Source organism: Dama dama, chromosome 32 (genome assembly GCF_033118175.1).
Source record: "Dama dama isolate Ldn47 chromosome 32, ASM3311817v1, whole genome shotgun sequence".
Taxonomy (NCBI): Eukaryota; Metazoa; Chordata; class Mammalia; order Artiodactyla; family Cervidae; genus Dama; species Dama dama.
Genome location: NC_083712.1, coordinates 9,035,147 through 9,178,335, shown reverse-complemented (window position 1 = coordinate 9,178,335; position 143,189 = coordinate 9,035,147). Strand labels below are relative to the sequence as shown.

General features: G+C 51.0%; 2 protein-coding genes and 1 pseudogene across 5 annotated transcripts in view; all 3 read right to left on the bottom strand.

Moving 5' to 3' along the window:
* The window catches only part of KBTBD11 (kelch repeat and BTB domain containing 11), a 6,140-nt gene extending 3,607 nt beyond the window's left edge, over positions 1-2,533 (bottom strand). Inside the window, exon 1 of the mRNA XM_061134532.1 lies at positions 1-2,533. This exon is cut by the window's left edge and continues 3,607 nt beyond it. Coding sequence (XP_060990515.1) covers positions 590-2,533 — 1,944 coding nt within the window. The 3' untranslated portion in view covers positions 1-589.
* A 24,061-nt stretch (positions 2,534-26,594) lies between these two features.
* Positions 26,595-87,168, bottom strand: ARHGEF10 (Rho guanine nucleotide exchange factor 10). Of its 4 annotated transcripts, none has more exons than XM_061134492.1 (30): positions 87,080-87,163; positions 85,661-85,773; positions 75,742-75,892; positions 71,807-72,052; positions 70,973-71,239; positions 69,476-69,539; positions 67,931-68,007; positions 65,680-65,736; positions 63,304-63,467; positions 60,967-61,083; positions 58,321-58,435; positions 57,181-57,287; positions 54,721-54,798; positions 54,310-54,489; positions 53,926-54,042; positions 53,013-53,105; positions 52,133-52,303; positions 50,263-50,408; positions 49,852-50,030; positions 45,489-45,604; positions 45,002-45,129; positions 44,744-44,844; positions 44,469-44,590; positions 43,759-43,845; positions 42,904-43,106; positions 42,202-42,359; positions 38,637-38,779; positions 33,111-33,285; positions 29,880-30,002; positions 26,595-27,711 (listed from the first exon to the last, which is right to left on the bottom strand). In XM_061134492.1, exons 3-30 carry the CDS (start codon positions 75,776-75,778, stop codon positions 27,200-27,202), a joined length of 4,083 nt encoding a protein of 1,360 aa, XP_060990475.1. In that variant the 5' UTR covers positions 75,779-75,892; positions 85,661-85,773; positions 87,080-87,163; the 3' UTR covers positions 26,595-27,199. The 4 variants fall into 4 exon arrangements, with proteins under 4 accessions (XP_060990475.1, XP_060990478.1, XP_060990477.1 ...); XM_061134495.1 differs by having other exon boundaries at positions 53,013-53,102; XM_061134494.1 differs by lacking the exon at positions 85,661-85,773 and having other exon boundaries at positions 87,080-87,168.
* A 31,143-nt stretch (positions 87,169-118,311) lies between these two features.
* On the bottom strand, positions 118,312-119,547 carry LOC133050311 (glutamine synthetase-like; annotated as a pseudogene).
* Between the last annotated feature and the right edge of the window lie 23,642 nt (positions 119,548-143,189).

Below are 143,189 nucleotides of genomic sequence, written 5' to 3'. Positions count from 1 at the left end.
TTAAACTAAATTAGAAAAGCTTTAAGAGCTTGATTTATCGGTTATAATTTTAAACTCCAAGCTAAAAATAGTACGACCTTCTTTCAGGTGTTTCCAGGAATATGGTTCACACTGGCCTCATTTAGGACTCCAGTCTGGGAGGCCCTCCGTGTTTCCCAGGGCCTTCTCAGCGGGCAGTAACAAGGGGGCTGGCACCCCGCAGCCCGCAGAACTCAAGCCCACCCACTGCACCCGGAAGCGCAGTCTCTGATTCTGTTTCCTTCTTTCTCAGGTATGTTGTATCTTATTTGCAAAGTTATTTGCTCACATCCTGCATCTTAAGCCATCGACCCCTCTTAAGCAAAGCAAAGCAAAGCAGAAGGAAAGCAGAGTAGAAAGGGGGCCTTGAGGCAGCGTTGGACAAGGTCTCCCAGGCCCTGAAACAAGCACTGCCTCCTAAGTGATCCCCGTGGGCAGCGCCCACCCCCGACCCTCTCCCCTCGCCTCCGCTACCCTTGCGCCCTTCCGGGTTCCCAGTTGGGACCTCGGCCCACGGGGCGTTCCCTGTTTCGGGCCGCGGAGGGACTGCCGAGTGACCACCCGGCCCATCTTACGCGGCGCCCTCCTCCCCTCGGTCCGGCTTCTCCTCCGGCAAGTTGAGCACGAAGGGGAAGAGCAGGCCCCGGGCGTCCGCCGGGGTTTGGAGCGAATGGAGCTCAAAGCTGCCTTCCGGGCCCGTGTCACCCGCGCCGGGCTCGCCCTCGGCGGGCGGCACGAAGCGCCAGGTGCCCGCGCGGCTTACGCAGTAGATGGTGCCCTCCAGCGCGGCGCAGCGGAAGGGCTGCAGGCCCGAGGGCGCGCCCGGGGGCCGCAGGTGCGAAGCGCAGCGGCTCCACTGCTTAGCCAGACAGTGGTAACGGAGCACGCTGACCCCCCCAGCCTGCACGGCCGCCGGCGCGTCGCCGCGGGCCCCACACAGGTCGAAGCGGTAGATGAAGCCGTCCAGGGCCACCATGTCAGCTGAGCGCTCGCGGCTGCTGCTGCACGGGCACTCCTGCCACTCGTCGCGCCGCGGGTCGTACTTGAGCAGGCGGTAGAAAAGGGAGCCCCCGGACACGTAGATCTCGCCGTTGCACGTGGTGGCCTCGTGCGCCACGGCGAAGGCGCCCCGGGGCAGCGGGGCCACGGCAGCCCAGCGGTCGGCGCGCGGGTCGTAGCGCTCCACGCTGAGCAGGCACTCGCCGCCCACGGCGTACAGGTGGCCGTCCAGGGCCAGCAGTTGCAGCTGCGAGCGCGCCTGGCGCAGCGGCCTCACGGTGCTCCAGCGATCAGTGGCCGGGTTGTAGCAGAAGACCCGGTCGGAGGGCCTGGCGCGGCCGTCGGGGCCCGCGGGCCCCACGCCTCCAGCCACGAAGAGGTAGTTGTAGAGCACGCAGAGGCCGCAGCCCCGCGCCGGCGCGCCCTCCGGCAGCCGCGTCAGCTCGCGCCACTCGCCGGCCGCCTCGTGGAAGCAGTAGACGGCGGCCTCGCCGCGGCCCTCCGCGTCCCCCGAGGGGCTCTGCGGCCGGCTGCCCGCGCGCTCCCCGGCCGGCCCGAGGGCGGCGGCCAGCAGGCGGGTGCGGCCGGCGCGCAGGCGGCGGCGCAGCAGCAGGTCGCGCTCGGCTCCCGACAGGCGCCCGAAGACGGCAGGCTCGCGCAGCACCTCCAGGTAATGGTCGCTCATGAAGCGGTAGGCGGCCTCGCGCAGCTCGGCCAGCCGCTGCCGCTTGGCCGCGGTCAGCACCTCGAAGCAGTTGGCCAGGCTCAGCTGCGGCGCCACAGCATCGGTGGCGCGCTGCGCGGCGCAGGGCAGCTGCAGGCGGCGCGCGCCGGCCACCACGTCGGCCACGTTGTCCGGGCGCACGCCCGCCATGCGCCCGCTGTACGCGTAGGCCAGCAGCAGCCGCAGCGCCGCCCAGCCCACGCCCTGCACCCGCAGCACGTCCCGGGACGCGCGCGCGCGGAAGTAGTCGCTGCGCGCCGCCAGCACCGCTTTATGCGCCCGCAGCCGGCGGCCCGAGACCTCGATGAGCAAGTCGGGCTCTCCGTGCTCCGGGCCGACGCCGGGGGGCACGGGCGCGGGGTCCACGGGCTCCTCCGGGGACGCGGGCTCCTTGGCCGGCGGGCGCTCCCCGGGAAACGCGGGCTCCTCGGGGGACGCGGAGTCTTCCGGGGACGCTGGCTCCTCCGGGGACGCGGCGCCCGCGCTGCCGACGCCCCACTGCCTCTCCACCACCCCCCGGCCGCTGCGACACGAGGGCGGCGAGGCCGCTGCGTCCTCCGCCGCGGAGGAGGCGCGAGACTGCGGCGGGGAGTCGTCCCCGGAGCTGAAACACAGGGACGCGCTGAGGCTGCAGGGTGTCTGCGCCGGGGACGCCGCGCCCTCCCCCTCGGCCGCGTCCGGCGGCTGCAGGCTGCCCTCTCCCGGAGCCTCGGGAGCGCCGCCCCGGCCCCCGGCCTGGCCGCACGCTCCGTCGCCCGGGTAGAGGACGCAGGGGACCACCGGGCTCTCCATGCGCGCGCGCTCGGGCGGCTGTCCCCGCTCAGCAGCCCCGCATCACTCCGCCCAGACTCGGGCCGCCCAAGGTCGATGGCTCCTCGGGGCTCCGGGCGTGCGATCAGACCTCACTTGTGTCCACAGCGGGTTTCGCTCTCGCCCCGCTCGGCTCGCGCCCGCCCGCTCTCCCGAGAAAGGGGTGTGTCGGCGGAGCGCGCTCCCGCTCGCGGCTGAACTTGTGACCCCAGCGCGGTCTCCGCGGGCTGGCTGCCGTCTGCCCGGGTCTGTGCGGTCCGGGCTCCGCGCGGCGGACGGGACGCTCTGGGCACGGCTCCCGCTCTGCGGGCCGAGCTGTCGGGTACTAAGCACCGGGCCCGCCCTCTCTCTCCGAGTCACCGTCCATCTGTTCGCATCCCATCGCGTCCGCGCTCGGCGCCGGGCTGCGGCCCACGCTTCCCAACTCTGACTTTCAGTCCTGCTTTACAGGCAGCCGCCCGGGGAGCTTTCTCCTCGTGTGTGACCCCCGTTCGCCATTAGGGCTGAGCGGGGGGCCTGGCTCGGCAGTGTTCACCTGGGGCGGGTGGGGATGCGTAATTCACTCGCCAGGCGGGCGTTAGGGCAAGTCAGTGCACACACTAGACCCGTCTTCCTCACTCATCCACCGGGGACCTTCCTCTTCCTTTGTTGGAATATCAGGTGTTTCCATGTCGTGTCACCAGCTCTTCGTGTTCCTGTTTACGGGGAAAGAGAGGATGTTTGAGTTTGCATTTTCCATAGGCGATTTCGTGTGATACCATCTGTCCCCAGCACCCCCACAGGCTGTAGGCTTCAGATTTGGTGGGAAGGGGATTTTGACTTTTCAGTGCTGGAGAGAGACTTCAGTGAATATTATTTAGGAATTAAAAGACTGTTCCTCCCCTGATTTGTGAGGCCTGTAAAGAAGGACCCGGTTCAGCCAAGGGCCTTAAATATTAATACATTGGATTGAACCACAAAACTGCTGGGTTGGGGATCAGTGACAGTCAATATCAACCATTCCCAAACTCCAAGCTAATGAGATGTTATGTGTGAAATTAAGAACTCTCAGTGAGAAAAGCATGGTTAGCCTATGACATCTCCTCAGTTCTACCCTGGGACAGTTTTCCTGAAACCTGATCCAGTCAGCTATCTCAAATTTGGTCACGACCAGTATTTAAAGAAAGTTGCTGAGCCAGGGCTCTTGTGTGGGCTTGGCCTCCGAGGCTCCAACCTGAAACCAGTTTGATCCGCTCCTTCTCTGCACCGCACCTCTGAAAACCTCCAAGAAAGGGACGCTCCAAAGAGCACACATGCCCCCAAAGAGAAGCCAAGACGAAACGAAACAGAAAACAAAACCCACATAACTCCTTGGAAGGGAGAGGTGAGCGCCTGCAGATGAATCAGAAGAATAAACCATCTTTCCTAAATTGGCCAAATCTTCACTGAGACTCGGCAGCCTGGAGGGGGGCTCTTGGCATAAGGGGTGGGGCAGCTGTGCTCTGGTTTTCCTACAAAGAGGCTGCAGACAAGAGAAACCCGCCAGATGCACGCAGCCAGGCCCGCCGTCTTTCCAGGCTGTGTTCGCCTCTTAGACGAGATACAGTGACATGTAACCACCTACCCTCAGCTGCTTCTGATTCTCTGCTAACCATACTTAATACTGTTACCTGATCCCTATAAATGTGCAGGGTTGAGTGTATGTATATATATAAACACTCATCCTTGCCCGGCTCTTTCCTGCTGCCATGTTAGGAAAAAGGCTTTCCTATATTCTCAGAAATACAAGTGTCTCAGGGTTGGAAATTCTAGATGTTCAGTTCCCTCTCCCTTCCTCTGTCTCTCTTCCCCTCCGTCCCTCTCTATTTCCCAGAAACTGTTAACAGTACCCTGTGGGCATATTCCCACGTGCAGAGCGCTGTCTAGGACGTGTGGAAAGGCAGCGTGGGGACGGTGGGGACAGGCTGAAACTCTGACCACAGGCGTGAGGGTCATGGGGGTGCTGCATGTTTACTCAGCTGTGCCCCAGCCCGCGGAGCCGCTGGGGAGGCGCTGTGTCCACTGAGGTGGAGATGAACTCCGGCCCCTGGTGACCGGAATGTGATGACAGACTGGAAACCAGCACAGATTTTATAAGCAAAGGTTCTGGCTTTTTCCCAAAATGCCAGAGGTGTTTTCTTAGACAGCTGAGTCATTCAGGGAAAGTTAGATAAAAAGTAACACATACTTACATATCTTACCCAAATATATGTGAACACCTCCATGTCTGAAATAAAACCAGAGAACTGGCTCTCTGATTTGCCTCTTTCTTTTCACACTTTCTCTGTATGGTATGGCCAATCTTGGGCCTCAGAAAACTAACTAGTTTTTGGCCAGGAAGAGTTCCAGAACTTCCTAGTTCCCTCTCTGGCCTGATTCTCATCAGAATGTGCACAGGCCCAACCCCTGCAGGTTCTCCTCTTGGAAGTCATCACAGACTCGAAGCCAAGGCAGGGGGCATGGGACTCACTTGAAAAGCCTGAGTTTGGAACTCTCATGTTTTAAAAGCTCTCCAGAATCCATTTAAAGCCTGAAAGAATTGGGCAAAGCAGAAATTTTGTCATAGCTGCACTGAGCAAGAGCTGCGTGATGAAACAGACACAATCTAGGCGGTCAGTGGCCTTAGCAGGCACGGCCGTGCCCACTCCCCATGTGCCGTCCGCTGTCTGAGGGAAGGTGCTGCAGGCTGACAGGTCTGCCTCACCCCCACCCCGACACACGGCGCAGGACAAACGGTCAGCATCCCCAGGAGAGAGCAGGGGACCACTTCCTTTCCCAAATGACGTTCAAGAAACTCAACTTTCAGAGCGAAACCCTCTCCCCCAGAATGACCCGTTACTGTGGTTTGGCCTTAAAATGGATGGGAAGGAATCAGCCCATTTTGTGTATAAGAGTCCTCAGAGGCATTGGCAGGTCTGCCAAGACGCTCAGGTCAGGTTGCTTTGGTTGGAAGTCTGGGATTTCCAAAGGGACTTTTCCCCATGTTGTACTTGGCTCTGGAATCAGAGTCCCCCCCCTCCTCGGAGGCTCTGGGAGGATCCTGAGCCTGGCGCCCGCCCTGACAGCAAAGAAACCACCAGACTCCCCGCTGACTGTGGCTCGGGAAGGGCCTCCCCCGACCACCTTTCTGGGGCTGTTAGATGAACAACCGCCTCTCCGCCTGTCGTTGTGACTGACTGGAGGGATGTGTCAGCAGAGGTGTGGGTGTGCGATAGTAACAGGATCCTTCCTGACTATTGGTGAGAAAATATTTTAATAGGAACATGTCTGCTTTAAATATAACTTAGGTAGCACTTCCCGTGAAGGATATACATCTCTTCTCCACAGTGTAAATACCCAAGCAGAAGTTTTTAGCCTCTTCCTATGAATTTCTTCACTCTCAATATGAATTTTCTTTAAAAAGACTGTGTATGATTTCCAAATGTGGACATTATTTATGCACTTAATGTGGACATCAGATCATTTAAAATTAAGTATGTTTCATTATCATGATATAGGTTGCTAAAGAGAATCTCCCTTTCAAATAAAGTCAATTTTTAAAAAACATTAATGAACAGACTTAGGAAGTTTATCTAAAGACCTGCAGCGCTTGTTGTTGTAGCCAGTTCCTTCTGGGGGTCCTCTGGGTCAGGCCCGCCGTGTGTGTAATCTGAGTGTCTAGCCACCTGCTTTTGACAGCAGGGTCCCAGGACCACTCCATGGCCCTGCCCGCCGCTGATCCACACACACCAGGACGACCCCACCCACACAGTGAGCAGCCAGTGGATCCTGGGATGACGTTAACCTGAGTCTACTCTGCCAGCCTACGGCACTGTAATTTTTAACTTGCTTTTCACGAAGGACATTTCTAAGACTCCGCAGACTGTAAGGCAGCCTCAGCGCAGGAGTGGCCGTGACACAGCGCACGCCTGTCTCGTCTATCCTCCAGGCACTGCTGTCCTATGCTACACACGTGACCCTTGCAGGAACCCTTCTGTGGGGCTGCAGTTTTTAGCCCTGTTTTGCCAGAGGAAATGAGATGTGACGCGGTCTCACCATCTTCATGTGATTAACCAGCCCAGCGCCTGGCAGGTGGCTGAGCCAGATGGGGCCCACGGCCTGGCTCCAGCATTCATGCTGCCCAGCGCCCGCCCGATGCTCCGGGTCCTTCTGTCTGCTACTTCTGTTTTAGTTTTTTTTTTAATTTTATTATGTATTTTGGCTGTGCTGGGTCTGCAGGGTGCCAGCGTTCTCTGGTTGCAGTGCACGGGGGCTGCTCTCTAGCTGTGGCGATGGCCTCTCCTATTGTGGGGCACGAGCCCCAGGGCCTGCCGTCTTCGGTAGCGGTGGTTCCCCGGGCTCTCGAGCACAGGCTCAGCAGTTGTGGCGCACAGTTGCTCCAAGGCATGTGGGATCTTCCTGGACTAGGAATCAAACCTGAGTCTCCTGCGTTGGCGGGCGGATTCTTTACCACTGAGCCGCCAGGGAGGTCCTTCCTGTCTGTTCCAGTTTTGAAGGTGAAGCCCGGGTCTTTGCCGCATCCACGTGCCTGGCTGAGGGACACCTACGAGACGCTGGTGGGCCTGGTCCGCTGCCCAGCGTGTCCAGGGGTCAGCATGCTGACGGCACGGGCTGTCCCAGCCTGGAGAGGGAAGCAGATGGAGATGCAGGCAGGTCTGGCGGGAACGGGCTGCTGGGGCTGTCTGTGTGGGCGTGATTTAGGGGAATAACAGCAGGCTGACTCTCTGGCAGGGATGCACTGGTGGAAGTAAAATTAGAGAATTTCCTGAAGAAAAGCCTTTACGTAATAGCTGTTCACAAAGTCCACACTCCTTAGGCTGGAAAACAAGGCATTGAGCCGTCTGCTCCCAGGTCTGCCCTGAGCTCGGCCCTCATCCTTGGCCAGAAAGGCCTCTCCACCCGCGGATCGAGCACAGAACTGCCGCTGCGCCCTGGTGAGCCCCGTGAGGCTGTGTGTGCGTGCACACCCCACATACATGTGCCTCTGCGTGCAGACCCCACACCCTGATGAACCCCGTGAGGCTGTGTGTGCGTGCACACCCCATGCAAGTGTGCCTGTGTGTGCTGATCCCGCGCCTTGGTGAGCCCTGCGTGGCTGTGTGCACGTGTACACCCCACACAGGTGTACCTGTGTATATAGACCCCACACCCTGATAAGCCCAGTGAGGCTGTATGTGCATGCACACCCCACACAGGTGTGCCTGTGTGTGCTGACCCTGCGCCCTGATGAGCCCGGTGAGGCTGTGTGTGCGTGCACACCCCATGCACGTGTGCCTCTGCCTGCAGACCCCATGCCCTGATGAGCCCCGTGAGGCTGTGTGTGCATGCACACCCCACACAGGTGTGCCTCTGCGTGCAGACCCTGCACCCTGCCCTCCCAGAGCGCCGTCAAGAGCACGGCCTGCCAGTCCTCCTGCTGCAGCCACATTGCCTCAGTTTATGCGGGAGAGAGGCCCCGTGGGTCAGAGAGCCGAAATCAGGGGAGCGTCTCTGTGCCCTTGGCTGTCGCCAGTGACGAGCCATCTGGGTAAGACGATGCCCAGGGTGAAGGGATGAGATGTACATTAATCCAACAGGACAACTAGGTCATGAAGATCTGTAGGAGAGCTTCACCACTCCGCTTCCCTCGTCAGATCATAAGTCTTTGTCTTTATTTGAGAGACACACACGGTGTCAGAGCATCGTGACTCACGAGACAGCCCTTGGTAGGAGATGGACTCTCACTCCTGAATCAGCACACTAGAGTGGGGGGACTCGGGGGCATTGCTGCTGCGGGCTCCGGGGACCCTGTGCCTTCAATCACCACCAAACATGACATCACACAGACAGGACCCGACTTGGTGCCGTTACAACATGGTCCTGTGCTCCACGGAGTCACAGACCCCGAGGAGCTGAAAGGAGAACAGGTGGAGATAAACGTGTGCATTCATCACTTGGAAGACTCCCAAGTTAGATGAGTGCAAACGACACCCTTGGTTTCCAGATGCGCCTTCAGGGAACAAGACCAGAACGCGCTGCAAGAGAAACACGTGCCTCTTGTTTGCAGCTCAGGTTCAGGAGATGTTGGCCTGGGCAGACACGACTGTGAACACTGCAATCCCACACGGGACCACCGGGGCTGGAAAGAGGTGCATGGACCACAGTCCCAGCAGGAAACCTGTAGCCATGAGACCCAGTTCCGAGCAACGGTTGAGTAACCTGAACTCTTCTAAGATAAGGCTGTCTTGTGCATCCTCTGAAATCAGAGGTGAGCTCTCCAGCAGAGATGGGAAGCTGGAGTCAGAAGTGAGAGACTTGCCTGGGCTGAACAAATTCACACTTCCCCCAGTTCTTCAATCTGTTAAAGTCCCATTAGCGGTGATAAATAATTAATAGTATTCTGTCACTTACTTGGTTCACATATTGAGCAGATATAGCTGAACACCCCCAATGTTTCAGGAAGTGCCCTTGGTCCTAGAGGGTAGCAGGAACCAAAAAGACTTGACCTTGGCCCCCGCAGAGCTCCCAGTCTAGGGAGAAAGTAAACCTAAGCCATCATTATACAAATTCTAGTGAATTACAAACCACGGAAACAAGGGTCTGAGAGGCGTGATAGACCTGGTTTCTACTGGCATTGGGGAAGATTCCTGAGAGCAGGAGGGAACCAGACACAGGGCCAGCAGAAGACAGAACAGACTCCTTGGGTTGGAAACAAGCTTGACCAGTTCAGAAACTGGAGAGCCTGGCGCGGCCAGGAGCCCCGGGGTGAGCAGGGCCGGGCCCCACCCCACCCTCGCATCCGAATGACAACAGGCATCCTCTGATGGCTTCAAAGAAGTGAAGGGAGGTGACAAGGCAGCCTGTTTCAGAAAGAATGCTTTGTGTCCTTCTGTACAAAAAGCTTGATTAAACGTCTTTTAGACTGATTTTCCATCACTGCCAAAAGGACCACACACATTAAAATGGATGAACTACATCTACATGTACCGGTGTGAATAGATTCCAAACACATAATTTTGAATTTTGGAAGGTTTGCCATTTGCAGAAAGATGCCATATAATACGATCTTCTGCTCATGCTTGGGCTCAGTCATATCTGACTCTGTGTGAGCCCATGGACTGTACCCCGCCAGGCTCCTCTGTCCCTGGGATTCTCCAGCAAGAATACTGGAGTGGGTTGCCATTTCCTCTCCCAGTGGATCTTCCTGACCCAGGGACTGAACCTGTCTCCTGTGTCTCCTGCACTGGCAGGTGTATTCCTTACCACTGAGCTGCCTGGGAGCACCATAATACTATTTACATACATTTAAACATGAAAAAAAAAACAACTGTGTGTCACTCATGGAAGTGTGAAAGGGACAGGATTGGTGGGGGGTGGGGGAAGTGTTGTCCACCTGCTGGGTTAGCACCTGGTTTCCTAAGGATTTGAAGTGTAAACGGCAAGATAACATGTATTACAGCTCACTGGGATAACATTGATATTTTAATCACATTATTAATGGTGTTTGATTATTTCATAACTTACAACTTAAAAATGTTATCCCATATGTGTAATGAGTATTCATCAATTAAATAATCAATCTGGACTGCGACTGACTCTCATGGAAGCCACACATAATTAAGTCACTCACTAGGTAACAAGACTCCTAAGTTGCCATATTCTTAGTGCTAGAGTATGTGAGTAAAGTCAAGGTCAAACTGAAATGTGGGGAAGTTAAATAAAAACTCACATTTTATAATTTTCAAAGCTCTAAGCTCTTGGTTTTATAGAGAGATTTGTCCAAGATCACACACCCGTTGCTGGCAAGTTAGAACCCAGACCCCTCTCTAATTGCACTTGCTTACTTATAGCTGTTGGCATGAATGGACCACAGCTAGAAAGCCCTGTCTCTGACCTCTGTCCTGCTTTGCTGTGGTTAAGATGTAACAATAGAGCCCCCGCCCCGCCACCGCCCCGCCCGTGTCCTCAGGTATCCTGCCGGTTCCCAGAAGCGATGCTCTTGACCTAGGCCCGCCCCCTCCGGCTCAGCAGGTCCTGGGAAAGGGCCTGAGTCTTGCCTGGAAACCGCAGCGGAGCAGAACCGCCTTCTGTTTGGCTGTCAGGAGACAAGGAACCTGGCGGAGAGCTTACAGGGAGGAATTCATCCAAATTCAACATGTGATCTCTGTCCTCTAAGCAACGAGGGTGGCGGACGGGACGCGGAGGCAGATGAAACGCCAGCTCGTCTCTCACTGTTGACACCTGGCTTCTGAAGCAGAAATCGAGACACGGTCTGCCAGTGGGAGTTCCTCCATGTGAGCATCAGAGACGTCTCTCCCATCAGGACAGTCCTGAGACAGCCAGGAATAAGTGGATGCAAAAATGAAGTATTTAAATGATCTTGAGACTCAATCCAAGGAAACTATTGGGTTGCCCAAAAAATTAGCTAGGGCTTTTGTTACATTATATGGAAAAACCCAAACATTTTGGCCAACCCAATATATTATCAACCTGCTGTCTTTGCAAACTCTTTGAAAGTGAAAGTGTTAGTTGCTCAGTCATGTCCAGCCCTTTCTGACCCCATGGACTGTAGCCCTCCAGGCTCCTCTGTCCATGGGATTCTCCAGGGGGTAGGCTGCCATGTCCTCCTCCAGGGGATCTTCCCAACCCAGGGATCGAACCCGTGTCTCCTGCATCGCAGGCAGATTCTTTACCACTGAGTCACCTGGGAAGCCCAACATCTGCCTAAATAGAGTTTATAGGTGACGGCTGCCAACATACTGGTTTCCACTGCATTTCCCCCAAATGTGGGTGTGGCGTCGGGGCTGCGATGGGGTCAGGGTGAGGGGTCACCTCAGTCTCAGAAAGAGGCTATTTTGGGAAACAGCACTCCCACTCGGGCAGACACCACAGGCGGCCAGGCAGTAGTGACTCTGGGGAGGGTGTGACACCCCCCGCCACACACACACACATCGCCCTTTCCGGCCGTCTTCTGGGGTCTGGAAGTCTACAAGGAGGTGGCCGCACCCCGCTAGTGAAGGAGGCGGCTGTGATGCCCACGGCCCAGCGGGGTGGAGGGCATCTGCAGGTCCGGTCCCAGCACAGCCGACTCCGGGAGCCCCTCACACATCGGGCTCTCCCGGGCAGGGTGGGCTCCACCGCGCCAAGGGCCCAGGCCCCGGCCAAGCACCCCGGGGCGGGGCCCTCTCTCCCAGGCTTTCCGCCTGGGCCGCCGGCCTTTTTCTCCTTGGAGCTCTGCAGGAAAGCCCTGCCCAACACCGCCCGGCCCTCGGAGACCAAAGGGCCAGCGAGGCTGACTTCTCCCCACACGAGGACCCTGTGCTCGGACCTGGACACCCAGCCTCGGCGGGACACGAACCTCAAGGGCTAGGGCACCGGGCCACGGGAGGGCGGGCAGAGGGCCGCACTCAGCACCTCGGGGCGGGCAGCTCAGCCAGGGAGCCCGCAGCCAGTGGAAGGAGCTGGAGGGGGCGCGGCGGGATGGAGCGGGACGTGACTCATGGTCCCCGAGGTCCCTTGGTGCTGCCTTGGCCGCGTGGACAGGATGAGAGAGGAGGGGGCAGTCATCTCCCGGGTGACAGCGGCCCCCACGGGTGTGCTCCGGCCCCCGGATCCTAAACGCTGGTCACTGCGGTGAGGGAGGGTGTGCCGAAAACGGCAATCACGCCGCTTCCACTCTTAGCACCCACACTCAGGGGCCTGGTGCCCACGTGTGAGAAGTCCGGGGCCACCGGGGACCCAGCTAGAGCCCAGAGAGACAGTGCTGCCAGGGGCCCAGCACCGCCGCCCGTGCCCCAGCGCCGCCGCCTGTGCCCCCAGCTGGCAGCGGATGTGGGCGGCCTCGAGGGCATCCATCGAGCTTCCCCGCCAGACTGCCCAGCCTACAAGTCTACAGGGCACGGCAGCCCTGCAGTTCTGAGCCGGCAGGTCTGGAGTGGTCAGTTATGGAGCCGCCTGGACGGGGCTGCCAGCAAGGCGGGAACAGCGCGGTGGCCCCAGCTGGGCAGGCAGTGGGCAACTGCGTCAGAGCTTGAAGGACAGGCGGGCGGGGCTCCTGGACTGGGCGCTGGGCGGCAGGGCTCAGCAGCACCACGGCCCGCGATGCCAGAGACGGAGGGTGCTCGGTGGGCTGGGGATGACGCCAGAGGAGACTTCCAGGGGGCCGGGGTGGAGCTGCTGAGTGCTCTGTGACTTGAGAGAAGAGGGGGAGCTGGAGAAGGAAGGGTTCTGTTTTCAAGTGCAATTTGGAGGAAACATAAAGGAAGCAGGCTCACTGGGTTCACAGATGAAGCTCTTCTTTCCAGCGCCTCCAAGACTGTCAAATTCAGACCCGGCTTCAGAGCCAAGATCAGTCCAGGCAGCACAATCTGATCTCTCCTTAAGACCTCCTGGTATCTGAGGGGCACCAGGCAGAGGCCCTGGAAGGGTCCTGCGGTAAACAACAGGGCTTCTAGGAATTTTAACAATGCTTTTCACAGCAGCCTTGCAGGGAGTCCAACGTGGAGAAAGGACTGAGTGGATTTCTGGATGACACCTTTGTCTAATGGCTTCAATCCCAGCAGATCCATAGAAAGCCCACAATGTTTTTAAGATAATTGCACAGGAAGAGATTCTGCCAGCTTGGAGCCAATGGGACAGATCAGCTCAAAGAAACCAGGAGGCAGGCTGAGAAAATCACTCAGCTGCAAGCACCAGGCACTTTTTATGAAAAAGGGAGGATGACTTGGAGGATCAAGAAGGCAGAGCCAGGAGCATCTGAGAATCACTCCTGGAGCCGGAACGAAGCCCGCTTGTATCCGACGGCCCTGCAGGGCTGCCCACGGAGCGGCCGCTGCGTGTCGCCCTTCCCATCTGGACAGGACAGTGGCGATGCATCAGCCTGGCTGGGCCGCCACACCCAGGTGTTTGCTCAAATGCCAGTCTAGAAGGTATTTCTGTGAAGGTATTTCTAGATGAGATTAATATGCAGACCAGCAGACTTGGAGGAAAGGTCATTACTCTTCACAGTGTCTGAGACCCGTTCCCTGGTTCACAGACGGCGTCTTCTCCTGTGTCCTCAGCTGGAGGAAGGGCTGGGGTCTCCATAGGGTCTCTGTTATCAGGCACTTACCCCATCATAGGGGCTGCACCCTCACGACCTCATCACCTCCCGAAGCCCCCCACCTCCTAACACCATCACCTGGGTGTTGGGCGCAGAATGTGCATTTGGGGAACACACAGATCCTCAGTCTGCAGCAGCCACTAGGTTTGCGGGTTGGTCGTCAGACGACCCCGCCGGCTAGAGCGGGCTTCCTGTTATCTGTGCTGGGCACCGCAGCCCACGGGAAGCTACCGGCCACCCAGTGCCCTAACAAGGCTCGTGCCTGTCAGCGACCATTCTGACAGCTGTCTGAGGAACTGGTCGTGGGGGCCAGGGCAGTGCAGGGGGCCCAGCGGGGTGCCGCAGTGGGAGCGGGAGGCGACCCTGGCTTGGACAGAGGCAGCGGCTCCACGTCTGCACCGTGGCCCCGCGACTAAGGGCTCTCAGGGACAGCGCTGAGGGCACCCCCCTCAGCACAGGGGCCCCTGCTTACACAACGCGCGTCCACGTCCTCCCCCTGGGCAGTCTCGCTCTGTAAGCCATGCGGTCTCAGCTCTTCAAAGTTAATCCACGTCCTACTCCATCTAGGCCTAGTGTGTAAAGCTCCGTCAGTTTACAGAGGAAATGCCACAGTTAATGAGGGATAAACGTGTATTAAGTCACAAATCTGACATGGCCAGGGTGCCCATCGGCCTGCCTTCTTTCTCTGACACGCCAGCGTCTCTGACCACCATCTCTGCGGGGTGGCCCCTGTCCTCCTTTGCTCGGCTTCACCCTTCAGACCCCAAGTCACAACCCCTGCATCAGATGCTTTCATAGGGGTTTGTTCCTTTCCTTCAGAGACACTGCCTGCTTATTACCACACACGAATTAACATCACTTTCACCGTATCAGGACCCAAGCTGCCGCGAGACAGTTTGGGGGAGGCAGAGGCTGTGTCAGCTTTAAATGCCATTATATTCCCAGCACCTAGAACTGCGCCTGACCTGGATGGGGCAGACACTCGATAGATGTTTGTGAAAGGAAGAAATTGGTTTTTAATCCATCGAAGATTGTATAAGACTTGCAACGGTTTCAATTTCCAAAGTGCTGTTTATTTTAATATTCTTTCCAGCAGGAACTGGCTTGCTGGCAAAAGGCAAACTCCTGGAAGTTCTTAGTTTATCCCAAAAGCCAGTGCTCATTGTTAACTATTTAACAAAGAGCTGCGGGTGCCAACACTGTCATTTTAAAGTAATTACAATAATTCCAAGAGAAAAACCGAGTCAAGGCCCCAGTGGAGACACTAATCCCTGAACTCCCCAGAACAGAGCCGCCCAGGGTCAGCAGAGGAGGACACGCTGGAGGACAGGGCGGGTGTCTGGTCTGTGCCCCGACGGCCCTGCGGGCACCTCTGAGGCAGCCCCGCAGCCGTCCTCCTGGGCCACCGCACCTCCAACTAGGGAGGCCAAGGGGCATTACAGCCGCCTAAGTAGTTCCAGATTCACCGCAGAGCTGTGATTACAGACAATTTATGCTGTTGGTATTTAGAAAAAAACTGAAACAGGATCCCAGATGGAGGCCCCACAGCACGGAGGGCCGCCTGGTTTCAGCTCAGGGACGAGAGTGGACTTGGAGCTAAAAGGAGGCCTCCTGCTTCCCCAGTGCCAACGTGGCAGCTTGTATGAGCACATACGGAAACGGAGCGATGGGGCTGCCAGGAAGATGCTCAGGGACGAAGAGACGGCCTCACCATGTTCCCAGACCCTCTGTTCTCCCAGCGCTGGAGCCAGCAGCCGGCACGGTCCCACCCCAGGAACACCCAGACACTGGGACCACAGGGGACTGCACAAAGCCAGGCTGCCCCAGCAGCTCATTCTGATGAACCACGGACACTTCACTGTCTCCTCCCCTCCTCCCATACCCAAGAGGGCCTTATGGCCTGTAAGCAAAATCTCTGAACTCTTTTCATTGCGTTCTAATTATATTATCAGCAGTATCCCCTGCAATTGACATTAAAAGGTGGAAAGACTTTATTTCTTTAAACATTTGCTTTGTTAGTCCCCAAAGGGATAGCTGGAACCTCCTGCTGCAGTGCATTCAGGGGACCTGTCCCTGGGCAAATCTGAGGGATGGAGTGCTCCCTTCTGCATTTCCCGGGTAGGGAGGACTCCTAATAATAGGGCACCATTAGCTCAGCCTAAGAGGCCAGGGGAACACTGGCGGTCCATTAAGGGTCCTAGTTGGAAGCTGAGTACCTGCTGGTTGACGCCAAAAGGAGGGAGGCGGCCTGATCACAGGCTGGGAACAGAGTGAACTCGCACCCCCCCACCCCCACTGAGGGGCTGCACAGGGATTTAAAATCTGCCTGCAAGGCGCCTTCAGTGCTTTGAGCAGAAATAATTATTACATTGATCTGTTCTTTTCCTTGCCCTTAGAATAGATGTGGGGGTGGGTGGAGATAGAGGATGTGGTTTTGTAGGAACCTAAGAAGCGGTGGAATTTTTTTTTTTAACTTACTTAAGGCTACAGGAGCAACCACGCCAGAGTGGCAGACCCTGCCGACCCGCCTGAATGCGGTTGGGGGGCGGGCGGGAGGCTTTCCGCGGAAATGCATTTAACCTCCCCTTCAGACACGTGAGCCGGCCACACGCTGTCTTTATTGAAATACGGCTTCTTCTCGCGCCCGCCCCCGGCCATCGTGATGTCAGGCACGTTCCAACCCAAGCGACAAGCACCACTGGTGGCCCGTCTGGTCGGTCAGTGGGGCAGACTCCGAGAAAAGAAAGCGCTGGGCTACCTTGCCAGCCCAGCAGCCCGCGAGCCCCCAGCAATGCCGGCTGCACCAGGAGGGGCCCCCGGGGGGTCGTGGAGGGCCCCAGAGGGTCCGCAAGGCAGTCAGGGCGGGTGATGGGGGCGAACCGGCGAGGAGCCCCTGCACCCACTCCGGCACTTCCCACCCCTCCGCGGTCCCAGGTCCGGGAGGGCCCTCCCACCCGCTTCCTGTGGCGCCGAGACGGATGCTCGGGAGGCAGCGCGGCCCGGCCATGGCCGCCCGCGAGCCAGGCCCGCGCAGCGCTGAGCACAGGCCCAGGCACTCCTCGGGAGCTGGAAGTGACCGGCCCCGCTGGCCGCAAACGTGGCCACTGGGCCGGGCCGCCTCCCCAAGGAGCGTCCGGCCTGGGGCGCGGGGCGCGGGGCGCGGGCCTGGCTCCTCCCCGCCGGCTCCGGCCGCTCCGCCCCCGAGCTGGCTCCGGCTGGGCTGCGCTCGCCGAAGCGCGATCGGCGGCGGGAACGACGGAGAGACCACGGCTCCCCTGGGGCTGTGTCCTCGGAGGCGGTCGCCGCGGGCACGGCGCAGGGGCTAGTCGCCCCCCGCTTCCGGCAGCAGGGCCCGGGGAATCCCCGCGCCGCCCCCTCCACTAGGCACCCCGGAGCCGGAGCCGGGCGGGACCCCACACCCCCACGGCAAGCAGGGCCACCGGGCGGTCTCCCCGCGCTCCCCACCGCCCCCGCCCGGGCGGCCACCCCTGTCGCGGGCAGTGCCCACTCTCGGACCCCGGGCCCAATTACCCTCCGCCTCCTGGGCCGTATAGCCGCTGCCTGCCCCTGGGGGCCCACCCCTACCTCGCAGGTCCGCGCCGCGCCCTCCACCCGGCGCCCTCCCGCGCCCGGGGTGCGGAGCCCTCGCCGGGGTCCCCGACGCGCGCGCGCCGGCCTCTCCCGCGCACCTGTAAGAACGCCGGGGGCGGGCGGGCTGCCTCCCGCGCACCTGCGCGAGCGCCCGCGGGGGCCCGCGCGTCTTTCCGGGGCCCCGCGACGCCAGTCGGCCCAGCGAGCGCCCCCGGCGCCCCCGGCCCGGGCAGCGCGCGCTCGGCCGCCGCGGCGGTGGGGCCCGGCACTCACCGCGTCCTGGAGGCCGCGCCGGGCGCTGGCGGATCTGAGAAACGCGCCGAGGCGGGGACGCGGGCGGGAGGGCGGCCGCAGCCCGGGGCCGGGAGCGCGTGCTCGGGAGCGCGCCGGCGCGCCCCGGCCCCCGGCCGCCAGCCCAGAGCTCTCGCCGCTCGCTTAACCCTTTCCTGGACAGGGAGGTCCCGCGGCCAGCCGGCTGGACGCGCGGGAGGCGCGGGCTGCAGCCTGGACCCCTCGCACCGCGTACAGACTGAGTTTGAATCCAACAGCTCCGCCACTACCGAGCGAGAAACAGGTTCCCGCTGGCGTGGGCCCCGCCACAAACCAGGCTCTTTTGTGTCCTAGTCCCCCCATCCCCCTCGAAAGAAGAATATACATAAAATAAAATAATGGAATTTAGAGTTTAAGTTTTTGGAAAATTAGGGACGATGCGTTGTTGAAACATTTAGTGGTTAAAAAACTGCCTACATCCGTACAGACTCCGGAGCAAAAACGCAACATTGAGAACACTCAAGTAGAGGAAACGCTGAAACTTGTTCTTGTATCTAGAAACGTGGCCCCCCACCTCCGGGTCCCCGGCAGGACGACGGGGGGCCCTCCGAACCTGGACCGCGAACCTCGGGGAGCAGCAGGGCCAGAGACCTGCCAGCGGACACGAGGTGCGCCCCGCCAAGCCCGCCCCAGCCTCCGCGGCTCTGTTACTGAACTCAGCTCTCCTGCACGGTCAGCTCTAGTTAAGACTGGACCGCTGGGGCTTCCCTGGCGGCTTAATGGTAAAGAATCCGCCTGCCAATGCAGGGAACATGAGTTTGATCCCTGGTCCAGGATGATCCGGCATGCCTCGGAGCGACTAAGCCACCACAGCTCCTGAGTGGGGCTCTGAAGCCTGGGAGCCGCGACTGCTGAGTCCACATGCCCTAGGTCCCGTCCTCCACGAGACAGGCCGCTGCAGTGAGAAGCCCTCGTACCACAACTGGAGGGTATCCCTTACTCTCTGCAACTAGAGAAAAGAAGCTCGCAGCAACGAAGTTCAATCACATCCAATAAATAAATTTTAAAAAAAGACTGGACCCCTGATGGTCAATGTTATTTTTAAAGGTTTTGTGAAAAGTGATGATTAAATTTCCATAGGAACGGAAAGCTTATGTCTTTACTGTTATTTTTAAAAATTTTGCCTTCGTCAGTCTTCACCAGTTAAATGTTAACGTGCTCTTCGGTTTTCAGTACCAGAGTTAGTGCCCTGAGACCATCCTTTAAAAGATCATTTAATTACTAAGTACAATACATCAGGATTGGGGTTAAAGGAGGCAGACATAGAGCAAACTATTGGGAAATAACATCCTTAAATTATCAATTAATTCTAGCGGATGCAGACCTTTGGATGCTAAAATAACTCCTATCCTGCACCATTTTTATTTTACCCAACTGATGTCAGAAGTATTTTAGAATCTTCTGGGATCATTTTAGTGCATCTCTGAAAGGTAAAAACTTTACCTTTTTCAATGGAGATTGCGTGTAACCAGCTTACCCTACACCATGATTTGAAGATATCTGGAGGAGAGTTTAAATGTATCCTCTCCCCGCATCTTCTCAAGAGGAACGCTGGCCTGACCGTAGCCTCACAGCACCATCTGGCTTCCTCGGCCACCTGTCTGCATCAGCCTCCAGGGGCCACCGGGCCTTCCCAGCCACAGGTGCTGTCACCACTGAGGTCCCGGTCTGTCCTCTCCACCACTCTGCCAGCTTCCAGAGATCCACTCGTAAGTCATATTAACTTTTCTCCCCAGCGGATTTACAATACTTGGCATATACTAGGTTCTCAGTAAACATTTACTGAAGGAATGAAAAAATAAATGAATTAACTTGAAACACCCGTGCAATCTCTATACCATCTAGTGGAGAAGCCGGGTGGGGAACCTCATTTATTTTCAGACTTCAGATGTTTTGCTTTATTTTTTACTTTTTGACCACGCCATGCCATATGCCATATGCGGGATCCCAGATCCCCGGCCAGGCATCGAACCTGTGCCCCCTTCAGTGGAAGCTCGGTGTCTTAACCACTGACTCACCAGGGAAGTCCCTAGATGCTTTATTTTTTTTTTTAATGCACGCTGGCCCCAATGTGATCAATGGAAAATGCAGAGAAACATTCAGTTCAGTTCAGTTCAGTCGTGTCTAACTCTTTGTGACCCCATGAACCGCAGCACGCCAGGCCTCCCTATCCATCACCAACTCCTGGAGTCCACCCAAACCCATGTCCATCGAGTCAGGGATGCCATCCAGCCATCTCATCCTCTGTCCTCCTCCTGCCCTCAATCTTTCCCAGCATCAGGGTCTTTTCAAATAAGTCAGCTCTTCGCATCAGGTGGCCAAAGTATTGGAGTTTCAGCTTCAACATCAGTCCTTCCAATGAACACCCATGACTGATCTCCTTTAGGATGGACTGGTTGGATCTCCTTGCAGCCCAAGGGACCCTCAAGAGTCTTCTCCAACACCACAATTCAAAAGCATCAATTCTTCAGTGCTCAGCTTTCTTTATAGTCCAGCTCTCACATCCATACATGACCACTGGAAAAACCATAGCCTTGACTAGACGGATCTTTGTTGGCAAAGTAATGTCTCTGCTTTTTAATATGCTTTCTAGGTTGGTCATAGCTTTCCTTCCAAGGAGTAAGCGTCTTTTAATTTCATTGCTGCAATCACCATCTAAGAAACATTACATATATTTAATTAGGAGTTCATTCAAATTCCAGGGACCTCTAGATTTCCTGAAATTGAACCTGGGGTATAAAAATGTCAAGAAGCACTAGCTATCTTAAATATTTTTTAAAGACATCTATCTCTAGAGTCTTTCAAGAAAACTATTTTGCTATTTAAATTCTCATGGCTCAGAGCCTGCTCTTGATGGTAGACTTCAATTGTGCAAATATATCACTGTGCAAAACTGTGCCCAAAAAATAGAACTAAAGCTCATGGAATCATCCTTGTCACGATGGTTAACAGGCCCCTGAAGGTGACCCAGGTCCCAGGCTGGGGGCAGTGGGGGGAGCTCAAAGCCACATTTGGAAGCTTCCTGGAGCAGGGGGGAGAACGGGACTTTGGAATCTGGCTGGTGGGGTTTCTAACACCAGTTTCACCACTGCAAGTACTGTGAATTTTGGACAAGATCTTTACCGTCTGTGCTCACTGTCCATCTCTGTGAAGTGGGGTGTGACTGTCCTCCCCGGGGAAGAAACCATGATGTGGCTACAGAGCACTCAGCACCGTAGGTCGTAATCTTAGGGGAGCAAGACTCACCCTTGTCACTTCTAATTCTGTCACTGCTGTTCAGGGTGATTTCTAGCAAATACCTTGGCTTCCCCAACTCTGTGCTCCCCCATAGAGTGTGTATCGTGTGTGGAAGAGGGGGTGGCTGGCAGGTCACGGCCACTGGTTCTGAGCCCTGAGTGCTAGCACCAGAGAGCAGAGCATTTTCCCTTGAATAGCCCTGAGCATTTTCCTTTTAACAGCCCCGAGTTCACACGCTCCCCCAGCCTTCCACAAGGGAAAAAAAAGCAATTAAATTCCAGTAGCTGTCAGGAATTGATCCAATCACTACAAAGTACTTTGAGTCTCTTGGCATGAAAAATTAATTAGAATATCTGTGTGTTGGCGTGGAAACCGCATTCCCTGGTTCATTTAAGAGTTCTGTGCACATTGTAGAAAAGGCAAGCCCTGCTCCTGGTTGCCTCCCTGTATTCCCCAAACCCCAGCCTGACTACTCCCTTCAGCTCTGTTGAACTCTGGGTGCATCTCCATCCTTTTGTGAGCTACTCCGTGAACAGTGGGGGCGCCTTTCTTCATGTCTTGAGTGTTTCTCAAGAGCCTTGTGCTCAGAACAAAGGATGCTGCCAAGCTCTCTGGAGCACTGCTGGCTCCTGACTGAACAGGGCGCACACACGGACTGCGCCCTTGTCATGCCAGTGCAGTCATTTCACACCATACACAGTGCCTGGCCCACGCTCATGCCCTCGCTATTCTGACGTCAGTACGACAGCAGAGCCTGTCTCTGTGGCCTCCTGGAACCGTCAGCACTGTGATCCTCAGTCATTGCTGAGTCAATGATCCAGTGACCTCACTGAGGCTGAAGGCCTCTCTCTCATCGCCCTGCACTCTGGTCTGCGCGGACGCCCTGGTCTACGTGGACACCCTGGTCTGCATGGATGCTCTGGTCTCCGTGGACACTCTGGTCTGCGTGGACACCCTGGTCTGCGTGGACCATGTCAGGTATCATCCACACACTTTTCTCAGCAGACTGCAAGCTACAAGGAGGCGATAAATCCTCGTCAAGCAAGTAAATATTACCATCATTAAATGGCCAATACATTTATTAGTATCAATCCTAGCAAATATTCTTTTGGAAAAGAAATAAAAATTTTAGTTACTTTAAACTATTTTCAAGGTATGAATTCATAATGTTTGAGCAAGTTATCTGCAATTAAGTATGACTTCACATAAATCTATGCAGTATGTCTATATGTAAGCACAGGTATAATTCTGCAAAATACTAAGGGTAGAGACACACACACTTGTGTACACACACACATGTGTAGGACCCCAGGAGGTGGGGACTCCTTCCCTTTTACCGCTGAGGAAATTGAACTCTCAGAGGCTTTCATTATCTCTTTCATTCTGTGTGAGGTGGAGCAGGAATTGGAGTCCAGCCCCAAAGCCCTGGTTTATGTTCACAGTGAAACACTGTCCTTCCAAATGATTGAATGAATCCATGCTTCAGAGAGCAAATCAGGAAGGCTTCAGCTCAGGTCAGTTCAGTTGCTCAGTCGTGTACAACTCTCTGCAACCCCATGGACCACAGCACGCCAGGCCTCCCTGTCTATCACCAACTCCCGAAGTCCACCCAAACCTATGTCCATTTAGTTGGTGATGCCATCCAGCCATCCATCCTCTGTCGTCCCCTTCTCCTTCCGCCTTCAATCTTTCCCAGCATCAGGGTCTTTTCCAATGAGTCAGCTCTTCGCATTAGGTGGCCAAAGTATTGGAGTTTCAGCTTCAACATCAATCCTTCCAATGAACACCCAGGACTGATCTTTAGGACAGACTGGTTTGATCTCCTTGCAGTCCAACGGACTCTCAAGAGTCTTCTCCAACACCACAGTTCAAAAGCATCAATTCTTCGGTGCTCAGGTTTCTTTACAGTCCAACTCTCACATCCATACATGACTACTGGGAAAACCATAGCTTTGACTAGATGGACCTTTGTTGGCAAAGTAATGTCTCTGCTTTTTAATATGCTGTCTAGGTTGATCATAACTTTTCTTCCAAGGAGTAAGCATCTTTTAATTTCATGGCTGCAGTCACAATCTGCAGTGATTTTGGAGCCCCAAAAAATAAAGTCAGCCACTGTTTCCATTGTTTCCCCATCTATTTGCCATGAGGTGATGGGACCGGGTGCCATGATCTTAGTTTTCTGAATGTTGAGCTTTAAGCCAATTTTTTCACCCTCCTCTTTCACTTTCATCAAAAGGCTCTTTAGTTCTTCACTTTCTGCCATGAGGGTGGTGTCAGGAAGGCTTACAAGAACAGGAATCGTGTGTGAGAAATGAATTCAGTGCCGCCTCCTTTCACTGCACTGACTCTGTCCACCCCAGAGATGCTTCATGCTGTGAGCAGAGACCAGCTTTGGGGCATACACGCTCTTGGGGAGAGGGGGCTGGTTGTGAGTCTTGAGAGGGATCGTTCCCAAGTTGTCATCCAGCTCATGACTCCTGGTTTATGATGCATGATTCCACACAGGAGTGTCAGGAGGCTTGCCCGTGACTATAGAAGGAGACAGCGCGGGACGAGGATGTTGCGGCCAGAGGGCCAGGCCAGCCCACAAACCCGGTGCTGGTGCCGCGCGGCTGGAGGAACCCAGCGCGTCCTGCCTGCAAAGGGGGTCCCGGGACTGGGAGAAGCCCTGTCGTCCCCGAGGGAGCAGTATGAACAGGGGCTTTGATGACCTGCAGGGTTAAACAAGGCAGAAATCCAAATCTAAAGGTACCCTCTATGTTGCTGGCCTCCCCGCTGGTCATACAGTGACTGCAGAACAGTGCTTAATTTTTCAAGTCATCTCTTCATAGTGAAGGCCTAACGAGTAAACCTCCAGAGCATAAAGTAAATAAGGAGCCTTACCTATTAGACACCAACTCAGTGAAACCCTCCACCCGTTATTCATCTGAATCTCCTCCTGTATACAGACGAGGGAACGGAGGCTCTAGAAGTAATGAGCCCCAGCTGGACGTCTGGTGAGCACGGCAGGTGCTCTCACCCCTGGTTTGTGTTTCTGGAAAACTCACTGCAATGGGATTCAGACGCTGGCACAGACTTCACGTACCAGCAAAGCGGCTTTCCAGAGTTATCTGCCCATGAGTCTGGATGGGGGACGGGGTTTCTCCTGGGGCTAGGGTTGGGAGCAGAGCCCAGGGCAAAGCTGTCAGCCTGATGTCAGCCGTGGACCCTGCGGAGCCACAAAATCTGGATGCAGAGCCCTCGTCTCCCCACAGTCTGTGCCCGAGGAATGCCAGGCTCTGAGCTTATGCGGAAGCCAGAGTCCATGCCTGACGTGCTTGTAAATCTGGATGCGTGTATATCGAACTTGCTTAAAATATGGAACATTAGGGGTCTCCCGCCAGGGCAGGTTCCTCTTTCTCTTGGCTGAGTGTGGATCCCAATTTTCTTTAGGCTATAGATTTATCACTATCGTGCGTCTTACTTAAAGACCAATGTAAGTGAGGCCGTTTGAATGTGGGCCTTTACCTCTGTTCACACCTGCTAGTCTGCATGAGAAGTTCCATTTCAGGACCTACACAAGGTGTTTTATACTCCAGTTGGAAAAGCAGTGCTAAAACCAAACAGACCAGTGAGAAGTTGAGGACATCTGAGAACAGAACAGGAATCCCGTATGTTCGTACCAGAAGACATCACACTGTGCAACATTTGCTGGGGCCACAAGAAAAGGAGGAGGAGCCGCCGAGACTTGCCTCGACTAGGGGGAACTCGGGCGCCCTGTGCCCCGTGGGGTCTGTCAGCATCCCTGCCCCACATGGGGGCGCCCTGTGCCCCGTGGGGTCTGTCAGCATCCCTGCCCACACGGGGGCGCCCTGTGCCCCGCGGGGTCTGTCAGCATCCCTGCCCACACTCGGGATGCCAGCAGCACCCTTGCCCCCGCTGATGGTGAGCAGACTGCCCCCCCTGCCCCCAGGTGGAGGGGGCACTTGCTCCGACTGAGAACCACTGAAGCCAGAACAGGAATCCCGTAGGTTAGCAGCAAGGAAGGAAACCAACAATTATTTTGGATGAGCAGAAGAAATAAGCCCCGTTACGTACCGATGAGAGCATCGCACACTGTCGCCTGCTCACCTGACACCTCACCTGCGGGCACTGGGAAGGAAGCCTTCCTGCCTCTTCTAGGTGGCCGCTGCATCCCCTCCCGGGGTGCCCTGGCTGTGCACACACCACGGTGGGCAGGCCTCTGCTCTGCGCAGCCCCTGCCCTCCCCGCCATGCTCCCACCGGGCTCGGCCGAGCTGTCCGGCAGCAAACACACCCCAGCCGCTCGGGAAGGTCACATCTCAAACAGTAGCCTACACGCTGGGCTGCGCACAGCAGACAAGGTGGTCTGTGTGAGCCTGACGTACCGAGGCCCTCTGGATCCAAGTGGACGCTCTGGGGGACGGAGTTCCCGGCCGGACGGTCAGGCTAACCAGTGCTGTTACTGCCGGCAAGGCCAGCGAACACGGAGGGCAGGGCTCCGGGATTAGCTCCGCGGTCCGTGTCCCGGCCCTGTCCCTGCTCCACACCCTGGCCGGGCTCCAGGCAACCGCTCCCGGCAGAGGCTCCGCAGGCAGTGCTGGCCGAGCCCCAGGCCCAGCAGAGGCCCCAGCCCTCCCCTCGCTCCTCCCGTGAGCCCAGCCCTGTCGTCCCAGACCTGGGGAGCACAGAAAGGCTGGCCCCAGCCTGACTTCCCGCGGTGTTGCCTGCAGCCCCAGGGCGCCCACCCGCCCACCTCCCCTTGCCCTGCGGCCCTGGCCTGACTTCCTGCCGCGCAGGCGCTGGGAGCACGTGTCCACACAACATCACTAAAAATAAAGACTGAGAAGTTCTAGACTGCGTCCCTGGAGTCTCTCAGCAGCGACTGGGGATTGAAAGCATCCTTCCACAGGGACCTTGCACCACCTCTGGAATCGACATGGGGGAGGCCGAGCTGGAAGGGACCAGCGGGCCATCCTGCGAACATAACAGGCACTTCTGTTTTACGGGGGCTTCCCTGGTGACTTAGAGGGTAAAGTGTCCGCCTGCAATGCAGGAGACCCGGGTTCAATCCCTGAGTCAGGAAGATTCCCCTGGAGAAGGAAATGGCAACCCACTCCAGTACTCTTGCCTGGAAAATCCCATGGACAGAGGAGCCTGGGAGGCTGCAGTCCATGGGATTCCAAAGAGTCAGACACGACTGAGCGACTTCACTTTCACTGCATTTTATGGGAACAAAAGGCAACTCACGATGGTGGATGTTGTATTTTTAAATAAAAAGACTTTATTTATGAAATAAGATAGCAGCTAGCAGTTTAAGGAAACATGGGGAGATATCACTTCACATGGGGGCACGTATGCACCTTGGAAAACATTTGGCTAAGTCACAAAATTAGCATTTTTAGTCACCTGTAAAGTGCTGAGACATCTGTCTCGGGTGAATGCCTGCACTGTTTTTAACCATCCAGTGAGTAGAACATCGATGGACAGACACACGTGGAGCACAGTGAACCCAGGTCACTCGTTCATGGTGACTGAGGCAGGCAGCCCATGCGCCCGGGCTGTGCTGACCGAGGGCCACCGCTCCTGTGTCCTGCGTCCACTGCCAGCAAGGCCACCTCCCTGACCAGCACCACACATCCTTCAGGATGCGTTCAAAGCCAGAAAGTGCTCCTGGTCGACAGGTGCAAACACAGCAGGGAAGGATGGACCGAAACGCCGTCTGCCCATCTCCAGTGACACAAAGACACACGCGTCTCTGACGTGGGTATTTTGGTGTTGACACTTGACTCTATTGACAGGAATTGAGCATTTTGGTTCAAAGCAAACATTATTTGTGAAATGTTACACATAATATATTGACTGAAACTTTGTTAATTTTTTTAATAGAAAATTGTGATATAAAAATACTACTTTGTTAAAAATATATAATACATGCATTATAGCACTTTGGAAAACTCAGCTCAACTCAGAAAGCAAATAACACCACCTGAACCGGTATATTTTAGCTAGCTTTCTTCATTGTTACAAAGTCTATTTTGGCGTTAAAGGATATACAACATAAATAAAAGTAGTGAATCTGAACCAAGTAAAATTGCTCTGAGAATGTTAATAAACCCCTCCACTACCACACATGCAGGACTTCCCGTGAGTTCCGAGTCTGCGAGCTCTGCAGGTAATCGGGCAGACGCAGAGCACCCTCCGGGGACTCCCGCTTGCGTGGACACGGCGTCCACACCCCCAGTTCCACAAGCATTCACCACGGGCTCTGCTGCGTGAGGAGCAGCGAGGGGCTGCCTGGAGACGCCCCCAGGACGGTATTGCACATTTCGGCCCCAGAGACAGTCGGGGATCCATCCTCAAGCAGGGTGGCTGTGCGACGGTGCCCCTGGCTCACACGTGCAGCAGGGGGATCTGCCAGACCATGAGGGACGACGCCAGCTCCTCTGGCCGCTGCGGCCTGGCCTTCCTGCTCACGCGCCAGTGGCCCTGGCCCCCACAGGCCACCAGCACGGAGCTGGCCCTGGGTCTCCGGGCCCGCCGGCCTCGGCTTGGGGATGTGCAGGGCAAACGCAGGAGGTCCTGGGCGAGGCTCTCCTCTGGCCGGGGCTCCAGGGAGCCAGAGCCCTGGGACGGGGTCGGCGACCCGGACGAGGAGGAAACGTCGCTGCCCTGGGTGATGGTGCCCGGTGAAGCACCCAGCCAGACGGCGTCGGGGCCGCCCCGGCCCGCGCAGAGCCCTGGCGCCTCGCTGGGGGGCGCGTCCCGCTGCTCGTCATCCTGGGGGTCGGCGCTGGGCGGTGGGCTATCCCTGGGTCTGTCCTTGTTGGCCTTGAAGGCGGCTGCGGCCACGACCAGGAACTTGACAGGCCCGTGGTGCGCGTGGTAGGAGACCAGGCCTCGTCCTGCAGGGGCACAGGTTGAGCTCGGCTCTCCCGGCAGGGCCCCGCGCCCCCCGCCACCCCGGCCACTTGGGACACCCCGCTCGCGACAGCTCAGCAGGAAAACAGCGCCCAGGCCACGATCCCTTGCACTTCCAGTTACTCCGAGAACGCCCTCAAAACCACGGTCTAAAAAAGTACAGCCACGGCCTTCATCAACACTATCTCAGTCTGGCACTTGATTAGAATGGTTAAAGTGATAAAAGAGGTGTTTCACTCTCTGCATCCGAGCCTTCTCACCTGCTCTATGTGCTAAATCAATTCAGTCGTGTCTGAATCTGTGCGACCCCATGAAGCCCACCAGGCTCCTCCGTCCATAGGATTCTCCAGGCAAGAATATTGGAATGGGTTGCCATGCCCTCCTTTAGGGGATCTTCCCAACTCAGAGATTGAAGCTGAGTCTCTTACATCTCCTGCGTTGGCATGTGGGTTCCTTACCACTAGCGCCACCTGGGAAGCCCACTTCTAATATGACTTCCACCTCTTACTTGCAAATTGGCACCTAACATGGTCACTCAGTTCATTTTACTCCATCCTCTCCCACTACCTGTCCACCATCCCGTAGTAGAGAGACATTTCACATAACAAACGGAGAAGGTAAAGTTTCATTTGGGTAAAGCAATAAGGCTGAGTGAAGCACAAGTTGGAATCAAGATTGCCAGGAAAAATATCTATAATCTCAGATATGCAAATGACACCACCCTTAGAGCAGAAAGTGAAGAAGAACTAAAGAACCTCTTAATGAAAGTGAAAGAGGAGAGTGAAAAAGTTGGTTTAAAGCTCAACATTCAGAAAACTAAGATCATGGCACCTTGTCCCATCACTTCATGGCAAATAGATGGGGAAACAATGGAAACAGTGACAGGCTATGTTTTTGGGCTCCAAAATCACTGCAGATGGTGACTGCAGCCATGAAATTAAAAGATGCTTACTCCTTGGAAGAAAAGTTATGTCCAACTTAGACAGCATATTAAAAAGCAGAGACATTACTTTGCCTACAAAGGTCCGTCTGGTCAAAGCTTTGGGTTTTGCAGTGGTCATGTATGGATGTGAGATTGGACTATGAAGAGGCTGAGCGCCAACAAATTGATGCTTTAGAACTGTGGTGTTAGGGAGGAGACTCCTGAGAGTTTTTTGGACTGCAAGGAGATTAAAACAGTAAATCCTAAAGGTGATCAGTCCTGAATGTTCTTTGGAAGGACCGATGCTGAAGCTTAAATTCCAATACTTTGGCCACCTGATGCAAAGAACTGACTCATTTGAAAAGACCCTGATGCTGGGAAAGATTAAGGGCAGGAGGAGAAGGGGACGACAGAGGATGAGATGGTTGGATGGCATCACCGACTCAATGGACATGAGTTTGAGTAAACTCTGGGAGTTGGTCAATTTCATCAAATTGATGGACAGGGAGGCCTGGCGTGCTGCAGTCCATGGGGTCACAAAGAGTCAGATACAAGTGAGCGACTGAATTAAACTGAAAACAATGGGGTGTCCTTCCAATTTCTGTTTAGAAGTGTATTCTCTTCGGAACACTTTTTGTTGTGGCTGTTGCTCCCTTCCATACACGAATGAGGTGAGACAAGTCTCCCTGCCCCTGAGTTTGGACCTGCAGGTTCTTTCCTGCTCTTTCTGCATCAGGCCTTGCTCCTAGATCTGGCTGCTTCCTGAGACAGGCTCCTGAAGGGGAAACCTGACTCCTGACATGCTTTGCAAAAGGCCATGCCCATTGGAGCTCCTCCCGACACTGCACAAAAGCACAACCGAGCCTGCTCAGGTGCTGGGCTCTTCTGCTGCAGAACATACCAGCATCCGTCTTCACTGAGTAAAGGTGTATAGCAAGGCGGAGACTAAGAGGTGGAGAAAGAGGTAACATGAAAATGTTTTGGGGATGAGGGTCTCCCTGGACCACTGATGACAGAAACAGGAAAATAAAAGCATGACCTGATGATTCAAGTTGATAAACACAGTCTTTACAGGAAGAAATGAAGGAAAGAAGGGTGGGAGGAAAAGAGAGAGAGACACCACCTAAAGAATTCACATTAAGCGAAGACACAGCTGGACACAGACGGTGAGCTCAGTGAGCGTCCGGGACAGGAAGAGGCCCCAGAGGCGCAGACGCGCCGTGCACTCACCGGTCACCTTGGGGATTCCCTGCAGGCGCGGGACAGGCAGGGCCACCACGACGCCCAGGCTGGTGCCCACCATCAGCAGGCCGTGGCAGACGAGCAGGCTGGTCACAGACAGCCGCTGGTGCCCTGGACGGAGGGACAGGAGAGCTGGTGCCCGCAGCCCACGCTCCGGGGCAGGGGTCCCGGGAACTGCCCAGAAACACTGCAGACCCCCGAGTGCTCCCCGAGCCACCCCTCCCGGGCGGGCGGGCGGGCATCGCCAGAGCCCTAAGCTCACAGGGTGATGCTGCAGCCAGATGAGGAAGACCCCGAGGGGCGGGCGCGTCCCGGCTGCACTCAGGACCATGCAGCAGTGGCCAAGGGACAATCCGAGCACGATACTCTTGGCACTGCTGGGCCGGCGCTTCCAGAGCCGAGCGCATCCCCCAGAGCCGTCCAGGGAAACCATCCACTTCCAGGCAGAGCCGCACACATGAACACACGCACACGCACACCAGACAGCGGCCTTGTGCGCCAGAGCCCACTGCACAGGTGAGCAGAGACCTCAGTGCGGGACGGGCTCCCAGGGAAGGGACACGACTGAGCGCTGCACGGAGGCCCTGCGGACAGGAGACCCCTGCGGTCTGGGCAGCTCTGGGAAACGCTGAGACGAGACTCAGCAGTCCCAGGGAGGGCCACCCCTCTGCGACCCTGCCCCCTGCAGCAGCGCCTCCAACGGGAGCTCGGCCGGGCGGCCATCTGGCAGCTCCTTTCAGTGCTGAACTCGAGCGCGAGACCAGCCGTCCAGGCTGCTCCCGGGAAGCCAGGTCACTTCAGAACAGCTGGATCCTTCTGTTCCCCAGAAACGAGTCATTTCCAGCTTCTCTGCATTTGACCTGAAGTTTCCCTTAGATAAAGTGTGAAAATGAATGGTCTAAACACAAAAGCCAAAGGCAGGTCAGCACATCTACACAAGTCACTTTTTGATTACTTTTGCAGCAACAACTACCACCAAACGAAAAGAACAGCTACGGAAGCCAAAGATCTGGTTTTACTTCTAAACACAGGCATGTGACTGATAAAAAGCCAGTGTATGAAGTTCCCAGGAATCCTGAACGTGTGCCTGTGGGGGCGGCTGGGGCTTTAGCAGTACCTAGGACCTGCATGTCCGCCTACACCTCAGTCTGTTCCCTAGCTTACAAATAGTCACTCTTGAGTCTGGTTTAAGTTGCTGAATTCCCTTGTGATGTGGTTGATGGTACTTAGAAAAGTTACAGTGACTTTTTGATTAGACAGAAACGTGGCCGTTTCATTTGGTGGTCTCACCCCTGGAAGGCGCTGTGTTCGCTGCTTGGGCAGTTCGAAGGCCGATCTGACGCAAGTTCTCAGCACGCTCCACCTGCATGCCTGCCCTGGAGACAGCAGGAAACAGCTGCATCCTGCTGTCCCTTGTGACCCGGAGGACACACCACCCTCTGACCCTTGGCCAGAACTCCCCACCCACAGAGCAGAGCTGTGAAGACTGACTGGCTACCCTTGTGAACGTGCGTGCTGACCCAAGGTGCCACCATCCACCATCGGCTGAATCCAACGCGTTTTATGGCAAAGACATAGCACTAACGGTGCTCAGAGTGAGCTCCAGAGAGGACAGAAAGAGGCAGCTCAACACGCAGACCCGGCCCACAGGGGAGCTGGCCAAGCCCCCATGAACTAAACAGGTCATCAATGCTGTGACAAAAAAAGGCCTGAGTTAGAGTATATTTTTCTTTCCAACTCTTATTCCTGTGGCCTGGAAAGTCTTCATCTCTAGAACCTACTGGAATTGCACATTCTGAGAGAGAGAGCACGAAAGGACAGTTTACGTGTTACTGCCATTTCTGCATAGAAAGCAAAACCCACTGGGGCGGCCTCAGGAACACAGAATGAGGCTGTAGAATGAGGCTCACTCACGCGTGTCCAGGGTGATGGGAGCCCGGCGACCTGCAATGCCACGGGCCTGCGGGGCGCAGACGCGCTGACTGAAGGTCTGAGTGTCAGGCACTCACTGCGCACCACTGGCCCGAGGGTAAGACGATTCAAGACATGACGCGAGACGGGGGTCCCTGCTCCAGGATCACCGGTGCATCAAGAGCCAGACCCGCGGCAGAGAGCTGTCTGAGCATCCTGGCACCGCCATCGGTGTGGCCGCAGCCTCATGCCAGCACACCCGAGTTCTGCTCTAACTTCCACCTTCCTCACAGCCCACCAGGCCTGGTGGCTCCAAACCCGGGAGTAAAATACGAGATGCAGACAGAGCACGAACCCCTGGGTATCGCCCAGCTTGTGAGGATGTCTCACACAACACGCTGAAACGGAGCCTGCGCCAACCAGAGGCTCCACCTTGATGGGCTGCAGCTCAGGAGGAAAAGACCCAGGCCTGGTGCGGGTGGGGCGGGCGGGGGAGCAGGCACTGGCCTGTGACAGCGGGCAGGGCCTTGTGGGTCCTGAGCCCGACGGCAGGAGTCACGCAGGTGGGCGAGACGCAGGGCATTAGCCAGGGGCCGGGAGGGGGAGAGAGCGAGATAGGGCCCATCCGCAGCCCAGCACACACGGGCCACTCCCCCATGGGGACTGGGGGCTGGGGCCTACACAGATCCATTCACACGGTGCAGGGCGGCCTCTGCTCCGCCAGGAGAGGCGGCCCATGTGGGGAAGTACACGACATGCCCGAAGTGTGAGCGTACTTCCAGAAGGCCCGCAGAGACACACACACGTGCCAGGCAACACACGTACATACTAGCTACATGCATGTACACACTTATACACACGGGCCACATACTGATACATGACAAGCATACGTGTGTAACAGCCACATGCCTACACACACACACACACACACACACACACACACGTGTGTGCGGCCCCCATGCCCCCACTCTGCATGCTGGCTGCTCCAAGCCCTGCTGTGGGAACACCCACCCTCCTGGGGCTGGTGGAGCCCAGGGGGGCCACCCTGTGACCCCCCACACCCTCCAGCCAGTCTCTCCGTCCTCCACTCTTCCACCTCAGGTCCTGCCCCCCACCCCAGGGCCACCCTGTAACCCCCCCAGGTCCCCCACACCCTCCAGCTGGTCTCCCCCTGTCCTCCGCTCTTCCACCATAGGTCCTGCCCCCCACGCTGGGGCCTGCTGACCACGAGGAACAGCCCGTGACCCTCGGCTCTGGCTCTGAGGGCGCCCTGTCGCGCCCGCGCCCCAGCCCTAGGAAAGGCCCCACCTGGCAGCATGTGGTGGACGGGGGTGGCGATGTTGACGTCCTGCAGGTGCTTGAGCGTCTCCGTGTGGAACAGACGGAGTGTGGACCCCGAGGTGAAGGCGACCCAGATGCCCACGCCGGCAATGGCCATGTGCGAGACCACCATGCCCTCCTCCTGGTGGGCCTCCAGCTGGCCCTGGGGAGACGAGGGAACAGACATGGTGGGGCGTCGGGTGCTGTGCTGAGTCTCGGGGGGCCCGTCGTCCCCCCATCCGTGCGTGGTGTCCAGCCGGCGCCCCAGACCTCACCTCCCGTCAACCACCTGCCACGTGGGCACCGTCACCCCAGACCCACGGGCACACGTGTGTGGACCCATCAGCCCCAACCTGAAGGGAGGGAGGGGCCGCGCTGCCCGTGAGGAAACCCCTCTGCATCCTGCCCTCTGGTCCCTGCTCCATCTGACAGGGTCCCCCCAAGCCTCTAGGCTGAGCGTGCCCCCACCTCCATCATGACCGCCCTGCTCTGCAGGGAATCCTGGGGGGACCCCTGCACCCTGTCCCCACGGTGGACGGCTGGGGCTGAGCAGCTGCGATCACTGCCAGGGACTGGGGGGCAGGCGCAGTGAAGCCTGGAGACGCAGGGAGAAGGAACAGCACGCCCAGAGAAGTCCTCTTAGTCCAGAGTGGATCACAATCCCGCCCCACTCCCCGCCCTGCAGAGAAGTCACTGAAGACCCCGTAAGGGTAGACGGCAGGCTCAGACCATCCTGGGGCTGCTCCTCAAGCGCTGAGAGCAGAGAGTGCTCACCACCCGCGACGCGGGCACCGTCCTCGCACACACAGGAAGGGTGTGCTGGCAAACCTTCCCACCGCACCCACACCGCCAGCTGGACTGGAGGCGGACCTGCGAGTGTGCTTTCAGTCGGGTGGGGATTCCGTCCCAAGGCATCACGCCCCGTCTTAAGTGAAGGTGGCCTCGAGCGGCTTGGGGGACTCCGGCACCGCTGAGATCCCAGAGCCAACAGCGCTGGCTGGAGCACGCAGTTCTGTCGCCACCACATGCCAGAGCCACGCGTTCCCTCCGAAGGCAGGCACATGCATGTGCGCCTCCCAGTCTCCCCAGTAATCGCACGTGTAATTTAAATGTGTCAGCGGGCTGGGCCGGCGTCACGGTCAGGAAGGCGCCCCGCCTCCTCAGGGAGAGGCTCTCCTGAGTGCACGCCAGAGCCCCACGGTCCCCTTTCTGGGGAAGGACAGCCTGGGCTCCAGCAGCAGCACGGGGGCTTGGCTTCCCCACACCGTCTGTGGTGCTCATCAGCGCTCCTTTGCTTCCACTGCCGTCTCCGTGGGGGTGATGGTGTCTCGCGGTTGCTTTGGTCTGCATTTCCCTGAGGACTAACGATGTTGTGTGTCCTTCCCTGCGTGGGCGGGCCATTTGGGTATCTTCCCTGTGGAACAGTCCGTGCAGAGCCTCGGTCCACTCCTGGACCGGGCTGTTCCTCCTCCGCCTGTTGAGCTGTCGGTTATGTAAGCCGTTTGCTGTGCGTCCTTGGCAGGTCCGTGACTGGTCTGTCAGTACGTCCTGCCTCCGAGGGTCGGCCTTCCACTCTGTAGGCAGCCTGTGGAGCGGCTGGGCTGCCCCATCCACGGTGTCACGTGACAGACACAGCCTTTCCCTCCTGACAGGCCTCGAGGGGGGCGGTTTCCATCCTCTCTTCTGTGCACCAGCGCAGACCCCTCGGGAAGCCCAGATGGGGCTGGAGGAAGCAGGCGCCCCTGGTCACACCCCACCGCCCCGCGCACTGCCGAGAGGGCGGGCGGCTGGCCCGCGGCCCACGTGCGGCGACTGACCTCCCTTGTCTGGTCACCTCCAAGGGAGACCCCGGGCAGGAGAGCGGGGCCGCCCTGGAGAGGAACAGGGCGCCGCGGGGCCGTCTCCGTGCTCCCGGAGCCTGAAGGAGCTCCGTGCCCGCTGCCCTCTGGTGGCCGATTGTCTCAGTGTCATCGTCATCGCCGAGGCTTCTGCAGGGAGCCCGGAGGCGGGTCTGCGGGGTCCTAGGGCCACAGTCTGCGGTAACGTTCTCAGTGCGTCTCCCGCAACCAACCTCACCCCCCTCCCCTCAACGCCTCTCAGAAAATCCTCTGAGAAGACAGATTTCTTCACATCTGGTCTGTGTTTAAATCCCCGCCCGCCCGCCGCCTCCAGAGCACAGCACAGGGCTCAGGGTCACGCGGCAGCCGGTTCCAGAAACAGAGCCGAGTGCACCGCCTCATGGCCGCGGCCTCCGCCTCACCAGCCCTGCCCAGGCGGGCCGGGGCGGGGGCCATACCCCCCAAGCCCTTGACAGGCCAGAGGCTGACAGCCCACGAACCCCGGTGAGGCCTCCACGCCCCAGCCCAGCCTGTGCCCCTCGCGTCCCCACGCCCGCACTCAGCCCGTTTCTGGGCCAAAAGGGCCCAGAACCGCCTGCTCACGTCCTGACACACGTCAGCCCTGCCCTGGGACGCTGTGCACCCTTCCTTCTGGGGAAGCCCGCCCCCTCCCCCAGACAGGGCCGCTTTGGAGGTCTGTGACCAGCGGGGCCAGGTTCCCGCTCAGAGGACCCCTGCCTCGTGCGATGCCTGACAGCTGGCATCTCGGAGGCAGGACATGGGGTCCAGCAGAGCCACAGCCGTCCTCACCCGGACACGCCCCCAGGGCTGGTGGCCAGCGTCGGCCCGTGAGTTCTCCCCGTGTGCCCACTCTGCATGGCACCTGCATGTGGGGAGCGCAGGACCTTGCTCCGCTGAGGGACGGACGATGCGAGTGAGAGCTTAACTCAGGATGCTTGGCCTGCCTCCCGCTGTCTCAGAGGCTTGGTCTTCTGTTTGAAAACGGGAACTTTGGGCAGCAGGGCACCTGAGTCCCTGTCCACCATGAAATCATGAGGCTCCGGACTCCAAATGCCTCTGGAGGGGCAGCGTCCCGACCCTTACTGGGTGTCTCAGAACCAGCCCACCACGGGCTCAGGCCTGTCCCCAGTGTGCCCTGCATTCCGTCTTTCTACAGAATGACAGGAATTTAACTCGGAAAAGAGGCATCAACTCAGGAAACACTCCGCTAACTTATCCGTTTCGGTCTTCCTATTTTCCTCTTCAACGTCAGGGGTAGAAGGAGAGCTTTTTCTCCTTCCTCTCTGTCTGCAGTCAGGAGCACTGCACAGTGCAGAAAATCAAGAGGAAGGAAGAACAGGCCTTAAGGTAAACAGCTCCAGCAAGAAACTGAGACTGAATTAAACCGTGGCCCCGAGACACAAAGCTACGTGGAAAGCACCCGCAGAGCCCGGAACGTTCCGCCTGCTCCCAAACGGCAGGCTACCTTCCGAGCTGCGGCCGTGTTCCCAAAGTGCGACGTTTTCCTAAAAGGCATGAAATGAGTCCCAGAAAGGAGGCTCTCGTAGTTGGGAAGGAGGAAGAAGCCTGAACCCCAAATCTAGGTGACGCAGCTCCATTTCGCACACTGGGCGTCATGGTTCCCCGTCTGCTCTCCCTGACCCGATGGCGGGCAGGCGGGGATTTCTATTCCCGCGGTGCTGGGCACATGGCCCGCCCAGGGCAGCGCCATGACACTGAGCTGGCCCTGCAGCCCCACCACCCCACCCGGAACCGGCCCAACCACCGCTGAGCAGAGGTCACTGCAAGGACACTCACCTGCCGCGGAACTTCAGACACCCTTTCCTTCCGAATGTATGCCCTACCTCATCATCTGCTTGACCCAACCCAGAAAGAGTGTAGCCTCGTGACCCTCATGGGTCCTACTGCCACGGCACCACTTCCAGCAGCAGCCCTCATCAACCCTACACCATCGCCCCCCACCAAAGAGGGTGGAGACCACCATGATTCAGATCTCTAGAGCTATACCAACAGCCCACTGTGGTCTCCCTGCACGACGGAACCACGGGACAAATTACATATTTTAATAATAGAGTAGACTTTGCTTCTGTCTATATAAATACATCTACTCATCTTGGTACTAAAATTGCACAGAAAGGAGGCTCTTACTTAAATCCAAACATACTGTTTCTGAGTATCCAAGGTTTACAGCATACACACTGTCTGGGATTTGTGGATGGAATATACTCTGATGATTATAAGGTCGTACTGTTGTGTTAGCATGGAATTGCCCTGGTGGCGGCTACAGAAACCATCATTCTGGCTTTGGTATGAACTTATGACAAAACTAATGCACTGGTTTTGGAGAAATGTCCTAAAGCAGCGGTCCCCAGCATTGTTGGCACCGGGAGTGATTTCATGGAAGACAATTTTTCCACGGGTGGAGGGGGGAATAGTTTGGAATGATACACGCGCATTACATTTACTGCGTGCGTTACTCCTATTATCACACCAGCTCCACCTCAGGTCAGCAGGCACTAGACCCTGGAGGCCGGGACCCCTCTTCCAATGAAAAGTTGTTATCTCACTACTCCTTCTGCGTGAAGAGAAAGCGAAATACGACCACCGTGCAGTGTGGGGCTCAGCTGGGATGTGAACTCTGACTCTCACGAGCTCACTGAGGTGATGCTGCTGCGGTGCACAGCAGGGAAACGTGGTTCCAGCAAGCGGTCACCGCGCTCGCTGATGAGTCCCCTGCGCAGGTGTGTGGTCAATGACTTACTTCTTCACGCTCCACTGAGGGTGTCTTACTACCCTGAGGTACGAGAAGAAGGAGCAGATGCGCAGAAGCAGAAACAAGTTACTACACAGACGCTGGGCAAGGACTCCCCTGGAGGTCCAGTGGTTGGGACCCAGCGCCTTCACTGCTGCAGCCCTGGCTTCAATCCCTGGTAGCGGAACCACAATCCTGCAAGCTGTGCGGCACAGCCAAGTAAAAAACAGGAAATACCAGGCAAAGCCAGGTTTGTCTCCTGCCTCTGCTCTTGCCATCAGCCCCGTCCCGTCTCCTGCGGAGCGCTGACCCTTTGCCACTTAAGGAGGCTCTGTCCTGCAGGCCCAGGGGTGGTCACGTCAGAAATACACGGAGGAGCGACTTGTGGTCCAATGGCCAGCACACCCCACTGTCTGCACCTTGTAAGTCTGTGGCTTTGTTTGGGCTCTAACGTCCCTCCGTCCACAATGTCTCCAGGGTAAAGAGTCGAGGTCTGAGACCCAGCTCTGATTTCTCCAACACCTGTCATCTCTACTGAATAAATGCGTTTACCGCATTGACATGAAACACCTCTTCAATCAAGCACTAAGCCTCCATGTGTCCTTGAAGACTTCCCACTATGTTCCTACTGAACACATTTTTTAAAGTAACATTAATACTAATTAGCAGGTACATGATGCATAATTATCCCACGGGTGTGGCTGGAAAAGGGCTGTGGGATCCTTGAGTTAATCCTTCTTCACACGCCAAAGGAGGAAGGCTTTCCCTTTAGCGCAGGGGCCGCAGGCAAGACGCTGCCTGAGCTTTCTGCAGGCGAGGGGTGCTCCTCAGCCACGCCTGGGAAGTCAGTGCACTGGTGCTCAGCGTCTTTCCCACACAGCGTGGCCACTTAAAACGACTCACCTCCACAGCGAGAGTCTCCACACTGACGATGGAGACTTGGCCGCCAGACGCCGCCCACAGCGTGTCTTCCATCAAGAGCAGACTTCGAACTGGGAGGACGCCTAACTTAATCACCGTCTGCGGCTCGGAATTCCAGGCTCCATCTTAGAAGAAAATATTTCTTTCAATTTCAAATTCAGTTTCTCAAACTGACATTTCTTCAAAGACACATAGATGACCAATGGGTACATAAAAAGATGCTCAGCATCACTCATCATCAGGGAAATATAAGCCAAACCCACAGTCACACGGGTCAGAATGGCCATCACCAAAAAGACAAGAAATAACAAGTACTGGTGTGGATGCAGAGAAAAGACAACCCTTGTGCACTGCTGCTGGGACTGTATGCTGGTGCAGCCACGGTGGAGAACGGCATGGAGGTTCCTCAGAAAACTGAAAAGAACTACCATACGCTCCAGCAACGCCACTGCTGGGCATGTATCAGTCCACACAGAACAGAAACACTACTTTGAAATGATACACACCCTTCAACGTTCACTGCAGCATTATTTACAACAGCCAAGACACAGAAGCAACCTAAGTTGCCAATGGATGAACAGATACAGAAAATGTGATATGTATAGGCACAATGGAATATTACTCAGCCACAAGAAAGAATGAAATCTTGCCATTTGTGAGAGCATGGATGGACCAGGAGGACTGGATGCTAAGTGAAATGTGTCAGAGAAAAGGAAACACTGTATGGAAAAGGAAACACATATACAGATTCCACTGTATACGTGGAATCTAAAAAAGCCAAACTCGTAGAAACAGAGAAGAGGGGTGGTTGCCAGGGGCTGGGGGTGGGGGAGACGGGGAGATGATGGCCAAAGGGCACAGGCTTCAGTTATAAGATGGAAAGTTCCGAGGATCTAATGCACAGCATTATGGTTACAGTTAACAACATACTTGAAACTTGCTAAGAGAACCGACCTTAAATGTTCTCAGAACAAAAAAAGCAATTGCTAGTACCTGATGTGACGGTGGTGAGAGCTAGCAGGTGGTGGTGACCACTTTGTAACATGTATGTGTATCAAGTCAAGACACGGTGTACCTCAAACTTACATAATGTTGTATGTTAGTCATATCTCAGTAAACTTTGCGGGGAGGGGGCGGTTTAAATTCACCCAGTAAACAAAAATAAAGCCTGAAAAAATTCATAACACTGGAAGAAACGGACACTGACACCCCAAATCAAGCTAGAAGGCTTGTTAGACCAGACGTATCATAGTCATTTCAAACTTTCAAATAGTCGATAGTTCCCATGAAATTTAAACTCTACTGGAACAGCAGAAAAAAACAACTTGAGTGAGTGATGCTGAACAAAGGTCGCAAAGAAGAGAAGCAGAGAGAATCCCATGATAAACACTCATGTGATTCTAAATAAACGTGTATTTAAACAGGAATCACACTGAGCAGGAGCGAAACGATGGGTCCTCTGCAGTGTGAACCCTCCCCGAGGGGCCCTGGATCCTGCCGCACCCCTCGTTCTCTGCAGGAGTTCAGCGCAAGGCTTAACCGGTCCAGCCCGGGACTGCGGGCTTCTGCTCTGGGACGCAGTGAAGCATGTACAACAGGAGGTGCTGTGGGGGGGGCCTAACCGTAACCCAACAGCTGGCGCTGTGCCGGGCGGCCTAACCCTAACCCTAACCCAAAAGCTGGCGCTGTGCCGGGCGGCCTAACCCTAACCCTAACCCAACAGCTGGCGCTGTGCCGGGCGGCCTAACCCTAACCCTAACCCAACAGCTGGCGCTGTGCCGGGCGGCCTAACCCTAACCCTAACCCAACAGCTGGCGCTGTGCCGGGCGGCCTAACCGTAACCCAACAGCTGGTGCTGTGCCGGGCGGCCTAACCCTAACCCTAACCCAACAGCTGGCGCTGTGCCGGGCGGCCTAACCCTAACCCTAACCCAACAGCTGGCGCTGTGCCGGGCGGCCTAACCCTAACCCTAACCCAACAGCTGGCGCTGTGCCGGGCGGCCTAACCCTAACCCTAACCCAACAGCTGGCGCTGTGCCGGGCAGCCTAACCCTAACCCAACAGCTGGCGCTGTGCCGGGCAGCCTAACCCTAACCCTAACCCAACAGCTGGCGCTGTGCCGGGCGGCCTAACCCTAACCCTAACCCAACAGCTGGCGCTGTGCCGGGCAGCCTAACCCTAACCCTAACCCAACAGCTGGCGCTGTGCCGGGCAGCCTAACCCTAACCCTAACCCAACAGCTGGCACTGTGCCGGGCGGCCTAACCCTAACCCAACAGCTGGCGCTGTGCCGGGCGGCCTAACCGTAACCCAACAGCTGGCGCTGTGCCGGGCGGCCTAACCCTAACCCAACAGCTGGCGCTGTGCCGGGCAGCATAACCCTAACTGTAACCCTAACCCAACAGCTGGCGCTGTGCCGGGCGGCCTAAACCTAACCCTAACCCAACAGCTGGGGCTGTGCCGGGCAGCCTAACCCTAACCCTAACCCAACACTGGCGCTGTGCCGGGCAGCCTAACCCTAACCCTAACCCAACAGCTGGCACTGTGCCAGGCGGCCTAACCCTAACCCAACAGCTGGCGCTGTGCCGGGCGGCCTAACCCTAACCCAACAGCTGGCGCTGTGCCGGGCGGCCTAACCCTAACCCACAGCTGACACTGTGCCAGGCGGCCTAACCCTAACCCTAACCCAACAGCTGGCACTGTGCCGGGCGGCCTAACCCTAACCCAACAGCTGGCGCTGTGCCGGGCAGCCTAACCCTAACCCTAACCCTAACCCAACAGCTGGCGCTGTGCCGGGCGGCCTAACCCTAACCCTAACCCAACAGCTGGCGCTGTGCCGGGCGGCCTAACCCTAACCCTAACCCAACAGCTGGCGCTGTGCCGGACGGCCTAACCCTAACCCTAACCCAACAGCTGGCGCTGTGCCGGGCGGCCTAACCCTAACCCAACAGCTGGTGCTGTGCCGGGCGGCCTAACCCTAACCCAACAGCTGACGCTGTGCCGGGCGGCCTAACCCTAACCCTAACCCAACAGCTGGCGCTGTGCCGGGCGGCCTAACCCTAACCCAACAGCTGACGCTGTGCCGGGCGGCCTAACCCTAACCCTAGCCCAACAGCTGGCTCTGTGCCGGGCGGCCTAACCCTAACCCAACAGCTGACGCTGTGCCGGGCGGCCTAACCCTAACCCTAACCCAACAGCTGACGCTGTGCCGGGCGGCCTAACCCTAACCCTAGCCCAACAGCTGGCGCTGTGCCGGGCGGCCTAACCCTAACCCAACAGCTGACGCTGTGCCGGGCGGCCTAACCCTAACCCTAACCCAACAGCTGGCTCTGTGCCGGGCGGCCTAACCCTCACCCTCACCCTAAGCCAACAGCTGGCGCTGTGCTGGCATCTACCCACATCCTCCCTTCAGGACTGACCGAGTCACAGGAGCCTCAGGATGGAGGGTGGCCGGTACTGATGGGACTGCCGCTCGGCCCAGAGTGAACACCCTCCCCTTGAGATGCAGCAGTGACACCTCCGCTCGCAAGCGCACCACGGGACACTCACCGTCTGCTCTGGCGTAGACGGCCACAGCGCCGTTGACCAGGCCAGCATATAGGCTCTGGGATGTGCAGGCCAGGCTCATGACCGTGGACTTATCCGGGGTGAAGAAGTGCTGTAGCCGCACCTTCTTGCAGCCTTGGCTGCTTTTGTAGATGGAGATGCTGAGAGACACATCACCCGGTGGGTGCGCGCTCACACGGAAGGGCGCTCGGGAAGGGCGCGAGCACCGAGCAGAACCTTGTCCACCCCAGCCCGCCCTTCCCCACCTCCCACTCCTGCAAACACCTGGCTGCACTGAAAAGGCTGCTGACCCTCTGATCTTTTTTCTCTTCTAAAAGAGAAGTTCTGGGTTCTTTTTTAAGCCTAGTTCTTCCTACAGATCTAGGGACTTCACACTAGGAAAGTCAACACAACTTCCTTTTAAACTCTGAATGATGCTCAGTGTGAGGTTAACACAGAGCACATCTCTGTCTCATTCTGAAGTCTAAGAGTGATGTGCACTTAGAAGCATGAATCAGCAGGAAGTGCGTCCGCGGCAAAGGGGAGAAGGAACTAGAACTCTCCCTGTAAGGTGCTGCCGCCCCCTGGGGTTCCCGCATGGGCTCCTTCAGAGTCGACTCCCAGCCTGCTCCACCCCCACCACACAGACCCCAGCAACCTGCCACGGAGGGTCGCGGCAATGCCCAGGGCCAGGGGCACGCTCACCTGCCCTCCTCCGTTCCCAGGCAGACGGCGGGCACGCCCAGCGCCCGGCCCCCGCCCTCAGGCTCGCGGGGCCTGTCCTCGGCAGGCACGTACGCCATGCACAGCACGCGGGACTCCACGTTGAAGCACTCGATGACCTTGGGGCTGGAGTTGTGGAAGGAGACGATGGCAATCTGGCCCATCTGACTGGTACAGCTCCCGATCTAGGGGGCGGTGGGAGAAGTGAGCGGGGGGCTCCCACGTGGCCTGCACAGCTGACCCCCCACGGCTGCAGCAAGACCCGGCTCTGGAGTGGGAACCAGCTCCCAAGAGCGTTGAATGACCTCCCACATATGCTCCCTCTGCGACCCTCTGTGTTCAATCAGGTAGCGTTTTCCTTTACTTAAACAAGGACAGAACAGTTTTGCTCTTGTAAAAGTCACATTTATATCCTTTAAAACCTGAACACCTAGCACCACACGATGGCAGAGGCCCATCGATATGTAATTCAAAGTCTGGAAATACGGACTAGAATCAATCTTAAACCAGGCCTTACCTAAGAAAACAAGGATACAAAAAGAGGAAAAAAAGGGGTGAGAAATGCCCCAGTTGAAAAAAAAAAAACATTTAAATACTTCTATTATTTAAATTAGTTGTCTTTGGATTGAAATTAATCTGCAGAAGTTTTATTTGACAAAGAAAAGAGAGAAAAGCATTTCACTCTAGGACTGTCCTTCTCCCATCTGGGACTTTCCTGTTTATAGCACACTGACGCCTAACAGCAATCTGTGGGACAGCCCTGTCTGTCATTTTCTCATTAACTGTGGATATGGACTCTTCACGGACCTGCATTAAAGACAAACAAAGGCATCTTACCCACAGGAAACCATGAGCCACGGAAAACGCGTCTGACTGATTCTCATTATTCAGGTATGGCTCAGGATTATAAACAGCACATTCAATCTAAAGGGGAATAAAATCAAAGACCCAAATTTAAAATGGGACTCAGAGGAGGCTGGAAGGCAAGTCTTTTAACAGATAACAGTGTCTGACGGAAGCCACGGAAATGACAAAGACTAAGAGAGGAAAAGATGGATGGAGTTGCAGAAATTTGGTTTTTAGATGCAAACACCTGTGTGCCCGGGGGCTGCATCCCCACGGGGGAGGCCACATCAACAGGCCCTTGCCTCTCCTAGGGAGCGGGTTCTGCCACTGGAGGGGTCCCCGTAAACCGAGGGAGCTCCAGGTCTGAGTGTCGGCCAGAGACCACATGGGAAACAGTAACATGTCTCTTAAAGAGAGATACACCACATGTCTCAGTGGTCACAGCAGTCACTGGTCACAGTGCCTGAGTGCACAGCACAGGCACGCGAGTGTGAGGCCACCTGGAGACGGGGTGGGCCCACTCCCCAGGCCGGCAGAGGGCCCCCAGCTACAACCCACAAGGGAGCCCAGCCGCCGGCGACGGGCCTGTGAGGAGGGCGGGGCAGTGGCCGAGACCAGCAGGACCTGGCCTGAAGCACCCCAGTCCTGCAGGATCGCTATGCGCGCCAGCCCGGAGGCCACGCCTAGGCTGCCTGGCCCACCTTGAACTCCTGCTGCTTGGCCACTGTCACGGGCATGTGTCCCAGGAGCAGCGGGTGTCTCTCCTTCCTGATCTGGTTCCCGTCGTCCTCCACGCAAAACCAGCCCAGGTGGTTCTCCTCCTCTGCAGCCGCCGGGGAAAGCCAAAAGAGGTGAGGACGAACCCCTCCTCAAGCTTCCTTCCCAGCCGCAGTCTGACCCCCCGGGGCGTGCACCCATCCCAGCAGAGGAACATGTGCCGCCCCTGCTTTCATCAGCTGACCTCAACCCGGCTTACCCAGGGCGAGCTTGGCCATCTGCAGGCTGTTGATCCAGGACTCCTTGATGGCGGGAGTAAAGGTGTTGAACACAGCGGTGAAGAAAGTCGGCCGGCCGGACCTGCAGGGAGAAGGGAAGGCCGTTCACTCCACAGGTGGGCTCCAACACGTGAAATCCAGTCCCGGGGCCTGCCTGTAGGATTCGGTCCCCGAACCGCGAAGGCGGGCAGGTTGGGACAGAGGACCGAGCTCGCTGCCCCCCGCTGAGGCCCACTGACTTGTCCTGCTTCCCCGGGAGCTGCAACTGCACCCGGCAGCAGTCAGCAGCCCGGATCTCTTCTTCCTTCTTCAGAATCAGCCTCTGCAAGCCGGACATCCAGTCCTGGGCCACCGACGGGTTCAGGTTCTAGGAGACACACAAGCACACGGAGAGGTGTGAGTGGGCCAGCACCGGACCGAGGAAGAGGAAGAGAGCGATGCCGTGACATCAAAGATCCAGGGACACCAGAGACACTGATCACGCCAGGAAAAAGGCTCCTGCGGGTGGAGGGCCACACGGTGCCAGGACGTTTCTAAGGGAGCTGAGGCTCGAGTCAGCCTCAAGGCGAAGACAGTGACACTGGAAGGCTTCAGCTTCTCGGAAATAGGAGACACAGTCAGATCAAGGCTTGAAGAAACTCCAGTCCTCCCTTCCGGGTGGTGGGAGACATACTGACGGTGGTTTAAGAAACTAAAAGAGATTTAAACCCAAGATTCGGCTGTCACCTGATAGTTTCCTTTGAGGTTTCCAACCAGCTGAGTGATATGACCGATGACGCTGAGGTCATGCAGCAAGTTTTGCAGGTCTTGATACAGCTGCCCTGGCCCCATGTAGCCTCGGTCTGCAAGACAGGTGACAAAAGGTGCACGCTGAGGACTGTCCTGGTGCTCCAGTGGCTCTGAAGGCAGGGGGCCCTGGTTCCATGCCTGGTCAGGGAGCTAGATCCCACATGCTGCAATGGAAGATCCCAAGTGTGACAGCTAAGACTCGGTGCAGCCAAAGAATACTAAAAAATTAAAGCACACAAATCTCAGTGTGCTCCCGCCAGGGCTTGAGGAAGGAGACTCGAGAACGGAGTCTAGCTCACCCAGAATTTTGTAAATTCTGCGACAGACTTGAAATCTCAGGGTTGGAAAGCCAAGTGGCCAAGGACCCAGTGACTGTGTCCAGAGACCCCCAGGGGTGCGGACCGGGGCCCGGCGGACGTGGCCGGCAGCAGCTCTGTGCCTGAGGGCCCCGCATCACCCCAGGCACCCACCACGTAGCGGGTGCTGGGGGCATCCAGGACCAGGGATCTCCAGGCGGGGGGAACCGGGCAAAAAGGAGGCCGCAGACAGACACCAGCAGGGACAGCGTCCCCGGCTCCTGACGGGCACGTCACCCCGATCCACCACAGGTCTCCCTGGTCTGTGCCTACTCCCGGACAGGGAGGCGCTGCAAGTGGCTGCCGGTGCTGCCACACAGCCCCTCTGCCCAGAGCCGCGGCCGCGCCCAGCCCCGAGCATGCATCTCCCCTTGGAACAGAGGCCCAGCCATGCCTGTGAGCTGCCAATCGTGAGCATTAAGTAACTACGTAGAAATCAGTGGGAGTGATTTTCCCACAATGACATGCATCAGAATTTGCACATGACTGCTCCCGCCTGCTGAAAGGTTTCAGGAACCTGTCCTTGGGACAGGCCGGCTGCCTGGTGGCGATGCCTTCCCCATCTTGTGTACACGTCTCTGAGGGTCTGACAGCTCACCCCCTGCCCCAAAGGCCCCCCAAGCATCCGCGCTGTGGACACAGCCCCTCAACACCTACCATGGTGCCCACCTGGCACAAATTCTTGCAAACTGAGGGTGGTCTAGGGGCCACTTGTGGAAGCTGAACTGAGATTATGAGAATCCTAAATGAAGAATCCAGTGTCACCTTATTTTTGCCATAAGGGAAATTTATTTCCTCATAAACCCGCCTCCTGAGATAGCATGGAGCAGAGTTAAACTAAGATGCAGTGGGCACAGAATTTTGCAAAATAAGTTCCTGAACTTAAACTAACCGAGGGCCTCCAGCTTGCAAGGCTCCACACCTGGTGGAAAGCTCAAGTCCTCACGTGGCACCCCCCAAGGACAGGGAGGGCGTGGGGCGGAGGCACCGCCCAGCCCGGCCCTGCAGGGCCCTCCGCCCACAGCTGTGGTTGCCGGGCAGGGAGGCCCACGCTGTCCCCATCACTCAACCGCAGCACAGCCTGGAGTGCTGAACTTCAGAAGAGTCATTCAAACAGCAAAACAGTCACGTGAACATCAGGGAGCAGGGTTTCTAACTCAGCTTCTCAAAATAACTTGGGATGAGAAGCGTGGGAGCATCAGGAGAGACAGCGGCGAGGGCGCTGCAGCTGTTCTGTGAAAACTCCGGCACGACCGAGGCAGCCAGCCAGCGAGCGGCTCACGGACGGGAGGCTCCCAGCTGCCCAGACCCACCGGAGGAACCCCAGCGCTCAGCCTGGTGCTGGGGTCAAAGGGCAGAACCTGTGCATGTGGGCAGCTCACCGTCCGTCCCACAGGACTGGCCCTCTCTTCAGGGTGAACCTGGATGAACCCCTCATCACTGCTGCCGTGGTAAGAACACCTGGACCATTTTCAGCATCTCTGTAAGCGCTGGACAGCATCATGCTCTGTCCCGGAGCTGGGAAAAGTCCCAGAGGGCCCTGACCTGAGCTCTGTCTGCCCACACTTACAGAATTAGCAGACTTTAGTTCTAACCGAGAAGGCCTTTTAAAGACCATTTACTCCCCCACTCACCTTTCACAGCTCAGAGCTAAAAATTAGACCCACTCCACAGTTGGGGAAACCACAGAGGTTCCCACACTAAACCAGGTGAATATCCAGGCCCACAGTGCTGACCGCATCTGTGTGCAGAGGACCCCAGGTCAGCACAGCCCCCGACTCCAGTCTCAGCACCCGGCACACCCTGGCCCCCCACCATCTGTTCACCATGCACTTAAAATGGGTGAACTGTGCTGTGTGAGAGTACCATAATTTTAAAAATTAATAAACGCTTAAAAAAGTAGCACATCTGACACAGAACCAAGACTATTAAATGGGAGGCAGCTCTGCAAAGCGCCTGTCCCTGGGACACCTGGGCAGAGACCATGCCCGCCCCCCAAACTGGAGTCTCCCCGCCTGGAAACCTGCAGTCAGAGGCCCGCCATCACCACCATGCATGACACGGACCCGCTGAGGACACACAGGTTATTAACTCTTTCTCCCTGAGAGGCCAGCATTCCCTCAGCATCAACAGTCAGGGTCACTCTGCTCTCCTCTGTCCCAAGAGGAGATATTTTACTACCTTATCAGCAATGATCGTGTTTTCCTTCTCTGACCTTAGGCTTTCTTCTCCAGCGTGCGACTGTGTGTGTAATTGAAACCGATAGAGAAAGAGGCCCATTGGATAGGGATGGGTCAAGGGGCCCATCTCCACGGCAACTTCTCCGGTTCTGGGGTCTTTCTGGGGGCCACTCAGTGGTCTTGGTCCTATTTAAAGACTTGGCAGTACTGCCGGTTGTAAGGCCAGAGCTGAGCAGCTAGACAACCCTAAATTCAGAATGAAAGAAAAGGTGTTCTCTGCAAAGTGACACACCGTCTTCTGACGGACAGTGAGGACTGTGTGCCCAACTTGCAGGGGCAGGTGGGAAGTTCCTGGGATCACTGAGGGCTCAAGTGCAGCAGTGAACTTAGTCTGGGTTTTTTCTTGCGTGTAATACTTTAAAAATCAAGTCATCCTGCGTTTTGTTTTTTAACCCTGCTGACTTGACTCCTATTCTAAGCTGGCTCAACATGAACCATAAACTAGAAGATGAACAAGAGAACGCAGTGTTCCCATGAAAATAGCATCTATTTCATGGATCGAAGGCATCCCTGGAGATCTGAACACAATGAGGTGATCGTGATCACAAACACATCTTGGGCTTGCTTCCATGGTAATAGGCACAGAAACATCATTTTTATTCACAAAACCAAAACATAATAGGATCTGTTATCCTTCCAAGACATTTAACTAAATTTTTAAGAACGTTCAGATCTTCATGTTGCTCTTATTAAGTAAAAACATTAGTAATCGAGTCAATTTGGAGACTATTTCTCCCTCCCCCTACTCCTCAGCTGGTCCCTCCTTAGGAAAACTTGTGATAAAGTCTGGTATTTTGGTTATTACTTGAGATGGTACGCACACTGTTTAAACAGCAGCATTAGTTTTCATCAGCAATTCAGGAGTCTAAGAGCACATGCTCACGGAGCTGGCTCCTCAAGGAGGTCACCAGATGCATGACTGTTAGCATCAGGCCAAGAAGAAGAGCAAACAGTGAACAGACCCCACGTCAGCGGGGACCCAGCAGTCACTGTTTCCTATCCCCCTAGACCCAAGTGAATGTGCGTGCTCACTCGGAAAAGCTACACCTTTCAAATGCTGCCTCCTTCTGAACATGTCAGAAGCAAAATAATCTAAAAGCTTACCAAATACACTTATATATAACATTATAACATTAAATATAAGGCTCATTTTATATCTAAAACAATTTATGGGAAGTTCCCCTTCACTGTACTTTAAGTACTCCGCAATTCAGGGGCTGAGGCCAATGAGTGAGTACAATTTAGCCAGGTTTTAACTTGGACTAAAAAAAAAAAAACAAGATGAAAGTAGTCACTACGCCTGTGACATCAAGTTCAAATCCTAGGGTCTGCAGTCCCTTTCCTAGCAGTCTCCGTGTGCAGGACTGCTGAGCGCCGCCCACTGCCAGGCCCTTCCCCAAGTCCTCTGTGAGGGGCACAGGCAGGCGTGCCCCCACGGAGACGGAAAGACTCGGCAGAGAGCCTAGCCGACAGCCCAGCCCACGCCCGCTGGGGCTCTCTCTGCAGCCACACCACAGGCCTTCTGCAGTTCAGGGTGGGGATCAGAAAGACTGATGGCATCCCAAGGGCAGACCCCCTCCCGACCCCGACAGAGGACCGCTCAGAGATGATCCGCCTGCTGGCGTGTGTCCACGCTCCCCGTGTGTCCCCTGTAAGGACCGTGCCACCCACATCTCCCGCCTCAGCCCCGGAAGCGTCACTCACGGGGCTTGGCACCGGCCACCGCCAGCAGGCTCTCGGGTGCAGGGCCCGCGGGACAGCGGCCGCCCTCCACCGCGCCCTCGCCGCCGCCGTACTCGACCACCTCCGCCTGCCCGAGCGGGACGCTCCACTTCAGCAGGTACCTCTGGCCGGACATCACCGCGCCGCCGTCGTGGGAGGCGCTGCGAGAGGTGGGAGCCCTGGTTTCAGCAACCACGGGGACCTGTCTCCGGGCTTCTCTTCCCAGGAGATGCTGCCCTGGGAAGAGAAGACGCTGTCCCCCCCACCCTGCCCGCCCCTCGACGTGTTCACCAGCTGAGCTCTGTACACAGTGTCCGCAGGAAGGGGACACGCCACCACCCGCTCCACCCGCGACCAGAGAGCTCCTGTGGGCCGACACCAGCGCCCACTCACCGGGCGCTGACCGTGGCGCACATGAGCACATCGTTGAGCATGAAGAGCCGGCGCTCCTTGGTTTTCATGATCTCACCCCGGTCATTGTAGACAGTCTCTATCACGTCGTCAGAGCGGATGAGGTAGCGATTGCCGCTGCTTAGAAGCTAGGTGTTCAAAGTCCATCAAGGAAAAGAAAAAAGATGAGAAAGAAGCCTCATGAGAGACACGAGCAGATAGCGTCCAAGTTTTATAGATTCTCTTTTCTTTACAGAGAAACCCTGTGTTCCCAACCACACTTCGTGCATGTACAGCAGAGAGCTCAGAAAGTGGCTTTTTTAAAAAACATTTTTGTTTTGCCTTAAAACCATGCTATTCTCTTTTTTATTTTAACTTATTTAATGTTTGGCTGCACCCTGCAGCATGTGGGATTTTCTCTCCCTGACCAGGGATTGAACCCACACCACCCACATTGGAAGGCGGAATCTCAACCACTGGACCACCAGAGAAGTCTTGCGTTTTTTTTTAATGAGTCTAAACAATGGCAGGAACCTAACTTCCTTCCTGGAGCACAGTCTCTCCAGCTAAGATATGCTGACTCAGCCACGGAGGGCCCAGCTGTTTTCCCGTGTCACTCAGTGCAACCCTTCTCTCTCAATGACTCCTCAGAATTCACACTCCAGTCTTCAGGGACGGTCATCCCCACCTTTCCTTTACTCAGGACACCGTCTTGACCTGGAAAGTCTGTGGGAGTCTTTATTCTGTGCTTTTGCTTCTCCCGAAGGATATCGTAGTGACCTAACACCCCTACTGCTCGTGGCTGGCCATGTTTTACTTGTCTGAGCCAAGCAAGACACTTTTGGTTTCCAAAGGAAAGGTGCTTCATATTCATTGGTAAAATGACTTAACTCATGCAGGAGGCAGACTTATTTTAGCGGTTCAGCCTGGTAGGAAACCAGACACCCACCCCGGCTGGCCGACTTCCCCGGGACGAGGCTGAATGTCACTGACTCGCCCGTCAGTGATACGGCCCTCAGAGCACGCCGGCTGCCCTGGGTCCCCACACGTGCGGGTACCATGGGGAAGCAGGACTTTAAACAACACAAGCCCTGCTGAGCACATCTGTGAACACTACTTTCTGCTTATAAAAATTCCTATACAAACCCTTTGGAGAGTCAGGGAAAATCTGAGCCTAAAATGTGTGACCATGAAGTGCTTGCAGTTAAATTATTAGGTGTCAGTATCCGGTAGGAAAGGACCCCTGCTGACAGAAACAAATGTGACTTTAGGAACAGAGACTATTATACATAATTCTTCAACATGTCTCGTACCCAGTAACTGCTTCCTGTGAACGAGAGCTTCAAATAAAAATGGCTCAGCCTACGTGAAACTGGATTATCATGGCAGGAACACAGCTTTGTAAACCTGAAGCTGAGACACCGCTCTGCAGAGGAGCCACCTTTACACTGTGTTCTGCATCCCTTCTTCATGACATATGTAGCTTGGTCCCACACGGACGGGGGCAGGTAAGACCGCGTGTGACTGCCTATGCTTCTGTGAACATCCATGCTTCCAGCAAGACTAAGAGGGAAGGCCGCATTTTGAAAGTAAAATTCAACTAGAAGAGTGACTCTTAACCCTCCCGGGGCCCTGGGTCCATCTGAGGACCTGGTCAGCCTAGGAGCCGCTTTCCAGGAAAAGTGCTCAACCAGGCGGGCTTTGTGTGCACTTTCCAGGATCTGTGACCCTGAGGCTCTCCATGGACCTTGGTCAGCAGCTCTGGGCCCAGGGACTCACCACCAAGGTCCCGGGGGATTAATAATAAGTGGCTCAAAGAGCAACAGCTCGTTAGCACAAGCAGAAACAGCCTACAGAGCGGCAAAGCGTCCACCTTGTTCAGGTACCGCTCGTTGATGGCTTTTGCTATCTGTTTGATTTCACAGCGCTGATCAGCGTCTCTCTTCCTCTCGTTCAGCTTCTCCGCTAGCGTCTCGAGCTCCGTCAGCGCCATCTGGAGGGGGAGACGGTCGGGGTGTCCCCGGGGTGTGTTCTTCAGCATGTCCTTCAGGAGACACAAGGCAGGGGGAGGCAGACACGTGAGGCCTGGTGGGGGGCAGACGGTCACCAGGCACACCGGCCCCCCCATCACGTGGTTCCAGCATGGGCGGGGGCGGGGGTGGTGGGGAGGAGGGGAGGAGGGTTCTGGCATCGCATCGCTGCTTCTGGGGAATAAAATAAGCCCTGGGAAAGGACAACCAACTCAGTGAATCATGCTTTGGCTGAACATTCGAAGCTCCTTTTGCAAACACAAAACTGACTTATTAAACGGGGGTGGGAAGGAAAACAAGATTGAGTTTCCAGGGAAGGACCCCGTGGCTGGCTCGCCGGGACCTCAGAAACTTCTGCTCTGGTAATGGTCAGGCTGCGAGAGCGTGGAGAGGGGACCCACAGATGCTCAGGATCTCCTTCCCAGTTGTGTGTCCTAGTGCTGGGCTTTGAGTGCTGTCCGCCTGGGGGGTGCAGGGAAAGCCCCGCAGGGGCACAGCGTGGTCACCTCCTGCACCCAGGCGCCCAACTCCAGACTCTGAGTCAGGTTCCGAGAGGGCCATCTACGAGCCAGGCGCTGTCACCTTGGTGACCTCACAGTCTGCCCTCCCTCCCCCATCCCGCCACCGCCAGGCCCATCCTGATGTAAGTGACCAGGGAGGGTGGGAGCAAGGCTGAAAGCCTGCCATCCACATGAGGACCGGGAGGCGCGGTGGGAGCCTCACCTGGAGCAGCAGGATGAACTGCGGGAACCTCTGGATGGGCTTCGTCATCAGGCTGTGCAGTGTGACGCGGTCAGGGCTGGACTCCTGACACTGCTGTGGGGACAAGGCCCGTCACCCCGGCTCAGATCACGCTGCCCACCTGCCAACTCGCCCGCCTGGACGCAGCCCTGGCAGGAGCGCACACCACCCGCAGCACCCATCAGGGACCTCCACGGCTTCCGGCAGCCACTCCTGGTAGGGTGGGGTACACCCCGGGGTCAGAGGAGGGGCAGACCCCAGAGGCCCCCCAGCACCATGGGGCTCATCCTCCAAGGGTCTGCTCCCTACCCGCCCTGGAGGCCAAGGAGCCCTCCGACCAGACCCCAGAGCCTGACCCTGAGCTGACCAGCAGCAGGCAGCCGGCCCCGGGTCTGGGGTCTGGTCTCCACTTTCTGCCTTGACCCATCTGGCTACATCCTTCTAAGGATGTGCAAACAAAGGTGGTTTTCAAGAAGCTATTTTACCACGAAAAATTCATCTTTATTTCTGGTACTGATCCAATACTGAGGGTCCCATTGGTGCTAAAATCATTACAATAAATATACACTTAGAAAATTTGGTAAAATTTCACTACAAAGTACTTGGCATCGAACCTGTTATCTGTTCAGTTCAGTTCAGTTCAGTCATGTCCGACTCTTTGCGACCCCATGAACCGCAGCACGCCAGGCCTCCCTATCCATCACCAACTCCTGGAATCCACCCAAACCCATGTCCATTGAGTCAGTGATGCCATCCAACCATCTCATCCTCTGTCGTCCCCTTCTCCTCCTGCCCTCAATCTTTCCCAGCATCAGGGTCTTTTCAAATGAGTCAGCTCTTTGCATCAGGTGGCCAAAAGGATGTTAAAAAAACACCAAAAAATTTTAGTGTTTACCTTTAAAAATTCAAGGAAAGCAGGTTTTGTAGCACACGTTTTCTTAAGGATTGCCACAGCTGTGCTGAAATTATTCACATATTCACTATAAGCATCCAGCACCATGGATTTAGAAAACTGTAATACAAGAGAAAATCGAGAAATGAAAATAATGTAGGGTTCACTGCCTCTTTGCCAAGCTTAGGATGAAAGACGCACGGTGCACAGAGCCTCCTGACCACAGACCGGCCTCCATGGGAGGTCTGCAGTGTCCGTCCAGGGTCAGCCAGGGTCAGCTGGGCTTGGGCCAACAAGAGACCCACCCTGAGGCATCCAAAAAGAAGGGAGGGGGCCCTGGAGCCCAAGGGAACCCTGCAGATCCTCCTCAAGCACCAGCCCCATTACCGAGGCCACGAAGACGTCTCCGATCATCTCCACCGAGTCCCACTCAGCCACGCGGCCGGCCAGCGCGATCTGGAGCAGGCAGTGGCACTGCAGCACCTCCTTGACCCGGAAGAAGACTGTCCTCAGCTTCCTCTCGCTCAGCACCTTGGGCTCCATCTCCCACAGGGGCTTCTCATATTGCTGAGGCAGAGACCAACAAGCACGGCCCAGGCTTTTCTCAGGTTCAACGAGGAACACAGAGAAGCTCACCCTTATAATTACATGTGTGTCCAAATAAACCGCATGACTCTTGATGTCAATGTATAGACACAATTCTCAATCTTTTAAGAACTTTGCAAATTTGAGTATTTCATAATTTCAAAACCTATTTCATAGGTTCCTAAAAGACAAAACAGCTTGATATTTGAGTACCTCCAATATCCTCTTAAGAGCATCCACGTAGTTCTTCTCGCTGTCAACAATTGAGCCCAGAATGTACCTTCTTACGACCTGTTGGGATTTTGAAAACACAACAGTTAAAAATTTCCTCAGAAAACACAGCAAATAGATTTCACTTCTGTTGAGGCTTATCGATAAAGTTTCTCCGTGTTCAAAACAGTACATAGTGAAATCTCCCAAGGCCTTAAGATATGTTAATGATCTACCATGATGGGCATAAAACATACTTCTCCATCACTACAATTCTGTTGTTTTTTTAAAAACAACAAATTATAAACCACAACTCGAACAACACAGCAAAATTACGGCATTAATAACAACTTCGTTCACTCATACAAGAATGATCTGTGTTCTGCATGCCCAGCATGGAGCTACATGGGGTTAATGTATACTTTGTGTACATATTAAGTTCAGAAAAAAATAAACTTTCCCATCTTCCCCCCAAAAATGGTATTAGCAACACTTATCTAAAATCATTATTCCAAAGTTTTGTTTAAAGCCCTTGGAACGTGGAGGTATAGTTCTGTTTTGTTCTCAGGCCATTCAAAGCCTCCAAAGCTAGAAGCACAGCGAGTGAATCACCAAGGTCGTTTCAGGAGCAACCCCCACCCCCTCAGATCTGAGACGCCTGCACGTGAAGTAGTGACATCACTTTGGGGTTTGTTCCCACGACCCGAGGGCACGCAAGCATAAGCTTCGGGCCCCAAGGTGCCTGCTGGAGACCAGGGACGACACCTGGCACTTCTGTCCAGCTGACACACAGTTTGGAAAGTTGGTTTTGCCAGTAAATGGGAAGTAGAGCCTAAGAAGCACAGCCAAGGTTGCTCCTCCCCGCCCCCAGCTGCAGGGGGAGGCTGGTCCCAGGAACTGCGGCGCCACCTGGTGGCAGGAGCCGCCCCTGGCTGCGTCAGCACCACTCCTCTCCTCACAAGAGGGGCTGCTCCTTCAGAGATGGCGGCAAAAATCCACCTGAGGGACATCTGAGGAACAAAGTGACGTGTTTAAAGGGTGGATGCTTCAAAGCACATACAGATGTGTCTATGAGCCCACAGACCCCTCTCTCTGGACCCCTCCCAAACTATAGAGGGTCAGATTCAGAGTCCCAGACACTGTCTCAAGTCTGGAGCCAGAATATCTGGGAATTTGGGGGGAATCTAACTCAGGTATGGACTTCCCTGGTGGCTCAGACGGTAAAGTGTCTGCCTACAATGCGGGAGACCCGGGTTCGATCCCTGGGTGGGGAAGATTCTCTGGCGAAGGAAATGGCAACCCACTCCAGTACTCTTGCCTGGAAAATCCCATGGGAGAAGCCTGGTAGGCTACAGTCCATGGGGTCGCAAAGAGTCGGACACGACTGAGCGACTTTACTTACTTACTTAACTCAGGTATTAAATATTCCGCTTAAGTCCTGAGAAGACTCTGGTGTATCAGGTCAAAGGGCCTGGAATTGGTATCAAAACAACTGGAAAATAAAGATAAAACCCCAAATCTGCCCCGATCGCAGGGCCCCCGCAGGTTAGGACACCCCTCAGTCAACCCTGGCATATGGACAGCACGCCCAGGGGCGGTCCCCAGACTTCAGGCTTCCCAAGATCCATGCACGGCTGGGGCAAGGGGTGTCCCGGGCCGGCGCTTACACCTGCCTCACGCAGGGCCTCCTCACGCACGCCCTCCTCACGCACGCACGCACGCACGCCCTCCCCGCTCTGCACACGCCCTCCTCAGCACAAGCCCGCTCGCCTCGGCCCCAGCCCCACTCTGATGGGTCGTTGACGTCTCCTCGGAGCAGCTAGCCATCTTTCCTGTCGGACTCAGAACGGACACGGAGGGTCTTCATGGTCTGCACGCCACAGGCGTGCGTGCGTGTCATGTGTACGACGCGTGCATCTATACTGACCATCACCTACCTGCCCACCTACGTCTGTCCAGCTTTGTCATCTACCTATGTCGTCGGTCGTCGCTCTCAGCGTCCATGAACTGCATCATGCTGCCCACGTGGGAAGGCTCAAATCACATCCCCGCAGGACCAGCAGCCCTTCCCCCGAAGGCCTCCCACTCTGGGGTATGCCTTGGCCCCTCATGCCCTCCTCTCCTTTCACCCAAACATAGTCAAATGGAAACCACTGAATTTTTTCCCCTCTGCTACCTATGTTCAGAAATTAAGAAATTTGTTTACATTTGGCTGACTTCATGAGTTACTGGAAATCTGTATTCTAACCTCACCATTGCACAGACGCTTCACACACTCTTATCTGGTCTCTTGGCCATCAGTGTGAACGAGCATAAGTGACTCACAAAGAAGCAGATCTTCCATGCGTGCTCGCAATCACACCGAGGGGGACACCTAACATGTTTAAGGACAGCGAGGCCCAAGGCCAGGCGGACAGAAAGGTCAGCATAGCCCTGCCGTGCCAGCCCCACCCCACGCCCTACCTGCTGCTGAGACAAGCCTTCCGGCATGGGGGTGAGGATGGCTTCGGGGTGCTTGCAGTCCACGTCGATGAACACGTTCTGCTCCTCTTCAAGACAGGATCTGTGGTCTTAAAGGAAGACAGGGTGTGCTAGTCTGACGTTGAAATGGGGCGCTCATAACACTGCAGGGCAGTAAAGCTGCCGTCAGAGCGGCGCCCTGGGCAGACACCTCAGCCCCAGGCTTCTTTCTCACCCAAAGATGAGTCAAGTGAAGCTTTAATAAACCCAGAAAATAGCCCCTCCCACAAGGGGAGCAGGGTTTGTCAATATTTGCAGTTTTTGATACTTGAAATCTAACTTCAAAAGGCAGAGGTGTCCTTTGAATGTCTAGATGGCAGCGTAGAAACACATATTTCAGTTTCTGAATCTATAACATACCAAAATCAGAAGCAAATAAAGGCAGTTCTGAGTCACTCAGAACCAACACTCCACAGTCAGATAAAAACGAAGGGAGACTCAGTAACCTCCTTTCTGCCTTTCTCATTAGAACTCTGAAAAAGCACAACTCCCCCCAGATCCAAAGTTTTAGACCAGGATACCCTTTCTGCCCCCTTCTGATGTCTATGTCAGAAGCTTTCTCTATCTCCTTTATACTTTAATAAAATTTCATAAAAAAAAATTTTTTTAGACCAAAACTAAATTCATTTCTAAGAACTTAGATGCAGCTAAGTAATCTAAAGAATCCACAGAACGGCTAGAAACCATAAAGGCACAGGAATTTTTAGGTAATATTGAGATTATCTAATTCAAAGGTACATAAGCCCAGTTGCACAGAAAACTGTCAGAGGAGCTTTAAAAAGCCAGCACACAGGATCCTGATCCTCTCTGCTCCACCACAATCCAGAAGGGGCAGGAAACACGCCCAGGGGCCCCAGCACAGTGAACGCATCTCTGCGATCATGTTCTATGATGTACGACCATGCTGAGAACCCAGGGGCTCCGGGAGCGACAGCGAAGGACCCCCATCACCCAACTGCTGGGAGGAGCTGGTTGGGGGTGGTGGCAAAATCTACCACCTAGGAGAGTGCCCCCACTTCCTGCCGTGGGGAGAGAGTCCCCCACCCCGCGCCCGCCTGGAGGGGACCCGGCGAGGAAACGCACCGGCAGAGACGAAGGATTTGGTCCTGATGAAGGAGCGGCCCCGCTTCACGGCGGCCTTTGTCTTCTCCAGCCCGTCTTTGGTGCCCTCTCTCGCGGCCCTCACCAGCTTCTGCATCTGCAGGGAAGGGGGGCCAGGTAAGGGAGGCAGCTCGGTGAAAACTCCTTGCTGCTCTTAATCCATTTTAAAAGAATACTGTCAAGTAGTCTGGTCTTGAAACATCATCTGAAATTGGCTTTTTGATCTGGGAGAGCTGGCTGTTGTGTGTGGAGGATGGGGAGGTGGTTTGGGGCTGTTTTGGTTTCACTGGTTTTAAAAAAAATGAATAAGAGACTTAAAAAAAAGAGCCCTTTCTTAGCATAGTTTTTAAAGTGTGTCCTTCTGTGTTTGAAAGTTGACCTTCGTTTTTCTTGCAAACACTTGCCAAGAGCTCTGGAGAAGCCTGGGTGTGGAGAAACAGAGGGCATGGACGTCAGGGGGTTTGCCTGAGATTAAAGGGCGGCTCGCAGGAGACAGGGGAGCCGCCAGCGGGAGACCCCCCCGCCCAGCCCGGCCGCTCATGCTGGAGGTTGGCCCAGCAGCTCACAGGCTCTTCATACTGACCACTCCCAGGACCCACTGCACCTGCGGGAATACCTGCCAGGATGTGAACAGAGAGACGGCCAGCCTGCAGGAAGGACCGGCAGAGTCACTCCTCTGTGGAGACTGCAGAGTCAGGAAGCCCACCGCCCACCACAGGGGAGCGTGCTCACCCTGGTTCCCGGGGGCAGGTCCTGGCATAGTACTTAGACTCGCCACCAGCCATGTGCCTTGCCTCTTATCCACTTTTCTCGTCCTTTAGAAGCTAACCTTGGCGGTACTGGCCATCCGGCACCAAGTGATTGATCATTTAGAGAAAATCCAGATGGCCTCTCACGACACACACCAACACCCCTTCAGTCCGTCCACGGTGCCTCTACAGTCCTGTGATCCTTCCCCGGCGGGCGGCGGGTGTGCAACACCTGCTGCTCACCCCTGCGGCTGCGGCCGGGGCCTCCCAGCGCCAGGCCTCCAGGGCCACCGCCTGGTTGTGCATTTGTGCAAAGTGCCGCCGGCCGAGGGCCTCTTGGGGGCTGAGGCTCGGCTGACCCAGCATCAGCCCAAGTGTGCATCCCAGAATCAAGAGCCACGCCCCTGCGGGTTACCCACTCGCAGGGCCGCCAGTCTGGTGCCGGACGTGCGTAACTGCAGCCCAAAGTGACCCTGCAATGCCCCTCTGTCCCTGCGCCTCGGATGTGCGCCTGGCCTCTCACCCGACTCGACGGAAACCAAGCCCAGGTCACGCTGTCTGGCCAACCCCACCCCCGTGTCCTGTACCCACCACCACCCACCTTCACCAGGTCAAACACGGCCAAGCCACTTCTGCCTCCGCTCCTGCACCCCTTCAGCCAAACCTGGCCATGTCCAGAGACCACCGTGGACAGCAGCCGGCCACCCCCTTCTCCATGGTGCCCGCATCCTGCCGGTGCACCCGACTGCTCAGCTGCCGGGCGCCTCCCCTTAGCTCCTTCCCCACAGTCTCCCCAGATCCTCCCTCCTTCTGCCAGACACAGCCTGCAGCCCGGCTCCGTCCACACTCCCTCCGAGTGAAGCCACACAGGTGCTGAGGTCCATGGAGAGGGAACGGCTGACTGGGGCCCCACGGCCACCAGCCACACACCGGGCCCCGCTCACCTGCACAGGAGGGGCACGTGGCCGCCCTGGACAACTCGTCCCACTCTGCTGCTCACGGCACTTCCCACCGTCCTTTCCTGAGGGTGTCCATCTCTTTGCTGAGCCAGTTTCCCTCACACACTGCCCTGCGCTTCCCAGAAACCCCCACCGGCCTCCGACTATCCCCGGGGCCTCCACCTGTTTCCTGCCCAGGGACCAGCCTGATGCCCAGCCGAAGGAGATGCTATGATTCCGGGGGCTTCACTCCCGAGTTGGAAATCGTGGAGCACAGCAGTGGCATTTACAGGGATGTTTCTGAATGAACACCTGCCTCGGGCACGTGTCCTTCAACACCTAAACAAATGACAAACATCAGAAGGACAGCAAATCCAGTTGAAGTGAAGTTACTTGACAGTGCTCTTTTAAAAACCATCTCAGACAGCAGACGCCACGACATTCAAGCCAGCAGTTCTCAGCGCTGCGGTCTCAGGAGCCCTTCACGCTCACAAAGTCACCGAGCAGCCCGAGGGCTTCGGCTTACCTGGTGCGTTTGTCTGTATCGTCTAAGGAGTTGAAATTGAGAAAAAATGTTGAATATTTTTAAAATATTTATTTTATAAACAACAAAACTATTTAACTTTACCTTAGCTAGGAACATTTTGTGATAAATTACTATGTTTTCCGAAACAACAGAAAACGTGCACTAGTTTGCACACAGGGGAACCTGCCTCGAGTCTGGCGTGGAGTCAGAGGATCCCGCGTCCCAGCGGGTGTGGGTCACAAGCCAGGAAGGACAGAGGCAAAGGACGTCCCGGAAATGACAGGAGCCGTCCACTGCCTGGGTGGCCCTGAGGTTCCCTGGACCGCACCGTGAGAACCGCCGCAGCTCAGGTCTGAGCTTGCTCACTGAACAACAGTCTGCTTCTGCAGAAGCATTTCCAGCGGGAACCACACACCTTCAGTTCATGTTTGTGCTTTAGCTGCTGAATCTCTACCGCGCCCACCGTGTTTGCCATCAACTCTCTCATCTTTCTCTCATAGTGCTCCTTTAAGCGGGTTAGGTCATGGGAGAGCTACAGCACAAAGAGACACAAGCTTTTCACAACACGCTCTTCCCGCGCTTTCAGGCCATCTTACGTTGAGAGGGCTTCAGCCGCGTCTGGTGGGTGACGTTCACACACCAATGTCCTCCTGCCCCGGGCCCCCCGTCCTAGCCCTCCGGCTCTCGGGAAATAAACACAGGAGTGAGTCAAACATGTCAGCAGAGGGCAGACTCCAGGTGAGCCAGGCTGGAGACTCCTCTGTGCTGAACTAGAGCAAGTAAACGCACAGAAAAATCTGGGCAGCAGCATGCGTTTACATTTAGTGAAATTAAAATGACCCAAAATGTAGAAATACATGTAAAATTATTCCTTTATGTCAGCACCAAAGCAGAAGAAACTTGAGTCCAACACTGACTAAGAGGGCATGGTTTGGAGACAGCCACATAAACGTCTAAGTCTCCACACTGACGTGACTTCCTCTGCGGCCCCCCGGGATGGGGTGAGGTCTCAAAACTGTGCTCACATCATCACAGATGTCTCCAATGTGCAACCCAAGGCCTGCGCCTTAGTGAGCGTGTCCCGTGTTCCCCAGACAAGGGCATCTGGGCAATTTCTGATCCAGTCTAAGACTGGGAGATCAGTCTTCTTTGGCAGTTTTTGAAACATGACTCTTTAAACTAGGGAACTAGGGACTTGTTACAGCGTCACCTCTCCTGTCCCAGGACGCTGCCCGCTGGCCCTTGTGGGGGCTCTGCGCTCGCGGCCGCCCAGCCCCCTCCGGCATGTTACTGTGGTGCATCTGGGAGCACAGGTCCGCCTGGACAGCCAGGAGGGCAGAGTCTCTGCCCAGAAATCGTGCCCACAGCTCACGGGCCATCGATGGACCAAGCCAGTTTGCACTAACCCCCCCGGCCCACTGAAGACGAAATTTAGGAGTGTCTTAACCGCTCTCCAAGGCCCCCACTGGGTATTCCATCCTGCTGAAATCAGGCCCCAGCACCATACTGAAAATCTCCATTTAAATTTGGAATGTTGGGCTCGGCTAGAACAAGCCAAGTGTCACCTTAGTCACCAGATGCGATTAAAACTACAGTTGTAACTTCACTCCCTGGTTAAGTCTCTGCTTTGGTAACTCTGGTGACAGACGAGAGCCAGGTTCCTGGAAAAGCTTGTTAGTAATACTGAGTAGTTGGGGGATGTCCCTGGTCCTCCAGCGGTTAAGACAGCATGCTTCCAATGCAGGGGGCGTGGGCCTGACCCCTGGTCAGGGAACTAAGATCCTACAAGCCATGTGGCCAAAAAATACATACATAAATAAGGACCAGGTAGTTGGGTTGACCAGCAGTCGATAAAGCCTTCTTAAGTTTCAGGATGAGATTACAGAATATGTGAACCCCAAGTGCCCGAAGTGACCTGTAAGCCACACATACATGGAGGCCATGCCGGGAGCCCACCAGCTTGGTCACAGGGGCTCAGGCTGCCGTGACTCATGGTGATTTATCGACTGCGTGATGAGGCACTAGCCACAGCCTCTGATCACGTGTGGCCTCACACAGAACACGGAGCACCCTTGGGCGTGACCGTGGACAGCTGTACAAAGCCCTCTTTCACCAACAGCCCAGACAGCCAATGACACAAGTAGTGGGGGTGGCCAGTCACCACCGGCCACCAGGCCCCTCCATGAGCAGTGCTCCGGTCCCCACCTACACCCACTAGCCCTGGCATCAGCCCGGAATCCACTTCTTCAACGGACCCTGGTCTCAGAACTGTCCCGCCGAGGGAGGAGAGTGCCCAGCGGGGTGGGGCCTTTGTCCTATAACATCCCCTGTAACACCATCTATTTTCACTCCTTCCTGTTTGTGCTCCGAAGGCTGAGGATCACAACATCCCGTAAAGGACAGCGGGCTGCGCTGTGCGCACCAGCCCGGCTCTCCACGCAGCCGGCCGGGCACTGGCAGAGATGGCCAGGGAATGCCTCCTTACTTCCTGAATACTCGGGACAGGGAGCTCGCTCGGGGCCTGTTGAGGGGTTCCGTTTATGTAAATTTCATTTTCCCATCCTGCCAGGACTGTACTGTATGAAGTAAGGGGCCTCTTCTCTTTTGCTAACATCAAGTGCTTTCCTCAAACTGCACATCAACATCTTAAAAAACAATTATGTAAAGACTACGTGAACGAGGCGACCCCGTCCAGCCCCGGCCACACGCGCGTGTGAGCACGCTGTCCCCCGGCACGCAGCGGGACACCTGCCTGCTTCCTGTGGTCGCCGCGCAGGAAGGAGCGGGGGACCCCACTCCTGCTCTCAGAGTCGCTCTGCTCCTCGTAGCTCTCGAACTCGCTGGAGCTCCACCCGTACTCCAGAGAGCTGTGGCCGCCTTCGTCTCCGTTTTCCACGTCGTCATAAATCATTTCATCTGAGTGCAAAAACACCAAATGATGATTTAAAACGCAGAGCTCCTGGCTGCTCTGTGCGTGTCTGCCGTGTGAGAGCATCGCTGAGGGCTGGGGAGCTTGGAGGAGAAGTGCTGGGGCTTCGGGGGGAGACCCCTGGCAGTGATGGGCGGGGGCAACAAAGCTCTGACAAACCCCAGGCCCATCCACATCCAGAGGACCACTGGTCTATGAGAACCCACCACGATTATACCAAATGATTTCTTGCCCACAGAGAACTTTTGATGAAGGAAAAAATTCTTTAGATAGATATATGGAATATAAACAGATTAGACAGATTGACAGTTCACAGATAATCAAATATGAACAAAAGTGAAGCATATTGCAAACAACTGTAAATTCTGCTTTTGTGCTAAAATTAGCCCATAAAACCTACAACCTGTTGCGTGCATGTGTGCTCAGTCACTTCAGTTGTGTCTGACTCTGCAACCCCATGGACTGCAGCCCACCAGGATCCTCTAACCATGGGATCCTCCAGGCAAGAATAATGGAGTTGGTAGCCATGCCCTCCTCCAAGGAATCTTCCTGAACTAGGGATCAAATCTGGGTCTCCTGCTTTGCAGGCAGATTCTTTCCGCTGAACAACTGGGGAAGCCCATAAACTGTTTTTGTATTTAAATGTCTTTATCACATCTGTCATTTCAAAATTAGTGACAAGCACATCTGTTCACACCTCCAGATAGTGACAAAGGCGCTGCCCGCACAGGGGGCACCTGGCCGAACAGAACGGCCGTCACCTCAGCAGGGGCACTGCTGGGCCGCCTGCCACTGGCGTTTGGTTTCTGAGGCCCCAGATCATCTTGTCTGTGCTGGGGGAGGCCTACCAGGGAGGACCAGTTCCCCGAAAATGCATTTCAGACCTGGCTTTACAGAAACCAGCCTTAGTCGCCATGTTGCTTGCAGCAGGTACTTAATAACTGCCCAGGAGCACACTTACTCTAAAGACCCACTGGGTTGTTTATAAAGAGGCTGGAAGGTCTCCCGTCCTGCTGGGTCTCGGGAGGCAGCCTCTGTTAGCTGAGGCTGTAGCAGCTCTGGGGACCTGATCACCTCTAGAGCACTTTGGGGATGAATAAATGAGTCCATGCTTTTAAATAGGAAGTTTGCTGTTGATTTTAAGAATATGTCCTCTATGAGGCTGGGAAGGTTGTCAGGAGTTTTTAATACCAGGCGGCCACTGCACGGCACCAACTGCCTTCTAAGCATATGGTTTCTGTCATTCACGTGGTCCTCCGGGAAATGACACCAAACCAGCCAACACGTGAACTCTGGAGACACACCTCCAGGGCTAGGATGGGCTTTGGCTTACATGCTGGGCGTGAAGGCCTGACCCTTCATCTGGGTCGTTCGGCATCAAGCTTTCCGGGTGCAGGGGCTCCAATTCTGAGCTAACACCCTCCGAGGGTCAGAAGGGGTCCACTAACCCGTCACTGCTCTCTGCTGCCTTCTGTGGGTTCAGCATCCCTTTCCCATGAAATGCAACATGGAATGTTCCTCCAGGCTCTACGGGCGATCAAACTCCCCAGTCTGTGTCTGATGCTGCCTGTGTCTCTCTTAAAGGACAATACTTTGGCCAGATGTGGAAATCTGGGTCAGAACACTGCATTTTCTTTAGCAGTTTGGGACCATTATCTGCCTGTCCGGAAGTATGCTGTTCTTCCTGAACTGCAGCTCCTCCCAGGTAGCAGCGGCTCCTCCCCCACTGCAGTTACGAAGGTCACGGTGGGGCTGTGCAGTGGGGCTGTGCTTGGCCGGCTCAACTGTATGTGCCTCTGCGTGCATTCACACGTGACCCTGCTTTGAATCTGTATTTGCATAATCTGGGAGCTTACGTCTGTAATCCCGGAAAACTCTTAGTAATCCCTCCTTCCATGACCTCCTGTGCGTCACCTGCTACCCCCCGGCCTCCACGCCTTATCTTTCCATTCTATTTTCACATCTTTAACTCCTCCTGCTTCTTTCAGGTAATCCAACCCCCAGGGTTGGGTGTAAACACGCGCAAAGGTGTGCACACACAGCGTTCTACCCCACAGCATCAACAAGACATTGAAACCTTACAAAACACACCACAGACTCGCAGGGGCTGTGTGCCTAGGGGCTCCACCTGCCCACTTCCATCCAGCAGGAAGCCGGTAAGCTACAGCCCATTAAACTCAATTTCAGACAAAACCAAACCTGGCTCAGAGTCTGAATTTTCTCTTGGCACGTCATCGTAAATGGCTTCCTCCGGATCTGGAAGGAAAGGAAAGGAGACTTTAGAACTGACCCAGACGCAGGGAGAGCAGTCTGCACTCACGGGCCCATGGCCTCCGGCGAGGTTTCAGCCAGGAGGGCAACTGGCGGGGCCCCACCAGAGTGCAGGCATTGTTCTTAGGCCGGAACACTTCCTGCTGAGGGAAGACAGCTCTATGGAGGGGCTGTGAAATATCTCCAGGAAGAGGTTTATGGCCTCCAGGCCAATGTATTCTTTTTTGTTTTGTGTTCAATTACACATCTTTATAAACATTTTTAAGTTATTGCAATTAATGTTTTCTGACATGCAAAACACACAAAGATGGTGTGCAGTCTCAGAAACAAAGGGATAGCTTCACTGCTACTCTGAGTAGGAATCAGCCAACAGCGTCATCTCATTTCCCGAGACTGCAGATGAAAGGCAGCCACGTGCACATAAAAAGATGTATAACGTTTAGGACAGGAACCTCTAAAGCTGTACTACATGGAACATTAATATCCTAGGAAATTGTTTAAGGTGTTTTCTTTTTTAAAAAAAATTTGGATCCTCCATGGCTGACGTTCCATGTGCCTGACTCAAGGGTCCCACAGGAGAACAGAGTTTGAAGCTCCTGTGTGTATTTGTGAGTGAAGGAGTCTTTTGGGCCTAGAAAAGAAAACAACAGTCTCAAAGGCCCCTTGCTGAATCATCTAACTTCGGAGAAAACAAAGCATAACTTTAGTTCCATCCTGATGCTCCAGGCCAGTTGCATCTATCTGGGACTTATCACCCCCTGTCCAGAAACCTACCACCCCCTACACCCACCCAGAAGACTTATCACCCCCTGCCCAACTACAAGTGTCATCTCAACAAAAGAATACTCAAAATATCCCACTTGATTGACGTTTCCCTTATCGCTTCCACAAACCTCCCTATAAGTATGAAGCCTCCCTGATCCCTTTCGGCACTCAGCCTGGTCATTAGGCCGACTGTCGCCCCTCCTTGCCTGAATAAAGGTAACCTACTTCTGTTGAGGTCGTCTTTCCTTTTCTGCCTCGCCGGAACTGTACCTTACAGTGAGAGCTCCACGCTCTGCAGGGAGACCAACCAAACTACAGTACGCTCCATCCTGGAACCCATAAAGGTGACGGTTACTAAGCAACGGGAGACAAAACCAGGTAAATACAGCCCCCCCTCTCCTCTGACATGCAGCCACTGTCCCTTCCCACGTTCCCGGGGTGAACGCATGGCCAAGACCTGGCGTATTCTTGTGTTGCTGTCAAACCCCAAGTCAGAGACACTTGCTGTCCCGAAATAAAATGTTTCAACTGTGACCACAGTATTTCCACTCCTATTAGAGCACGTGAGTGGCTGCTGGCGTACAGGCCTCACGTTCGAATAGTTATTCCACTAATGAAAACAACTCATGGGAGAAAAAGTCAGACAGGTTTTACTTTGTAAATAAAGTTGCTTGAGGACAGTGAGATGATAATTTAATCCTGTAATGATCTAGATTTAATAGCCCGCTCACAGAAGCATCTATGTTCGCTGAGCTCTTTGTTTCAACAATATCATAATTAAAACAGAAATGAAACATTCTAGGGGAGAATTTAATAATTAGGAGAATGCTAAGAAGGTTCTACCTTGTGAGTCAATCATATAAGACAATTACACAGAAATTAGTGAGCCAGTGGGCAGTAAAAGGGCTAATTAGAAAAGCAAGATTACTATGAAAAAAAAAACTAAAAGACAAAAAAAAAAAAAAAAAACAACCTAAAAGACAAGCCTAGCTAAAATTAGTTCTGCTTTCTGCACCACACGAGGCATAGAAGGTCTGCCATGTCACGCCATCTGGTCTGTGGGCTGGCTTAACCACCCACCACCCCACTTCAAAATGGTACCATGAGAAAGCATCTCACTGGGGATCACAAGAAAGAATGCCTTGTTAGTGCCACCGTCCCCAAATCTCTGACTGTTATGACAAAAGCCAAGATCAGTACTGGAACAAATCCATCAGCCAGGACGAGGGGATTGCTGAGATGCAGAGAGCAGAGATGATCTGACGGGAGACAAAGCCATGGCTTCGCGGGGCCTGGGGAAGCATCTGCACAGTCAGCGGCGGTCAGTGCTCCAGGAGAATGGACGCAGGACAGGAGGGCAGCAGCAGAGCCTGACGGACACACACCGGCCCCACAGCCCTGGGGCAGTACTCACTCTCCATCCAGGCTGTATTGGCTGGATCCGCGACCCAGCGGGCCAGGGCGCTGTCCTCCTTCTGGTCTGGATCCTCACTTAAAGAACACACACAAGAACATCAGGATGTTAAGAACCCCTCACATGTGTCTGGTGGGATGAGAATGGTGCAGCTGTGGTGGAGAAGTTTGGCTCTTCCTCAGAAAGTTAGACACAGGGCTACCAAGTGGCCCGGCCGCCTCCGGTCCTAGATGTGCAGCCAGAGGACATGCAGCCAGAGGACGTGAGGGCAGGGACCTGGCAGACACCTGTACGCAACGTCCACAGCAGCGTTAGCACGGCAGCCGGGAGGTGGGAGGGACCAGTGTCCGCCAGGAGACGAGGAGATAAACAAAATGTGGTGTGTGCGCACAATGGAACGGTATCGGGCCTTAAACAGGAAGGAAATTCCAACACACACTACAATATGGATCACCCTTGACACATGATGCCAAGCCAATGAGCCAGACACAGGACAAGCGCTGTACGGTTCAGATCACATGAGTACCCAGAACAGGCACGTTCAGAGAGACAGAATGTAGAACAGAGGTCTTGCGGGGAGGGGGCACCGTGGGGTACGGCATGAAGGGCAGGGCTTCTGAGCAGGATGATGAAAATGTTGCAGAGACAGAAAGCGGTGATGGTTGTACGGCTCTGTGAATGAATTTAATGCCACTGGATTTTACACTTTAAAATGGTTAAAAATGGCAAACTTTATGGTATGTATTCTTATTGTACTTTTACAATAAATGATGCAATATACTGAAAACTATAGGATGGTCCACTTTAAATAGGTGAAACGTAGTATGGTATGTGAATTATAACTCAATCGAGTCACTTAAAAGCAAACACACCTACCATGCCCCGAGCACGCTGCCATGCTGGGTGGTAGGTGCTCTAGAACGTGATGAGACCTGGTCTTTGTGTTTGAAGAATTCAGTCTGGTAGCAGAAAGGGACACAGGAGATAACGGTGAGAGCACAAAGCAATCAATCACAATGCAGGTGTGTGCACACAGCTCTGGAAGCACAGAGGAGGACAGTTTCATGAAAGGAGACATTTAAGCTAGGTTTTGGAGGGTGAGTAGGAGTTTGCCTGGAGGCAGGGATTTTCCTGGGAATTTCAAGCAGATGAAGCAGCATTTGTGAAGGCAAGCAGCATGAAAGAAAGGCCCATAATCAAATCAGTTTCGAGGATTTCAGATGAAAGCTGGGTCAGACAAAATTAAAAATCCTTTCTTCCCCTTGGGACTCTCGAGAAACTTAACAAGGTCAAGCACATTGTCCAGCTCTATCTGGTCGTGAACCCAGTTTCTCTTTATCCACAAGTGTAAAATTAACATCTGAAAGAGTCCTGGGGTTCAGGAAGACCTGATCTGGGGGTCCCCGGGAGAGAGGGCAGAGGGCACAGAAGGAAGGGTGGGGAGGGGTCTGGGGAGGGGCCTCGGCAGTGAGCTCAGATTCACAGCGCTCGGCATATCAGGGAAGGTCCAGGACTCAGAACACCTGTGGAACACAAACAAGATACCTGTTTGCTGGATCCTCAGAACTCAAGGAATTCAGCTGGCTGTCTTCTGCCGCTTCCTGTGTCTCTGCCAGGAGAGGAAAGTTCACACTGTTCACACCTTAAAGACACATCTAGGAACTTGTTTTTTACCCTCTAAATGGTTTTGTACTTTCCTTCCTCATCAGTGAGAGGTTTCTCTTATTGTAAAGTTGATCAACTGACAGATTTAAGCTCTTCAGCCTTTAGATAAAAAGTACTCCAAACAGGATGACGATGAAGAGTGACACCCAAAGGCCTCATGAACCAGCCTGAAACAAAGTGGTGCCCAAAAGAATCAAGCCAGAATCGAAAAGTAACACCACGGGAAGCTGCAGTTATGATTTACTTGAAAATGTGTCCACAGGACAAGCTCGAAAGATTCTCAGGGGAGGAATCCCAAAGCTGGCGACATTTGATAACCAAACTGCGTGTTCCCCTCAGCTGTCTTAACTGGGGAGAAAAAACCACTTTCCTCAGGCTTCACACACATCTGTCCTGACGGCACGTCTGAGAAGCCACCATCCCCCGGGGCTGCTCCTGCTGTCAGGACATGCAGCCCGGGGTGGTCCGCACGCGTGTCCTGGCACCGAACAGGGAAACAGACCCGGTGAGAGGGGGACAGCTCAGCAGAGAGGCCGGCACTGGCCCGTCCTGGACAGAACCCGCTGCGCTCCAAGCCGGACGCGTGACTTGGGGGGGCGCCGGGGGAGACGCAGCCGCTGCCCGAGAGCCTCGGCCGGGACAGCGGGGCGCTGCCCCCACAGAACCCCACGGCCTGAGGGCTCACAGACGACAGCCTGAAGCCTGGACGTCCAAGGTCAAGGCACCGGCGTCTGCTCGGGCCCCTTCTGGCTTGCAAACGGTCTTCCCGCCATGCCCTCCCGTGAGGGGAGAGCTGGGGACTCGGCGGGGTGTGTCATCGGGCACTAACCTACGTGCGGGGCTGCACCCTCAGAACTGCGTCACCTCCTGACACCGTCACCTCGGGGGCCAGGTCTCAACATGAGACTCTGGGGGAGACACAGAGTCTCCCTCTAAACCTGAAAACCCAAGCCCTGCACAACCAGCTGAGGCTGAAGCAACACAGCCAAGGGGCGTCTACAGAGATGACAGACACTGGGTTCGGGAGCCCCGTCCTCAAAGCTACCTGCCGGCTCCTTCCCGCTAAGCAGAGGTGCCGCTGTGCCTCGGGACAGCCTCACAGACCTGGGACCCGTGGGGACCCGGGCCCCCGACAGCCCCGTCACAGCTGCAGGCTCAGTCTCCCTGCACCCGCCTGCCGTGCAGCTGCTCCTCAAGGAGCCTCCTGGTTCTCCCGGATGCCAACCTGCACTCCCTGGTTCCATGAACTGGGGCTCCCGCTGGACAGTCTGACAGCAGAGAGCCGGCCGCCCATGAAGGGACGGCACGGGGGCACAGACACACACGACGTGGGCCTCTGAGAGAAGGAGGCGGGGGCGCAGCCTCGGGGCCCCCTACCTGCGGGCTCGGCGGGCGGGGCGGGCAGCACGGGGCTGCTGTAGGCTGGCAGCAGCAGCGGCAGGCTGCAGGGCACGGCATAGCCGCATGGCACCGGCACACAGTACCCGCTGGGCACGTGCGGGCCCCCGCCCTCCCCCTCGGGGTCCGGGTCTGGGGGCGGCGGCTGGTCTTCCTGCAGGGGCGTGATGTCTATGACGGAGTAGGGGTTGACTCTCGACAGGACCCCGGGTTTCGGTGGTTCCGCTCCCGGTCCTTTTTCGCATCCTGAGGATGAAAGGAGACCGTGGTAGACATGCCTGGCCATGCAGGACTTGGCCGACGCGCCCTGCTGGCCCGGGAGGCCCCAGGCCTGGGAGCACCGTGCTTTGGGGCACCCGAGGGGTGAGCGCGACCTTGGGGACCAGGAGCACACAGCCCAGCTGAGCCCAGGGCAGCTCCTCCACTGAGGCGAGTAGCTTAGACGCTGCCAGAAGTGGGGAATCATTAACCACATGGAGAGGTGGTGAAGGTACCAACCAGACCATCGGTCAGTGAATAAAAGTGACCAACTCCACCTCCAAACTTGAAAACACAAATTAAACTTGTATGTTTCATATCAAATAGCATTATTTTGAAATAATACATGTACATAGTGACAAACTATGATGAGGCCATTTTTATTAGGAAAAAAACGTACCTGTTTCCTCCAGAACATAAACAGAAAAGAAGATGGACAAGATTGAAAACCACAGAAAATAGAACAAAGAAGAGAATCTCGGTCATACTTGAATCAAGTAATTTCTGTTCACAGCACATCAGACACATGATAGATTTTGGACTCCTGCACCCTACCTTCCCCCAGACAGTTCAACCCGCAGGTGGGCTGGCTGGTCCCTGGGTGGTGGCTGGAGGATGCACAAGGTCCCCTGGTGGCGGCAGCGGCGGTGTCGCTGGCAGGAGCGTCTGCCCCCGCGTCCCCTGCCTCGGTGGAGCCCGGAGCCTGCCTGTCGGCCTCTGGAGCTTCATCTCCGCTGTCCAGATCGAGCTGCTCCCCCTCCTCCTCCTCGTTGTTATTACTGTCATACTTGACTTCATTCTCTGAAGGTTAAGGTCACGTAAATGACACTATTAGTATTTAACACCAGGAGAACGACGTCCTCTCCCCTGAACACACGGCTGGCAGGCAGCCAGCAGTGGGCACCCAGGTGGGCCCTGGAGGTGTGACAGTGCCCCCCCGCCCCGAGCCCCACCTTTCTACTAGGAAAAGTCGGTGCCATTAGGCTCGGGGCATACATCTAGGTTTCCTCTCGGAAGGACCCTCAACTCACAGGCTGGGAAGAAAAAGCAGGAGAGACACAAAGGAAGAGAAAAGGCCCCTGCTACGTTTTACAGTCTGGTCTTAGAACCGCATGAGTAAAAATCAACTTGGAGTAACACTAAGTAAGCCACCAGGCAAGGAGCAGCCTTCACTTCAGCGGTCCCTATGCGACCAGTGCAACGACTTTGCCTGTTCCGTGCATCTGCCAGTTGTGCACACCATCTCCAGGGTAAAGCTGTGAGTCACCTGTGTCAGCTGGGTTATGCTCTTTTGAAGGGAAAGAGAGGAGATGCAAGGATTTGCTGGTACAAGAGTTTTTACATGACTCTTACAAACAATGAGATCCCTCAAGAAAATAAAAAGTCAGCTGAATCTAAAGGAACAGAACACTGTATCCGCTGTAATCTCAGATCACTAGAAGGTCTTTAAAATTTTTTTAAGGAAAAAAAAAAAGTATATGCTGGAATTAAAATGTGAAATGGCATTAAAATCATCTGTGTCTACCTGAGTTTTCTATACATTAAGTATAAAAATACTAAATAAATTGCACTTCCAAATACTTTGTTCTAAAAAGAAATGAGTGAAGGGGTCATGGGAGACCCTGAGTCTCAGGTCCCATACTTCAGGTTTTATTCTGACCCCCTCCCAGGTTATCTTAGGGCCTAGGTAGTTCAATAAATTGTAAAACTCTTCTCTTTGTAACAGTTTTCATCAATTTGATTTTAGGTGTGCTTGATCTAATTCTCGAAGCCCAGCAGCTGTACGGTGCGATCCCAAACGAGAAGGCAGACGAAATGCCAGCACGTGGTTCTGACTCGCGCTGTCCCGAACCTCCACACTGCCCGGCATGATCCACGGCGTTGCTAAGTCGAACCATCACCTTTGTCAGGGTATTTGACTGGCACAATGTCCCTGTCACAATTATCTGGCAAGTGTGAATTTAAGGAAATGATGACAACTGTACTTGGAAAATGTTCTGGAAAATTTTATTTTTCTGTTGAAGAGATTTCTTGCTCTAAGACGTGTTCACCACTTTATTTCAGTGCATAAACTGAGTACTTAATGATTTAGCAAAAAAAAAAAAAGGCAAGGAGGCAGGCAGGCAGCAGCAGGGAGAAACGGGGAGGAGACATCCATCAGGCCCAGCCCACCCATCCCGGCTGCCTGCAGCTCCTGGCAGGCTCCTGGCAGGCTCCTGGCAGGCGAGGACGGGATGAATGCAGCAGTCAGTCCACACAATGACTGGGAGCCCTGGGAGTCAGGCCCTGCTGGCTGTGGTCCCCACCCCCCGCAGTGCTCCCAGCAGGAGGGTAGGCTGTCCCTCCTCTGAGCAGATGACCCCAGCACTGCTGACCCATTAGTGGTTTTTAAAGGATTGTCACAAATTAACACATTAAGGGAAAAGACTAAAAGAACAATCATTTTTAAAGCCAGAGATCAAAGCTATGTATATTGTTCCTGGATTCTCAGACCTTAGCTGATTAAATCTGCAAGCTTAACCCAACATATGATGTTTCTCCTGTTTCAGATGAAGGTTATTTGTTTTTAACTCTTTTTACTATTATAAAGAAGAAGAGCTTTAAGAAGGACCAAGCTGCAAACAGACCCACCAACAAGGAGCTATTCACAGGGGGTGCCCCGCCGCCTCCAGGCTCTGCGTGTCACAGCTGGGAGCAGGTCCCTGGGGGCAGCAGGGTCCCCAGAACAAAGCCACACACCCCCGAAGGCCAGGCCCCTCCCCTGCTGGACACTGCCCGCTGTCCTTGCCTCTGGGTGAGCTCACTGCACATCATCAGGCAGTGGACGAGGACTGTCCTGAATCAGCATCGATATGGCGACACTGATGACTTCCTTTCCCTGCCAGGACTCTCTTTTTTTTGTTACTAATTACAGAAAGGTTTTAGTTTCTGGTGGCTTATTGTTGTTGTTCAGTCACTCAGTTGAGTCTGACTCTTTGCGACCCCATGGACTGCAGCACGCCAGGCTTCCCTATCCTTCACCATCTCCCAGAGTTTGCTCAAATTCATGTCCCCTGTGTCAGTGATGCCATCCAACCATCTCATCCTCTGTCGGCCCCTTCTTCTGCCTTCTATCTTTCCCAGCATCAGAGTCTTCTTAAGTCAGCTCTTCGCATCGGCTGGCCAGAGTATTGGAGCTTCAGGTTCAGCATCAGTCCTTCCAATGAGTATTCAGGGTTGATTTCCTTTAGGATGGACTGGTTTTATCTTGCTGTCCAAGGGACTCTCAAAGTCTTCTGTAGCACCACAGTTCAAAAGCATTTACAATCAATAAATGTTGAGATCTGCATCCTGAGACACCCTGGACCACCTTGTAATAGTGTTTGCATCTGAGACTTGCATCTTCTAATTTGACTCTCTGAGCGCCTCCAGGGGCCCCACCTCTAAGAGTTTTAGGAATGTTACCTCCTGAGGTCAGGGCTACTCCAGTTCTGTCATCCCAAGGAAGAGGGAAACTGATGCCAGGAGAGACGCACACATGTTCTCAGTCATCAGCTCGCATGTCCTGAGGATGATGTTCAAACTCGAGCAGCTGTTTGGGAAACCCTCAAAACCACACACTTCTCTGCCACACGACTTCCTCCCAAATTCTGCTTCATCCGGGCAATTTGACTTGGCGCCTAGGAAGCTTCTAGAGAAGGCCCAGGCCCCTGATGGCAGGTAATAGCTGGACATGGATAGAGCTTTCCCACCTGAATACGTAATGACACTACATACAGAACGCTATGCCACCACTGGAAATGACAATGGGAGAGCCTTGGACTGACATGGAAAATAACAAAGTCTTAAGCATGACGTAAAAACGTATGGTCAACAGTTTTAACAATGGATATTCAACAGTTTCTATCATATAGAAAAGAAATATGAATGAAAAGACAGAAACCTGATCAAAATACAAGTGTCGTAGTGGTGAGGGAAGCACGACCTCGATGATTTCTAGCTCCCTCTTCACATTCAAGGAAATTTTTAGGAGAACAATGTCACTTACATAATGGGGCAAATCATACCTGAAGTATCACTGAATCATCAAGAAGGGGACTTCCCTGGTGGCCCAGTGGCTCAGACTCCATGCTGCCCATGCAGGAGGTGGAGGTGTGATCCCTGGTCAGGGAACTAGACCCCGCATGCCGCACGGCACAGCCAGTCTGTTAGCCCCATTGCTATCTGTTACAGATGTTAATTACCCAGAAAGTCATGTAAGGATTAGAGTACCATCGTGTTAAGATGTGGCGCCAACATGTTTCAACCCTGGTCTCAACCACGGCGGCCAGCCAGGAAGCAGCCACCAGACCCGGGAGACGGCACGGGTCAGCAGCCTGCACGCCCGGCGTCCTACGTCCGCACCGCCTTCCAGGCTCCCCAGGGAAGCCCCCCAGGTGGACCACGCCTGGAAGAGAGCCCGCACGTGCCCACCCGCCCACCTGCCCCGCCGCCCGCGCGCAGCCTGTTACCTTCCCGGGCGGGAGCCGGCGGGCCCGGCTGATCCATGCTGAGACAGCCGCCGTGCTCTGGGCTTCAGGGCGTGCGGGGCCGCGGGGAGGAGGCTCAGCGGTCAGGGCCGGGGGGCGGTGCTCCTTGTGCCACTGGGTGTCCGCAGACAGCCTGAGGGGAGGAAACGGCGGGAGTTCATTGGCGGCTGCAGTGAGGACCGTAACCTCCCGGGAGTAACACTCAGGGCAAAGCGAGGCGGAGAAGAGACCCGCAGCGTCTTGATGGCACCTGGAACCACACACAGAAGGCACTGGCTGGACCCCTCCCTGCCCGGATGCCAAGTCCCTGCTGAACCTCACACGTGTGCTGAGGGGGGAAATGGACACGAAAGCCCAAGTATTCTTCTTCTTCCTTCAACTAAATCTTTACCAGTTTGGGGTGAAGGGTTAATTTCTGAGGACTGAGGAGGAGGCTAGCTTTGGAGCGAGCGCACCGGTGAGCCCGCGGGCCTGGGCTGGATCCCAGGTCCTGCTTCATCCTCTTTCTATTTCCTGCCTTCCTGTTTCCTCACGAAGGGTCTGAGACGTGAGCCACACCAGGCAGGCATGGGAGGTCTGGTCCCACGCTCCTAAGGAGCATCCTGTGAGCCAAGGACACTGTTTACGGTGTTGACACCCCAGACACCTGCCTGGGCTCCACCAGAACCATTACGGGAAGATAAATTTGACAGACGCACCTTCCTGGTTCTCGAGGTCCCGGACGAGGCCCAGGGAGGGCCCCCACAGGTGCCACACAGAGACACCCTCTGGAAGATGGACCGAGTTCGGTCTCCAAGCCAAGACTCACACGCACAGACCACAGGGGTCAGGGGACTCGAGGCCTGGAGGAGCTGGGACAGTTAGCGGACAACCTGAGCCTTTCACCCTCAACCCACGAGCAGACACTGGCTTCCGACAGTGAATGTAAAACCACTGCTTCCATATAAAGTCAACAAACCCTCAGCCCACACCTGCCACATCCTGGTCTGCATAGTCACAGCAGGGTAGCACACGGGCACAGAGGTGTGTGCGCACATACATACACGTGCTCACACGTGCACAGAGATGTGTGCACATACATATATGTGTGATCGCACACATGTGCAGAGGTGTATTTGCACACATTCACACAGAGGTGTGTGCCCACATACATAGACATGTGCTCACACACGTGCAGAGCTGTGTGCACATACATGTATGTGTGCTCGCACATGTGCGCGGAGGTGTGTGCACACGTTACATACATGTGTGCTGGCACATGTGCAGAGGTGTGCACACATACATATACACGTGCTCACATGCATGCACACAGAGCTGTGTGCACGCATCACATACATGTGTGCTCGCACATGTGCAGAGGTGTGCATGCACATGCATATACACGTGCTCACACATGCACAGCAGTGTGTGAACATACATGTATGTGTGATCACACATATGCCCAAAGAGGTGTGTGTACACATTACATACTCGTGTGCGTGCACACGTGCACACAGAAGTGTGTGCATGCACACACACACATGCACACAGAGGCCCAGGAAGCTGCAAGGAGGGAACAGGAGGAAGGCCAGGAGGACTCGCAGTCAGGAGAACACAGAAGGGGGTGATGTCTGCTGATGTATCATCTCCCAAGAAGAAATTAAAAAATGCCTGGAAGGAATCGAGGAAAGAAGAACCTGATGTTCTCAGGGCTCCCGGGGCGATAGGGGCTGCCGTATCACTTCACACCTTCACCACAGGCTGGGGTCGAGACACTGCCTCACTCTCCCAGTGCAAAGCAGCCGAGTCCAGGGCAGTCTGAGGACCCACCCAGGGCCCTGGGGCTGGCATCAGGGCAGAGCAGCCCCCACACACCCCTCTGTGGGACCCTAGCCCCATCGTCCTTCAAGCAGATGCCACTGGCCCACGGCCAGGCTCACCCAGAGAAGCCAGACGCACAGGCGCACCAGACCTCGGGGTTTTCCAAGTGTTGCAGATTCCTCGGGTTTCTCTATCGCATCACTTACTCATCTTAAACCACACTGTACAAACCTCATTAATGCTATTTGTCCTACTCACAATGCATAAGAGAGAGCCAAAGTTGCTTCTCTTTTTCCATTCCTAACACAGGACAAAACAGAACATGCCAGTATTTCTCTTACTCTGGAGCCTGATCCTACTGAACCAGCACCGCTCACCTGCTGAGCTCCCAGGACGCCGAGATGCACCGCGTAGCCATCCCAGTCTTCCTGCTGCAGACGAGAGGATGCCCGGGGCCCGTCCCCGGGGCAGAGCTGGCACTGGGACCAGCCCCAGTGCCCTGGCCTGTGTGTGTGACGTGTGTGGATTTCACAAGATCATGATACTCAGGGGCTGTTACCTCCAAAACCAGCATCGGCGGGCAAGCACCTTCCTGAGAAGGAGACTGTTCAGGAGACGCCCGCACACAGGGCCTGCTTCTGGGTCTGGGGGCCTGGGTGCCCGTGTTCCCTGCTCCGCTCCATGCAGGCACTGCCCCAGGAAGCTCGCTCCCCGACGCTGGGCGGGCGAGAGCCGGGTCTCCTCCCACCTTCTCTGGCCGCCCCGCCGCCTCTGGTCGGCGCCTACTGCCTCCTGGCTGCCCGCTGGGTTTGTAGACAGTGTTTTCAGGGACAGCGTGGAGCCCGCTTGGCCCACGACCAACCCAGGAATGGAGAAAAAGCCTGACTTTCTCACAAGTCCCCCAAGCCCCGGCAAACAAACGGCAGGAGGTAATGCCGGTCTGGGCTGCCAGGCCCTGGGGATTATCACTGTCCTTCTCCAGTTTGGGGCTGTGGTTTCCAACAAAAGACGGCACGTGCGGCGTAAGTGGCCACCTGGAGAGACGGGCAGGGCATGGGGTGGGCCTGTGATGTGGCCAGGACTCTGCCCCAGAGCCTGGGCAGCTATGGAAGTGCCCTGTCACTAGATTTTTTTCCTCACATTTCATGGAAATAGCCTGAGTCTTTGCTCCAGTGAGGTTTCCAGCAGCTGGGCCGTCTCTGCAGATCTGCAGGGAGAGCACCGTGGATGCCCCGAGGGTCTGGGACCTGCCGCCTCTCCCGCAGGTATTTCCCCCGGGGACTCGGGGTCCAGAGAGTGAGGAAAGGGATGCAGTCTCCACCAAGGTCATCCCTGCAGAGAAACAGCACAAGTACCTGGGGCCAGAGCCAGGACGCGGAAGCCTGTCTGGGGAGACCCTGTTCGGGGCTCCCCTCTGGCCCGGGGCCCCGGCGTCCCCGCTGTGAACCGAGATGAAGGGACGCCCCTGTCAGCGGCCGCGGGGCTGGAGGCAGACGGCACTCACCCCGGGGCATCGGTGCTGCCCAGTCACACGAGGTGGGGCACAGATTATACGCTGAGCCTGTGCCTGACCCACCCAGCTCGTACCCCCAGAGTCCACCCACCGCAGACTGTGCTGCAGACTGTCGGGGGACCCAGGGTCCCTCACAAGCGCTGGACATCAGCCGCGAGTGGGAGCCAATGCACCTGAAGCCCGGGGACAGGGCCTGGGGACGCTGGGACACGGAACCCAGATGGCTCACGGCCGCCGGGCCCTTCTCTATCTAAAACCACAAACTTCCGAGTGAGCTCACGGGAGAAAGGCTCTATCTACCTCCACATGGAGATCCAGGAGGGAAGAGTGAAAAGCTCACATGTCTTGTTGGGAAGGCTCCATGAACTTAACTCTAAGTTAAGTCAAACTCCACAGCAAACCAAACACAAAGCCTTTTCACTGAATGGTTTCATAGATTTTTAAGTAAACGTGATGCTCACAGAAACAAGAATGAAGGAAGGAAGGAGAATGGAGAGAGGAAGGGGAAAGAAGGAAAAGCAGCTCTTCCCATAAGCCAGGCTGGGAATGCAGCTGCCGGGATACATCTACTTGGTGACCATCGAATCTGACCTCGGAGGGCACGGGGTGCCAAGCACCCACAGGGCCCTGTTGCGGTGTGTCCTGGGTCACCTGTTTCTCTGCTCACACCAGACTGAGGCCATCCATGGGGCCTGAGTCCACTCACCCCCCGCCCCCCGCCCAAAAAAGAAAAAAGAGTGAATAGAAGCAATTTATTCCATGCAGCAAAGACTGTTAGACAGCAGCCAATCGGCAAATGTTCAGTCTTTTCCAAAGGGTTCTTCGCCCTGGGGATCAACCCCTGAGAACTTGTGGGAGGGGCCCTCACTGGGAACCGCAGCCCACACCCTGCCGGCCACACCCACGCCTCCTGGCTCTGCTGCCTTGGCCTCAAATCCTTACAAACCAACTTCCTCTGCACACTCCCAGGTCCAAATCCACTCACCCTGCAGACTGAGCTCTGTCCTCCTTCCCTGCTGTGTGTCTCTGTATCTCTCCACGTCTCCCCCTCTCTCTGTCCTTGTATCTCGGTGTCTCTGGCCCTGTCTCTGTGTCTCTGGCCCTGTCTCTGTGTCTCTGGCCCCGTCTCTGTGTCTCTGGCCCTGTCTCTGTGTCTCTGGCCCTGTCTCTGTGTCTCTGTGTCTCTGGCCCCGTCTCTGTGTCTCTGGCCCTGTCTCTGTGTCTCTGTGTCTCTGGCCCCGTCTCTGTGTCTCTGGCCCCGTCTCTGTCTCCCCCTCCCCCTCCCCGCCTGCTCTCTGCTCCACCAGCAGGAAGGGACATACCCCTTCCTTGGGAAGCCCGTCCTGGGCGGGGCTTGTGACAGCCAGGGAACCAGACGGGGAGGCAGGGACAGGAGAGGTGGACACTGCCAGGCTGGGGACACCGCCGAGGAACAGGGGCCAGACAGCAGGGGGGAAGTGGGAGGAACACAAGTTTGGCCGAAAGTCAGGAAATGGAGCCCCGCTGGCCGCCCTGGCCTCCACAGGAGCGCTGACGCCATCCCCATGTCTGCCTGGCCCCTCAGGGCACAGGCTCCAGGACAGAGCTCTGCCAATCCTGTGGACATGGTGGGGTGACAGCTCTACCCCATAGTGTGCTCCTTCCCCGGGGAGTCACCGGAGCCTTCCCAGACACAGTCCCTACAGGCCCCAGGCCGTGACACGCAGGACAACAGGAACCAACCCGTGCGGCTCCGGCTCCACCCAGGCCGGCATCTGCAGGTTTGCAGGCGTGGAAATGCATTGACTATTCAGCAGGGCCTCCAAACGAGGGTCAGAGCCCATAGCCGTAGCTGAGGCGGGACCGCTTTCAGACACACCGAGGGCGGGGCGGCCCTGGGCGATGCTCCCCACCCTTCCTGGTCCGGCTCACCTCCCTTCAAACCCCTAAACCAGCGGCCTGCACGGGACTGGACACGGGGTGCCCCAGACCCAGCGGGCCCTGCCCCACACATAGTCCAGACTTGCAGCCCAAACGTCCCCTCTATGAGCTCCTGAAGCCCACCTGCCTCCAGGCACAAACACAGGTGTCCAAGACCACGCAGTCCAGCCGGAGAGCCTCCTCTCAGAACCATCTAGACACAAGACCCCTTCCTTTCAGAACTCACCAAGGACAAAGTTAATTCTGCCTTTACTTGGACACATCTGGGAGGAGGGGAGCAGGGAGACGGGGAGGAGGCCGGAGACGCACCCTCACCCGCCCCTCCTCTCGGGACCCACACGCCCAGCAATTTCTTGCATAAAGTAAATTCCAGCTCTCAAAAGTCACCCTGACAGACACGGCATCCCGCCTTGGGACGGAAGGAATTTGGGGAAACCCTGGGCTGACACCCAAGCCCCCGCCTTCCTTACATGGGCACCTGCTGCCCACCTGTGGGCCCTGCCTGAGGGGTCACGCTGCAGCATGAGTGCACCCTTATTTATGGGAACTACAAGTAACTCCTCCTGAAGAGCCGGAAGGGTGCTGTGTGCATGTGTGCATACATCAGGCAGATGCGGGCGAAGCCGCTGTCCCCCGAGACTGGAGCCTTTCATCACGTGTCCAGGCAGCGACCCGGCCCGGTGCAGGGAGGCCTGGCCCCACCTGGTCGCTCCCTATGGACGCCCACCCACCTGACACCGACTCGGACCACCCTGCAGACCGCGGGGGTGCCAGGAGAGCACCTTGCTGTGAAGCCCAGGAGGCCCTCAGCCACCTGGCCTCCCCCGGGTCCCCACCCCTGCCCACACACGGGGGAGATGGGCGCCAGGGTCCCCTGCCCTCCTGTCGGCCCAGACGGGATGCAGGGACGCACACCTTGGAAATAATCTCTCCCCCTCAACTACCTGTGATTCACACCCTAAACACTCCTGCCATCTGGCAAACGCTGCATCTTTCATTCCTTCCTATTAAATCACCAGGAGCAGCGTGTGTCTAAATGCTTTTCCAGAACAGAGGCCAGCGGCAGGTCCAGTGGGTTTCCACCAGGCCCCGATCAGTTCTGGACCCGAGGCAGGACTCTATCCTCCGCAGACCCTGGCCTGGGTCTGATTTTAGTTCCAAAAGAAAAGTGACCAAATGAATGCCCCCCGGGACAAGAACTCTGACACAAGGCTTGGCCCTGGCACAGTCTGGGAGAAGGGCCCGCAGGCTGAGTCCCCGGCCACGCAAGCAACATCCAACTCAGCTTCTCTGATGGACAGAACCAGGGCTGCCCACTGGCCACTGCCCAGTCCAGGGCTTGAGAACAAAGTGTGCATTGATGTCTTATCAGTTTCACAGCGAGCAGGCCGCCGGGGCCAGGGGCCAAGGCCACGTCCCCCAGAGGGAGCTGACGGCCGCACCACCCCAAGCTCCAGCCCCACGCTTGGCCTCCCGGCATCTCGGCCAGGCTCAGACCTGCACACACAGGGACTGAAGAGACACGCCGAATTCCTTCCATCAGAGCTCAGCACTCCTCACCCAGAAGCAGACTCTGGCTCCTGAGTTGGGATCACGTCTAACTCTGGAAATCCTCGGCTGTTTCTACAATGGCCCACACAGGCGTCCCATCCCCACCGCTAGGCAAATGCCTGCACTTCCAAGCCCTTGCATGCCACTGCTGAAGCAAGGCAGAGCCGGCCCGAGGGGCAGAGCACCCTCCTGACTCCCTGCGCTGGAGACCCCAACACCCTCCTGGGTCCAAGGCTTCCTGGGCTTCCCCCGTGGCTCAGCGGGTAAAGAACCCGCCTGCAGTGCAGGAGACCCAGGTTCAATCCCTGGGTCAGGAAGATCCCCTGGAGGAGGGAATGGCAACCCACTCCAGTATTCTGGCCTAGAGAATCCCATGGACAGAGGAGTCTGGTGGGCTACAGTCCATGGGGTCGCAAACAGTTGGACACAATCTTGCAACTGAACAACAACACCCACCAAGGACTTCCAGCCCCAGTGGAGACAGACATGGACCTCTGCTCCGACCGTTTCAGCTCAACACTCTCAAGCTCCTCCAAGTCAGTCACCACCAAGACCCCTTCAGAGAAAGAACGTGAATAACAGAATAAAATACTGCGTGTGTGTGTGCACGGCGCACTTCTATTAAAACTCCTCAGCCTGTCCTGTACGGTCAGATCCTGGTCTCCACACAGATGAGAAATGACTCAAGTTCAAAGTTCACATCTGTTTGACTTTGAAGCCTGAAGGTCCACAGTGCTTTCTTTAAAAAAAAAAAAAAAAAAAGATGTCCACTTGTCAGGTACTGGTTCCCCGCAAACTGCCAGTCTCCAACCCAAGAATCAAGAGTGAAGCCTCAGTCCAGGAAGCAAAGCCCCCGCCTCCAGGACCCCGACCTCCTCGTGCGTGGAGAAGGCCTTGGCTTCGCATAGGTACCCGTGTGCAGACTGTTTGGGTACCCTCACTGATTCCTTTTGTTTTCTTCATAAAATGCCCAGTTCAGGAGTCCCAAGTGACTCACCGAGTCAAGGTCTTGGAGCCTCACCTGGGCCACTGGCCAGTGGCCCCCTGGGGAAGGCTGGCTCAGCCGTCCTCCTAGGAGCACTGAGGTCTCCCCTCGCCCCCGCGGGCCTCGTCCCCACTCCTTTTCACAAGGGCACCGGGAGGTTGCAGCAACCTCTGACACCACACTTACTTTAAAAAGCAATTTCTAGTATCAGAGAGTGGCTCCTGGAAGAGAAACACTAAACCTAAAACAAAAACTCCAAAAGATCTTTTAAAAAATCTTTTGAACATTGCATAATGGAACCATAAAACATCAACAACTCACAGAAAGCACTCTCTACTAGCAGGTACACATTACTTTCCCGACATAAAGAAGAACAGGAAATGAAAGAATAACAGCAGGGCCTGTGACTGGTCATTATTATAATCAAAGTTTTGAAAAGGCACACAAAGACACAAAGATGTAAAGAAGCAAAAACCAACTTCAAGGCCTGGCTCTCTAAAGTCTGAGTTGGGAAGGAGCCCCCGTGAGGGATGTGTCCTGGGGGGGAGGTTGGCTGGTGGCGGGTCAGGGGTCCCGTGCCAGCTCTCCTGAGCCTCACTCTCACAGCCATCACGGTTAGAGAAGGGCCCGAGCCCCCACTGCTGGCCCCGCCCCACACCCCCAGATCCGATGCCCCTCTGTACTGCTAAGCCCCACAACTTCCCAAACTACATTTCCAGCAGGCGTAACTGAGGGAGCCGTAGTCCTGCCCCATAAATGTTTAATGCCTGTGATCCCCTCCTGTCTCGTTTCATTCCACTCCCTGTCTACCCGGGCAAACTATGAGTAACGTGTGAAATAAACACCAACATGGCCGGAGTACCTCAAGATCTGGATTTTCATTGCAGCCTTCCTATCACGCTTCGTGCAATAAGAATACTGTACTATCCGATATGGGTCTTTAATTTATAGTGACACAGCCACACTCACGGCATTTTCATTTTGCTCTCATGCAGAACATTCTTGGTTTATAATACATTTCTACAACTTGCCTTCCAGCAATTTCCTAAGTGAGTAAACTGAGGTTCTACGGGGGATGTGACTCTTCCAGGGTCGGGTGAGCAATTCCAGAACTCAGCCCAGGGTCCAAATGCCACCAGAAGACCTCAATCTCCAAGAATCTCCAAAGAGAAGTTTCTAACCTTCTAACCTCACCAGAAAAACATCAGAGACCACGCAGCACGTCAAAATATCAAGAAGACAAATTCAGTAAAACAAAGTCAAGCTTGACTGTAATAGATTAAAAAACAGTTATTTTTAATAACTCTGGATTTTACCTCATCCCTAAATGTCTATAACTGCTTTGATAATACCTGGCCCGAGAGAGAGAGAGGGATACTAATCAATTATTTCAGGAAACCATGGGAGTCTACACCTGACTATGAACAGCCACACAGCCACCTAACTGCAGATGCTGTTGTTGTTTTAACAACAACAACAGTCACTAAGTCATGTCCAACTCTGCAACCCCATGGATTGCAGCACGCCAGGCTTCCCTGTCCTTCACCATCTCCTGGAGTTGGCTCAAATTCAAGTCCATTGAGTTGGTGATGCCATCCAACCATCTCATCCCCTGTCATCCCCTTCTCCTTCTGCCTTCAATCTTTCCCAGCATCAGGTTCTTTTCCAATGAGTCAGTTCTTTGCATCAAGTGGCCAAAGGACTGGACCTTCAGCTTCAGCATTAGTCCTTCCAATGAACCCCCAGGACTGATCTCCTTTAGGATAGACTGGTTGGATCTCCTTGCAGTCCAAGGGACTGTCAAGAGTCTTCTCCAACACCACAGTTCAAAAGCATCAATTCTTTGGTACTCAGCCTTCTTTATGGTCTGACTGTCACATCCATACATGACTACTGGAAAACCACAGCTTTGACTACACAGAGATTTGTCAGCAAAGTAATGTCTCTGCTTTTTAATATGCTGTCTAGGTTGGTCATAGCTTTTTTACCAAGGACTAAGTGTCTTTTAATTTCATGGCTGCAGCTGCCATCTGTAGTGATTTTGGAGCCCCCAAAAATAAAGTCTGTCACTGTTTCCATTGTTTCCCCATCTATTTGCCATGAAGTGATGGGACCAGATGCCATGATCTTACTTTTCTGATTGCTGAGTTTTAAGTCAGCTTTTTCACTCTCTTCTTTCAACTTTCATCAAGACGCTCTTTAGTTCCTCTTGCTTTCTGCCATAAGGGTGGTGCCATCTGCATATCTGAAATTATTGATATTTCAATAACTGAAATATTGGGCTGCAGATGGAGTCACTTAACCAAACCATACCCCAGGGCCAATCAAGTAAACATGGTGAGAGCTTAAAGGATACATTATATCAATATATTAATATTACACAGAGTATATCTCATTTTTCCTTTATTAAAAAGGTTATTTCCTTGAAAACATGTTCAAAATACATATTTTAAGCAACGAACAGTAAAAATGTTATTCCTTGCAATGTTCTACCTGGAACTCTTGTTACTATTAAGTAACTCTTGCATAAGATCCAGGACATTGGCAGCTACTTTATTTTGACTTTGTGGCTCAACCAAAGAAAAGCTAAAAATCCACTGCAGTTTGAGTTCATAAGAATTTTCACCCCCAGTAATTGAAATGTAAATATTACATTGCACCAAGTATGTCTGCTGCTTTCTCAGAATGTTCACATCCTGTTAAAAGCTGAAACATTTACTCAGATTTCTACCTTCAAACTGAGGGTCTTCCAGAGGGGAAGTGTGGTCAGGTAGGGATGAGGAGTCACCTGTCCCGGCTGGCAGCGCACCTGTTTGTCTCCCAGCCATGCGAGACGGGAGGCGGGGTTTCTAAAGTAGCAATTACCTTCACCCTAACGTGGGCCAAGGAGAAGGAAATGGCAACCCACTCCAGTATTCTTGCCTGGAGAATCCCAGGGACTGAGGAGCCTGGTGGGCTGCCGTCTATGGGGTCGCACAGAAACGGACACGACTGAAGCGACTTAGCAGCAGCAGCAAAGTGGGCCAAGGACTTTTGCCTTTATAGGAAAATACAAACGACTGTTCCTGACCTAAACACCCCAACTGGCCACTCCTCAAGGGACTTCACTGGGGCCCGGTTCATCCAGACCCCAGGCCGGGCCCGGGGTGCCTCCCGCATCTCCTGACGGCTGGTGGGTCTCGATCCGTTGCCGTTATCCCGGGACTCGAGATAAGTGGGGCGTTTCCAGGGCCTCAGCTCCGCCACCTGCACTGTCCATGCCCGGGGCGGCGTGCGCCCCGAGCGGCCCTCGCACCGTCCCCCAAAATCTGGGGTGGGCGGGCAGCTCGGACTGCAAGGTGCGCTGGGATCCGCCAGTTCGAGGGAACTGGGCAGAAGGGAAGCTTCCCAAGTTAAAAAGGAAACTCCGAAGCTCCGCGATAGGTGGGCTTGCGGGAGGCGCCCTTCAAGGACCCCCACCCCACCCCCGCCCGCTCTCATCCCGCAGAACCCCAGCCGTCCCCCGCCCGCACTCAAGCCACGGGACCCAGTCCTCCCCGACCCGCACTCACCCTGCAGCCGGGACTGGACCCCAGCCCGCCGTCCCTCCGACGACCCCTCTCCCAGCCCCGAGTCCGCCGCCCCGGGATGCGCCCTGGCCCCGCCCACAGGGAGGTCGGCCCGCCCGAGCGCCGTGATTGGCCTAATTTCGCAGCGCCGGGAGCCCATTGGCTGCTACGCCTGCCCGTTCCTCGGTCTTGCCCCGCCCCCGCGCCCGCGCATTCCTGCGGAGCCACGTGGCCGCGCGCCCCCTCCTTCTGCCCAACGCCCGGCTCGGCTGCGCACGCGTGGTCTCGGGCGCCGGGCGCGCACGTTTCCCGGACCCCCGGACCTTCGGACCCTCGCCTCTCCGCGCAGAGCCCTCGGGCAAGGCACGCGTGGGCAGGGTCCTCTGGCCTATCTCTCCCCCAGGTCCCCCACCCCCTCCCTTTCCCCAGAGCTTCCACCCCTTCCCTTTGCTGGCTGGCCCTGCCTGCAGGGGCGTTCCTGGCTCCTCGGGAGGTCAGCTGCCTCAGACCCGCCAAGTCTTGGAGGTTTGGAAAAGCAAAGACTTCTCACATTTCCGAGGCAGTTTTTAAAGCTTGCCTTTTACTAAAAAGTTCTCATATTCACCTTCACTTTACCAGTGAACATGGGTTAGAATTCACTACCCTGTAAGAGCCAAAAAGTAATAACTTAAGAGGCAGAGGGTAACCCTGCGGTGTCACCCTTTGAATGGACAGTGCTAACCGGGCCTAAGGGAAACTGTGAGCCACTCAGTCGTGTCAAACTCTTTGCGACCCCGTGGGCTGTAGCCCCCAGGCTCCTCTGTCCGTGAGATTTCCCAGGCAAGAATACTGGAGTGGGTAGCCATTCCCTTCTCTAGGGGGATCTTCCCGACCCATGGACCGAACCCCGATCTCTTGCTTTGCAGGCAGAATCTTTAGGGTCTGAGCCTAAAAAGCATCCTACTATGAGCTCATTTGAGGTGAAAATCTGCATATATGCTTGGTTCCTCACAAAAGCGCCTTAAGATGAAAAAGAATTCCCTAATGTGTTGTTGGAATTATTTGCAAGGGGCATTTCTTCGTTTTATAATTTTAAAAAGGAAGCATATTATTGCTGTAATTTCTGCTGTAGGACAAAATGCCAGAGAAGAATACAAACCAAAATGACAGTTATAGAATGTTGCCTGTTACCTGGTCAACACTAAATAGTGAGTCACACCCTGTGTGACTCCTGTCCAAACCTCTCAATCATAGAAGTAATTTAATTCAGAATTTTAGAAATTCCAGGCATCATAAAGATCTAGGGTGCCATCCACTAGATTTGTAGAAGGGAGACAATAATATAATTAAATGTCACAAAGCTAATTTAAACATCAAATGACTCTAAAGCCACCATGCTCTGTAAAAGTTCTTTCCCTGCAAATTGTAGCTCATGTAACTCACAGCTACCATATAAAGATACAATGATTGGGGAGAAATAGTAGTAGGTAAGGTATTATTTTGGGGTCTCCCAGGTGGTGCTAGTGGTAAAGAATCCACCTGCCAAAGCAGGAGATATAAGAGATGTGGTTTCAATCCTTGGGTTTCAAAGATCCCTAGAGGAGGGCATGGCCACCCACTTCAGTAGTCTTGCCTGGAGAAGCCCATGGACAGAGGAGCCTAGTGGGCTTCAGTCCACAGGGTCTCAAAGAGTCGGACTTGACTGAAGCAACTTAGCACACACACACACACGTGCACAAGGTAATATTTTAGCAATCTGTATTATTAGAGATTACTAATTTTATGGGAAAAGATTGAACTGTTTTAGAGCACTCTGGAAAGATACTAGAGCCTGAATCAATTGAAAAAGATACTTCCTTTTTAATGTCTGAGTAATATTCCATGGTGTGTATGTACCATAGCTTCCTTATCCATTCGTCTGCTGATGGGCATCGAGGTTGCTTCCATGTCCTGGCAATTATAAACAGTGCTGCGATGCATGAGACAAGTGCTCAGGGCTGGTGCACTGGGAAGACACAGAGGGATGGGATGGAGAGGGAGGCAGGAGGGGGGATCGGGATGGGGAACACATGCAAATCCATGGCTGATTCATGTCAATGTATGGCAAAAACCACTACAATATTGTAAAGTAATTAGCCTCCAACTAATAAAAATAAATGAAAAAAAAAAGATACTTCCTCTCAGTGACTTTAATGTTATTGGAAAAATTATTTTGGGTCTCTTTTCCTAGGACTCTTTGAATAACTTATTCAAAGATCTCTTACCCAATTTTCCTAGTAACCATGGTGGACAGAGATAGAAAGCCCAAGTGAATTAGCGCTAGTTCACTACCCAACAAGAAGATCCTGATATGTGTTTTCTGATCTAGTGGGGCAGAAATAAGAAAGAAGTTATACTGTGCATGGATGAAACAAAGGATTTGGGGATCCTCTTTTGATCTGTAACACTAGTAAAATCCTGTGTGAATTACACAAGTCTCTGAACTTCCCTCTCATCCTCTAGAAAATGTGATTAATAGTGTCCACATCATAGATAAGAAACTTGAAAGGGAGAACCACACAGAGAACACTGTGATGTCCAGGAAGAGTAGATGCTCACTAGGTCATAATTTTCAGGAGCAAGAAAACATATTGAACCACTGTTTCTAATAGATGGCTCACAAGTTCATTTTCAAAAACTTAAGGAAGTTCAAGAGGCTGCCATTGTCATCATTTTTCACTCAGAAATCATGTTATTTCGGATCAATGGGGACAATACAGTAGCAGCACTGTAACTAGAAGCATGGAATGAAGCGCCCCATCTCCACAACGGCCCTATTAACCCCTAAGCTCAGGGTCACTGGGAAGAGCATGCTGCAGGGGGTGGGGTGGGATGCTGGGGCAGAACGAGCTCTAACTCAGGCCTCCAGTCCTATCTGGGCTAGTGTTCTTCAGATACATCACCGTTTTCTGTAAGCCCTTTTGTGGAAGAGGATGAAAGATGAGAATTTCCATTGCAATTCTGCCTTTGACCAGTGGGCTATTATATGCATATTTGGAGAGAGAAGCCAGGAGAGACTGATTATGAGGAACTGGCTCACACAGGTGTGAAGGCTGAGAAGCACCACGATGCTGCCATCTGACTCCGGAGAGCCAGGGAACTGCGGGAGCCGATGACGTGAATCCCAGTCTGAGGACAGGAGCAGATGATCTGAGATGACCCAGCTCACCAAAGGAGGGGCTGCTCCTTCTTCCATCTTGTTACAGTCAACCCTCAGTTGACTGGACCACCCCCACCCACATGAGTGGGGGCAGTTTATTGAGTCCACCGACTCAAAGGACAATCTCCTCTGGAAGCACCTGGAAGTAATGTTCAATCTGGGTAACCCATGGCTGTCAGTTGCCCCATAAAATGAACTGTCACAACTGCACATTGCTGATGTGAATGTAGAATGGTACAGCCACTCAGAACATTTGTTCTGCAGTTTCTTGTAGGACAGGCTCAGCAACCCTGCTCTTAGATATGTCCTCAAGGAACCTGAAAACCTAAGTCCATAAAAAGACCATTGCACGAGTTTTTGATTCATAACATTTCAAACTGTTCCAAACAGTGCATAGTTCAAAACTGGGAACAATTCAAATTCCATCAAGGGGTGAGTGTATCAACCAAGTGTGGTACACTTGGCCACACAGTAGAACACTGTGTGTAACAAAAAATAACAGTAACAAGAAGGAATAAACTACACTCAGTAGCTGAGATGAACCTCAAAACCATTGCACTGTATGAAAAAAATAAAAATCAAAACAGACCTGGAGCAAACTCTCTGCCCAAAACTGTGTGTCCCTTTCTGCATAAACGACCACCAGAGTGTCTGGGGGTGCACTCCCTCAGCCCAAGCCCCAGGGCCTGGACCAGAGATGCTTTGGTGTTAGGGTCCCAGCACCTGTGCCCAGGGCCTCCTCCCTCACTGAGCCACACTCCCCTCCTGGGCTTGCCTGAAGCGTCTCTGCTTCCCACCCTGCCCCCACCCATATCCCCTGCGATGGCTGGCAGGCCAAGGGGACGTGGAGGGTGGTGGGGTGCGGGGGGGAAGCAAAGCCCAGGAAGCAGAGAGGAGGCAGAAGCACCCAGGGAGATAAGTGAGGCGGGGTCACGCGGCTGCTGTTTCTGGTGGTCACTGGAATCTGGAGGGGGAGAAGGAATCATTGTTCCAGGCAGGAGACAGGACTCTTTTGTTCCCAGAGCGCTTGCAACAAGGACTAAGCTGTTTTCTGGCTTCGCTGTGTCTCCAGCGGGGGAGGTGAAGGGCAGGCTCGGAGCAGGGAAGGCCGGCCCCCCAGCCTTGCAGACTTGGGGTGGTGGACAGGGGCCTCCACCTCAGTGCTTCACGCTCACACGCAGGCTCCTGGGGGCCAGCAGGTGACACCCGAGGTGTGAGGCCCCGGGGGCTGTGCTCTTCCCTCCCTCCCCCCCTCCCCTCCTCTGGCAGAGCAGTTCAAAATTCGGGGAGCTGGGACTGGGAAGGAATGTCAAAGAAGGACAGAGAAAGAGGTTGGGTGTTCTAGAACGTTTCTTCTTGCTCTCAGAGCCCTGGTCCTGCCCAGAACGAGCTCTGATTCTCAGCAGGGTGGGGCGGGGGTGTCATAGGTGCTGAGAAGATACAGTCAGGAAGGTGCCGTGGCTCGAGCAGCCCCGAGACAAGGCCAGCACCCCACTCCTTTTTCTGTCCCCACGGACTGGGTCTCCGTGGGTGAGAAGCAGGGCATCGCAGCCCCCACCCCACCCTGAGAGAGGCCAGCGCCCCTCAGAACTGGGCAGCATCTGCACCTAGTTATCCGGGACCCGCCAGATGAGGTGGGGGACTGGGTCTGGGCCCTGGGAATTCAGAGCCAGGTAGTCTGACAGCCCAGGAAGGAGGGCCTGCAGGGGACAGAGGGGCCCAGACCCCCGCCCTCGCTCCCCACTGCAGCTCCCCGCCTGATCCTGGACCTGCCCCCATGCCCACCATCACCCCCACAATGCTTCCTTTGCTCAAGGGTATTCCCACCCCCTCAGGCAGGTCCCAGCCCTGATGGATCCCCTGGGCTGCCCTCCCCACCTCCCCCTCTCAGCAGGACGCTGACTCCCGCTGCACCGAGAGCCCGGAGGCGGGGTGACCTCCCGGCTCCACTCCCACCCATGCCGGAAGGATGTGAGCACCTCTCTGGGGACCAGGAGTCCCTGCTCCTGATCGAGGCTACCTCAGCTACTTTGCAGGCTATGCTGCCACAGCCTGCCGGCCCCCCTCCCCAACTTCCAAACCCTCTCACGTGCCTGCAGGCCAGTCCCCTCTGCACCTGGGACCCTTCCTGCAAATTCTGCAGAAGCCCAAATTCTGCAGAAGCCCGCTGAGATGCTCCGCTTCCACTTCCCAGCTTCCTGCCCGCCGCCCCCTCCCACCTGGCTGTGGTCACGGAGCTGTGACCCAGGGGACAGAACCCCTCAATCCTGTGGGGTTCCTGGGTCCTGGGAGCGCGTTTGTTCTAATGTGGTGGCTTCAGGACGGGGGCTCCAAAGTCACTGAGCTGAGATTAGAAGCTTGGAACTTCCGGCCCCACCCGCCTCTCCTGGGAGGAGAAAGGCTGGAGACTGAATTCATGATGCATCGTGGCTGTGCCTCTGTGATGAAGCCTCCATCAAAACCCACAAACTACAGGGTTCAGAGAGCTTCCGGGAACGTGGGCACAGCCCCAGCTCCAGGGGCGGAAGCTCCTGTCCCCCAGACACTCCCAGACCTCGCCCTCTGTGCCTCATCATCTGACTGTCCGTATCTTTCAACCTCATCCTTTCCTGTACGTATGTAACACACCGGTAAACATAAGTAGTGTTCCTTGAGTTCCCTGACCAATTACTGAACCCAGGGAAGGGAGCCCAGGTCAGTCAGAAGTGGGCGAGGCCTGGTGTGTGAGCTGGACATCTGTGGGACCCAGCCCTTAGCTGCAGTGTCCCTCTCTTCATCCTGCTTGTAATCCTCCAAAAATGACCCTGGTCTTTATTGAAAAGGAGATGTTTGCTCATGAAAATGATACAGTGGAGAATTCTGACAACACCAAGTGCTATCAAGGCTGGGAAGGGGGTGACTGGAATTCTCGTGTTGATTATGGGGGTGCAGATAGAACATTTTATCAGGAAGACCATCTGCAGTCTCATAAACTAAGCATGTAAGTACCATCTGATCCAGCAATTCCACTAGGTATTTATCCCAGCTACAAAAACCTGCATTGCAAGATTTGTACAAGGAGTGTTCTTGGCAGCTTTATTCAAAACAGTGCCTTTGGAGAGACAACACATCAGTAGGTGATCAGATAAACAAATACTGTTACATCCATGTAATGGAACGCTGAAAGTGAAAGTCGCTCAGTCCTCTCCGACTCTTTGAGACCCCCATAGACTATACAGTCCATGGAATTCTCCAGGCCAGAATACTGGAGTGGGTAGCCTTTCTCTTCTCCAGGGGATCTTCCCAACCTAGGGACCGAACCCAGGTCTCCCACATTGCAAGCGGATTCTTTACCAGCTGAGCCACAAGGGAAACCCAAGAATACTGGAGTGGGTAGCCTATCCCTTCTCCAGCGGGTCTTCCCAACCCAGGAATCAAACTGAGGTCTCTGCATTGCAGGCGGATTCTTTACCAACTGAGCTATCAGGGAAGCCCTCAATTGAATGCTGCTACTGCTGCTGAATGCTACTTGGTATTAAAAAAAAAAAAAAAAAAAAGAACAATGTTGACAAATCTGAAAGAAATGAGACACCTCAACTGTGTATTCGCAAGTATGTGAAGTTCTTCAATAGGCAAAAATAGTATTCAGTGAAGCCTCAGATAAGACCCAGGGTCTGGGAGGAGCCCTGGGGTCATCCAACTGATGGAGATGCGGGCCAGGCTGCTGGTACCACCAGCGTATGTGTTTTTCTAAACTCTCACTGTATGTCTTAAATGGGCCCGTTCATTTGATAGTCCCTCAAGGGAGTTCTTTTTTTTTTTTAAGTAAGTAGGATATCAAGGTCAAGAAGAGGCAGAATTTGAAGTGAATTTTAACATGATCAAGAAACACTGTGAGTGTTCAAGTCCATCATCCCTGCGGGTTCTTTCAGAGTCCCAAGGCTCTCTTTCCATCCTCTATAATTAAACTTACTTTTGGGTGGCAGCAATGTTTAATATAAAATTTAAGTAATTTATGTTCAGTTCTAGCATCTTCAATTATTTTCACTTTGGCTTACTTGTGTGTGTAGAAACAGCATACTTCATATTATAGTTCCAAATGCATGGTATGGTAGCTTTGTTAGGTTTTATGAGCTTGCCTGGGTATAAAGCAACAATAACTGTCACAGATATTTACTTCAACTAAGGCTCAGGATGTAAAGTTCTGTGTCACGAGTTACCTTCAGGTTAGACACTCAGTCCATCAGATCCACCCCCATAAGGTGCCATTCCTACGGCAAGCCCTCAGTACCAACAATTCAGTTTTCCTTGTACATCCAAAATCACATCTTTTAGTTAGCTTTTATCACTTTTTACTTTTTTCACTTAATTGTTCCCAAGTTTAATATGACTGAATTATTCAACAAACAGACAACAAAGAAGCTGTTCTCAAAAATAAAAAGCCCCGCCCGTTCTAGCTCCTGGCCTCTAATGGGTCAGATCCAGCCAAGATTTGAAAGCATCTGTGGAAAAGCTATGACTCAGTGAGTGCTCACTCTATTGTCATTTTCCTGTTTCCTTCCCACATGAAACTTAGACAAGACCACTGTGTTGCAGATGAATAAAATGAACACACTAATTTGAAGGGAGAAACGTTACCATTTTCTTTTTTTTTTTTTCAAAATCAAATGCTTTATTGTTATTGTTGTTCTAATTTCCACTGAACTCAGCCTAACAGCTTTGAGTTTGTGGGATAAAATTAAGCAAGAACACTCTGAGATTGTTTTCTCTTTGCCAGAAATACCTGGTTAGAGGCAGAGGCAAGTTGTCAATGGCACCTCTGAACAGAGGAACCCAATAGTCAGCACCTGGCATTCTTCTTCTCCTCTTGTCCATCCCTCAGAGGTTCCAGGTCCCCCAAACAGGACCTTTAAGGAAAACAAAATCCATTGTTCATCACAAGTAGGTCAAAAGTCTCCTAGACTCCCACTTTATCCACTTTATCAGCACACCACTGGTCTTGTTCACTGAGGGTCATCCTCAACTCAGCATTTTCCAAACTATGAGAATCACATAAGAAGTACATAAAATGGTAGAAGTCAAAGGTCTATTCCAGACTTCGGATGTGAACGAAGCAGAGGTTAAGGTAGGCTCACCCTCCTTGCAGGTGTATAATTTACCATTGACCCTCTGAGTAGATGCAGCTCTCTATTTAGGTGGTTCCTCTGTACCCAAGGTTCAGCATCCACTGCTTCAACCAACCATGGATAGTGTAGCACTGTAGTATCTACAGCTTAATGGTGTAGGCATCAGAAGTGGTTATTGTGATGCTTCCTTCTGGTTTCCTGCCCAGAAACCAAGCGTGGTCTGTGTTTTTGAAGTTTAACTATATTTCTATCAAATTCTCTTTTGGACTTGATGTCCAATTTCATGAAGAAAGCTCTCTCCTTTTAAGTTTCCTTTCATAAATTTTACAGGGACTTCACTGGTGGCTCAAATGGTAAAGAATTCCTTTGCAATGCAGACACCTGGATTTGATCCCTGGGTCAGGAAGATCCCCTGGAGAAGGGAATGACAACCCACTCCAGTATTCTTACCTTCTCCCACAGAGTTCAAAAGTCTGTTCTGTACTTCTGTGTCTCTTTTTCTATTTTGCATATAGGGTTATCATTACCATCTTTCTAAATTCCATATATATGTGTTAGTATGCTATAATGTTCTTTATCTTTCTGGCTTACTTCACTCTGTATAATGGGCTCCAGTTTCATCCATCTCATTAGAACTGATTCAAATGAATTCTTTTTAACGGCTGAGTAATATTCCATGGTGTATATGTACCACAGCTTCCTTATCCATTCATCTGCTGATGGGCATCTAGGTTGCTTCCATGTCCTGGCTATTATAAACAGTGCTGCGATGAACATTGGGGTGCAGGTGTCTCTTTCAGATCTGGTTTCCTCAGTGTGTATGCCCAGAAGTGGTATTGCTGGGTCATATGGCAGTTCTATTTCCAGTTTTTTAAGAAATCTCCACACTGTTTTCCATAGTGGCTGTACTAGTTTGCATTCCCACCAACAGTGTAAGAGGGTTCTCTTTTCTCCACACCCTCTTCAGCATTTATTGCTTGTAGACTTTTGGATAGCAGCCATCCTGACTGGCGTGTAATGGTACCTCAACATTACCATTTTCTAAAGTCTCTGAAGCATTTCTTTCCTTTACTTGTACTACTATTTATTACTTGTATCACTATTTATTGCTTGCAGCACTATTACCCACACCCAGGGGGTGCTAAGGGACTCTGTTTTTCCAGGCACTGCTGCCTATTTCATCTCTACTGAAATTGGCCTCCAGTCCACTTCCCCCATCAGCTATCTTCTCCCTCCATGAAACCTCAGTTTCTAGAACACAATTCAACCCTTCCCCCTAAACCCACACTAATGGAGTCTCTCCTCTATACAAGGTTTATTACTGTCCTTCTCCTTGCAGTCCACAAAGTGGAAGCACAAGGCTTGGCGAGTGGAACTCTTGGATTTTAGCTGCCACAAGTCCCCACAGGCCAGACCTGTGCCCTTGGTGCTCCCATCTAACTCAAGACTTAAGTCTTATCTGCTTTGTAGCCCCTACAACCTGGTGGTTTCTTCTTCCTCTGAACTCCTATGAGTCAGGCTGTTTACTTCTGTGATACTGTAAAACATATTTTAAACTTTGCTTGTATGATTTTTAAGGCCACTTTCGTTCCTGAGATGCTAATCCTTGGAAGTGCTGGCTGTCATTTTAAGATGAGATTAAGTCAAGGTGCTTGCTTTCTTATATCAAGTTATTCAGTACCCCTCAGAGGCGTTGCTCCGGGTTGCCAGCGAGGAAGGCGGGCAGGAGACAGTCTGTTCCCACACAGAGCCTGTTAGTAGTAAGGCCAGGTCTCAACCTCACAATCCAATGTCCCCTGGTGACTCTAGTCCCTTGAGCCATTTCTAACACCTCCTTGTAAGTTAAGGATCACAGCCCTATCACTCATTGGATGCTCGAGCTGAAACCCACTGCACCTGCCCCCACCAATCAAGGCTGTTATAAGACTTCATGTCCTCCATGCGACCTGGAGTCTCAACAACAAGCTGTTTGCCCCAGATTTTCCAGGCACTTGGGGTCTCAGCTGCCTAGCTTGGACGTTGAACCTGGATAGCACCACTGACCCCTCAGCTGGGTCTGCACAAGACTGGAGATCCTGTGATGTTCCGAGGCCTGGAGCCTAGTTGCACGTGCGCACAAGGGCAGCCAGGCACATTTTTACAGTCAGGATTCCGGCCCTCCCCGGCTCTGCGTACGACCCCAGGTTCCCCACGTCCATGCCCTCCACGCCTTGCGTCCCCACGTCCTCGTCCCACACGCCCTGCATCCCCACGTCCATGCCCCCACCCACTGCGTCCCCACGTACACGCCCTCCACGCCCTGCGTCCCCACGTCCACGTCCCCCACGCCCTGCGTCCCCACGTCCACATCCACGTCCCCCACGCCCTGCGTCCCCACGTCCACATCCACGTCCCCCACGCCCTGCGTCCCCACGTCCACGTCCACATCACCCACGCCCAGCGTCCCCACGTCCTCGTCCCCGACGCCTTGCGTCTCCAGGTCAGCCATCCGCCATGTCTCTCTCATGGGCCCTTGGGCTTCACTGAGGCGTTTTGAAACTTTGGCGTTCCGTCTCGTCGTCTCGCTGTGAGTAACCACTCTCCGTGCCTCCCCTCAGTTTGTTTTGTGTCGAAAACCAGCTTGGTGACGAATTTGGTGATGAATTTGCAGGCGGGCCGGGAAGGAGAGGGTACCGAGGACCTCGGCCCGTCGACTTGGCGCCTCACAGGGACCGAGAGGCCCAGCGTGAGCTTCGGGCCCCTCTGCTCCAGGGCTGCCCCTGGTGTCCCCACCAGGCACCCTGACCCCCGGTGCTCGGTTTCATTTTGTGGCAGAAAAGTGGTTTGGGGCTTTGGGTAGGAAGACGTCTGTGCCAGGTCGGTGGCAGGTCCTGACTGGGGCGAGGCTGGAGGGTTTGGAGACAATTAGGCAAAGTCCAGCAGCTGAGGGGCTTCCCTGGTGGCTCAGTGGTAAAGAACCCGTCTGCCAACGCAGGAGAGGCAAGAGACGCAGGTTTGACCCCTGGGTCGGGAAAGTCCCCTGGAGGAGGAAATGGAACCCTCTCCAGTATTCTAGCCTGAGAAATACCATGGACAGAGGAGCCGGGCAGGTACAGTCCATGGGGCCGTAAATAGCCGGCCACAACTGAGCATGCACACGGCAGCAGAGGCGCCGGCGCTTGAGGCCCGGGCGCTGCAGTTCAGTCTGTGTTCACATCTCTCTATGTCTTAACTGTAGAGAATTAGCGGTTCTGTGCAAGAAACAGTTATCCAAAATGGTAATAAACTGAATATACCACTCAACTGTAATTATACAAACTAAGAAAATACACTTTAATCTGCGTGAGGTTGTGTAGAGTACAGAAGTGTGTGGATGAAAGGGCTGATGTGGAGAGCTTTTTTTATTAAGCTTTGTGGATAACTGTTGAAATTGGAAAGTTGAAATAATATAGAGATCCTGTATGCTCATTACCCAATTCCCCTCATAATAACACCCAGAAAAACTGTAGTTAAACATAGCAACTAGCATACTGACCCTGATACAGTCACAAGCTAAGTCACTTCAGTCGTGTCTTGACTCTTTGAGACCCCATGGATTGCAGCCCACCAGGCTCTTCTGTCCATGGGATTCTCCAGGCAAGAGTACTGGAGTGGATTGCCGTGCCCTCCTCCAGGGGATCTTCCTGACACAGGGATCAAACCTGTGTTTCTTATGTGTCCTGTGTTGGCAGGCAGGTTCTTTACTACAGGCGCCACTATCCAGTCCCATACAGAACGTTTAAGTGCCCACAAAGACCTTTTTCCTTGCCTGCCTTTTAACAGTTACACCTGCTTTCCTCCCGTCTTTGCTACCTCATCCATCCTTATCTCCATTTTTGTAATTTCCCCTTTTCACAGATGTTGTTTAAATGCAGTCTTACAGTATGTAACCTTTGGCTTTTTTCACTCAGAGTAATTCTTTGGAGATTCACACAGATTAAGTGCTTCAGTGGTCTTTTCTTTTTCATTGCCAAGTACTGTATCATTGTTTGGCTGAATACAGTTTATTTACCTAATTAATGACATTTGGGTCATTTCCTGTTTTCTATTATAATAAGTAAAGCTTCTGTAAGAAAAACAAGAATTGGCTATTGAGAACTAAGCTTCTTGGTGACCACAGCGAGGACCCTTACATTTCGTTGCTGTGACCCCTGGGAGCAAAGCTGCTTCAGAATGGGAGGTGCTTATCCCAAGATTCCCTCTATGATTCCCTTTAGGCTGTATTCACCAAAGTTGGGTGACCTTGACTTATGAATCCATGGACAAGGAGGAGGTGAAATTTCTTCCTACCTCTTCTCTTCTCCTCTACCTCCCCACGCCCAACCCCGCCCCCCCCCCCCCCCCCCCCCCCCCCGCCAACACACACACTCACACTCACTCTCTCTGTCTGCATGGCCACAGCATCCTTTAGACTCCACAGGAAACAGCCTGGAAATGGATTCTTAAGTTACAATATAACCTTTCAACCAGATTTGTTTTGTAAAGGGGAAGGTGAAATGCTTTTTTATAGTCTTTTATGTTATATCAGAATAAACCTGTGCCAAGAAGGTGTAAAGTCCTGCAAGGATGGAAAGAAACCTGTTTTGCTTGGTCCTAATGAAAAGGTGGACAACTTACTGTCAATCAAACCCACTTGGGTAGCCAATTTGGCTAGAAAGCTACCCAAACTCAGGTGGGGCAACATCTGTTAAAGCAAGTTTCCCTTGGGAGTGTGAATGCGAGGTGGGTGGGATGGATCTGGGTCCACTCTTCTTCTACAACTTTGAACTTACTTGGAAGAACAGTATGCCAACTTACAGAGATGACCCCAAGGGGGGGGTCCAACCTGACTTGGAAAAGTGTTCAAAAGTGTATTAACCACCCTTCTCACTTCAGAAGAACATAGATAGTGCAGGGTAAAGCTCAGAAGGAGGCAGATAGGCTTCATACAGAAACCCTTGGTGACCCACCTCGGGCTGCAGGAAGCATAACTGTGTGAAAAGCAGATCCCAGTTGGGTTGTGAATGCTGGGAAAAGTGTGAAACGTGAACTTTATAGAGATTGCATTCTTGCAGGTGTGTGAAGAGGGGGGCAAAACAAAGAAGCCTTAATGAAGTACAGAAGGTAAAACAGAAACTGAATGAGAAGTCTTCAGAATTTCTAGACAGGGTCTGTAAAGCCTACTGGCAGTACAGATACCGATCATAAGGACCTAGAGAATTTAAAATGGGCCCTATGATTCTCATTCGTCAGAGCGACTGACACACAGAAGCTGCAAGAGATGGGAAGGGCTTTAGAGATGCTGACATCTCAACTTGTTGAAATGGCCTTAAGTTTGTAATTGCAGGGACCAGTTTCAAGAGAAAAGGAAACAATGGAAAACAAAACGGGCCATTGTGCTGGCGGCTGCCTGAACTCAGGGAAGAGTGGACCAAATTGAGGCCCCAATGAGGGAGAAAGGTAGGAGGCCTCAAACCGCCACTTGAATGGGGCACCTGAGAGTGGGACCACACTAATGTGCCTACTGCAGGCAGAGGGGACCCTGGGATAGTGTCCCACGCTTAGACTCTTAAAGAAGCTAGTGAAAGTGAAAGTGGCTCAGTCGTGTCTGACTCTTTGTGACCCCATGGACTATTAGTAGCAAGGAGTGTCAGAGGACCCTAGAGAAAAGCTCTTCTCCAGCAGGGGAAGAGCCCCTGTTGGCTTTCTGTCCCTGCCTGACGGCCTCGCTCCCCCTCTGTGATGAAATTGACTCAACTAAGCGCCAGGTAGCCTCCGCACCTGGACACCGGGTGGATGTTAAACCACCACTAGAGCAGATCTGCGAGTTGTAGGCTCTACCACGGTGGTTCTAGGAGAGAAAGCCCAGAGGGTGGGTCTGGGGTATAGGAAGATGTGGGTCCTGGGAAAAGGGGAGACGGCCACAGCTGTACAGATCAGGCTCTGCACGGGGCGGGCATCCCAGATGTCATGCAGTATCCATGAAGAGGAGGAAGCAAAGCCTGGGGTGGACTCCGAACGACCTTCCTCCAGTATGCTCCTGCTAGTCACTTTGTGATTGGCTGGTCCACATTTGAGTGTTTGTACTTGATTGAAGAGCACTTAATAGGTTGTAGGAATGCCTTGCTTTCCCTTATTCATACTCTGCTCATGACTTTGTTCAGGGTCTCTTGTTGGGTGAACATTTTGGACTTGAAGGAGGCCTTTCCTGCACACCTTTGAGTTTTGAATCCCAAGTCTGCTTTCGAGTGGAAAGATGGAGGTAAAGGAGTTAGACCACAGTACTGCTGGACAGCACTTCTTCAGGTCCTTACGAGTTCTTCACTGGAGTAGTCCTGGCCAGACCTGGGGACCTTGAACCCTTAAACCTGCTCCAGGATGCAGATGATGCCTAGGCACCAGTGAGACAGAGGACATCTGAGACCAGGTATGGGTTTGACTTCAGACTTCTTGGCTGAACAAGGCTGTAAGGTGTCCAGGAAGAAGGCAGATTCTCAGTGCTCTTAAACATTTGAGGTTTTGAACTCAAGAACAGAGAGCTGCCTGCTAATGGGGGCGGGGAAGCTCTAAGCAGGATCTCAGTTGCCACCCGAAGACACTGGGGATCCTGGGAGTGACTGGGCTCTACCACACCTGGACCCCCAACTCTGGACTCACAGCAGAGCCCTCCTGGATATGCCTTTAAAGGAGGAGACGGGACTTCTAGGTTAAAATCTTGAAAGATGAACATCCAGAAGGCTGGCTCCACCTCTGCAGGATGGGCCCTTAGGAGAACTGTGATGGGAAATGGAAACCACGCAGCAGAAGGGTTTGACCAGGGTCATCCAAACCTTGCTGGTTCCAGCCCCAACTCCGACACTGGCTTCTCCCAGAGGCAGGGCAGCCCTGACAGATTTCAGGTTGCTTTTCAGAAGCTGCAAGGAAAAAAAAAAAGCTACAAGAAAGAAACCAGGGTGAATGGGTTTGCTGCAGTGGTGACTTTGTCCAAGTCACACCCTTTAGAAGGCTACTTCTAGGTTATAAGCAGGATGTGTTCTTTTGTGAGTTCTTTGTCTCTAACCTCCTGGGCTTGGAGGGACTTCTGCTTTGATAGAAATAGGTTATGATGAGGATTTCTGCTACTTTGGTAGAAGAGGGTAATCTCTCTGGTGATGGCTCTGTCTTCCAGAACCTGGTTTCTTCCAAAACCAGATTGTGCTGACCCCTTGGTTGTGGTGGTCAACTTTCTGACCACAGCTAACTTCACTGACTTCAGATGTAACCTATCAATTGGGCTGATCACCTCTCCCCACCTTTCCCTGGATAAAACCCCTAAAAATCCTGAACATTACCTATGGCTGGCTTTCTGTGTGCCCCTTGAGGGTACGTCTTTGCAGTTTTAGTTACCAGCCTTGGGCCTGTGTCTGCCTTGACAACTGGTGCACAGGAGGTATTTGTTTGTTGGGGTCAGTGTTATAGTGAAACCGGGGATAAGAAAATACACTCAGACAAGTGCTGAGCAGTTTGACTCTTCAAGCCCTGGTTGGGTCTATGCCACTTACGAGCCGAAAGTAGCCAAAGCCATCCTCTTCCCCCCTTCCCCAGATTGAGGCACGATCACAAGATGGTGGCAGGGGTGGCAGGGGGGGAACTGAACCCAAAACCTGTGGGCTAAACCTGTTTTCCCTGCTGTCCCTAGTCAAGGTTGTGAAGGCTTACATGTCCTCCCAGCAGTGCAGAGCCTAATCGATAAGCATTGATCTGAGGTGTCTTCTAGGAGTTTGGAGGCAGCTTTGTTGAGTTTGGGCTGAGCTGGTTGAGATGGGATAGGACCACCGACCCCTCCCCTGGATCTGCATGTGCACTGGTGACCTTGTGAACGTGCAGAGGCCTGGAGCAGTCACGCCTGTGCACAAGGACAGCTAGGCACCTCTTTTATCACGGTGCCCACACGGCCCTGTTCACTCTCCTATCAATACCCCAGTCCCGCACCTCCTGGGAGGCAGACCTGAGATTTGTTCTCCAGTCTCCACACTTGGCTGCCTCATGATAAAGCCCTCTTTGCTGGCGACCTTGGCATCTCAGCGTCTTGGCTGACTGAGCACCCGGCAGAGTGAACCTGGCCACTAACAGTGAGAGTACTAGTGACATTTTGTCTAGGAGGGCTCCTGCATGCTCCATTCCCTGAAAGCCCCTGACAGCAACCCGGTGCCGCTGGGCTCAGCATCCTCAGATGCCGGGCCTTCCCACTCGGTCCTGAAGACCATGTAACTTGTCATCAGAAGTGGTTAGTCTTCCAGTTGTTCAGAACTCAGAGGCAGGGCCGTCTTCCCTCCTGGCTGGAGCGCTTTCTGAGTGGGGGCAGAAGGTCAGCGAGGTCCAGGGCAATAGGACTTCTCTGTGACCAGGATCCAGGCGTCAGCAGTGCTTTTCCAGAACCAGCTCTCTAGAGGCGGCAGACTCTGAACTTGAAGGACAAGGGCCAAGTCCCCTGACTGCTGTGGGAAATGCCATCATTTGAGGGGCCAGGGGGTCAAGGGTGGTCCTGCACTGAGGGTGGATGCTCCTCAGGGGACCCTGGATCAGTGAGCAAATGTCTCTCCCGGGCAGCTGCTGCCCATGCAGGGGATTTCCCGTGGACGCAGGTGCCCTCTGCTCTTTGTGGTCGGTGATCTTACTGGAACGACTTGGAAAGCTCAGGTGCTGGTTAGCATTTTTTAGCAATGGAGTATTAGTGGTGTGTGCACTGTTCAGACATAGTCTTCACATAACAGGCTGAGGCGTGGTGTTAGCGAGGTTTATATGCACTGGACAGCTGCCAGTTCACATGACTCACATTGTGTGATCGAGTCCTGGTGATGGATGCAAACCCAGTTCTCTCCCAGGTCTGCCTGTCACTTGCCTTGAGGGGCCTGTGTTATGGGAGCAGGACTGGGGGTACAGGAATGCCGTGGGCCTCTCTGCACTGTGGAGAAGGGACAGTCTGGGCCGGTGTGACTGACAGGTGGGCTGGAGCAGGAGGGCCACAGTCTCCTCCGGACCAGACTCTAGTCGGGCTCCTCTGAGTGGTTCCCAGTGAGGTCCTGACTCCTCAGGCTTCGAGGTCTGTCCCTTCATTGTCCCAGTTTAGCAAGTTTCCTATTGAGTCAGATTAGCTGGAGCTCCCCAGGCTCAGCGTGTGACCAGACTGCTCATCCCAATAGTGAGGTCTGAGCCCCTGCCTGCCGTCGGCACAAATCCTGTAAGTCGTTTAGTGGAGTCATCCTCCTATGGTCTGTGTGTGAATCCCCCCCAAAACTCAGGTTGAATCCAAATGCCCGGGGTGGTGGTGTGGCCTCTGGGGGGTGATGAGATCAGGAAGGTGGAGCCCCCATGAATGCGGTCAGAATGCCCTCAGCCCTTCGGCCACTTGAGGACACGGGGAGAAGGCACCATGTGTGAACTGTGGAGAGGCCTCACCAAACATGGCGTCTGCTGCGTGTTTATCCTGGATGTCCCTCCTGCAGGCTCTGAGGACTCAGCTCGTGGTCCTGCTGCGACAAGCTCAGCAGATGGCCCCACCCCTGCTGTTCCGTCTCACCAGCTTCCTGCTGTGGCCCCACCTGCCCCTGAGGGTCGCCTCCAGAGCGGGAGGTGAGCCTGACCTTGCCCCCATGGGAAAGTCCATGGCAGGAATGAATCCCTCTTGCCTGACTCTCCTCCTGTCCTGACAAGCGTTGGGGGTAGACAGCGACGGGGTCTGAGGATCGGGGGCTGCCGCATGTGTCCCTCTGTGAAGTGACTTCACAGAGGAGAGTGTGGGGCCGGGATTTGCTGGACTGGGGCCATGCTTGTCTTGGTTCTCACTTGTGGTAACCATTAAAAAATATAGTAAACCCGTTTCATGGTGACAAAACAATTCTTGTCTTAAGAGAACTGCTTTCCAAAACCAACCGTTCACTGAGAAGTGTAAATTATTGTATATTTTTGCCAGTTTATCCTGAATTTCCAGTAGTGAGGAGAGCTCACACCCGTTCCTGCATCTGTTGGTCGCACCAGACCAGGGCCTGGAGCCGTTTCCATAAGTGAGGAAACAGGAGTGGGGACATGGTGCCCCGGGGCCAGTGGGGACCTGCCATTTCAGGAGCGGCGCGGGCAGTCCAGCTGGGCTGTGGGCACTGGGGCTCTGACCCTGAGAGCAGGGTCCCTGGGGGTCTTCAGCCAAGAACAGCCGTGTGGTGACTCAGGAACAGAGTGGTTCTGCCGTGTGGACCAGGTCTTGGTGGGGAGCCGGGGCGGAGGCGGAGGTGTGCATCCTGGCGCGTCCTGCAGGTGGAGCCCGCGGAACATGCTGGCGGAGTGGAGTCCAGGCCATCCCGGGAGGACTGACTGAAACCCCAGGGAGGGAAGCCATGCCCTTCACGAGGCGGAGGCGGAGGCAGAGGCGGTTGAGGAGAGACGGGACGAGGCCGGTTCGGGGTGAAGTGGCGCTCGATGCGTTTCGGACACCCAGGAGACGCTTGGGGGCAGCTGGCTGTGCGGCTGGAGCGGAGGTAAAACCTGGGAGCTTGGAGGGGCCAGGCCTGGCTGAGACCCCCGGGGCAGGGTGGGCTCGCCTCTGGAGAGCACAGTGGTGGGGAGGCTTGGTGGGGGGAGGGACCAAGATGAGGTTGTGTCCCAGATCCTCAAGGAGGAGCCTTGCAAAGGGGAAGCGACTGTGAGTGCTGTGAAGGGTCAGACACGGGTGCCGCCGTGCCGGGGTGGGCGGCATGCCGTGGGGGGACGGGGAGGGGGCTGCCGGGGACACGGCGTTGGGGGTACAGGAGGCCCTTTCAGGGCTCTCTGTGAAGAAGAAAAGTGGCCGCTGAAGGAGTGAGATCCAGGAGGTCTTAGTGTTGGGAGTGGTCATCAAGCAGAAGGGTCGATGGGCAGAGAAGTGGTCACGTGACGGCAGAGGAGGGCTGCGGAGAGGCCTGGACAGGCCCGGGCACCGATGGGAAGAGGCCGGGCCAGGCGCCCCGGGGCAGTTGGAGGGATGGAACGATGGTGAGGTGTGGACCTTCTCTTCTGTGTAGAGTCCTTGCGGCCTCGGGAGATGCTGGGGTCTGAGGGGCAGCACAGAGGGCAGAGCAGCGGGAGTGTGTGCTCACAGCTGCGCAGGCGGGCCTCCTGGTTGGTGGCTGAGCATTTAGCAGGAGGCTGGTGGGGTAGGTCACGGACTCTTACTGTGACTGCAGGCCTGGAGGGCTCATGTCCCAGCCCCACTCGCATGTGGGCTCAGATCTCCCTAGCTGCCTCTTGTAAATACTGCTGCTGTGAACTGGGCGTTGCATGTTTCTTTTCCAGTCTGTGTTGTGGTGTTTGTATGTGTACCCAGGAGTGGGATTGCTGAACCTCTTGTTGGTTCTATTTTTAATTTTTTCCACTACTGTTTTCTGCATAGTGACTGCACCAATTTCCATTCCCACCAGCAGTGTAGGAGCTCTCCCTTTACTCCACAGCCTCCTCAGTGCTTCCTGTCTTTCTGAGGGTAGTCAGTAAAGAATCTGCCAGCAGTGCAGGAGACTTGGGTCCAGTCCCTAGATCGGGAAGGTCCCCTGGAGAAGGGAACAGCTGCCCCATTCCAGTACTCTGTCCTGGAGAATTTCGAAGTACAGAGGAACCTGGCAGGCTTTAGTCCATGGGTTCACAAAGAGTCAGGCACCATTGAGTGACCAACACTTTTTACTTTTCATTCTGACAAATACAAAGTGAAACTTCACTGTAGTTTTGACTTGCATTTTCCTGATTAGCCAGTAATGTTGAGCGTCTTTTCATGTGCCTCTTGGCTATCTGTATTTTCTCCTTGGAGGAACTGTCTGTTCAGGTCCTCTGTCCATTTTTTAATCAGATTGTTCATTTGATACTGAGTTGTATGTTTTATATACTTTGGATATTAACCCCTTACTGGTCATGTTATTAGCAAATATTTTCTCCCTTTCAGCAGGTTGTCTTTTCGTTTTGTCAATGGTATCCTTTCCTGTGCAAGAGTATTTAATTGGGTCCCATTTGTTTGTTTTTGCTTGTTTCTGTTAGAAAATCACAAAAGATATTGCTGTGATTTACATGTCTGCCTATGTTTTCATCTAGAAATCTTGTGGTTTCTGGTCATACCCTTAGGTCTTTAATCCACTTTGAGTTTATTTTTCTAGGTGGTGTTACAGAATGTTCTAATTTCATTCTTTTACCTGTGTCTGTCCAGTCTCCCCAGCACCATTTATTGACGAGATTGTGTTTCCCCAGTATATATTCTTGCGTCTTTTGTTGATTCATCATAAGTGCATGGGTTACTTTCTGGAATATGTCCTGTTCCATTGGTCTGTGTGTCCTTTTTTGGCCAGTGTTGTGTGTTTCGATTAGCTGTGTAGTACTGTTTGAAGTCAGGAAATGGGACACCTCCATACTTAAGATTGTTTTGGCTATTCAAGTTCTCTTGTATTTCCATACAGACCTCAGAATTATTTGTTCCAGTCAGTGAAAACTGCCATGGATATTTCATAGGGATTGTATTGAATTTCAGGTGACATTGAATAGTAAGGTCATCTGAACTATAATGATTATTCTAATCCAAGAACATGGTCAATCTTTGCATATAGTTGTGCTGTTATCAATTTCATTCATCAGTGTCTTTTATAGTTTCCTCACTACAGGTGTTAAGCCACTTTAGGTAGGCTTATTCCTAGTTACTTCATTTTTTTTTTTTTTTTACGTGACTGTAAATAGGATTGTTTCCTTAATTTCTCTGATAGTTTGTTAGCAGAAATACAACAGATTTCTGTATATTAATTTCATGTCCTGCAAACTTACCAAATTCATTGAGCTCTGGTAGTTGTCCAGTGGCATGTTTGGGTGTTTCTGTGTGTAGTACCATGTCACCTGGAAACAGTGGCATTTTAATTTCCAATTTAGGTGCCTTTTATTGCTTTCTCTTTGATGGCTGTCACTAGGAATTTCAAAACTATATTGAATAAAAGTGGCTAGGGTGGACATCCTTGTCTTGTTCCTAATCTTAGAAGAATTGTTTCATCTTTTCACTATTGAGTCTGATGTTAGCTGTGCACTTGGGTACATGGCTTTCATGTTGAGGTATGTTTCCTCCATACCTGCTTTCAGATTTTATCATAAATGGCTATTGACGTTTGTCAAAAGCTTTCTCTGAGGGAGGAGCCAAGATGGCAGAGGAATAGGACGGGGAGACCACTTTCTCCCCCACAAATTCATCGAAAGAACATTTGAACACTGAGCAAACTCCACAAAACAACTTCTGATCGCTAGCAGAGCACATCAGGCACCCAGAAAAGCAGCCCATTGTCTTCGAAAGGAGGTAGGACAAAATATAAAAGATAAAAAGAGAGACAAAAGAGTTAGAGATGGAGATCTGTCCCGGGAAGGGAGTCTTAATAGAGGAAGTTTCCAAACACCAGGAAACCCTCTCACCAGCAGGTCTGGGGGAAGTTTTCGAGTCTTGGAGGGCAACCTAACCGGGAGGAAAAAGAAATAAAATGCACAGATTACAAGCCTAAAAGCAGCTCCCAGCAGAAGAGTACCCCAGACGCTTGCATCTGCCACCAGCAAGTGGGCTGAACGGAGAGGAGCGGGTGGCATTGCTTAGGGTAAGAACCGGACCTGAATGCCCTGAGGGCAATCTGAGGGAGCTAATGTGAGATAGCAACTTAAACTGTGGGATAGCAAGAGAGAGAGAGAATCAACCTGTGAAAAGCCCTAACCTAAGGCACAGCCGGCCTGTTCATAGAACAAAGAACTGAGCAATACCAGAGAAGAGCTAGCCAGCTGCAGACCAGCCCATCCCTCGCCAGAGGCAGGGGGGGAGGCGGGTGCCAGGACGGAAAGGGGCAAACTCGGCCCCAGAGACGGCATCCCCTACCAAACTGCAAACAGGCTTCCAGTTTCTAACCAAAGACTTCGTGAGATTCTGGATGGCTGACATCCGCTGGGAGGGTCACAGCCAGAGATCAGCTCCCCAGAAGAGACACAAGGCGCACCCGACTGGCGCGCCTGGAAACTGAGGCTGGGACTGGGGAGGGGAGAAGTCACGCTGCACTTAAAGAGTGCGCTCGTCAAGCTCCTGGTTGCCTGAGCTGCTCAGACTGGGGAAGGCACAAAACGCAGGCCCAACTGAGTCTACGCCTTTGTGGAGTACCCGAGAACCTGAACCTGAGCAGCTTAGGCCTGGGATGTACACGCAACTCAGGGCGCGCTCCCTGTAGAGCAACCTGGAGCCTGAGCAGTATAGATGGGGAAAGCACACACACCATGAGCGGGGGCAAACCCAGTGTGGCTGGAACACCGCGAGTGCTCCCCACACAGGCCAGTGATGTTTGTCTGCAGTGCCCCTCCCTCTCCACAACACGACTGAACAAGCGAACCTAAACAAGAGACCACCTCTGCCCCCTTGTGTCAGGGCGGAAATTAGACACCAAAGAGACCTGCCAACAGAAGCCAAATAAACAGAGGGAACTGCTTTGGAAGTGACAGGTGCAACAGATTAAAATCCCTGTAGTTAACACCGATTACACTGGAAGGGGCCTATAGATATTGAGAAGTGTCAGCTGGAACAAGGAACTATCTGAAACTGAACTGAACCCACACTGCCCTCAACAGCTCCAGAGAAATTCCTAGATATATTTTTACTATTATTTTTTTAATTAAAATTTTTTTTCTTTTTTTAAAAGTTCTCTATTACTCCTTAATTTTCATTTTTATAACCCACTATAACCTTGCAAAAAAAAAAAGACCCTATTTTTAAAGCGAACTTCATGTATATTTCTTACATTTTTTGTATTTTTGTTTTTTTTCAATATTGTATTTTTAAGAGTCTAACCTCTACTCTAGATTTTTAATCTTTCTTTTTCAGTATTTGATATCAATTTTGGACATTCAACAATACAACTTCAGTACCCATTTTTACTCAGGAATGTGAATACTGGTTTGATTACTCTCTCCCCCTTTTGACTCTCCTTTTTCTCCCCCAGATCTCCTCTATTTCCTCCCTCCCCTTTCTCTTCTCAGTCCAATTCTGTGAATCTCTGTAGGTATTCTGGGCTGCAGAGAACACTTAGGGAACAGAGTACTGCCTAGATCTGTCTCTCTCCTCTTAATTTCCTCTTTTTCTCCTCCTGCTCACCTCTTATCTCCTTCCTCCCTCTTCTCTTCTTCATGTAACTCTGTGACCATCTCTGGGTGTCCGTCACCATGGAGAATCTTTTCACCACTAAACTAGAACTTTCATTATCATTGCTGTATGGATGGAGAAGTCTTGAGGCTACTGGAAGAATAAGACTGAAATCCAGAGGCAGGAGGCTTAAGCCCAAAACCTGAGAACACCAGAGAACTCCTGACTACAGGGAACGTTAAGTAATGAGAGATTATCCAAAAGCCTCCATACCTACACTGAAACCAACCACCACCCAAGAGCCAATAAGTTCCAGAGCAAGACATACCACTCAAATTCTCTAGCAACGCAGGAACATAGCCCTGAGCATCAATATACAGGCTGCCCAAAGTCACAACAAACCCATAGACCCATCTCAAAACTCACTACTGGACACTCCATTGCACTCCAGAGAGAAGAAATCCAGCAACACCCACCAGAACACCAACTCAAGCTTCCCTAACCAGGAAACCTTGACAAGCCAATCGTCCAACCCACCCACTGGGAGAAACCTCCACAGTAAAAAGGAACCACAGACTACCAGAATACAGAAAGGCCACCCCAAACACAGCAATCTAAACAAGATGAAAAGGCAGAGAAATATCCAACAGGTAAAGGAACATGAAAAATGCCCACCAAGCCAAACAAAAGAGGAGGAGATAGGAAATCTACCTGAAAAATAATTTAGAATAATGATAATAAAAATGATCCAGAATCTTGAAAACACAATGGAGTTATAGATAAATAACCTGGAGACAAGGATTGAGAAGATGCAAGAAATGTTTAACAAGGACCTAGAAGAAATAAAAAAGAGTCAATTAAAAATGAATAATGCAATAAATGAGATTGAAAACACTCTGGAGGGAACCAACCGTAGAATAACTGAGGCAGAAGATAGGATAAGTGAGGTAGAAGATAAAATGGTGCAAATGAATGAAACAGAGAGGAAAAAAGAAAAAAGAATCAAATGAGGACAACCTCAGGGACCTATGGGACAATGTGAAATGCCCCAACATTCGAATCATAGAAGCCCCAGAAGAAGACAAAAATAAAGGCCATGAGAAGATACTCAAGGAGATAATAGCTGAAAACTTCCCCAAAATGGGGAAGGAAATAGTCACACAAGTCCAAGAAACCCAGAGTCCCAAACAGGATAAACCCAAGGCAAAACACCCCAAGACATATATCAATCAAATTAACAAAGATCAAACACAAAGAATAAATATTAAAAGCAGCAAGGGAGAAACAACAAATAACACACAAGGGGATTCCCATAAGGATAACAGCTGATCTACCAATAGAAACTCTTCAGGCCAGAAGGGAATGGCAGGACATACTTAAAGTAATGAAAGAGAATAACCTACAACGCAGATTATTGTACCCAGCAAGGATCTCATTTAGATATGAAGGAGAATTCAAAAGCTTTACAGACAAGCAAAAGCTGAGAGAATTTAGCACCACCAAACCAACTCTTCAACAAATGGTAAAGGATCTTCTCTAGACAGGAAACACAGAAAGGTTGTATAAACACGAACCCAAAACAACAAAGTAAATGGCAATGGGACCATACCTATCAATAATTATCTTAAATGTAAATGGGTTGAATGCCCCAACCAAAAGACAAAGACTGGCTGGATGGATACAAAAGCAAGACCCCTATATATGCTGTCTACAAGAGGCCCACCTCATAACAAGGGACACATACAGACTGAAAGTGAAGGGCTGGAAAAAAATATTTCATGCAAATGGAGACCAAAAGAAAGCAGGAGTCGCAATACTCATATCAAATAAAATAGACTTTAAAATAAAGGCTGTGAAAAGAGACAAAGAAGGACACTACATAATGATCAAAGGATCAATCCAAGAAGAAGATATAACAGTTACATATGCACCCAACATAGGAGCACCACAATATGTAAGGCAAATGCTAACAAGTATGAAAGGGGAAATTAACAATAACACAATAATAGTCGGAGACTTTAATACCCCACTCACACCTATGGATAGATCAACTAAACAAAATTAACAAGGAAACACAAACTTTAAATGACCAGCTAGACCTAATATCTATAGGACATTTCACCCCAAAACAATCAGTTTCACCTTTTTCTCAAGTGCACATGGAACCTTCTCCAGAATAGATCACATCTTGGGCCATAAATCTAGCCTTGGTAAATTGAAAAAAATTGAAATCATTCCAGTCATCTTTTCTGACCAAAATGCAGTAAGATTAGATCTCAATTACAGGAAAAAAACCTATTAAAAATTCCAACATATGGAGGCTAAATAACATGCTTCTGAATAACCAACAAAGCATAGAAGAAATCAAAAAAGAAATAAAAATATGCATAGAAATGAATGAAAATGAAAACACAACAACCCAAAACCTATGGGGCACTGTAAAATCAGAGCTAAGGGGAAGGTTCATAGCAATACAGGCTTACCTCAAGAAACAAGAAAAAAGTCAAGTAAATAACCTAACTCTACACCTAAAGCAACTAGAGAAGGAAGAAATGAAGAACCCCAGGGATAGTAGAAGGAAAGAAATCTTAAAAATTAGGGCAGAAATAAATGCAAAAGAAACAAAAGAGACCATAGCAAGAATCAACAAAGCTAAAAGCTGGTCTTTTGAAAAGATAAATAAAATTGACAAACAGCCAGACTCATCATGAAACAAAGGGAGAAGAACCAAATCAACAAAATAAGAAATAAAAATGGAGAGATCACAACAGACAACACTGAAATAAAAAGGATCATAAGATACTACTATCAGCAGCTCTATGCCAATAAAATGGACAACTTGGAAGAAATGGACAAATTCTTAGAAAAGTATAACTTTCCAAAACTGAACCAGGAAGAAATAGAAGATCTTAACAGACCCATCACAAACTCAAACTCTTACTCAAACTCTTCCAGAAAATTGCAGAAGAAGGTAAACTTCCAAACTCATTCTATGAGGCCACCATCACCCTAATTCCAAAACCAGACAGAGATGCCACAAAAAAAGAAAACTACAGGCCAATATCACTGATGAACATAGATGCAAAAATCCTTAACAAAATTCTAGCAAACAAAATCCAACAACATATTAAAAAGATCGTACATCATGACCAAGTGGGCTTTATCGGATTCAATATCCGATATCAATTCCTGGATATTCAATATCCAGGAATGCAAGGATTCAATATCTGCAAATCAATCAATGTAATACACCACATTAACAAGTTGAAAGATAAAAACGATATGATTATCTCAATAGATGCAGAAAGAGCCTTTGACAAAATTCAACATCCATTTATGATAAAAACTCTCCAGAAAGCAAGAATAGAAGGAACATACCTCAACATAATAAAAGCTATATATGACAAACCCACAGCAAACATTATCCTCAATGGTGAAAAATTGAAAGCATTTCCCCTAAAATCAGGAATAAGACAACGGTACCCAGTCTCACCCCTACTATTCAACATAGTTTTGGCCACAGCAATCAGAGCAGAAAAAGAAACAAAAGGAATCCAGATAGGAAAAGAAGTGAAACTCACTTTGCAGATAACATGATCCTCTACATAGAAAACCCTAAAGACTCTACCAGAAAATTACTAGAGCTAATCAATGAATATAGTAAAGTTGCAGGATATAAAATGAACACACAGAAATCCCTTGTATTCCTATACACTAACAATGAGAAAACAGAGAAATCAAGGAAGCAATACCATTCACCTTTGCAACAAAAAGTATAAAATACTTAAGTATGTCTACCTAAAGAAACAAAAGACCTATACGTAGAAAACTATAAAACACTGATGAAAGAAATCAAAGAGGACACAAACAGATGGAGAAACATACCGTGTTCATGGATTGGAAGAATCGGTATTGTGAAAATGACTATATTACCCAAAGCAATCTATAGATTCAATGCAATTCTTATCAAGCTACCAATGGTATTTTTCACAGAACTAGAACAAATAATTTCACAGTTTGTATGGAAATACAAAAAACCTCGAATAGCCAAAACAATCTTTAGAGAGAAGAATGGAACTGGAGGAATCAACCTACCTGACTTCAGGCTCTACTACAAAGCCACAGTCATCAAGACAGTATAGTACTGGCACAAAAAGAGAAATATAGATCAATGGAACAAAATAGAAAGCCCAGAGATAAATTCACGTACCTATGGACACCTTATCTTTGACAAAGGAGGCAAGAATATACAGTGGAAAGAAGACAACCTCTTTAACAAGTGGTGCTGGGAAAACTGGTCAACCACTTGTAAAGGAATGAAACTAGAACACTTTCTAACACCACACACAAAAATAAACTCAAAATGGATTAAAGATCTAAATGTAAGACCAGAAACTATAAAACTCCTAGAGGAGAACATAGGCAAAACACTCTCCAACATAAATCACAGCAAGATCCTCTATGACCCACCTCCCAGAATATTGGAAATAAAAGCAAAATAAACAAATGGGACCTAATGAAACTTAAAAGCTTTTGCACAACAAAGGAAACTATAAGCAAGGTGAAAAGACAGCCTTCAGAATGGGAGAAAATAATAGCAAACGAAGCAACAGACAAAGGATTAATCTCAAAAATATACAAGCAACTCCTGCAGCTCAATTCCAGAAAAATAAATGACCCAATCAAAAAATGGGCCAAAGATCTAAACAGACATTTCTCCAAAGAAGACATACAGATGATTGACAAACACATGAAAAGATGCTCAACATCACTCATTATCAGATAAATGCAAATCAAAACCACAATGAGGTACCATTACACGCCAGTCAGAATGGTTGCTATCCAAAAGTCTACAAGCAATAAATGTTGGAGACGGTGTGGGGATAAGGGAACCCTCTTACACTGTTGGTGGGAATGCAAACTAGTATAGCCATTATGGAGAACAGTGTGGAGATTCCTTAAAAAACTGGAAATAGAAAAAAAAAAAAACAACAACTGGAAATAGAACTGCCATATGACCCAGCAATCCCACTCCTGGGCATACACACTGAGGAAACCAGATCGAACGAGACACGTGTACCTCAGTGTTCATCGCAGCACTGTTTATAATAGCCAGGACATGGAAGCAACCTAGATGCCCATCAGCAGACGAATGGATAAGGAAGCTGTGGTACATATACACAATGGAATATTACTCAGCCATTAAAAAGAATTCATTTGAATCAGTTCTAATGAGATGCTTGAAACTGGAGCCCATTATACAGAGTGAAGTAAGTCAGAAAGATAAAGACCAATACAGTATACTAATGCATGTATATGGTATTTAGAAAGATGGTAACGATAACCCTATATGCAAAACAGAAAAAGTGACACAGATATACGGAACAGACTTTGGGACTCTGTGGGAGAAGGGGAGGGTGGGATGTTCTGCGAGAAAACAGCATTGAAACAAGTATATTATCAAGGGTGAAACAGATCACCAGCCCAGGTTGGGTGCATGAGACAAGTGCTCAGGGCTGGTGCACTGGGAAGACCCAGAGGGATGGGATGGAGAGGGAGGCGGGAGGGGGGATCGGGATGGGGAACACATGTTCCATGGCTGATTCATGTCAATGTATGGCAAAAACCACTACAATATTGTAAAGTAATTAGCCTCCAACTAATAAAAATAAATGGGGGAAAAAAAAGAGTTTTTTAAATAAAACTTTTACTTAAATGTGTTTTCCTACTGACATTTCACTCTGAATATTAGATTAAAAATACACATTAAAAATTCACACTAAGTGAGTATATTATTGCTTTCTGTTTCCTTTAAAAATAAGTTTCCTCATGACACACATGCATATGTAAGGTATGCCAACCTTGTGACATCCACTGTCCCCACCAGCTGAAGCCATTTTTAAATTCCTTTAATAATTATTTCCAGTTATTCCTGACATACCTGTAGCAAACCAATCAAGAGACCCACAAAGCCGTACTGTTGAGTCTTGGTCACTGCATTTTAGGCTGAATGTATCCACTCAGTACTGTAGTCAAGCTGTGTATTACAAAATATATGTACTGTATTTTTTATCACTAGTGTTAGGGAAAAGGAAATCTGTGGTTGAAATTATTAGAAAATTGGTACTTTGAGGGCTCACCTCTATTTGCCAGTATCACCTTTGGTCCTGAGTGTTCAAATACTTCTGCGTTCAAATCCAGTTATTATTTTATTTTATTTTATTTTTTAAATCAACCTAACATTTATAAGAGCTGCTCTGGCAGTTAACACAGTTTGTTTACAATGAAGAGTTATCTAACTCTGAACATACTATACATGGCAATTAGAAATTGTCATGGTAAGAAAAAAACCACAGCCCACTTTCCGCAACCAACACAAAACAGCCAGAGACACTAAGGAAAATGTAAGGACAACAGTGGGGTTTGTTTTTATTATAAAAGAAAAAAAAAATAGTAACTCCTCAGGAATCTTAACAAAGGAAGGGAGTAATTTCACACTCAGAGAACAGACACCAAGATACAAAATTACAACTGTTTGGACTCCAGACTTGTCCCATCTCCTCCAGAGCAGAGATGGGGAGGAGACAGCTGAAGCAAACAAGCAATTCTGTAAAACAAAGACTTAGAAACCCTACAAATATGATTAAAATCTAATATTCTGTTTTGCATTTAAAAAAATCTTTTTTTAATATTATCAAAAGGCCTGCTTTAGTGACATGCTAGCATCACCAGAAAATAACCCCAGTACCCCCTTGTCGGTAACATGCTCAAGTTGACCAGCCAACTCATATTTCCAAACCCCTATGTGTACAAGTACATGTGTGTCTTTTAAACCTGGGGCTCAGGTGATGGCTACTGCTATCTTGGGCTTCCACCTGTTAACCAACCAACATCAGCCTCCCCAGAAGTGCGAGCAGGGCAGAGAGAAGCCCTGAAGTGGTAGCAAGGGAATAACAGCCCCAAACAGCCAACTTTTCCAGCATAGCCTCCCCCATCCCCATGCCCACTCAAAAGGAGATCCTTATATCTAACCAGACTACTTGTCTCAAATTTGGGTTCCTCGTAACCAGAATGGCTTTTTCTCCCTAAAGAGAAAACACACATTTATCTGCACACCCATATATACAATTTTTTTGTTTTTACACTTAAATAGAAAAATACTACTTTGCTTTGTGTTATAAATGGAGGACCATACAACGAGAACTTTTTCTTTTAAGGTAGGGCTATCCATCTATTTATGTGGAGCCTGTCAGGGCGTTGAGCCCTAAGCAAGGGAAGCACCACAGCAGATCTAGATTGTTTTCCTACCTGACTTCCCACCCTTCCTTCCCCCCTAATTCTCACTTTTGATAGAAAGTTGGTTACAACCTTGTAAGTAATAGAACTTCCCACCAAGAAGGGAAATCTTAACCTAACCACAGAATCCAGCACTCCTGTCCCCCATGCAGTAACCACGCAGAAACAGTCCTCCCCATCTCTTCACAATGACTGGGCTCTCTGTCCAGAGAGCTATGCCTATTGGACAAACACACCTGATTAAATGGAAGCAGTGGTTGTGTTTCCCCGCCCCGCCCTCCCAACTAATGCACTAGGAAGCTTCAGTGATAGGAAAAAGAAAAGGGCAGGGGTAGGTAGGTGGTTGTGCAGTGATTAAGAACTTGACCCCTTCAATCCTGACCAAAGAAAGCAAAAGATATTAACTGGGTGTGAGGAATTAAAAAAAAAAAAAAAACACAAGAACCTTGATATTCCACCCTTTGAGTTATAGCTATTATGAGATTGAGAGGGGGAGTAAGATGTAGAATTAAGAGGGGTTTTGAGGGCTGCAAGTCTAGTCGACTTAGTTCTTGTACTGGAAGGGCTCGTTGCCGGTTTCATTCAGAAGACGTGCGGATGAGGGCTTCTGTCACAGGGAAGGGGTCACAGTTGGCAGATGGGTGACAATCTTCGAAGTAGCCCTTCTTCTCCTGGCCAACAGTCCGGGAGGATGCGGATGCTAGCATCACAGTTGGCCACGTCAGCAGAGAAGTCGTTGATGATGGAGGTTTCGTGGAATCCAGTTAGGCGCCGGGCATTGTCCAGGCCTCCCTTGGGATCGTAGGCTCGGATGTGGTACTGGTGCCGCTTGCTTAGTTTCTCAATGGCCTCCTCAGTGTACTTCAGACCATTCTCCTCTCGCATGGCCTTGGTGCTAAAGTTGGTGTGGCAGCCGGCACCATTCCAGTTTCCAGGAATGCGCTTAGGATCAAAGGTGGTGATCACTCTGAAGTCTTCACACACACGATGCAAGATGAAACGGGCCACCCAGAGATGATCGCCCATGTCAGTTCCTTCACAGGGTCCTATCTGGAATTCCCACTGTGCAGCCATGACCTCGGCGTTCATGCCCCTGATCTTGATGCCAGCGTATAAGCAGGCCCGGTAGTGAGCCTCCACAAGGTAGGTCCCTGCCGTAGGCCTTGTTTGCTCCCACACCACAGTAGTAGGGACCTTGGGGCCCAGGAAAGCCGTTGGAAGGCCAACCAAAGGGGTGCCCATCAGTGCCCATGAGGGTATATTCCTGCTCCATTCCAAACCAGGGGCGCTGGTTGCTCACCATGTCCATTATCCGTTTATAGGTGTGCCTTAAATTGGTCTCTGCAGGCTTTCGGTTGTACTTGAAGACTTCACAGAACACCAGCCTGTTGGGGTCCTTGCGGAAAGGGTCCCGAAACATGGCAGCAGGGACAAGATACATGTCACTGTTGGGCCCTTCAGACTGAAAAGTGCTAGAGCCATCAAAATTCCACTCGGGCAACTCTTCTACACACTTGGGTTCAGAATCCAAGGTTCGGGTCTTGCAGCGCAGTCCTCCAGTACCGTCGATCCAGATGTACATAGCTTGGACTTTCTCGCCCTGAGGTAGGGCCATGTACACCTGCTTGATGCCTTTGTTCAAGTGGGAGCTCGCCGAGGTGGCCATGGTGGAAGGTGTTCTGGGCGCCGAGCAAAGCGGCAGGGTGAGCAGGCGGCGAGAGCGAGGTGAGGAGAAGAGAGGCGAGGAGGACGGGGAGGTGCTGCTTAGACAGCCGGCTCTTCTCCCATTCTCGGCTCTCTCCAGTTGTAATTTTAACAGCTGTGTGTCTTTGGTGGTTTATAGCAACTCTGGTCATCTCAGTGTCCTATGTAACTGTGTTGCTACACCCCTCCCCTGTGAGGGCTTCACTACCGGAGACAAGGTGAAGTGAAAAGACCAGCCATGGGCTCACCACTGACCCTACTCAAGCCTGGTGTCATTCTGCATTTTCAACCTTAATACATATTGTCACTACAAAAATTAAAGTGGCAGGCTTAATACTTGCTAGGAGTGCATGTGCGAGTGTTAAGTCGCTCAGTCATGTCTGACTCTTTGCAATTCCATGGACTGTAACCCACCAGGCTCCCCATCTCTAGAATTCTCCAAAGAATACTGGAGTGAGTTGCCATGCCCTCCTCCAAGGGATCTTCCCTACCCAGGGGTCGAAACTTGAGTCTTCCTCATTGCAGGTAGATTCTTTATCATTTGAGCCACAATTTATACTTTATTGAAGAACTTGAAAAACAGTGATGGAGTCCAGGAGGGTGAACCTATGATGGTGGAAAGACAAGAAGGAAACACATCTGGAGATGGGTGCTTGTGCTGTGACCTGAGCTATCTCCACTCTGATCACCCTCTTCTGCACGGTCAGGAAACAAACACAGGCACTGTTTATATCTGTACCACGGCCTTTCAAATGTAATTTTATCCTAAAGGTAAGATTCATGGATGTAACAAAATAGCAATAAGCTGAAACTGCATTTAAACAAGGTAATAATGAAAGTTCAGAACTAAAAAGCTTACCTTGTTTTGTATAGCAACTGAGGACCTTCAGATGCACTGGGTTTTACTCTTAAGGATGGCAACAGGGCAACACTCCTGACTGGTTTGGGACAACACTTGTCAGGGCTAGAGGGGAGTCTGAAACACTTTAAACAGCAGGTCATTTTCTCAAACAGGTTTCTGCCTGTAAGCGGTTCTTGTCGTTCTGTTCCCCCCAACAGGATGGGGAGTCGGACAGCTACTGGGGGCCACCGAGTCCCACAGAGACCCCCATGGATGATGGAAGCCCGGCTGTGACCCAACAGCCAGGAGGGCGCAATCACTCCTGTAAATGTGCCCACAGTCTTCTGTTACGAGGGTCAAATCAAACATAAATTGTCCTCTCACGGTCCTAAGCTGACCCTCTGGTCCACTGCCCACAGCTCCCCACCTGCCATCTTCTCCTCAATTGTTCCTCAGATAAACTAGGAAAAACAGCCCTTCCATGGACCACAGGGCTATGGAATCACAGAGAAATACTACAGTGAAAATCGTACCTTCTGTGTGCTACTTCATAAGTTGAAATCAATTTTGGTTTCCAACTGAATGTGAAAATTGCAAAATAGAAAATCTTTAAAAATTCAGTTGAATTCTGCCTAATTTACTAGTTATGTGGTGGTAGAATCTCTTAAGACAAAGAGATAACTTTCCATAACTATATGAAGTGAAACACTTAAATCAAGCAAAGAAGTGGATATAAAAACCCACCTCAACCCAACCCAACAAAAAAGCCATTCGTGGCATTTCTAAACTTAGAAATTGATCTCTAAATATTTGAAATCATCATGTGAAAAAGGTAAGTTATGGAGCCAAATGTTGAAATAGTGTCTTGATCTCCCTGGTGTTTTCAGAACGCTAAAACCAAACCTGTGGTGCTGGAGAAGACTTTTGAGAATCCCTTGGACAACAAGGAGATCAAACCAGTCAATCCTAAAGGAAATCACCCCTGAATATTCATTGGAAGGACTGATGCTGAAACTGAAGCTTTGGCCACCTGATGCAAAAAGCCAACTCATTGGAAAAGACTCTGATGCTGGGAAAGATTGAAGGAGGAGAAGGAGATGATAGAGGATGAGATGGCTGGATGACATCACAGACTCAGTGGACATGAATGTGAGCGAACTGCAGGAGAAGGTGACGAACAGGCAAGCCCTGCATGCTGCAGTCCTTGGAGTTGCAAAGAGTTGGATATGACTAAACAACATCCATCCATCCATCTATCTATCTATCTATCTATATCTAGATTATTCCATCCAAAAGCAGAATACCCACTCTTTTCAAGTGTACATGGAACATTCTCTAGGATACATGACATGCAAGGCCCCAATACATGCCTTGATAAGTAAGAAAAGGGGAATAATATCAATGATCTCTTCTGACCACAACACTGTTGAGACTAGAAGTCACCAGGAAAACTGCAAGAAGCACAAAACCTTGGAGGATTAACAATATGCTACTATGCAGCCAGTGGGTCACAGAAGAAATTAAAGAAGTAACAAAATTAATAAAAATACCTGGAGACAAGTGAAAATGAAATGATCCAAAAATCTATGGGAGGAAGCAAAGTTCTAAGAGGGAAGTTGTAGTGATACAAGTCTGCCTCGAGAAACAAGAAAAACCTGTAACAATCTAACCTAAGGATAACCTTAGGAAATAGGAAAGGAATAGGAAAAGAATAAAGGAAACCCAAATTGAGAAGAAAAGAAATCTTCAATATCAGAGGACATAAGTGAAGAAAAAATTGAAAAACAGATAAGATCAAGGAAACAAAACAGCTGGTTTTGGGAAGAGGGAAACAAAACTGGTAAACCTTTAAAAAGACTCAATCATGAAAGAAAGGGAGAGGGCCCTAATCAATTAAAAAAAAAAGAAATAGAAGCTATAACTGGCACCACATGAATCCAAAGGATCATGAGAGACTTATAGTTACTGAATTACCGTAAGTTACATGTACTAAGTAAGTAACTAAGTTACATGAAAACTTATAGTTACTATAAGTAACTATACATCAATAAAATAGACAAGCTATTAGAAATGGACAAATTCTCTGAAATGTACAATCTCCCAAGACTAAACCAGGAAGAAATAGAAAACACCAACAGACCAATTACCAGTACTGAAATTTAACCAGTAATTTAAAACTCTAAACAAACAGAAATCCAGGTCCAGATGGCTTCACAGGTAAATTCTACTGGACATTTGGAAAAGAGTTAATAACAACCCTTCCAAAACCATTCCACAAAAACTACAGAGGAAGGAATGCTTCCGAATTTATTCTGAGGCCAGCATCGCCCTATGGCCTGCTGCTAAGTCGCTTCAGTCGTGTCCGACTCTGCAACCCCATAGACGGCGGCCCACCAGGCTCCTCCGTCCATGGGATTTTCCAGGCAAGAGTACTGGAGTGCAGTGCCATTGCCTTCTCCGACCCTATGGCCAAAACCAGACAAATAAACCACAGAAACAAGAAAGTAGCAGGCCAGTAACATAAATAAACACAGATGTAGAACCCTCAATGAATTAGCAAGGAAATCCAGGAATTCATTAAAAGGATATCCATCTATCATTGTGATACACCACAGTTTAGCAAAGTCAAATTATTGTCTCAGTAGGTGCAGAGAAAGCTTTTTTTTTTCCATTTATTTTTATTAGTTGGAGGCTAATTACAATATTGAAGTGGTTTTTGCATACATTGGCATGAATCAGCCATGGGTGTACATGTGTTCCCCATCCTGAACCCCGCTCCCACCTCCCTCCGCATCCCATCCCTCTGGGTCATCACAGTGTACCAGCCCTGAGCACTTGTCTCATGCTTCCAGCCTGGACTGGAGATCTGTTTCACACTTGATAATATACACGTTTCAATGCTATTCTCTCAGATCATCCCACCCTCGCCTTCTCCCATAGAGTCCAAAAGTCTGTTCTGTACATCTCTCTCTCTTTTTCTGTTTTGCATATAGGGTTATCGTTACCATCTTTCTAAATTCCATATATATGCATTAGTATACTGTATTGGTGTTTTTCTTTCTGGCTTACTTCACTCTGTATAATGGGCTCCAGTTTCATCCATCTCATTAGAACTGATTCAAATGAATTCTTTTTAACGGCTAAGTAATATTCCATGGTGTATATGTACCATAGCTTTCTTATCCATTCGTCTGCTGATGGGCATCTAGGTTGCTTCCATGTCCTGGCTATTATAAACAGTGCTGCGATGAACACTGGGGTGCACGTGTCTCTTTCAGATCTGGTTTCCTCAGTGTGTATGCCCAGGAGTGGGATTGCTGGGTCATATGGCAGTTCTATTTCCAGTTTTTTAAGAAATCTCCACTGTTCTCCATAGTGGCTGTACTAGTTTGCATTCCCACCAACAGTGTAAAAGGGTTCCCTTTTCTCCACACCCTCTCCAGCATTTATTGCTTGTAGACTTTTGGATAGCAGCCATTCTGACTGGCATGTAATGGTACCTCATTGAGTTTTGATTTGCATTTCTCTGATAAGGAGTGATGAAAAAACTCTCTTCTAAATAAAAAGTTTAAAGAAACAAGCATTTTGCCCAATAGTCCCTAAGAGAGCTTCAAATGCAATAATACCAAAACATTTTTATTTTTATAATTCACATATAATAAATTCCCCAAGTTATGTATACAGGCTTATTGTTTCATAGTTATTGATGATTTCTGTGTTTATTCCATTAAGACATTTAGAAAGAAAATGGAAATATAATTGGTATGAACTGTAAGTTCTAAAAATCTTAAGGGAGAACAACTTTTCCCCATTATAATAATTCTCTGTCAGAGGTATATCATTGTTTATGGGGTGGGGGAGGGAAGGATTGGGAGTTTGGGATTAGCAGATGCAAGTTATTATATACAGGGTGGATAAATAGTAAGGTCCTACTGTATAGCACAGGGAACAATATTCAGTGTCCTGTAATAAATCATAATGAAAAAGAATATATATTTATGTAACTGAGTCACTTTGCTGTTCAGAAGAAATCAGTGCAATTCAATACAAATCAACACATTGTAAGTCAACTATACTTCAATAAGTTTTTTAAAAAGCAGATCATTGTTGTCACTCTTTTAATGTTAGAAATATTAGGTACTCTCTGCTACTGAATGTTTTCGAAGGCTCTGACCTTTTATTTTAAATTGGAGCAAAATGAAAGAATTCAACCTACAGATTAACTGAGGTTACTTGTTTTAAACTGAGCAGGAGGTTCAGGTCACAGAGGGGCCTTAAGTGATGAAAGAAGTAATGTAGAAGTGTCACAAATATAGTATTTATTTATTAGATATTATTAAGGCCCTACTCTCTGCCGGGTACCTGTGAACTGCTGGTAGTCAGGCAATCTGCTCAGTCACCTTATAACTTAGTGATAGAGGGAGATGAGGGCACAGGGAATTCAAAACATAGAAATAATCGGGTTCTGTGTATAAGAATGTTGTGATCTGATTGATAAGAAACCACTAGACCATTCAGGTATGACCTAAATCAAATCCCTTATGATCATACAGTGGAAGTGACAAATAGGGATTAGATCTGATAGACAGGGTGCCTCAAGAACAATGGATGGAGGTTCATGACACTGTACAGGAGGCAGTGCTCAAGACCATCCCCAAGAAAAAGAAATGCAAAAAGGTAAAACGGCTGTCTGAGGAGGCCTTACAAATAGCTGTGAAAAGAAGAGTAGCGAAAGGCAAGAAGAAAAGGAAAGATATACCCACTTGAATGCAGAGTTCCAAATATTTGCAAGGAGAGATAAGAAAGCCTTCCTCAGTGATCAATGCAAAGAAATATAGGAAAACAGTAGAATGGGAAAGAATAGAGATCTCTTCAAGAAAATTAGAGATACCAAGGGAACATGTCATGCAAAGATGGGCACAATAAAGGACAGAAATGGTACACACCTAACAGAAGCAGAAGATATTAAGAATGGGTGGCAAGAATACACAGAAGAACTATACAAAAAAGATCTTCATGACCCAGATAACCATGATGCTGTGATCACTCACCTAGAACCAGACATCCTGGAATGTGAAGTCAAGTGGACTTTAGGAATCATGACTAAGAACAAAGCTAGTGGAGGTGATGGAATTCCAGGTGAGCTATTTCAAATCCTAAAAGATGATGCTGTGAAAGTGCTGCACTCAATATGCCAGCAAATTTGGAAAACTCAGCAATGGCCACAGGACTGGAAAAGGTCAGTTTTCATTCCAGTTCCAAAGAAAAGCAATGCCAGAGAATGCTCAAACTACCCTCACATGCTAGCAAAGTGCTCAAAATTCTCCAAGTCAGGATTCAACAGTACGTGAACTGTGAACTTCCAGATGTTCAAGCTGGTTTTAGAAAAGGCAGAGGAACCAGAGATCAAATTGTGAACATCCATTGAATCATCGAAAAAACAAGAGAGTTCCAGAAAAACTTCAAGAGATGAGAATACCAGACCACCTGACCTGCCTCCTGAGAAATCTGTGTGCAGGTCAAGAAGCAACAGTTAGAACTGGACATGGAACAACAGACTGGTTCCAAATCAAGGCTGTATTTTGTCACCCTGCTTATTTAACTGACATGCAGAGTACGTCATGAGAAACGCTGGGTTGGAGGAAGCACAAGCTGGAATCAAGATTGCCAGAAGAAATATCAATAACTTCAGATGTGCAGATGACACCACCTTTATGGCAGAAAGTGAAGAAGAACTAAAGAGCCTCTTGATGAACGTGAAAGAGGAGAGTGAAAAAGTTGGCTTAAATCTCAACATTCAGAAAGCTAAGATCGTGGCATCTGGTCCCATCACTTTGTGGCAAATAGATGGGGAAACAATGGAAACAGTGAGAGACTTTATTTTGGGGGGCTCCAAAATCACTGCAGATGGTTACTGCAGCCATGAAATTAAAAGATGCTTGCTCCTTGGAAGAAAAGTTATGACCAACCTAGATAGCATATTAAAAAGCAGAGACATTACTTTGCCAACAAAGGTCCGTCTGGTCAAAGCTATGGTTTTTAGTCATGTATGGATATAAGAGTTGGACTATAAAGAAAGCTGAGTGCCGAAGAATTGATGCTTTTAAACTGTTGTTGGAGAAGACTCTTGAGAGTCCTTGGACTGCAGGGAGATCAAACCAGTCCATCCTAAAGGAAATTAACCCTGAATATTCATTGGAAGGACTGATGCTTAAATTGAAGATCCAATACTTTGGCCACCTGATGCGAAGAACTGACTTATTTGGACTTATTTTCCTGATGCTGGGAAAGATTGAGGGCAGGAGGAGAAGGGGACGACAGAGGATGAGATGGTTGGATGGCATCACTGACTCAATGGACATGAATTTGAGTAAGCTCCAGGTGTTGGTGTTGGACAGGGAGGCCTGGTGTGCTGCAGTCCATGGGGTCGCAAAGATTCGAACACGACTAGGTGACTGAACTGAACTGAAGTGACTCTGATTCAGGATAAAAAATCACATATAAAGAATCACATATAAAGCCATGTTAAGCCTCAGAATATGCTTTCTTTTGAGAAAAATGTTCTCTTAATTAAATCCTGAATAGTGGTTAGGGCTTCAGCTTTGTCAAGAGGTGGGAAAAATATTTCCAATCGGAATCAAAATACATGTGCAGGTCAGAAGGTGAGAAAAGTCATCAGTGGAACACAGTGACTCAGAGATAGTTTAACCTTTGTAGCAGATAATTATACATGTAAGTAAAGCACACAGTAGGTTGGTAACAAGAATAATCATTAGGTAAAGGAATGGGTTACTACAGGTAGGAAAATAATATTGTTGTGGAACATGGAGAAAAATTAGGAAAATTCAGTGTGCAAGATGTGATTGCATGCCCCTAACCATGAATATGACTACCTGTCTACTCCACAATTAGAAGGGAAAGGAAATCATAATATTTCTGCATTTTTATTAATGGATTATTACAATTTAAAATGAGACAGTTACTTTGCAAAAGTATTGGCTTACTAATTTTCTAAAAAATTAATGCTAACGTAACAGTGATGGGTTTTCCAACATTATTTTAAAAGTTAGCAGATTTCAGAATAATTCCATAATGAATTTAGAGTCTTGGAATGATTCATTTTACACTCTTTTGATGAATCATTATAATTGAGTTAAATTTTTTCATTAAGAACATAAATAATTGAATTTTAAGAGGTCTTTTTTTAAAAAATAAAATGTGTCTAGGAGTTTTATTTCATTTTTCAGTGTGATTCCATTAACCTTGAGGTTGATCCTTTGGAAGATGAGCAAGATTATAATTGACATCCTCTATCTGTATTCAAACAGTCTGCAAGCCCGATCCTCAGATCTTGCTCAATTACCAAAGGGGAATTTGAAACTGAGTGAGAACGAGATTAAATATTGTTGCATTTCATCCTTCGAATGACATTTTTAGCTCCCTGTGGGACAATGTATGAAGGTTATTGATTAATTGAAAACAAACCTAATTGACCATTAAGACTTGGTAGAATTTGTCTTGTTGAGCATTATTTGGACTAATTTTTACTGTTACTTCAGAATATGACTATAAAGTACTTAGATGAGTGTCACAAAAAAAATCAATGATTGCTAATCATTTCTGATAATTCTGTTATTTCAGTTACTCAAAAAAGCTTTCACTTTGGATCAAAAATAATTCATTCCTTTTCAAAAGCTCTTTTAACCTGTGTTTAGGTAATTGACTCCTAGAAACATGTTCTTTTTCACTCAGCCGAGACAGCTGGCTAAATAATAGATAATAGACAGACAAATAATATCATGTGCAAGGAGATACGCTAATTAAGGTTATTCAAAGATAGAAGCATACCATTCCCTTTTCTCAAAGCCAGATCAAGGGATAAATCTGAAGCAGATGTATTTAATGCTATGTGAAATTTTCTGTACCAGAGTAATACATTGATTCAAGAAAATAAATATTTTATTTGGCCCAAATAGCACAATAAGATGTAAAACATGTGACTAGAAAGATAATATGGATGGTTGATGATAGAGCAGTTGGTAAAGAATCTGCCTGCAATACAGGAGACCCAAGTTCAGTTTCTCAGATCTGCTGAGAAGGGATAGGCTACCCACTCCAGTATTCTTGGGCTTCCCTTGTGGCTCATCTGGGAAAGAATCCTCCTGCAATGCAGGAGACCTGGGTTCGATCCGTGGGTTGGGAAGATCCCCTGGAGAAGGGAAAGGCTACTCATTCCAGTATTCTGGTCTAGAGAATTCCATGGACTGTTAAGTCCACGGAGTCGCAAAGAGTCAGACACGACTGAGCCACTTTCACTTTGACTTTCATGGATGGTTAAGAGAATACACACGAAACTGGTGGTCAAGGTTGAAATCTTAGTTCAGCTTCTCTAGTTATGACAGCAGGCAAGACTCTTAATATTTCTGCCTGTACGTTTACTCATCTGAAGATTGGAGAAAACTGTCTACCTCATCAGATTTGTCTGGAGAATTGAGTTTTCACATAACAGAATGCCGCAAAACATGGCTTGGCCTGTAGACTACACAGTATATATGCTTTTATGTTATGTGTGCCGTGCTGCTTTGCCTTGGTAGTCAAGACCTCTCAAGCACTTGTAAGACATTTAAAAATTAGTAAACAACATGTATATATGTTTGGAGAAGGAAATGGCAACCCACTCTGGTATTCTTGCCTAGAGAATCCTGTGGACAGAGGAGCAACCCTATGGGCTGCTGTCCATAGGGTCGCACAGAGTCGGACACGACTGAAGCGACTTAGCATGCATGCATGAATTGGAGAAGGAAATGGCAACCCACTCCAGTGTTCTTGCCTGGACAATCCCAGGGACAGCGGAGCCTCGTGGGCTGCCATCTATGGGGTCACACACGGTCAGATACGACTTAAGTGACTTAGCAGCAGCAGCATGTATATATGTATATGAATGTATAACTGAATCACTTTGCTATATATATGTTTTTAGATTCTTTTTCATTATCCCTCATTTCAGTATCCCTCTATACTCAAGATATTGAGTATAGTTCCCTATGCTATACAGTAGGTTCTTGTTGATTATCTGTTTATAGATAGTTGTATATATATTTAATCTCAAATTCCTAATTTATCCCCTTTCTCCCCACTTTCCTAACCATAAGTTTGTTTTCTATGTCTGTGCTGCTATTTCTGTTTTGTAAAAATTCCATTTGTATCATTTTCTTGATTCCACATATAAGCAATATTATAAGATATTTGTCTTTCTCTGTCTCACTTCACTTAGTATGATAATCTCTGGGTTTATCCATGTTGTTGCAAATGGCTTTATTTCATTATTTTTCTGGAGAAAGCAATGCCACCCCACTTCAGTACTCTTGCCTGGAAAATCCCATGGACGGAGGAGCCTGGTAGGCTGCAGTCCATGGGGTTGTTAAGAGTCGGACATGACTGAGCGCACACACACACCTTCAGTAGATGCAGGATTATGCTACTCCCTACCACCTCTAGTTCTTATGTAAACATATTTTATCCTGGATGTTGTCACCTTGTAAATCAACCATACCTTTTTGTGATCCTCCTATATCAGCATGTATGATTCAGATTTAATTTTTCATTTTCTGGTGCATTCACCAGCTGCTATGCACAGGGGATGCCAGATATTTGTTCTCCTAAATCTCAGCACCCAGGTGATGGACTTGTGAGCAAAGCCAACAGGGTGCTCCCTCCCTGGGCACGGGGTTAGCATGAGTGATGCAGAGACTTGGGGCTGTGGTGCGGCTAGAGCCCTGGGGACAGCATCAAGAGCTTCCTGGGGGTGGTGGTGGTTCCAGCCGCAGCAGTGCAGGCCTCTCCATTTTGGATGCCGGGTGCAGAAGTGACCCCAGCCCCCAGGGGTGGTGCTGTCCAGCCAGGAGAACCCAGTACTGCTCAAAGAGCCTCAGCTTCAGAGATTTGTTGTGAGAAAGAAATGTCAGGACATGTCAGCTACTTAGAACCTTAGCCGCACAGTTTCCCCAGGACCCACATTTACTAGAAAATTGGTTGCATGACGCCCAGGTAGTTGTCTGGCCGTCTTTCCTCTTAAATCCCCAGTTCCTACAGTAGAACCTTGAACATAACAGTTGCTCAGTACATATTTGAGAAATGAAAAAATGGTGCTGTCTTTGTAATGGTTCGACATCCGTTGGCTTCCATTAAGTTACCGTGTCTCATACTCCAGGTGTTTATAATTCTGTCCATCTCTTTGCTTATTCTGATAAATTTCTAGTCTGCTTAAATTAACCAAAGCTACTTTCTGTTATCTGCAAGCAAGACTATGTATTTTTGGCCATATTTAAAATCCTGGAAAATGGACCTGCCACAGGAGACCTCACATCATGATACAGGGCAACATGAAAGGTCTTTGTTAATTAAACTCCTGACTTGACTGAAATTATTATGCTGTCTGGAGCTCCTAATTAATTTCAGCTATTTGCCCATGTTTTAATAATTTGAGGGGTAATACATGCACATGATACTAACTTAAAAGGCGTAAGCAGATACAGAAATAAATATGAAGATGGTGTACATAAAGAGTCACGCCTTGCCCTTTGCACTAGTGTTCCTCTTTATGATTAACAAGGTCTCGGTTTTGCTTTTGTTTGTGCATCCTTCACATAATGTACTATTATAGTGTGTGTGTGTGTGTGTGTGTGTGTGTGTGTGTGTGTGTGTGTGTGTATGTGTGTATGTATTTATTTGGCTGCACTGGGTCTTAGTTGTGGCATGCGGGATCTAGTTCCCTGATGAGGAATGGAACCAGGGCCCCCAGCATTGGGTGTGCGGTGTCTTAGCTGCTGGGCCACTGGGAAAGTCCGCAGTGTACTATTAATATACGTGACTGTTTCTCTGTTCTTACTTTCCTAAAATACAGGGATACTATTTATATTATTTATATTTGCCTTTTTAAACTTAACCATGTATTTGTGAGTTTCTTCCATCTGCACTTGTGAATGTAATTGTTATCAGGTGTGCAGTGTTCTATTAATTGGCTAAACCAGAATTTATTTAGCCAATCTGCCATTGAAGAACATTTGGGCCGTTTCTAGTAGTTCTCTGTGATGCCACCATGAAATCCTCTTTCTACAGAGATGCATCAGCAGGAGGCTGAATATCCAGGACAGATTCTTAAGAAGTGGAAGCACTGCCTAACTGAACGTGTACCTTGTAGCGTTGCTCATTCTTACCTAGTCTCTCTACAAAGTGGCTTCCCGATTTCCTCCCAACCCATCTCAGGAGAGACCTGCACACTGTGTCCCATCTCCCCCCGCCCGCGCCCCACCTCCGTCCTTGCCTCTCGCTGCCCCCCTTCTGCACATTATTACCACTGCTGCTGCCCTAGGACATCAGACGCAGCGTGCAGCTATTTTCTCAGTTGTGCTTCTTAAGAATGAAGATGAGTGTCTTTTCACGTTATAGGCTGGAGCACTACTGAAAGAAATGCACATACTATAGAATTCACTCTTTTAATGCATACATATACTTCAGGGGTTTTTCTTTTTTCTATTAAAAATGGGGGTTTGATGCTGCAGTGATCACCACAACCTATGTGAGAACACTGCTGTTGCCCCTAAAATTGAACAGGGCCCCTCAGGAGTCACTCCTCCTCCTCCTTACGCCAGGCTCCAGCTTTAGGCAACCACTGCTCTACTCTCTGTCTGTATAGATTTGGCTGCTCTGGATATTGCCTGAAAATACAGTCATTCAATATGTGTTTCTTTGGTGAATGAATATGTGTTTCTTTGGTGAATTATTTAGCATAATGTTTGCAAGATAATATTCCATTGTATGGATGCATGACACTTTGTTGATCTTTTCACTAGTTGATGGCTGCTGCTGCTGCTAAGTCACTTCAGCCGTGTCCGGCTCTGTGCGACCCCATAGATGGAAGCCCACCAGGCTCCTCCATCCATGGGATTTTCCAAGCAAGAGTACTGGAGCCGGTTGCCATTGCCTTCTCCTACTAATTGATGGACATTTGGATAATTGGGAGTAACGCTGCGCTGATGTAAACATTCACATACAGATTTACGTGTGAACATAGTTTTTTAGTCCTTTTGCCTATATGTGTTGGAGTGGAACTGCTGAACCTGTGGTAGCCCCATGTTTCAACTACCTGATGAATGACTGCCAGGCTGCTTTCTGTAGCAGCCTTACCATTGGTACTTCCCATCAACACAGTGCAAGCATCCCAGTTCCTGCACATCTCTGCCTCCACTTGTTTCCTGTCGTAATGGTCTGAGCCACCCTAGTGGGTATGAAGTGGTTTTGATTTGTTTCCCTCATGATTAATGATGTTGAGCATCTTTTCATTTGCTTGTTGGTCATTTTTATGTCTTTGGAGAAAATGTGTATTCAAATTAATTGCCAGTATTTTAGTTAGGTTATTTCCCTGCTAAACCTGTACTGTTTAGCCATGAGGGTTCACATATTCTGGATACAAGTCCCTGAGTAGACGCATGGCTTGCACTTTCTCCCATTCTGATTGTGGGTGGGGCAGGGAGCTGGGGTTGCAGCTTCAATTTTCTTAGTATTTATTTATTTTTATATATTTGTTTGGCTGTGCTGGGTCTTACTGTGTCATGTGGGATCTAGTTCCCTGACCAGGGATGAAACCTGGGCCCTCATTGGAACACGGAGTCTTAGCCATTGGACCACCAGGGAAGTCTCAGGAGCTTTGATTTTAATGGAAAAACCAATTTATTTTTGTTTCTTACGCAAGTGTTGCATTGAGTTGCCTTTCAAAGTAACTTGGTTTGTATTCATTTAAAGATAATTGAAAAGCAAAGGAGAAAAGGAAAGATACACCCATTTGAATGCAGAGTTCCAAATATTTGCAAGGAGAGATAAGAAAGCCTTCCTCAGGGATCAATGCAAAGAAATAGAGGAAAACAATAGAATGGGAAACAATAGAGATCTCTTCAAGAAAATTAGAGATACCAAAGGAACATTTCATGCAAAGATGGGCTCAGTAAAGGACAGAACTGGTATGGACCTAACAGAAGCAGAAGATATTAAGAAGAGGTGGCAAGAATACACAGAAGAACTGTACAAAAAAAGATCTTCATGACCCAGGTAACCATGATGCAGTGATCACTCACCTAGAGCCAGACATCCTGGAATGTGAAGTCAAGTGGGCCTTAGGAAGCATCACTATGAACAAAGCTAGTGGAGGTGATGGAATTCCAGTTGAGCTATTTCAAATCCTAAAAGATGATGCTATTAAAGTGCTGCACTCAAAAAAAAAATAAAGTGCTTCACTCAATATACCAGCAAATTTGGAAAACTCAGTAGTGGCCACAGGACTGGAAAAGGTCAGTTTTCTTTCCAGTTCCAAAGAAAGACAGTGCCAAAGAATGCTCAAATTACCGCACCGTTGTACTCATCTCACGTGCTAGTAAAGTAATGCTCAAAATTCTCCAAGCCAGGCTTCAGCAGTACGTGAACTGTGAACTTCCAGATGTTCAAGCTGGTTTTAGAAAAGGCAGAGGAACCAGAGATCAAATTGCCAACATCTGCTGGATCATTGAAAAGCAAGAGAGTTCCAGAAAAACATCTATTTCTGCTTTATTGACAATGCCAATGCCTTTGGCTGTGTGGATCACAATAAACTGTGGAAAATTCTGAAAGAGTTGGGAATACCAGACCACCTGACCTGCCTCTTGAGAAACCTGTATGCAGGTCAGGAAGCAACAGTTAGAACTGGACATGGAACAACAGACTGGTTCCAAATAGGAAAAGGAGTGCATCAAGGCTGTATATTGTCACCCTGCTTATTTAAGTTATATGCAGAGTACATCATGAGAAACGCTGGGCTGGAAGAAGAACAAGCTGGAATCAAGATCGCCGGGAGAAATATCAATAACCTCAAATATGCAGATGACACCACCTTTATGGCAGAAAGTGAAGAAGAACTAAAGTGCCTCTTGATGAAAGTGAAAGAGGAGAGTGAAAAAGTTGGCTTAAATCTCAACATTCAGAAAAAACTAAGATCATGGCATCCGGTCCCATCACTTCATGGCAGATAAATAGGGAAACAGTGGAAACAGTGGCTGACTTTATTTTTCTGGGCTCCAAAATCACTGCAGATGGTGACTGCAGCCATGAAATTAAAAGATGCTTACTCCTTGGAAGGAAAGTTATGACCAACCTAGACAGCATATTGAAAAGCAGAGATATTACTTTGCCAACAAAGGTCTGTCTGGTCAAGGCTATGGTTTTTCCAGTGGTCATGTATGGATGTGAGAGTTGGACTATAAAGAAAGCTGAGTGCCAAAGAATTGATGCTTTTGAACTGTGGTGTTGGAGAAGATTCTTGAGAGTCCCTTGGAGTGCAAGGAGATCCAACCAGTCCGTCCTAAAGGAGATCAGTCCTGGGTGTTCATTGAAAGGACTGATGTTGAAGCTGAAACTCGAATAATTTGGCCACCTGATGTGAAGAGCTGACTCATTTGAAAAGACCCTGATGCTGGGAAAGATTGAAGGTGGGAGGGGAAGGGGACAACAGAGGATGAGATGGTTGGATGGCATCACTGACTCAATGGTCATGAGTCTGAGTAAGCTCCGGGAGTTGGTGATGGACAGGGAGGCCTGGCGTGCTGCGATTCATGGGGTTGCAAAGAGTCGGACACGACTGAGTGACTGAACTGAACTGAAAAGATAATCACCTTTTTTTTTTTCAGTTTATCTACTGACTGGAGACAGTTAAAAGGTTGTTTTTTTAATCCATAAAAACAGAGTGTAGCCATAACTTTGAAATGAATGGCTGTTGTTGAAACATTACTTACACATAGGCTTTTCTCATTAGTTGAATGGGAGACTTTCTTGTGATTCAAATTATTTTGTGAGGCAAATTGTTTTTCCTGACAATAAGCTCATCATCACATGAGAAGAAAAATTAGTTGTTAAAGCAAGCTGTTCTTTTGTTAGACTAAAAAGAAATGGGTCAGTGCAAAGAAAATTCTCAACAGCAAAGTGATGGTTCCAGTCAGGCTCACTGGATCAGTAAACTCCGACATCCACAGAGTATAGTGCAGGGCTCGCTGGGGTGTCCTTAGACGGAATTACTAGAGCCTGTGCCTCTGAGAAAGGAGAGCAGATAACCACAAAGTTTGGCTCAGAGCAGGAGAAAACTTTACTATCGTTAGTGCCAGCCTATTTTCATTATCTCAAAATAATGTGACCCCATTGCAAGCTCCATCTCAGCCATGGCTGACATTGTAATTTAAAGCTCTTCTGTGTAAAAGTTCTTAATTTGGAAAGATGGGTTTAGAGTATTTTATGATTAATTATCCCTTTTGGTCAAGTTTTTTGTTTTTCAAGTGTGATTATTACAGGTTGACATATATTTCCTTAGGAATCCCTCAGGATATTGATAAAGGATTTATGAAATGAGTACATCAGTGACAACCATCACCAAATACTACACTCCTGTTCCTCTGAAAGGCTGCTTGGTGTCAAATTGTACACAGCGGTACTCCTCTGTGTACAATTAATACGTTAGGAGTGTTCTGTAAGTAAAGTAGAAAGTAGCTGATACTGTTCAGGAGAAACCTGGTTTTGGTATCAGGGTGATGGTGGCCTCATAGAATGAGCTTGGAAGTGTTCCTTCCTATTCAATATTTTGAAATAGTTTTAGAAGGATAGGCATTAGCTCTTCTCTAAATGTTTGATAGAATTCTCCTGTGAAGCCATCAGGTCCTGGGCTTTTGTTTTTGAGAGATTTTTGATCACAGCTTCAATTTCAGTGCATGTAATTTGGTTGTTCATAATTTCTATTTCTTCCTGGCTCAGTCTTGGAAGATTGAACTGTTCTAAGAATCTGTCGATTTCTTCCAGGTTATCTATCTTATTGCCATATAGTTGTTCTTAATAGTCTCTTGTAATCCTTTGTATTTCTGCATTGTCTGTTGTAACCTCTACTTTTTCATTTCTAATTTTGTTGATTTGAGTCTTCTCTCTTTTTTTCTTGATGAGTCTGGCTAAAGGTTTGTCAGTTTTGTTTATATTCTCAAAGAATGAGGTTTTAGTTTTATTCATCTTTACTGTTGTTCCTTTCATTTCTTTTTCATTTATTTCTGCTCTGACCTTTATGATCTCTTTTCTTCTGGTAATTTTGGGGGTTTTCTGTTCTTCTTTTTCCAGTTGTTGTAGGTGTGAAATTAGGTTGTCTATTCGATATTTTTCTTGTTTCTTGGGGAAGGATTGTATTGCTATAAACTTCCCTCTTAGAAATGCTTTTGCTGCATCCCATAGGTTTTGAATTGTCGTGTTTTCATTGTCATTTGTTTCTAGAAATTTTTTGATTTACCTTTTGATTTCTTCAGTAACCTGTTGGTTATTTAGAAACGTATTGTTTAATCTCCATGTGTTTGTGTTTTTCTATAGTTTTTTTTTTTTTTTTTTTGTAATTGATATCTAATCTCATAGCATTGTGGTCAGAAAAGAAGCTTGATATGGTTTCAATTTTCTTGAATTTATTGAGGTTTGATTTGTAACCCACAATGTGGTCTGTCTTGGAGAATGTTCCATGTGCACTTGAGAAGAAGGTGTGTTCTTCTGCATTTGGATGGAATGTCCTGAAGATATCAATGAGATCCATCTCATCTAATGTATCATATAAGACTTGTGTTTCCTTATTAATTTTCTGTTTTGATGATCTGTCCATTGGAGTGAATAGGGTGTTAAAGTCTCCTATTATTATTGTGTTACTGTCAATTTTTCCTTTTATGTCTGTTAGTGTTGTCTTATGTACTGAGGTGCTGCTATGTTGGGTGCATAGATATTTACAATTGTTTTGTCTTCCTCTTGGATTGATCCCTTGATCATTATGTAGTGTCCTTCCTTATCTCTTGTAATCTTTATTTTAAGGTCTGTTTTGTCTGATATGAGGGTTGCTACTCCAGCTTTCTTTTGCTTCCCATTTTGCATATATATGGAATATATTTGTCCATCCTCTCACTTTCATATGTGTCTTTCTATATGTGTCTTTAGGTCTGAAGTGGATTTCTTTTAGACAGCATATAAATGGGTCTTGTTTTTGTAACTGTTCAGCCACTCTGTGTCTTTTGGGTGGAGCATTTAATCCATTTACATTTAAGGTAACTATTGATACATATGTTCCTGTTGCCATTTTCTTAATTGTTTGGGGTTTGATTTTGTAGATCTTTTCCTTCTCTTGTATTTCTTGACTATTGTAAGTCTCTTTAACATTTGTTGTAAAGCTGATTTGGTGGTACTGAATTCTCTTAACTTTTGCTTGTCTGAAAAGCATTTGATTTCTCCATCAGTTTTGAATGAGATTCTTGCCGGGTACAGAAATCTTGGTTGTAGATTTTTCCCTTTCAGTACTTTAAATATATCCTGCCATTCCCTTCTGACCTGCGGAGTTTCTGCTGAAAGGTTAGCTGTTAAACATATGGGGTTTCCCTTGTATGTTACTTGTTGCTTTTCCCTTGTTGTTTTTTAATATTCTTTCTTTGTGTTTAATTTTGTTAGTTTGATTAGTATGTGTCTTGATGTGTTTCTCCTGGGGTTTATCCTGTGTGGGACTCTTTGCACCTCGTTGGGCTTGATTGACTATTTCCTTTTCCATGTTGGGGAAATTTTCAACCATAATCTCTTCCTCATACCCCTTCTTTTTCTCTTCTTCTTCTGGGATCCCTGTAATTCAAATGTTGGTACATTTTATATTGTCCCAGAGGTCTCTGAGACGATCCTCAGTTCTTTTCGTTCTTTTTACTTGTTCTGCTCTTCAGAAGTTATTTCTACCATTTTATCTTCCAGCTCACTGATTTGTTCTGCTTCAGATAATCTGCTATTAATTCCTTAAGAGTATTTTTAATTTCAGTAATTGTGCTGTTTGTCTCTGTATGTTTATTCTTTAATTCTTCTAGGTCTTTGTTAATTGATTTTTGCTTTTTCTCCATTCTGTTTTCAAGGTTTTTGATCACCTTTACTTTCATTATTCTGAATTCTTTTTCAGGTCGTTTGCCTATTTTCTCTTCATTTGTTTGGACTTCTGTGTTTCTAGTTTGTTCCTTCATTTGTGTAGTATTTCTCTTCCTTTTAATTATTTTTTCCCTAAGCTTATTGTGTTTGAGGTCTCCTTTTCCCAGCCTTCACAATTGAATTCTTTCTTCCTTTTGGTTTCTGCCCTCCTAAGGTTGGTCCAGTAGCTTGTGTAAGCTTCGTATAGGGTGAGATTTGTCCTGAGTTTTTTTTATTTGTTTGTTTTTCCTCTGATGGGCAAGGCTGAGTGAGGTGGTAATCCTGTCTGCTGCTGATTGGGATTGTGTTTTTGTTTTGCTTGTTGTTTAGATGAGGAATCCTGCACAGGGTGCTGCTGGTGGTTGGGTGATGCCGGGCCTTGTATTCGAATGGTTTCCTCTGTGTGAGTTCTCATATTTGATGCTCCCCGAGGGTGAGTTCTCTGGTTGTCTAGGGTCTCGGAGTCAGTGCTTCAGGGCTTCAGCTCTGTGGTGTTCACAGATCGTTCTTCCTGTGATCACACTATGCATGTGGCTAACCTGTCGGTTCTTTCCATAGATCAAATGTATTTGCTCTATGGATCAAATACACTTTTCCCTTCAGTCATCTCGTGGACAAACTGAACAAGATTACAGTTCTGGAGTCTAGAAGTCCAAGGTCAGGGTGCCAGTGTGGCCGAGTTCTCGCTGAGGAATGTCTTCCCCTCAGGTCCTCACAAGGCCTCTCTGATGAATGCTGGAAGAAAAGGTGCTTTAAAAAAAAAAATGCTTTTTTAAACTGAGACACATGAATAAAAGCTCTCCAGGAGCAAACACGTTTTAAAGAATGACAGCAAAAGAATATCCAAACTGAATTTTGGAGATGTGAACATCTGGACATAAGTCTTACATATCTGATGTAACACAATCTGTGTGTCAGTTCAGTTCAGTTGCTCAGTCGTGTCTGACTCTTTGCAACCCCATGACCGCAGCACGCCAGACCTCCCTGTCCATCACCAACTCCCGGAGTCCACCCAAACCCATGTCCATCGAGTTGGTGATGCCATCCAACCATCTCATCCTCTGTCGTCCCCTTCCCCTCCTGCCCTCAATCTTTCTCAGCATCAGGGTCTTTTCCAGTGAGTCAGGTCTTCGCATCAGGTGGCCAAAGTATTCGAGTTTCAGCTTCAACATCAGTCCTTTCAATGAACACCCAGGACTGATCTCCTTTAGGATGGACTAGTTGGATCTCCTTGCACTCCAAGGGACCCTCAGGAGTCTTCTCCAACACCACAGTTCAAAAGCATCAATTCTTCAGCACTCAGCTTTCTTTATAGTCCAACTCTCACATCCATGCATGACTAATGGAAAAATCATAGCCTTGACTAGATGGACCTTTGTTGACAAAGTAATGTCTCTGCTTTTTAATATGCTGTCTAGGTTGGTCATAACTTTCCTTCCAAGGAGTAAGCGTCTTTTAATTTCATGGCTGCAATCACCATCTGTAGTGAAATCTGTATGTAATCTGCAGCAGATTAATTTGTTTTTCTCTACTGGTTTTGTAACCTTTAAAGTGAGGAGGTAGAACCATCCTGCCTCGGTCACTGAGATGACCTCGTGAGAGGGAGCAGGTGCAAAGCCCTGGGGACATCAGCCAGCTCTTCGCCCATGTTGTTGCCCCCTCAGCCAGAAGACTAGCAGGGGGTCTGGTGAAGGACACCCTTGGGTACCTACTGTCAACTTCAGCTCCCCTTGGGTGGCTTCAGTGAGGGTCACAGTCTCTTTGCTGCTAGTTGCATTGAACCAGTCAACAGGGTAGCAGGTTGTCTTTTCCCTAAATATTCGTAATATCCCTTCCTCACCAAATGGATGAAAAACACATCTGAAGGAACTGTGGGGCATAAACAGATGAGTGTTAGCACACACAGAACAGTTACACTTAGACATTTTAATACACAGAAGGCATAGCATTGCTCATTAAGACGGCACGACAGTGACGATGGTGATGACAAAGACCTGTCTCCGTGTCTGCTTACAGCAGGTTCGTAAGAGTCAGGTGAGCCGGGCCAGGAGCAGGCAGCTTACTGTGATGTGCAGACAGTCATCTGTCACTGGGCTGGACGCCAGCGCACCTGTGTTACCAGATCCACCAGGGCCAGCGTGTGCAGTGAACTGGGACTGCGGACACTAGGTAAGGTCTCATCAGTCAGGCTGACCCGGAAATCACTACTGCTGTGTCACTGACCATCCGAGTCCACTTGCTATGGGAGGCTCAGAGGAACTGACATCTGCCAGGGCTCTTCTGCCCTTAGAAAGCCTGCATTTCACAGCACCGCTCTGACTGCACAGACCCGGCTTATGGAAACAAAGATGCTCTATTTCCCAAGATCTTTATTTTGTAAGTAAAGACAACCTCTCATCTAGCTCTTCTGCTCTACTCCAATCCCCCGATAAGAAATAGTCCAGAACTGGTAAGAAAGCTAGACTAAATGATGTCCAAAGACAAAAGGGAAATTGTCTTCTTAAAATATTACAATTCATCTGGGCCAGGAATTCTTACAAAGATTATTGAGCTATTCTCTTCACTGGATACCAAAAAAAACAAACTTTTTCACATTTCTGCTAATATGTTTAAAATTCTATTTTTACAATATTGCTATAACATTTTACAGGGGAATTGATGTAAATCTACATCAGTGAATCCACTAAATTTCTCTCTGCTCTGTCTCATGATATGTGTAAGATGTTTAGTTGGACGAGATCCACCGTGAGTGGGGCTGGTCAGAAGGCACTTTTGGACTTCCCAGGTATAAAGAAAGGTGCTTGTCTCCCTGAGTGTGTTTCAGCAAACGCACTTATGGCCACACTATGAGGAGGACGGAGCACGGGGTCCTTGGTTCTCTTTTCTTTTCAGCTCCACTGGACGTTTGCCTGACTCCCCAGACAGGCTGACCCAGTAAGACATCTCCCGACAAGAGAACAATGTCAGCACTTGCGAGGGCTTTGATGGACCCAACTTCCTAATAGTAATAATTTTAAAACTCAAGTTTGAGGCGGAGACCTGCCACAGGCCTCTGACACAGCTGCTGACCGCGCAGGACGCTGAGCAGGCCCGTCGTCAGCAGCATCACCGAGGCCCACTTTTCATCAGCAAGCCCGAGACGCCTCGTCTTCCTTTTCTAAAATAAATAGCCTTTTAAACAGTATCCAGATCTCTTTCCCTAGTCAGAAGGGACACACCCAGTGGAAGCTGTGAATGCTGAGGTCCGAGGTCCTCTCGTTGGCAGGTCAGGTGGGCCAGCCGGGCCGGGCAGCAGGAGAAGCAGCAGGTCGGCGGGGCAGCTCGACCGTGCTCAGCTGCGACCACTGGGGACATGGGGGATCTTTTTGGGCCCTTGTCCTCTGACCTGTTGCTGGTGGTTTGCAGTGTAATGTAACCACCACAGGGGAGGTGCTAGACTGTGTGCCCATACAAAGAGGCCCGTTTCTTCAGCGCTTCCCTTCAGAGAGGATAGCGTACACTGAGGTAGAGTCTGCAGCAGCACTATAACTGACTTATACTGATGTTTGGTAGAAACCAATGCAATATTGTAAAGCAATTATCCTTCAATTAAAAATAAATTTAAAAAGCTTTCAGACTTGTCACTGACCTTGAAAGAATCAGCAAACATAACACACCACTGTGTTTCCTTCAGTCGAAGAAAATATTGCCTGGATAGAGCACTGATTTCTGTGTTTGATTTGTAAATAATATTTACATAGAATAGTCCAGAAAAAAAAATTTTAAGGTAGGTCTCATACTTCATGGTGTACAATGCATGAATTCCTTTAATCATGTTGCAACTTTTTGCCTCATCTAAGAATTAAATGCAAACCCCAGCAACTGTGACTGAACTTATAGCATTGCACATACTCTCTCCACATTTGATCCTGGAACAGAGTTTATATCTAAGAAACCAGTGTAAAAACCTGAATAAAGAAAACACCAGAAAATGCAACTTATCTAAGTGTTTTCTGTTCTGTTTTTAAGTTTGACTTACATTCTAATTTGGGGACACACTATATTGTTTAAATATTGTCTAAATTTATAACATACAACAGGCCAGGTGATTTGGAGTACCAAACATCTTCATTAGGAAATAAACCTGCGCCTTTCCTGTTTGCTGCCGCATGGATTAAGCAAGGTATCACACACAACAGAAAGCGAGAATTAATGTATCTGAGACAGAGGATGTCTGATGATGGAGATACTTAGGGAAGGATGTACGCCACATCTGAACTGCTGGGATGCACAGCTGATGCTGTCATGATGCGTTGTTTACTGTAGCATCCTCGTGTGGAGGAGGCACACAACCCTCTTTATAAGGCTCTCTGTTATACCACATTCTGGCTTAACATCTGATGTCCACTTCTGCCTACAAAGTGCCCAAGGTACCTTTTTGTAAAACAGTGTGGGACAACGGCAGAGGTTTTCCTTTTAAGTCAAGTATTGATATGCTGTTAACAAACCACAGTTATGAGGGGAACAGGAACCTGTGTGGGGTTGGAGTTTTAACTAACTGAAACATTAATTTGCTCATGGACTAAGTGAATCAGAAATTTGTTTGGCTGCACAGAGTATAGTAGAGAATTGATCATCTTATTTGATTTAAATCTGTAACTGTTCTGGTATACACGCCTGGAGTTTAGTAACTGTTTCATTAACTTCTCTCACTCCTTTATCTACAAGTAAAAAGACAAATTATCACTTTAAAAAACATTTATTTTCAAATAAGTTTGAAAAAATGTCAAACCAAAGTAAAGTTCATTTCTCCAGATTTTTAAAAGTTAATTTACTTTAATTGAAGGCTAATCACTTTACAGTAT

Excerpts from the sequence above, each read along its gene's own strand:
- ARHGEF10 (XM_061134494.1), bottom strand. The coding sequence starts at position 75,778 with ATGGATCAGCCGGGCCCGCCGGCTCCCGCCCGGGAAG. Across the intron at positions 45,605-49,851 it reads GGTGGCCGGTGCCAAGCCCC|ACCGAGGCTACATGGGGCCA; the intron begins GTGAGTGACGCT and ends CCTGTCTTGCAG. Across the intron at positions 30,003-33,110 it reads CGTCCACCACATGCTGCCAG|GGCACCAGCGGCTGTCTGTG; the intron begins GTGGGGCCTTTC and ends CCCTCCGTCCAG.